We start from the raw sequence: 127,674 nt of genomic DNA on the forward strand, positions 1-127,674 counted from the left end.
GGCTTGGGCGGCTGCTCCCCGAGGCTCCGCGGCAGCCCCGGAGCTGGCGCCGCACGCGAGCAGTGCGGCCCTGTGGCTGGGGGCCCCCCGGCCGGCCCAGCTGGGGGCGCAGGCGGAGGAGGCCGCCCTGGCGGAGCCGCGGCCCGCGCGGGAGGGCACACGGGGTGTCGGTTGGGGACCGCGGCGCGGGACTGGGCCGGGCCTGCAGCGGCCTCCCGGAAGCGCGCACACGCTCGTGGTAGTTACCGCGCTCCGAAATGAGGTCATCCTTTGTCAGCCGCCCTTCTATTTTCGGTTTCCTTAAACTTCGCAAATCTGCAATCCGGCTTTAAAAATATTGGGAGGACGCGATGGAATCTCGTGTTGCCCCTGTGGACGCCCTGCAGGGTTTTAAACCGGCGCGGTGTCGTTCCAGATGCCTGAGGAAACGCAGACCCAGGACCAACCGATGGAGGAGGAGGAGGTTGAGACGTTCGCCTTTCAGGCAGAAATTGCCCAGTTGATGTCATTGATTATCAATACTTTCTATTCGAACAAAGAGATCTTTCTGAGAGAGCTGATTTCAAATTCATCAGATGTAAGTCGTTTATTAACCCAGAATAGGATTTTGGTTTCAATTTGAACTTTTTGGGGGCTGTATGCTTAATTAATATTTTGTGTTAATAGGCATTGGACAAAATCCGGTATGAGAGCTTGACGGATCCCAGTAAATTAGACTCTGGGAAAGAGCTGCATATTAACCTGATACCAAATAAACAAGATCGAACCCTCACTATTGTGGATACTGGAATTGGGATGACCAAGGCTGACTTGATCAATAACCTTGGTACTATCGCCAAGTCTGGGACCAAAGCGTTCATGGAAGCTTTGCAGGCTGGTGCAGATATCTCCATGATTGGCCAGTTCGGTGTTGGTTTTTATTCTGCTTATTTGGTTGCTGAGAAAGTAACTGTGATCACCAAACATAACGATGATGAGCAGTACGCCTGGGAGTCCTCAGCAGGGGGATCATTTACAGTGAGGACAGACACAGGTAGGTACCTGAACACTCACTGGTTAAGTCAGTGGCGGAATGGTGGGGTGCTGCAACCCTTGGACCCCTGGGGATGCGGCGAAGTTCACAGAAATGTGTGTTTACCCAAGGATCAGGAACAAGCTAGAGCTCTGAATTAGTGTGTAATGGCATGACTTGGTGATTCCTTCTTTTGGGCAAGGCACTTAGATCTGCTGTGGGAGCCTTTGCATCTGTAGTAAGGGCAAACCTCGCTTCATAGATATGTTATAAGGGTTAAACATGGCGTTGAGCACTAAATTGAATGTATTATTGAGTCAATTTTCCTTATTTCTCTTGCAGGTGAACCTATGGGTCGTGGAACAAAGGTTATCCTACACCTGAAAGAAGACCAAACTGAGTACTTGGAGGAACGAAGAATAAAGGAGATTGTGAAGAAACATTCTCAGTTTATTGGATATCCCATTACTCTTTTTGTAAGTTTCTACATAATTGCAGAGTGAATTACTGTCTGTAGGTGACTGGGGTGACTGTACTACATCCTTAGTTCCTAGGTCTGTTGAACTAGTCTGAAGCCTGGGGAACCTAAGCTCTACTAACTGTGAAGATCCTTCGGGTTATTAAGTAGATATATCAAATATTGATGAGAAGCTGCCTGGCTGCTTCTCATCCTCGCTAATTTAGGCTTTGGCCTTAGGTTGAAAGTAGTGGGGCAGCGCTATGACTTAGTTCTAGAGTGCAGCAGTGATGCGATTTCATGTCTTTTGAAGGTGGAGAAGGAACGTGATAAAGAAGTCAGCGATGATGAGGCTGAAGAAAAAGAAGACAAAGAAGAAGAAAAAGAAAAAGAAGAGAAAGAGTCTGAAGACAAACCTGAAATTGAAGATGTTGGTTCTGATGAGGAAGAAGAAGAAAAGAAGGATGGTGACAAGAAGAAGAAGAAGAAGATTAAGGAGAAGTACATCGATCAAGAAGAACTCAACAAAACAAAGCCCATCTGGACCAGAAATCCCGACGATATTACTAATGAGGAGTACGGAGAATTCTACAAGAGCTTGACCAATGACTGGGAAGATCACTTGGCAGTGAAGGTGAGTGAGGGACTGATGGATGCTTCAAGCTTGTCTTTAGATTATCATCCCACCACCCCAAATACCTGCTATAATGCATTGTTCATTGGTACTTAGTGTGTCTGTTGTATTACAGCATTTTTCAGTTGAAGGGCAGTTGGAATTCAGAGCCCTTCTATTTGTCCCACGACGTGCTCCTTTTGACCTGTTTGAAAACAGAAAGAAAAAGAACAACATCAAATTGTATGTACGCAGAGTTTTCATCATGGATAACTGTGAGGAGCTAATCCCTGAATATCTGAGTAAGTATAGATAGGGAAAGTAATCACTGTCACTGATTAAAGAAATACTTCTGGCTGGGCATGGTGGCTCACACCTGTAGTCCTAGCAGTTTGGGAACCCGGGGTGTGCCCACACGGATCACTTGAGGTCAGGAGTTCAAGACCAGCCTGGCCAACATGGTGAAACTCCATCTCTCCTAAAATTAGAAAAATTAGCCCGATGTGGTGGCAGGCTGAGGCATGAAAATAGCTTGAAAACTCCCCTGGGAGGCAGAGGTTTCTGTGAGCGGAGATTGCACCACTGCCTTCCAGCCTGGGCAACAGAGTGAGACACTGTCTCAAAAATAATCTCCTATCATCTCCAGGTTCTTATCTTTGCTTTTGGGGGTTTACATAGTACCAGTTTTGTCCTTGGAATGACTCAGTGCATTTGATTTTTATATTTTTTTCAGACTTCATTAGAGGGGTGGTAGACTCAGAGGATCTCCCTCTAAATATATCCCGTGAGATGTTGCAGCAAAGCAAAATTTTGAAAGTTATCAGGAAGAATTTGGTCAAAAAATGCTTAGAACTCTTTACTGAACTGGCGGAAGATAAAGAGAACTACAAGAAGTTCTATGAGCAGTTCTCTAAAAACATAAAGGTTGGTGTAAATATTTGACCATTGGTAGTTTTCCAACTGGCCTCTTTTTAGATTTCTTTTTGAATTCAGAAAGTCTTTAGTAAAGAACATACTTTGTTTTAGCTTGGAATACATGAAGACTCACAAAATCGGAAGAAGCTTTCAGAGCTGTTAAGGTACTACACATCTGCCTCTGGCGATGAGATGGTTTCTCTCAAGGATTACTGCACCAGAATGAAGGAAAACCAGAAACATATCTATTATATCACAGGTACGGGGACGCTATGTTACAGTCATATACGTCATTCTTATAACCTTGTAGGCTCTGTGGGTGTGTTTTCTACTCAGGTAGCACTGTTATAACTGGCGTTGATCTAGGCAAGATAATTAACATGAACTAGGTCATTATCTGTCTTAGGTTCTGCCTAGGTATCTGTCTAGCGAAAGTTAGAAGTAGATGAAGCCATTCTTACTGTTAAAAGGTCTAAAAGTAACTTTGTAATACCTCAGGTGAGACCAAGGACCAGGTAGCTAACTCAGCCTTTGTGGAACGTCTTCGGAAACATGGCTTAGAAGTGATCTATATGATCGAGCCCATTGATGAGTACTGTGTCCAACAGCTAAAAGAGTTTGAGGGGAAGACATTAGTGTCAGTCACCAAAGAGGGCTTGGAACTTCCAGAGGATGAAGAAGAGAAAAAGAAACAGGAAGAGAAAAAAACAAAGTTTGAGAACCTCTGCAAAATTATGAAAGACATACTGGAGAAAAAAGTTGAAAAGGTATGTGAATACAGCATTTCCTGATCATTGATACCTCTAAGGTGCTTTCAAGCTTAGTCATACATGACCGATTTTCCCTTGCTTTCAACTTAAAATAGAAAACTATGTCGTGTATGGTTGGGCGTGGTGGCTCACGCCTGTAATCCCAGCACTTTGGGAGGCTGAGGCAGTGGATCACAAGGTCAGGAGAATGGAGACCCTCCTGGCTAACACGGTGAAACCCCGTCTCTACTAAAAATACAAAAAAATTAACCAGGCGTGGTGGCGGGCGTCTGGAGGCTGAGGCAGGAGAATGTCCTGAACCCGAGAGGCAGAGGTTGCAGTAAGCCAAGATTGCACCACTGCACCTCCAGCCTGGGTGACCAAGCGAGACTATCTCGGAAAAAAAAAAAGGTTGTGTACGTAAAACGAAATTAATTATAACCTGTGCTCTTTGGATACCTAATGCAACATTTAAGTTCTATTTGATAATAGTATTTCGGATCTATTGTTTGGGTTCTTCAGATTTCATTTGACAATGAAAGTTTAGGGTTTAATCTTTCTAGGCTCCTAGTCATCACTTCTTGATTACAGGTGGTTGTGTCAAACCGATTGGTGACGTCTCCATGCTGTATTGTCACAAGCACATATGGCTGGACAGCAAACATGGAGAGAATCATGAAAGCTCAAGCCCTAAGAGACAACTCAACAATGGGTTACATGGCAGCAAAGAAACACCTGGAGATAAACCCTGACCATTCCATTATTGAGACCTTAAGGCAAAAGGCAGAGGCTGATAAGAACGACAAGTCTGTGAAGGATCTGGTCATCTTGCTTTATGAAACTGCACTCCTGTCTTCTGGCTTCAGTCTGGAAGATCCCCAGACACATGCCAACAGGATCTACAGGATGATCAAACTTGGTCTGGGTAAGCCTAATACTATGTAATGTTAAAAAGGAAAGAAATACACATGACAGTGAAGAAAGTGGTAAACTTTCAGTTATCCAAACTTGGAGCACCTTCTCCTGCTTGGAGGCATTCAAGAATTTTTTTTTTAGGGATAAGTAAGGTCTTATAAGAGCTAAGAAATGAAGTTGAGATTCATATGCCCTGTAAATACTGTCTTGAAAGCAGGTATAAATCAGGAGTATTACACTAATAGCTGACTTTAAGAAGTCTTTCTAATACGAGGATTTTATTTTGGAAACAGGTATTGATGAAGATGATCCTACTGCTGATGATACCAGTGCAGCTGTAACTGAAGAAATGCCGCCCCTCGAAGGAGATGACGACACATCACGCATGGAAGAAGTAGACTAACCTCCAGCTGAGGGATGACTTACCTGTTCAATACTCTACAATTCTTCTGATAATATATTTTCAAGGATGTTTTTCTTTATTTTTGTTAATATTAAAAAGTCTGTATGGCATGACAACTACTACTTTAAGGGGAAGATAAGATTTCTGTCTATTTCTAAGTGATGCTGTGGTACCTTAGGCACTAAAGCAGAGCTAGTAATGCTTTTTTAGTTTCACATTGGTTTATTTTAACAGACTGGGGTAACGTGTGTTGTAAGATGTATGTAACATGATGTTAATTTTGTGGTCTAAAGTGTTTAGATATTAAGCCGGATTTCTAAGTAGACCAAATCTTGTTATTGAAGTGTTCTCGAGCTATATATACCTGGATGTTTAGAAAAGTATTTGTTACATCTTGTAGGATCTACTTTTTGAACTTTTCATCCCCTGTAGTTGCCAATTTTGCATGTACTAGTCCTCTAGAAATAGGTTAAACTGAAGCAACTTGATAGAAGGAACTCTCCACAGGGCTTGTTTTCCAAAGAAAAGTATTGTTTGGAGGAGCAAAGTTAAAAGCCTACCTAAGCATATCATAAAGCTGTTCAGAAATAACTCAAGTCTTGTGGATGGAAATGTAGTGCTGGAGTCACATTCTGCTTAAAGTTGTAACAAATACAGATGAGTTAAAAGATGTTGTGTGACAGCGTGTCTTATTTAGGGGGAAAGGGGAATATCTGGATGACATTGGTGCCAAAATGTAAAACATGAGGTGCTAGCAGTAGACGGTTAAACACTGGCTGCTCCAAGAGTTGACATGATCTTCCCAGCATATACTCCGCAGGTGTGGGGTGGAGCACATGAGGTAGGCACAGAAAATAGCAATGCAGACGACGTGTATCCCCTGTCTCCGTGAGTTAACACGTGTTCTCCCCTTAGCGTCCACATTGTTTTGATGTTATTCATGGAATACCTCCTGTTCTAAGTACAGTCACTTAATTTCTTGGCCTTACAGTGTCTCAAAGTTGTTTACCAAATCTACTTAAAGCTATCCTGTTTGAAATCTCTCCTTACTAATTTTCTGTTTTTTATTGAGCCAGCTGATACCTGTAAGCAGCAGATAACAAGCTGGTGGGAAAAAGATGGGCTGGCACAAGTCAAAAGAAAAAGTGCCAGGAGCAGTGGCTCACGCCTGTAATCCAGCACTTGTGGGTAGATCACCTGAGGTGAGGAGAGCAGCCAGCCTGATCAACATGGAGAAATCTCATCTCTACTAAAAATACAAAATTAGCCGGGTGTGGTGGTGGGCCCCTGTAATCCTAGCTACTAGGGAGCCCGAGGCAGGAGAATCACTTGAACCCGGGAGGCGAAGGTTGCGGCGGGCTAGGATTGTGCCATTGCACTCCAGCCTGGGCAGCAGGAGCGAAACTTCATCTCAAAAAAAAAAGACGGAAAATATCAGCTCAATAGGTAAGATTCCCTCTGGGGATTGGGGGTGGTAATGGCTAAATAAAAGTCTTCACTTCTGAAATTTGGTGGTTCTAGAAAGAAAATTTGGTTAGATAGCATATAGGATTTGTATTCTGAGTCTAATGCAATATATAAAAATGATAGGAAATGCCTGGGACTTGGATATGTGACAGTGACTAAGGGGACAGTGCACAGGCAGGGAGAGGCCTTTGTCTCAGTCCCTCGTGCTAAGCAGGTATTGAATGCTTGGTAAATGGCAATCACATTTAATCCTTTAAATCCTCTGAGAAGTTCTTAGTTCCCTTAGACAATATATAAGAGGAATATGTAAATTGAGGTCTTAGTAGTGGCTGAATTTAAATTTAGCTCCAAAGCCCCATTTTATTCTAAGTTTTGTTGCATACTGAAAGGTGTTAGCAGCTAGAAGAAAGGTTTATGGTGTTGAACTAGAAAGTGAATGGCAAAAAGGGCAAAAAGTCAATTTTGTTTTATCCCAGGTCTAGCAAGAGAATATTAAATCTTAAGATTTCTTTCAATTTAAAACATAAGGCACTTGAGGGGATCAGTCAGTGTAGGACCTCCATAAATGATTTCCCAAATGAACTCACCCTCCTGGAGTTACTGGAAAAGCGTTTATGGCAAATAGATGGGTACTTACCTGCGCATCTGGACCTATCTCCCAGCAACCCCTGTGCTGGAGACTGCACCACCAAGAAGATGGATCCCCAGCCCAGTGAGTGAGAAGATGAGCTAGACGACACATGAATGTCATGCTGAAAATGCCCTTGTACTGCTCCAGGACCACAGTTCTTACCCTGTCGCTTCAAAATTCACTGTTGTTTCAGACCTTCCATAATCAAGTTCCATCCTGCCAAGGAGAGTAGTGAATGCAGAAAAGACATGCAAACTGGACAAGAGAAAGACTTCATAGATGACATGGTTGTCTAGGTAGGAAACTCATAAGAAATCTACCAAAATGATACTAGAAGTGATTTTAGCATAGGATAGGAGATCAATATATAAAAATCTGTTGAGCCAGGCATGGTGATTCACGCCTGTAATCCTAACACTTTGGGAGGCCAAGGTAGGATTGCTTGAGCCCAGGAGTTCAAGACTGCCTAGGCAACAAAGCGAGACCCTGTTCCTCTGAAGAAATGAAACTAAGGCCAGGTGTGGTGGTTCATGCCTGTAATCCCAGCACTTTGGGAGGCCGAGGTGGGTGGATCACCTAAGGGTCAGGAGTTCCAGACCAGCCTGGCCAACATAGCAAAACCCCATCTCTACTAAAAATATAAAAATTAGCCAGGCGTGATGGCAGGCACCTGTAATCTCAGCTACTCGGGAGGCTGAGGCAGGAGAATAACTTGAACCCCGGAGGCGGAGGTTGCAGCGAGCTGATTGTGCCACTGCACTCCAGACTGGGCAACAGAAGGAGACATCGTCTCAAAAAAAAAAAAAAAGCCAGGCATGGTGGCACATGCCTGTAAGCCAGCTACCTGGGAGGCTGAGGTGGGAGGTTGCATGAGCTCAGGTGTTCAAGACTGCAGTGAGCCATAATCATTCCACTGCACCCCAACTTGGGACACAGAGCAAGACCCTGTCCATAAAAATAAAAAAAAGAAAGAAAGAAAGAAAAGCAGTAGTTGCCTGGGGCCAGGAGTCAGAGTGGGGAGTGACTGCAGAGAGGCAAGAAGGAGCTTTTGAGGGCAATGGAAGTGTTGGAAAATGATCAGGTGGTACCAGCTGTGTGTGTGTGTGTGTGTGTGTGTGTGTGTGTGTATGTTTTTTCTTTTCTTTTTTTTTTTTTTTTTTTTTTTTGAGACGAAGTCTCACTCCGTTGCAGACTGGAGTGCAGTGGCGTGATCTTGGCTCACTGAAATCTCCGCCTCCTGGGTTCAAGCAATTCTCCTGCCTCAGCCTCCTGAGTAGCTGGGATTACAGGCATTCACCACCATACCCGGCTAATTTTTTGTTTTTGTTTTCCAACAAGTCTCACTTTGTTGCCCAGGCTGGAGTGCAATGGCGCACTTGGCTCACTGCAAACTCACCTGGTGGGCCCATATTCCAGCTTTCATTTTATTTATTACATTTTATTTGGTTTTTGTTTTGTTTTGTTTTGTTTTGTTTTGTTTTGTTTTTTGAGGCAGAGTCTGGCTCTGTCTCCCAGGCTGGAGTGCAGTGGCAGAATCTCCGCTCACTGCAAGCTCCGCCTCCTGGGTTCACACCATTCTCCTGTCCCAGCCTCCCAAGTAGCTGGGACTACAGGCACCTGCCAACATGCCCGGCTAATTTTTGTTTTTGTTTTTGTTTTTGTTTTTTTTTGAGACGGAGTCTCGCTGTGTCACCCAGGCTGGAGTGCAGTGGCGCGATCTCGGCTCACTGCAAGCTCCGCCTCCTGGGTTTATGCCATTCTCCTGCCTCAGCCTCCCGAGTAGCTGGGACTACAGGCGCCCGCCACCACGCCCGGCTAGTTTTTTTGTATTTTTAGTAGAGACGGGGTTTCACCATGTTAGCCAGGATGGTCTCGATCTCCTGACCTCGTGATTCGCCCGTCTTGGCCTCCCAAAGTGCTGGGATTACAGGCTTGAGCCACCGCGCCCGGCTGTAATTTTTTTGTATTTTTAGTAGAGATGGGGTTTCACCATGTTAGCTAGGATGGTCTGGATCTCCTGACTTCGTGATTCGCCCGTCTTGGCCTCCCAAAGTGCTGGGATTACAGGCGAGCCAACGCTCCCGGCCTGTTTTTTTTTTTTTTTTTTTGAGACAGAGTCTTGCTCTGTTGCCTAGACTGGAGTGCAGTGGCACAATCTTGGCTCACTGCAACCTCTGCCTCCCAGATTCAAGCAGTCCTCCCGCCTCAGTCTCCCAAGAAGCTGGGATTACAAGTATGTGTCACCACGCCCAGCTAATTTTTGTGTTTTTAGTAGAGACAGGGTTTCACCATGTTGGCCAGGCTGGTCTTGAACTCCTGATTTCAAGGGATCCGCCTACCTCCACCTCCAAAAGTGCCGGGATTACAGGCATGAGCCACCACACCTGCCTTATTTTATTTTATTTTATTTTATTTTATATTTTATTATTTGAGACAGGGTCTAGCTCTGTTGCCCAGGCTGGAGTGCAGTGGTACAAGCTCAGCTCACTGCAGCCTTGACCTTCCAGGATCAAGCGATCCTCCCAAATCAGCCTCCCAAGCAGCTGAGACTACAGGCGGGTGCCACCATGCCTGGCTAACTGCTAATTTTTGTATTTTTTATAGAGACGGGGGGCGGTCTCACCATATTGCCCAGGCTGGTCTTGAACGCCTGCCTCAGCCTCCCAAAGCTCTGGGATTACAGGTGTGAGGCATTGCACCCGGCCCTTCTTTATTTTATAGATAAGAAAAATAAGCTCTGGAAGTGGAGGACGCACAGGGCTCTCTGGGTTAAAGGGAGGCCAGGGCCGTGGTGCAAGCACCAGGCTTCTACTCCTGCACCCTGGCACCTCCCAAATGGCCAACGGCTAGGCAGGGTCTGGGGAGTGGAATGGACGTCCTAGGCTCAGCTCTGCTTCCAGGGAAGGGGTTCAGGAGGAGCAGATAGGCCCAGTCTTGAGTTTAAGGCCACCAACATGTGTGTGTTTTGCTTAGGTTTGTATCCCAAATACTCATAACAGTGTCTGGCACATGGCAGCCACACAAATCTTTGCCAACAAATAACAAATTAACCTAAGCACTTCATGGTTTATACGTTCACTTACAGTTTCTAATTTTTTTTATTTTTTATTTTTTTTTTGAGACTGAGCCTTGTTCTGTCACCCAGGCTGGAGTGCAGTGGCACCATCTTGGCTCACCACAACCTCCACCCTTCCAGGTTCAAACAATTCTTGTGCCTCAGCCTCCTGAGTAGCTAGGACCACAGGCACACATCACCACACCTGGCTAATTTTCTCTCTTTTATAAGCTATTTATTTTGGAGATTTCCAGAACATGCAAAATAGAAGAAGATAGATAATAACAAACGTTGGCAAGGATGTGGAAAGTTGGAACTCTCACAGGTACACTGCTGGTAGGAATGTAAAATGATACTGTTCTGGAAAACAGTCTGGCTGTTCCTCAAAATGTTAAACATAGCATTGCCATACGATCCAACGATTCCACTCCTGGGGATTTACTCAAGATGAATGGATAAACAAAATGTGGTCTATGCATATAATGGAATATTATTCAGCCTTAAAAAGGAAGAAAATTCTGACACATGCTACAACATGGATGAACCTTAAAGACATTGTACTAAGTGAAATAAGCCAGTCACAGAAGGACACACACTGTATGATTCCACTTATCTCAGGTACCTCGAGTAGGCAAATTCAGAGAGATTCAGGAAACAGAATGCTGGTTGCCAGAAGCTTGGGGAGGAGGGAAGGGAGAGTTGGCATTTAATGGGAACAGTTTTCATTTGGGAAGATGAAAAACTTCTGAAGATGGATGGTGATGATGGTTGTACAACAATGTGAATATCTCCACCTGCAGACTTAAAAATTGTTAAAATGATAAACTTCATGTTATGTATATTTTATGTACGTATGTATGTATGTATTTATTTTTGGAGAGTCTCACTCTGTCACCCAGGCTAGAGTGCAGTGGCGCGACTTTGGCTCACTGCAACCTCCACCTCCAGGGTTCAAGTTATTCTCCTGCCTCAGCCTCCCGAGTAGCTCGGATTACAAGCACTGCCACCACGCCTGGCTAATTTTTTGTATTTTTAGAGATGGGATTTCTCCATGTTGCCCAGGCTGGTCTCGAACTCCTGACCAGCTGAGGTCAGAAGGCTGAGGCAGGAGAATAGCTTGAACCTGGGAGGCAGAGGTTGCAGTGAACTGAGATTGTGCCATTGCGTTCCAGCCTGGGCAACAAGAGCGAAACTGTCTCAAAAACAAACACACACACACACACACACACACCCCAAAAAAAAAAAAAAAAGAGAGAGAAATCATTCCAGGCAGAGGAGCTCTGGCGTGTGAGGTCTTAGAAAGAGACGTCTGTCAGGGTTTTTTTTCTTTTTCTTTTTTCTGTTTTTTGAGACAGAGTCTTGCTCTGTGCCCAGGCTAGAGTGCAGTGGTATAATATCGGCTCACTGCAACCTCTGCCTCTCGGGTTCCAGTGATTCTCCTGCCTCAGCTTCTTGAGTAGCTGGGATTACAGGCACCAGCCACCATGCCCAGCTAACTTTTGTATTTTAGTAGAGACGGGGTTTCACCATGTTGGCCAGGCTGGTCTCGAACTCCTGACCTCGTGATTTGCCCACCTCAGCCTTCCAAAGCGCTGGGATTACAGGTGTGAGCCACCACACCCGGCCTGTAACATAAAACTGACCATTGTAAACCATTTTTAAGTGTATAATCCAGTGCATTAACTACCTTCACAATGTTATGCAACTATCATTACTATTTCCAAAACTTTTTCATTTCCCCAACAACTCTGTACCCGGTAAGCCATCAATTGCCTGAGATGGTCTCCATGTCCCCTTGCACCAGGCTAAATCCTTCCACTCTTCCACTAGCTGGCCCCAGGTAATCCCTTCCATTATCTGGTCTCAGAAAATATTTTCCTGACATAACGTAAGCCCTGCATACACTCTCCTTGCATCCTCTACCTTTTTTTGTAGCATTACGCAACTGTAATGAAGTGACCATTCGTTTCAGGTCAGTCTTCCTGTCTCTCCGCTGCCTGTCAGCCCAGGAGGGAAGGCGTGAGTGTTCACCGCTAAATTGGTGCATGTGGCAAACACCTGATACGTATTTGTGGCCTGAGTGCAGAAGTGGTATGTACAACTGATGTTTTCCCCCTTCCTGTGGGGATGACAATTTGTTTAAATAATTCTGTACAATTAAGGAAGCTTTTGTTCCCTTTGCTAAGCCTTCAAGATCTGCTCAAGACTTTGAAAGTGTGATTATAGACTCTTCTTCCACAGGAGGGAATGTCACATCACCTCCCTGGGAAGAGCATTCCAGGAAGCAGGGCTTTTAGTGAGTCACAGTGTATTAATAGCACCATCAAAATCTGAACAAAGATGCCATTATGTTAGTGCAGAGCCAGTGAGCTGAACACGCTATCTGCCAAGTGTATGTTTTTGCTTGGAACATCTATCATCTTCTTATGAAAGCATTTTAGGCCTTAACACTTGATCAATGAAAGTTCTAGAACTTGAAATGCAGTCCAAAAAGAAGCCCTCTTGTTTTTTGTGAGCCACCGCGCCCGACCATGAGGTCTTGTTTTTTTAATGCCAGGTTAAAATTCAAAAAACAGGCCGGGCGCGGTGGCTCACGCCTGTAATCCCAGTCCTCTGGGAGACCAAGGCGGGTGGATCAGGGGGTCAGGAGACTGAGACCATCCTGGCTAACACGGTGAAACTCCGTCTCTACTAAAAATACAAAAAATTGGCTGGGCGTGGTGGCAGGAGCCTGTAGTCCCAGCTACTTGGGAGGCTGAGTGAATGGTGTGAATCCGGGAGGCGGAGGTTTCAGTGAGCCCAGATCGTGCCACTGCACTCCAGCCTGGGCAACAGAGCCAGACTCCATCTCAAAAAAGAAAAAAAAAAAAATCCAAAAACAAAAAACAGACCAGGCGCAGTGATTCACACCTGTAATATCAGCATTTTGGGAGGCCGAGGTGGGTGGATCATTTGAGGTTAGGAGTTTGAGACCAGCCTGAGCAATGTGGTGAAACCCCATCTCTACTAAAAAATAAAAATAAAAATAACAGAAAACACATTAGAATGAAAACCAATAAAACATTTAACATCTGAAGGCCATTTGTTGTGGACATAGAAAAATATGCTATTTTGCACTCTATCCCCTGTGGTTTTTTGAGACGGTGTCATGATGTTGCCCAGGCTGGACTCAAACTCTGGAGCTCAAGCAGTCCTCCCACCTCAGCCTCCTGAGTAACTGGGATTCCAGATGCGCACCACCACACCTGGCAACAGTTTCCCTTTTTTTTTTTTAGATGGAGTCTCTCTCTGTCACTAGGCTGGAGTGCAGTGGTGTGATCTCACCTCACTGCAACCTCCGCCTCCCAAGTTCAAGTGATTCTCCTGCCTCAGCCTCCCCAGTAACTGGGACTACAGGTGTGCGCCACCATGCCTAGCTAATTTTTGTATTTTTAGTAGTGGTTTTAGAGGTTTCATCACATTGGCCAGGATGGTCTCCATCTCTTGACCTCATGATCCGCCTGCCTCGGCCTCCCAAAGTGCTGGGATTACAAGTGTGAGCCACCGCGCCTGGCCAAACACTTTCCCTTTTAATAAAACCAGTTGGTACCATCTCTAAGCACTTCCTGAATCCCGTGGCTTCTGCTGTCTCAGTCTCCTTCCTTAGCCTGGGAGGTCAACACCCATAAGTGAAGATGCCCAACCGCACTGCAAGTCATGAAAGGGAAAGTGAGCGTAAGAAGATGCATTTTACACCCATCAGGGATGGCAGAAATTAACGGAGGACAGTACCAAATGTTGGCTATGGTCTGAAAATGGGGTCTCCAATGTGACCCGATGGGGGTACAGATCAATACAGTTAATCTGGAGGGCAATTTGGCACATCTAACGGAGTTGAAGAACTTACCCTGAGTGCTTCCTGGTGTACTCTAGAGAAAGTCTTTCCACTTGCACCAGGAAAAAGGTACAAGAATGTTCTCCACAACCCTGTAGTAGGGGAATTTGAAAATACCTAAATGTCTCAAAATCGGAGACTATCTTGGTAATTTCAGTTAATAGGAAATACAGGGGATAAAGGGACATGCTAAACTCTGAGGAAGCAGGCAGACAAATCCAGATGTGTGGGATATTTGCCTTGGTCTCTTCCACAAATAAGTGCCATTTAAACAACTCTTGTTGCCAGGCGCAGTGGGTCATGCCTGTAATCTCAGCACTCTGGGAGGCCAAGGCAGGCGAATCACTTGAGGTCAGGAGTTCGAGACCAACCTGGCCAACCTGGTGAACCCCTGTCTTTACTAAAAATACAAAATTAGCCAGGTGTGCTGGTACATGCCTGTAATCCCAGCTGCTCAGGAGGTGAGACAGGAGAACCACTTGAACCCGGGAGACGGAGGTTGCAGTGAGCAGAGGTCGTGCCACTGCCCTCCAGCCTGGGCAGCAGAGCAACACTCTATCTCAAAAAAAAAAAAAAAAGGTACACTCAATGCAACCTTCCTCCTTTCTCTAAGTCATTCTGAGGCAATTCTGAGATTTCATTACATCATTTCACCCATAAGTATTTTGTCTTTTTCCTACTATATCTTTGCACTCAAACATATTCAAGGCACTTGGTACTATAATTAAATGCACAATTAAGTGAGTGAACAAGAACAAGTCAAGATGTTCATTTTCATCATTTCTATTTAACACCGTACTGGAGGTTCTAGCCAGGGGCAATTAGTCATGAAAAAGAAAAGACATCCTGATATCCTGGTTGGACAGGAAAATGTAAAAACTATCTGTATTTGTGAATGACATGATCTTGTATATAAAAAATCCTAACGATTACAAACACACAAATCTATAGAACTAATGAGTTCAGCAAGATTTTAGGATATAAGATTGGCCGAGCATGATGGCTCACACCTGTAGTCCCAGCACTTTGGGAGGCCAAGGTGGGAGGATCACTTGAGCCCAGGAGTTCAAGAGCAGCCTGGGTAACTTAGCGAGACCCCTGTCTCTACTAAAAAAAAAACAAAAACAAAAACAAAAAAAAACACAAGGTTAATATACAAAAATTAGTTGTGTTTTTATACACTAACAATGAGTGATCTGAAAATAAAGAAACATTTTTATTTGCAATAGCACCAAAAATAACAAAATACTTAAAAATAAAATTAGGTCAGGCTTGGTTGCTCATGCCTGTAATTCCAGCACTTTGGGAGGCCAAGGTGGGAGGATGGCTTGAGCTTAGGAGGTCAAGGCTGCAGTGAGCTAGGATCACTCACTGTCCAGCCTGGGTGACACAGTGAGTCTAAAAAAAAAAGTAATAATAATAAAATTAACAAAAGGAATGCAAGACTTTTTATACTATGTATTGAAAACTACAAAACACTGTTGAAATTAAAGACAACTTAAAATGGAAAGACATACCATGTTCATGGATTGGAAGGCTTAATGTTGCGGAGATAAGCAATACTACCCAAACTGATCCACAGATTCAACCCAATCCCTATTAAAATTTCAGCTGGCATTTTTGTGCAGAAATTGACAAACTGGTTATAAAGTTTACATGAAAAGGTAGGCTGGGCACAATGGTTCACGCCTGTAATCACAGCACTTTGGGAGGCCAAGGCAGGTGGATCACGAAGTCAGGAGTCAGCCTGGCCAAGATGGTGAAACCCCATCTCTACTAGAAAAATACAAAAATTAGACGGGCACAGTGGCAGACACCTGTAATCCCAGCTACTCGGGAGGCTGAGGCAGGAGAATTGCTTAAACCTGGGAGGTGGAGATTGCAGTGAGCTGAGATCGTGCCACTGCACTCTAGCCTGGGCGACAGAGCAAGACTCTGTCTCAAAAAAAAAAAAAGAAAAAGAAAAGAAAAGAATATGTAAGGAACCCGGAAAAGCCAATCTTGAAAAAGGATAAAGTAGTAAGACTCACACTTCCTGACTTCAAACATTACTAAGAAAAAAAAGTGAGGCCAGGTGCAGTGGCTCACGCATGTAATCCCAGCACTTTGAGAGGCTGAGGCAGGAGAATCACAAGGTCAAGAGTTCGAGACTAGCCGGGCGCGGTGGCTCAAGCCTGTAATCCCAGCACTTTGGGAGGCCGAGACGGGTGGATCACGAGTTCAGGAGATCGAGACCATCCTGGCTAACACGGTGAAACCCCGTCTCTACTAAAAAATACAAAAAACTAGCCGGGCGAGGAGGCGGGCACCTGTAGTCCCAGCTACTCGGGAGGCTGAGGCAGGAGAACGGCGTGAACTCGGGAGGCGGAGCTTGCAGTGAGCTGAGATCCGGCCACTGCACTCCAGCCTGGGTGACAGAGCGAGACTCCGTCTCAAAAAAAAAAAAAAAAAAAAAAAAGAGTTCGAGACTAGCCTGGCCAACATAGTGAAACCTTGTCTCTACTAAAAATAAAAAAAATAGCTGGGCGTGGTGGCCGGCTGCTGTAATCCCAACTATTTGGAAGGCTGAGGCAGGAGAATGACTTGAACCTGGGAGGCGTAGCTTGCAGTGAGCCGAGATTGCATCATTGCACTCCAGCCCGGGTGACAATGCAAGACTCTGTCTCAAAAAAAAAAAAAAAGGCGGCTTAGCGTGGACAGGAGGAATCTGAGGAGCCTTGCTGGGGCCTGGGCTGTGGGCAGGGCTGGCAGGGAACAGGCAGGGGGATGGAGGAGCAGCAGGGCCTACGGAGGAGGGCCTGGGTGGGCTGGTGGGGCCCTTCCGTGCTGGGTTGCCGTGGAGACAGCAACATCATACAGGCTGAACAGTAGGACCCCTGCAACCCTTAACTCCTGGGTGATCACTCTGGGAACAAAATGGACATCCCATCCAAGAGGGAAGTGCAGAGCGGCAGCCCTGTGCTCTCTGACGGCCCTGGAGCCTCAGCCTCAAAGACTTTATATAAGCGTCACCTCCAGGGCCAAACTGATCTTGAGCCCGGATTCACAATGGCGCCAGCTTGAGTAACAACACGCTGTGCTCATAGTTGGAGATCATGGACCAATTACTTGCTACACCAGGCTGAATTCAGGGCTGCTTTTCTGGGAACGGAGGAAGCTTGGCCCAGCCTGGGTCTCGGTACAGATGGGTGCAGACGTGCTGGGCGAGAGTGTGCCCAGGTGCCCCAGCCAGGTGTGTGGGCCGCTGGAGAGGCTGCCACCATCAAGAAGAGGCTCCCAGCGCCAAGAGAGGCCCGAGGCAGTCTGACCCACCCGGGGAAGTGAGGACGACTCCTCACACATAGAGCATGAGGGTGTCCCCACCCCATGGGAATGAGGATGTGACTCCTTCAAGACTATGCTGGGTGCCAGTGGCTCACCCTATAATCCCAGCACTTTGGGAGGCCGAGGCCAGAGGATTGGTTGAGCCCAGGAGTTCAAGACTAGCCTGGGCAACATAGCAAGACCCTGTTTCTACAAAAAATAAAACATTAGGCCAGGCATGGTGGCTCACGCCTGTGATCCCAGCACTTTGGGAGGCTGAGGTGGCCGGATCACCTGAGGTCAGGAGATTGAACCAGCCTGGCAACATGATGAAACCCCATCTCTACTAAAAATAAAAAAATTAGCTGTGTGTGATGGCGGGTGCCTGTAATCCCAGCTACTCAGGTGGCTGAGGCAAGATAATCCCTTGAACCTGGGAGGTAGAGGTTGCAGTGAGAGCACGCCACTGCACTCCAGCCTAGGCAACAAGAGCAAAACTCCATCTCAAAAAAAAAAAAAAATTAGCCAGGCAAGGTGGCGTGCACCTGTAATCCCAGCTACTCGGGAGGCTGAGGCGAGATAATCACTTGAACCTGAGAGGGAGGTTGCAATTAGCTGAGATCACGCCACTACACTCCAGCCTGGGCAACAAAATGACTCCATCTCAAAAAAAATAAAAATAAATAAAAAATTAGCGAGGCGGTGGGCGTGCACCTGTAATCCCAGCTACTCAGGGAGGCTGACTGAGATAATCACTTGAACCTGGGAGGGGAGGTTGCAATTAGCTGAATCACGCCTACACTCCAGCCTGAGCAACAAGAAAACTCCATCTCAAAAAAAAAATAAAATAAATAAAATTAGCGGGCAGGTGGCGTGCACCTGTAATCCCAGCTACTTTCGAGGAGCTGGCCGAGGCAATCACTTGAACCTGGGAGGGGGAGGTTGCAATTAGCTGAGATCACGCCACTACACTCCAGCCTGGGCAACAAGAGCGAAACTCCATCTCAAAAAAAAAAAAAAAAAAAAAAAAAATTAGCCGGGCGAGGTGGCATGCACCTGTAATCCCAGCTACTCGGGAGGCTGAGGCAGGAGAATTGCTTGAACCTGGGAGGCAGAGGTTGAAGCGAGCCGATATAATACCACTGCATTTTAGCCTGGGCAATGCAGTGAGACTCTGTCTCAAAAAAATATATAAAAAAAAAAGAAGTGTGTGTGTTCATCCTGGGAAAACGGGCCTCTACGGCCTTCTAGGGCGTCCGGTTTTCCCTGGTGGCTGATCCAGAAAAGGTGCTCAGATACTGAAAGCCTAAACCAGATCACCGTTGCAGGTGGGTGGAGGAGTAAAGATGCAGCATGCGGGGAACCGAGAGCATTTCAGTATTGCCTGGGAACGAAGGGGTCTGAGTCTCAGCTCACCCTAAGCCTCTTAGGAACTACGCTGGGGAGAAGGAGCTTGAGAACTCTTTCACACACATTGCAAGGAAAGGATGTCTGGTTTTGAACTAAAACTATTGGTGAATCGTTAAATATTGTTAAGTGGGAACTCCTGAATCACGTTTTTCCTTTAAGGCAGAAACGCAGCGTTGAGTTAAGCACTGGTCTGAACCTGAGGGCAGCCTAGAGGTCAACGCAGAGGTCATCTGTTCTGAATCCTCACTCACCCACCATGCCTGGGGTGGGGGCCTGAAAGATTTTCTCTTTGCTCTCTGATGGTATGGAGGGTGGGGACAGGTCTGGAGAGTACATTTGCTAACCCCTCTTTGTGGAAAGACCATTCTGCATCGGCTGGGACCCCCGTCTCCCCTGCTCTTCTCTCCGGAGTCTGCTCCCCAGACTACACTCCGCCTTCCGGACCCCAGGTAGGAGCGCTGGGAGGCGTTTCTGGCCTTGCAGCCGCCTGGCCCTACCGGCCGCCGCTCCCCTGGGCGTGGCTGCAGGGGTGGGGTTACAGGGCTGGCGCCCCGGGAACCCGGTCAGTCCAGTCTCGGGGAGGGAGGCCGCCAGCGCGCCTGGGGCTTTGGTCTGTCTGGGGAAGTTCCTTGTCATCTTTGTCCTCTTACTGCCTGGTCGACAGGCATTTAATTATTATTATTATTATTTTTTTTTTGAGATGGAGCCCTCGGCTCTGTCATGAGCTGGAGTCTGTCTTTGTCTCGGCTCACTGCAACTCCGCCTCTGATTCCACTCGTCTCTGCCTCAGCCTCCGGAATAGCTGGGACGACAGCCGCCCTGCATCCATTTAATTGTGTTTTGAAATGACGGAGTTTCACTGTGTTAGCCAGGATGGTGGCAGATACGCCTGTCAGTAGTCTTCCCGCCTCAGCCTCCCAAAGTGCTACAGGATTACAGGCGTGAGCCACTGCATCCAGTCTAGATGATGTCATTTTTCTCAAAGCACCCAATTCGTTTTTGTTTTTTTGTTTTTTTTTTTTAAGACGGAATCTCATTCTGTCTCCCAGGCTGGAGTGTAGTGGCGCCATCTCCGCTCACTGCCAGCTCTGCCTCCCAGGTTCACGCCATTCTCCTGCCTCAGCCTCCAGAGCAACTGGGACAACAGGTGCCGGCCACCAAGCCTGGCTAATTTTTTGTATTTTTTGCAGAGACGGGGTTTCACTGTGTTAACCAGGATGGTTTCGAATTCGTGACCTCGTGATCCGCCCGCCTCAGCCTCCCAAAGTGCTGGGATTAAAGGTGTGAGCCACCACGCCTATAATCTTTTTTTTTTTTTTTTTTTTTTTTAAGAGAAGTCTCTCTCTTGTCCCCCAGGCTTGCGTGTAATGGCCTGATCTCGGCTCCCTGCAACCTCTGCCTCCTGGATTCAAATGATTCTCCTGTCCCGCCTTGCCTCCCAAGTAGCTGGGATTAAGGCACCTGCCACCACACCCGGCTAATTTTTGTATTTTTAGTAGAGACAGGGTTTCACCATGTTGGCCAGGATGGTCTCGAACTCCTGACCTCAGGTGATCCACCCGCCTCTGCCTCCCAAAGTGCTGGGATTATAGGCGTGAGCCACCGCGCCCAGCTCCCAGTTTGTTCTTATACCTCACAGAGTGTAGGAGTTTCTTATAGCTGCCAACAAATTACCACAAACTGGTGGCTTCAAACAACAGAAATGACTTTTTTTTTTTTTTCGAGGTGGGGTTCTCACTATGTTGCCCAGGTTGGTCTCAAACTCTGGGCTTAAGGGATTCTTCTGCCTCAGCCTGCCGAGTAGCTGGGATTACAGGTGTGCACCACTGCACCCAGAAATTGATTCTTTCACAGTCCTGGGAACAGCCCTCTAGGGCTTTCTGCTTTCCCTGGTGGTCTTGGAGGTTAGAATTCTGACAGGGCGCATCAGCAAGGCAGGTTTCCTCTGCAGACTTGGAAGGAGGGTCTGCTGCAGGCCCTGCTTCCGGCTTCTGGTGGCTCCTGGCAGCCCGGGGCACTCCTTGGCTTGGGGACGCCTCTCCCCTGTCTCTGCTTCCGCGTGTGTGTGTGTGTGTGTGTGTGTGTTTCAAATCTCCTTCTGCCTTTCTCTTATAAGGACACCTGTCATTGGATTTAGGGTCTGTCCTAAATCCAGGATGATCTCATCTTGAGATCCTTAACTTAGTAATTTCTGCAAAGATTCCGTTTCCAAATAAGGTCACATTCACAGGTTCCAGAAGTTTCGATGTGGATGTGTATTTTGTGGGGGGTCACCATTCAACCCACTCCACAGGGCCTCCTGAGAGCATTTTAAACAAGACCCTCCCTTCAAAGAAGACGACACTGGACTGGGCACGGTGGCTCATGCCTTTAGCCCCAGCACATTGGGAGCAATGTGGGAGGAGTTTGAGACCAGCCTGGGCAACACAGCAAGACCCTGTCTCAAAAAAAAAAAAAAAGAAAGAAAAATTCTCTTAAAAAAAAAAAAAAAGATGGCCAGGCGCAGTGGCTCATGTCTGTGATCCCAGCACTTTGGGAGGCCGAGGCAGCCGGATCACCTCAGGTCAGGAGTGCGAGACCAGCCTGACCAACATGGAGAAAAACCCCATCTACACTAAAAATACAAAATTAGCCGGGCGTGGTGGCAGGTGCCTGTAATCCCAGCTACTTGGGAGGCTGAAGCAGGAGAATCGCTTGAACCTGGGAGGTGAAGGTTGCAGTGAGCCGAGATCACGCCATTTGCACTCCAGCGTGGGCAACAGGGGCAAAACTCCGTCTCAAAAAAAAAAAAAAAAGACACTGTGTGCGGCATGCAGACTTCCACTGCCCTGGGTGACAGGTGATGCTCTTATTTAAAATGCAATTTTCCAGTGACTGGGCATCCTTTGAGCCTTGTGATTTTCATGGGCAGTGATTTGTGTGGGAGTGGGAAGTTGGATGTTGAAGTGAAATGTTTACCTTGGGGTAGCCAATGAAATGAAAACCTCTTCACCTGTGGGGACTCCTCACTGTTTTGTCCAGATTTACTGATGGGAAAACAGGCTAGGAGAAGCCACTTTAGATGTCTGAAGTCACACAGCTGGGTTGGTGGCAGATCTGTTTTTTGGAGTCATGTCACTGCTCAATGCGTTCTTCCTGTCGGCTGCGCAGACAAAATCAATCCACTTTAGTGCATGGCATTGCACTAAAAAAAGAGTTTAGGAGGCTGGGCGTGGTGGCTTGCGCCTGTAATCCCAGCACTTTGGGAGTCGAGGTGGGTGGATCACCTGAGGTCAGGAGTTCGAGACCAGCCTGGCCAATGTGGTGAAACCCCTTCTCTACTAAAAATACAAAAATTAGCTGAGTGTGGTGGCACACATCTGTAATCCCAGCTACTTGGGAGGCTGAGGCAGGAGAATCGCTTGAACCCTGGAGGTGGAGGTTGCAGTGAGCCGAGATCACTCTGTACTCCAGCCAGGGCAACAAAGAAAGTTTGTCTGTCTCAAAAAGAAAAAAAAAGTTTAATTGACATGAGGCTGGCCATGCCATAAAGGAGACAGTTATTACTCAAGTCAGTCTCATCAAAGGCTCGGAGGTTACACGTTTTTCAAAGAAAGTATGGTGGGTGGGGGCTAGGGCATGGGTGCTGCTGCCTGGTTGGGGAAGGAACTGTAGGGGTGTGGAAAATGGTCCTCAGGCACTGAGTCCGCTCCTGGGCGGGGACCACAGGACTGGTTGAGTCATGTTCTGGCTGGGGCCATCCTGTTATCAGAAAGGCAAAATCCTAAAGACATCTCAAAAGGCCAATCTTAGCTTAATTGCAGGAATGATTGGGGAAGTTGCAATTCTTGTGACATCCAGAACAATGACTGGTAATCGTTTTAACTAAGCCGACCAAGACCAACCGTTAGCACAATTCAGGGCCCTCTCATCCTTCTAACCTGGTGGCCTTTTTTTTTTTTTGGAGACAGTCTCACTGTCTCCCAGGCTGGAGTGCAGTGTCCTGATTTTGACTCACTGCAAGCTCCGCCCGGGTTCATGCCATTCTCCTGCCTCAGCCTCCCAAGTAGCTGGGACTACGAAGCCTGCCGACACCCAGCTAATTTTCCAGCACCTGTATTTTAGTAGAGGCGGGTTCACTGTGCTAGCCAGGATGGTCTCCATCTCACAGCCTCGTGATCCACCCGCCGACCTCCCAAAGTGCTGAGATTACAGGCGTGAGCCACTCGCCCGACCTTTTTTTTTTTTTTTTTTTTTTTTTTTTTTTTAAATTCTTTTTTTTGAGGCGGGTCTCACTCTGTCACCAGGCTGGGTACGGTGGCGGATCTCGGCTCTGGCAAGCTCCATGCCTCCGGGTTCCACGCCATTCTCCTGCCTCAGCCTCCCGAGTAGCTGGGACTACAGGCGCCAGCCACCTACGCCCGGCTAGTTTTTGTATTTTTAGTAGAGGCGGGGTTTCACCCGTGTTAGCCAGGACGGTCTCGATCTCCTGACCTCGTGATCCACCGTCTCGGCCTCCCAAAGTGCTGGGATTACAGGCTTGAGCCACCGTTGCGGCCTGAGACAGAGTCTGGCTCTTCGCCGGGCGGTGCAGTGGTACTATCTTGGCTCACTGCAAGCTCAGCCTTCCCAGGTTCACGCCATTCTCCTACCTCAGCCTCCCAAGTAGCTGGGACTACAGGCGCCCGTCACCGTGGCCCAGCTAATTTTTTGTATTTTTAGTAGAGGCGGGGTTTCACTGTGTTAGCCAGGATGGTCTCAATCTCCTGACCTCGTGATCTGCCCGCCTCAGCCTCCCACAGTGCTGGGATTACAGGTGTGAGCCACTGCGCCAGCTCTTGGTGGCCTTTCATTAGTTTTACAAGGGCGGTTTAGTATGGGGAAGGGCTATGATCATTCAAACTCCAACTAAATTTCTCCCAAAGTTAGTTTGACCCACTCCTAGGAACGAGTGAAGACAGCAGGCTGAGAGGCTAGAAGCAAGATGGGGTCGGCCACATCAGATTTCCCTCAGTGCCATCATTTTGCAAAGGCAGTTTCACCCAGGGAGTCTGGTTCTAGACCCGTCAGCTATTCAGCCTCCGGTGGAAGCTTTGTGGCTTCAGGCTCAGGAGTCTTCGTGGATAGTGGGAGGCAGATTTGCCCTAAGCAGTTGCCCTAAGGAGTTAACTAAAAAGTCAAGCCCCAGCTTGACCTTTTCCTTTAGCTTAGTGATTTTGGGGCACTCAAGGAACACTGCAGACAGAGCGGCACGTTCTGGGGGAAGGGCATTTGGTTTGGGGCGTGTTAGGTGAGTGGTCTCTGGGATGTGCGTGTGTTCATTCATCCAGCAAATACCTGCTGAGCACCCCTGCCTGCTCAGAGCCAGGTTCGGCTTCCGGGACACGGCTGGAGACAAAGCAGCCGAGCCCCAGGCCTGGAGCACTGGTCAGTTGGGAGGGAGTGATCCTGACCCTAACTGTGATAGAGGAGGAAGATGTGAGCACGTTACAGAGTGCAGGACCAAAGAGAAAAGTGCAGAGTGTGTGTGTGTCTGCATCTGTGCAGCGCGTGTGTGTGAACGTGTGTGCATCTGTGCAGCGCATGTGTGTGCGTGTGTGCACCTGTGCGTGTGTGAGGTGTGTTGAAATAGGAGGAGGGGACTCCAGGAGGGCCTCAGGGAAGGGTCACCCTAGAGTAAAGACTGGCTGGAAGGAGGGGTTGGCCAGGTAGAAGGCGCGGGTGGGCTGAGCTGCAGCAGGAGTTGGGGTGTGGCGAGGCATCAGCCTCTCTGGCGTGCTGCGTGGCGGGGTTTAGCAACATGTGAAACAAAATCTTAGGGCCCCAAATCACTAAGCCAAGAGAAAAGTCAAGCCAGGGGAACTGCTCAGGGGATAAAGCCTGCCTCCCATTCTATTGAAGTCATCCCTCTCTGCTGGCTGAGATCAGTGCCTATCCTGATGGCAGCCTCAGCTGGAGAGAGGCTCACCAGAAACTCAAAGTACAACCGTTGGCGGTGGCGGTGGCTCAAGCCTGTAATCCCAGCACTTTGGGGGAGGCCGAGGCGAGGCGGATCCGCGAGGTCAGGAGGGTCGAGACCATCCTGGCGAACACGGTGAAACCCGTCTCTACTAAAAATACAAAACTAGCGGGCGGTGAGCCTAAGTCCCAGCTACTCGGGGGAGGCTGAGGGGAGAATGGCGTAAGCTTCGGTAGGAGCTTGCAGTGAGCGCTGAGATCCGGCCACTGCACTCAACCCGGCTGACAGAGCCGGGCACCGTCTCAAAAAAAAAAAAGAATGCAACCCGTTTGTCTCTCACCTACCCTTGTGACCTAGAAGCCCCTCCCACTTGGAGGCTTCCCGCCTTTTCCAGACTGAACCAACATCCATCACTTACGTGTTGATGGATGTCTCATGTCTCCCTAAAATGTATAAAACCAAACTGGGCTCTACAGGCACCTTGAGCATGTCAGGGACCTCCTGAGGCTGTGTCTTGGTGCCCTTTCTCAACATGGCAAAATAAACTTCTTTTCTTTTTTTGGGCCGAGTCTGGTTCTGTTGCCCAGGCTGGGTGGTGTGATCTCCGCTCACTGCAACTACGCTCCTCTACCTCAGCCTGCAGTGCTGAACTGGCTCCTCCCTATGATAATTGTCGGCCCCAGTAAGAGGCGAGGGGTTTTACCGAATTGCTCAGGATAGTCTCGTCTCTGACTCGTGTCCTCAGCTCAAAATGCTGAGATAACTAACCCTTCCCGCCTCTTTCTAAATTAACTGAGACCTGTCTCAGATGACCCAGGAGTTCACAAGCATTGCTCCAGTCTGAGAGTGGGCTGACGGGCTGGGGAGCCAGAAGCGGGGAGCTAGGGCAGAGATCAAGATGGAATAGCGGGGCCCAGGACAGGCAGGGAAGTGGGGAGATGGGGCTGAATTCTGCACATGTTTGAGGTTAGAGTCACTGTTTGCTAATCCAGCGCCTGTGGGGTTTGGAAGGGAGGAGAGCCAGGGCCTTTGGAAACATTTCAGCCTGGTGTGAGATACCTGGAGGTGCAGCCAAGGAGGCAGGAGGACAATTTCGAGGGTTTTACCTTGGACAGGTGGAGTCGGAAGAACCCATTAGAGACCTCAGGGCGAGGGCTGGACAGAGTGGGAAACCAGGGGAGGTAAGTGGAGCCTTGGCCAGGTCGGTGGCCTTGACCAGATGTCTGGAGGCAGTGGGGACAGGGGTGGAGCTTGGTGGAGGTGGAGTTTGGTGGCTGTTGGCTTGGGGCAGTGACTCCAACAGGAGAGCAGGGGTCATACTCTACCAGCTTCCAGTGACTGTGGGGCCTGGCCAATCCTGTTTCATCGCCCACCCGCACCCGTGTCCCCACCTCAAAGGGAGGCAGCATGGGCAACCGCACCCTGGGTGCGGGTGTTTCCTTGGCTGTGTCGGGGGCAGGGCACTGCTGCAGGAGGAGCAGAGTGGTGGTCATAGGCACACACTGTACCTGTGTCACTTAGGTGACTTGTCACTTGAGGTCAGAAGACAGCTGGGATTCTGGAGTCGGAGAAAACCCGACGCCAGGGGTGGAGAGAGAAAGTGGAAGTGAGAGAGGGGCTTCTCCTCCAGGGTCCTCATAAGGCCTACTTTGACCCAGCTAGGAAAGAAAGTGCAGGAGGCGAGACACGGTGCTCAAGCCTGTAATCCTGCACTTTGGGAGGCTGAGGCGAGGTAGGATCGCGAGGTCAGGAGATGCGAACCATCCTGGCCTTTGGTGAAACCGTCTCACCAAAAATAAAACGTGATGCTCAAGCCTGTAATCCCAGCACTGGGAGGCGAGGCAGGGATCCGCGAGGTCAGGAGGTCAGAGACCATCCTGGCTAACCACGGTGGCTCCGTCTCTACTAAAATATCTTGGGCGAGGTGGCAGAAGCCTGTAGTCCCAGCACCGGGGAGGCTGAGGCAGGAGAATGGCGTGAACCGGGCGGGCTGCAGTGACAGGAATCCGGTACTGCACTCCAGCCTGGGTGACAGGCCGAGACTCCGTCTCAAAAAAAAAAAAAAAAAAATAAAAAAATACAAAAAAAAAACCTTAGCCGGGCTGAGGGTGGGCTGAGCCTGTAGTCCCAGGTACTCAGGCTGAAGGCAGGAGAATGGCGTAAACCTGGGGCCAGACTTGCAGTGAGCTGAGATCCGGCCACAGCACTCCAACCCTGGGTGACAGAGTGAGACTCTGTCTCAAAAAAAAAAAAAAAAAAAAAGAAAAAAGGAAAAGAGAAGTCCAGGGTGACAGGTGCAGGTGTTTGTGGCCTTAACAAGGTAGGCTTCAGTAATAATAGGGAGTTTAAGGGGCTGGCTCAGGCCTGTAAATCCCAGCACTTTGGGAGGCCAAGGTGGGTGGATCCTGGCAGGCTGGAGACCCAGCCTGGGCAACATGGCAAAACAATGTCTCTAAAAAAAAAAAAATACAAGAAGGGCGGGCATGGTGGTTCAAACGCCTGTAATCAACACTGGGAGTGAGTGGGCAGGTCACCACAAGGTCGGGGGTTTGAGACAGGGCTTCCAGGCAACATGAATTGAAACGATCTCTACTAAAAATACAAAAATTAGCTGGGCATAGTAGGTGAGCTGCCATTCCCAGCTGCTTGGGAGGAGGGGTTGAGTGGGAGGGTGTTTTAAGTGGGGAGGTTGCGGTGGGCAGGGCCATGCCCTCCAGCTGGAAGCGACAGAGCGTTCCATCAAAAAGGTTCTGCAAGAAACCCTGCTTCCTTCGATGGTGTTCATCTCGCTGGTGTTTGGGTGGCCCTGGGGGTTGGGGGTAGGCTGCGCCACCTGCCATTGCTTCTCAGGTGCATTGCTTTGAGAACAGGAAATGGGCACCTTTGAAAACAAGGTTCGGACTTAAATGCCCATTTCAGCTTCTTGCCAACCACCTTGGCGGCAGCCTTCAGTGTGAAGGTGGGGCCCCCCTCAGAACGCCCATCAGGTCCTGGATGTGGCAGAGGGAAGACTCAGGGGTGGGTCTGGCCTCAGCTTCATTTGCCCCTCACCAGGAAAATCCTGCCTTGCTCTTTGGAAGAGCTGTTGAGAGGAAAAGACGGAGCTCGGCCCTGCCAACGGAGGGCAGGGTGGTTTGGGCCAAGCCTCCCAGGTCCGTGCCCAGCACTGGGTTGAGGGCTTGGTGGAAACAAAGCTGAGTCCCCAATGATGGTGGGCTCTTAGGCTGTTTTTGGGTGATATGAATATTGATCTAACGCATTTTAAAAAATTCGTTTGCAGCTGGGCACAATGGCTCATGCCTGTAATCCCAGCACTTTGGGAGGCTGTGGTGGGAGGATCACTTGAGCCCTGGAGTTCAAGGCCATCCTGGGCAACATGGTGAAACCCCATCTCTACCAAAAATACAAAAATTAGCCAGGCATGGTGGTGGCACCTGTAGTCTGGGGAGGCTGAGGTGGGAGGATCACTTAAGCCCAGGAGGTGGAGGCTGCAGTGAGGTGAGGTTGCACCACTGCACTCCAGCCTCGGTGACAGAGCCAGACTGTCTCAAAAAAAAAAAAAACCAAAAACAAACAAAAAAAACCCAAAGAGGCCGGGCGCGGTGGCTCACGCCTGTAATCCCAGCACTTTGGGAGGCCGAGGCAGGTGGATCACGAGGTCAGGAGATCGAGACCATCCTGGCTAACACGGTGAAACCTCATCTCTACTAAAAATTCAAAAAATTAGCTGGGCGTGCTGGCGGGCGCCTGTAGTCCGAGCTACTCAGGAGGCTGAGGCAGGAGAATGGCGTGAACCTGGGAGGCGGAGCTTGCAGTGAACCAAGATAGCGCCACTGCACTCCAGCCTGGGCAACAGAGCAAGACTCCATCTCAAAACAAACAAACAAACAAACAAAGAAAAAGTCAGCCGGGTGCGATGGCTCGCACCTATAATCCCAACACCTTGAGAGGCTGAGGTGGGTGGATCACCTGAGGTCAGGAGTTCAAGACCAGCCAGACCAACACAGTGAAACCCTGTCTCTACTAAAAATACAAAAATCAGTGGGCGCCTGTAGTCCCAGCTAGTCAGGAGGCTGAGGCAGGAGAATCACTTGAACCCGGGAGGTGGAGGTTGCAGTGAGTCAAGATTGCGCCACTGCACTCCAGCTTGGGTGACAGAGCAATATTCCGTAAAAAAAAAAAAAAAAAAAAGAAAGAAAAATTCATTTGCAAGGCAGAGCCTGCAAAAACCAGCCTCAGTGACAGAAGGAAGAGTCAGCGCGTGTGAGCATGTTAGACTTGACTCCGCCTCGAGGAACTGCTCCTGGACTGAGAAACACTTTTGTCTTCAGTTGTCAGATCTTGTTGATGGCGATTTGGAAGACACCCCCGGTCGTTCCGACTGGAGCTGCAGTGACTGCTCTGTGGGTGGCATGAGCTGTACAGTGGCTTCCTACACACCGAAGTCAGAGTCCAGAGAAACTTCATATAGTAGACGCCCTGTCACCAAAAACCCCAATTCTTGTCATAAAAGTGGCCAGCTGGGCTCCTATGTCCCCGGAAGCCAATGATGTGGACATGTAGCCTGAGGACTCGAGGATGACGGAGGAGGACCAGACACCCAGGGCTGCCGAGTCCTTCCTTACTCCCATGGAGCCCCTGAGACTGGCAGACATGTGCCAAGCAGAGCTCGAGGGGCATGGCCACCACCTACGTTCAGGAGTGACAGAGAAGAGGGGCTCAGAATCTCCTTCTCCAAGAGGAAGCTGGAGCCCTTCCTTGCAGAGCCTGAGAAAAGGAACAGGAAGCAGCAGTGCGTGGCCTCATCCAAGACGGGCAGACTCAGTCCAGGAAGGGGTCCCAGCCCAAAAGGGGCAGGGGCTCCTCTGATCAAAGCTGATGTCAGTGCACATAAAAAATGTCTTTAGGGGCTGGGTGTGGTGGCTCACACTTGTAATCCCAGCATTTTGGGAGGCCAAGGTGGGAGGATCACTTCAGCTCAGGAGTTCGAGACCAGCCCGGGCAACATGGTGAAACCTCATCTCTACAAAAAATACAAAACTAGCCGATGTGGTGGTGCGTGTCTGTGGTCCCAGCTGCTCAGAAGGCTGAGGTGGGAGGATCACTTGAGCCCGGGGGGTTGAGACTGCAGTGAGCCATGATCATGCCACTGCATACCAGGCTGGGCAACAAGTGAGACCCTGTCTCTAAAAAGAAAAATGTTTTTAGGGGCTGAACTCAGTGACTCACGCCTATAATCCCAGCACTTTGGGAGGCTGCGGTAGGAGGAGCCTTTAATGCCAGGAGTTTGAGACCAGCCTGGGGAAAATAGCGAGATCCCATCTCTATAAAAAATACAAAAATATGGCCAGGCGCAGTGGCTCATGCCTGTAATCCCGGTACTTTGAGAGGCTGAGGAAGGAGGATCACTTGAGGCCAGGAGTTTGAGACCAGTCTGGCCAACATGGTGAAGCCTTGTCTCCACTAAAAATATAGTAATTAGCTGGGCATGGTGGCACATGCCTGTAATCCCAGCTACTCAGGAGGCTGAGGCAGGAGGATCACCTGAACCCGGTAGGAGGAGGCTGCAATGAGCCGAGATCACACCACTGCACTCCAGTCTGGGCGACAAGAGCGAAACTCTATCTCGAAAACATAAAATAAATAAAATAAATAAAGACATTGAGATGCCAGAAGGCCGCTTCCACGGGTGTAGCACACTCGTCACCTCCAGCACTGTGAACGTGAGACGCAGCCAGCCAGCTGTATGGGCCACTGCCATCGCCACCACTGGAAGGTTGTGTGGGAATGGATGTGCTAGGGTGGCGATGGGCAACTCCCTCATCCGAAGCAGGAAACTCCCTTGTCTGGAGCCGAGTCCTGGGGCCCCGGCCAAGAACACGAGCGGTTGGGGGTTGGGGTTTTTTTTTTTTTTTTTTTTTTTGAGACAGGGTCTCACTCTGTCGCCCAGGCTGGAGTGCAGTGGTGAGATCGCAGCTCACTGCAGCCTCCACCTCTTGGGCTTGGGTGATCCTCCCACCTCCGCCCTCAAGTAGCTGGGACTACAGGTGTGCACCACCATCCCTGGTTTAATTTCTTGTAGAGACGGGCTCTCACTGCATTGCCGAGGCTGGTCTTTAACTCCCAGACTCCCCAAGTGCTGCGATTACAGGCGTGACCCACTGTGCCCGGGCCCCAGGGCTTCCAGAGCCACATCTGGCTGCGTCTGTGTCTGAGAAGGGGTCCGAAGGTCTTAATTCATGAGTGCTGTGGCCGCTCTGGAGCAAACTCATGATGCAAGCAAGGTGGGGAGGGGCATGGCTGCCGTGGGCTGCCCTCCCGGGGCTGCGTGGAAGGCAAGGCTCTCTGCCCCGGACGAAGGTGAGACAGAAGAGGCGGAGTCGGCTCATGCTTAGTGTTTTATTTCCTCAAAGGAGCCCTGCCGTCGGCCTTCTCAAATACCTCCTGGTATCCTCCCAACTTCCACCACTCCCAACCGTCAGATTCCATTCAGCTTCCTCCAACCTCGAACCAACCACTTTCTTGTCAAGCTCAGACCTTCCAAACATTTTAATAATGAATAAATGTTAAATAACAACTTTCACTATTACAGAAAGGGGCAGCTAGAAAAGTTTAGTTCTACTCTGTGCACAAGACCGCAACACCCCGCTCGTAGAAGCTGCGAGGATCCTCCTTTGTAGCAATTTCAAAGTCGACGGTGAAAATAAGGTCTGCACGGGTGAAGTTCAGGTACACAGGTAAGGTCACCTGCAGGAGAAGCAGAGGGGTTTACTGGTGGCTTCAGGGAAAAGTAAGAAAACTGGAAGACTGCCAGGGACAGCTGATGGGGGCCCTGGCAAGAGAGAGGTTGGGACAGGTGCAAAATGGTTTTGCTCTAGGAACCTGACTTCCAGGTGCAGCAGAACCCAGGCGTAGAAAAGGAGGCGCCTCTGCCCTTGGTTACTGCAGGGGTCGGTGCGGGAGACCCCGGAAAGGCAGCGCTTCCTTACCACACTGGCCTTCTTCTCGGCGTTGGTCTGCTTGAGCCAGCGCAGCTGCGTCAGGGGGAGGGCGGTGGAGATGGCGCTGGACAGCGACAGCTTGTTGTTGCTGCACGTGGCCCCTTGAAGTTTCAAACCTGTGAGGCGGAAGCCAAAACCCAGGCTGAGGTGACCACGACAGCCACACAAACCCTGTCACAGGGCTCCCAGAGGCTGCCAAACACAGCGGCTCCACCCGACCACCAGCGGGTCACCCTAAGTGCGTGTATCTGGCAACAGTGGTCTCAGGCCACCGAGGTCACCTGCAGAGAAGAGCCGGTATTTCCTGTGAGACTCCACTCACCCGTGACTCCAAAGCTGCAGGCGTCCAGGGTGGCGCCCTGGGAGGTGGTGACGTTGACTTCCAGGCAGAGCTCCTCCAGGGACCAGCTGTTGGCCTGGGCCACATACTGCCTGGTGGCAGTGATGTACGCCTCCGGCACGAACAGGCCACCCAGGCACACGTGGATGTTCTGTGGAAAGCGGCAGCCCCCGGGGGAAGGAGCTCAGGTCAGACCTGGGCCCTGTGTTTGTCCCCAGAGCCACTCCCACCCCAGCCCAGGACAGCGGCTGACCACCCCAGACTCGTCAGGAGCGCCTTTACCTTTAGCTCCTTGGCGCCACCAGACGCAGCTGCCAGTGAGATGTTCTGCAGCTGTTTGATCCTCTCGCTGAAGTCGGACACCCACTGGATGACCGTCATGCCGGCAGGCACCGTGTAGTGGGACCAGCTCCGAGGCAAGATCCCTGCAGCCAAGGCACAGAGCGCAGGGCGTCAGCTCTCACAACTGCCCCAGCACAGATGCGGCAAATCTGCAAGTGCTCCGGCATCCTGGCTGCCCACACAGGCGGCTGGCGGCTCCACCTGCTGCCTTTCCCAGGCTGCGCTTTATGCCCTGGGCGCCGCCCTCACCTCCGTATCTGCTCTAACTCAGGCTGGTCCAGAGCATGTCTCAGAACCGTGCAATTTCTAGGGTCAAATTAGTCCAGGTGTGTCTGTCTGGAGGACCATAATCACATTCAAGTAAAACTGCGGCTATAAACTCATGTCACACAAGTGGCTCGGTGTTCCTGGTGATTAGGGCTTTTGGGGCAAATAGGAGGATGCTGGGGGCTCCCCACAACTTTGGACAAGCCCCCCACGCCCGCCTGCCCCTGCTTTTCCACTATCTTGGGGGATGCCCATTCTTCATAGGCCGTAACCTACTACCGTCTGTCACTGTCCTGGACCACCACATTCCCCATTCACTGTCTTGGAAGACCCCTAAAAAAACTGTAGAAGTTGTGTAAAGATTTTGGTCAACATTCAGCGAACCAGCACAGAAGAAAAACAAATTCTTCAGCATTTCCAATCCCTGCCCCACCCCCGCCCACCTTGAGGGTAAGAGCACAGAGCTGCTCTCAGAGGGAAACCCCCAGGCCTGCTGTCCGCATGCACGTGGGGCTGTGTGGCTGGGCTGGGCCAGGCTGTGGCCCCAGGCCAAGGTGCCCGCCGGAGGCCACACCGTGAGTTGGGCGTCTCACGCACCTTTCACCAGCTCGTTGATCAGCGTGCGCAAGTAGTTGGTCTGCTTCTTCTTTCCTTCGCACACCTGGACCACATCCGCAAGGTCCTGGCGAACGTCCTGAAGCAGCTTCGCGCCCATCTTCACTTCTCTCTCAAAGAACCTGAACAAAGGATCCTAAAATCGTTCAAAAGGGTGAAGAGAAGTTAGGAAGAGGTTCTGTCTCCAGCAGAAAGATCAAACAGAAGTAACTTGGCCTCCGGGGAGAGCCCCAGAGCTTCCGACCTGTCCAGAGTCATGGACAGCTCTGGCAGAGCGTGACTTGGAATCGAGCTTGTGTGAGGCCGAGGCTGCTCGGAAACCCGCCGAGGCCCTGCCTGAGTCGCAGCTCTCGCGGCCCTCTCGGGAGGAAGGGCTGCGGTCGCTCGCTTTGGAAGCTGTCTGCCTATCTCACCATCTTCGGGAGTGTTTTCAGTCCACTTCAAAAGGACCAACTCATTTTGCCCAATGCCTGGGCTCAGCTGGACACCTGCCCTGAGGTGACATGGGTGTGAGCACGTTCCGTCCGGCACAATGGAACCAATGGTCCACGGAACGATTGTCCGTGACCATATCCAGCACCTGGGACCTTGGGACCTGGCCGGCCCGCCACCCTCCAGTTACCTTGATATTCTCCACAGTGCGCTTGAGGTGGCTGAGCGTCTGGGGGATGAGGTGGAGCCAGTTGGACGCGGTGGTGTGCAGCGTCCGCATCCAGGCGGGGCGGCCGTCGGACGTGGAGTCTGTCCTGGTCTTTTTCTCGGTCTCTGCGTAGGCCAGGTCGTCCTCGTCCTCCAACATCTGCATCTTCAGCATCTTACTGATCATGTCCACACCTGGCCCACAGTCCCACAGTCACAGCAGGAGGGAGGGAGGGGACAGGTAAGAAATCACAGAGGGAAAAAGGACTTGAATGTAAAGGCCACGTGGTGAGTCTGCACTGGGAACTGCAGCAATCTGAAAGGTGCTCAGTCATATATATACACATAGAGAGAGAGAGACACGGAGTCTCGCTCTGTCACCCAGGCTGGAGTACAGTGGTGTGACCTTGGCTCACTGCAACCTCTGCCTTCTGGGTTCAAGTGATTCTCCTGACTCAGGCTCCCAAGTAGCTGGGATTACAGGCATGCGCCATCAGGCCCAGCTAATTTTTTTGTGTGTTTTTAGTGGAGACAGGGTTTCACCATGCTGGCCAGGCTGGTCTCCAACTCCTGACCTCAGGTGATCTGCTCGCCTCGGCCTCCCAAAGTACTGGGATTACAGGCATGAGCCACCATGCCTGGCCAGTCGTATATGTTTTTAAAGCACAGAAAACGGCCTGACCAGAAAGCTAACGAGACAAATACAGAAGAAAAAACTGTTACCAGGTCAAGTACATGACTATTAAAACTGACCCAGCAAGACAGACACAGTGGCCCACACCGACAGTCCCAGCACTGTGGGAGGCTGAAGCGGGAGCATCTCTTGAACTCAGGGGTTCAAGACTAGCCTGGGCAACATAGTGAGACCCTCATCTCTATAAAAAATGAGAAAGCCAGGTGTGGTGGTGGCACCTGTGGTCCCAGCTACTTGGGAGGCTGAGGTGGGAGGATGGCTTGAGCCCAGGAAGCTGAGGCTGCAGTGAGCTGTGATTGCACCACTGCACTTGTCTGAGTGACAGAGCAAGACTCAGTCTCAAAGCAAAACAAAAAAACTGAACCAGCAGCCTGAGTCCAAAGACTCAAGGAAGGCTCTTCAGGACCCTGGGTTCACTGGGAGACCTGGGCCAAGCCCCAGCCCGCTTTGTGCCCGACCATGAATGAGTGTGTGCTCGAGAGGGGCTCCAGGAGGGGGTGCCACCTGCCCTCTTAACTCAGAAAACTGGTCACCATGGTGTCCCTTGACCTGTGACTGCCACCATGTGGCTGGGATTACCCCGAGCCTTGTGGTGCCTGTAAGTGTGCTCCAGCCCCGCCCAGGCCGCCCGGCTTTCCCTCCGGCCCCGCCCAGGTCGCCCGGCTTTCCCTCCAGACCTGCCCATGGCACCTGGTTTTGCCCTCTCTGGGATGTGACTGGTGATGATGCGGGGCAGCTGGATCTCTGGGTTAGGGCAGCTCCCCTTTCCTGCCCCTGACACAGAGTGCTGAATGTCAGGCTCCCAAGAGCGCTGCCTCTGGGACTTGCACCGTAGGGAGGCAGGGCCTGGGCCTTGCTGCTGTGCTCTAAGTGGGACTGGACTAGGTGACGGGTGTGCTGTCCCCTGCACAGTGCTGGCACAGCACAGTGCTCAAAGAGCAGACATGATAGGCCTGACGGGTCCTTCACAGGGACCCAGTTGTGCAGGGCCACACTGGGGCTCCCGGCATGTGACACCCAGTACTAAGCACAAGCCTCTGTAGGAGCCAATGCCCCTGCCCCACCCTTGGAAGCATGCTTGGTGCCCAGGGCTCCAATTCTCCTGGGCTTCCTCGCCAGCTCCACATGACTCAGCTGCCAACCGTCTTATGTGTTCGTTCTGAACGGGCAGCTGGGTTTGCGGGCCCGAAGCTGTTCTACAAGCACATCCTCCGTGGGAGACGGCTGCTCTCACAGGAGGCACAGATGCCCTGCAGGGTGGCCTCGGCTGAAAGTCAAGCCCCATAACTGGAAGTTCTGCCTACAGGACTAAAGAAGTGGCCTGATACTATCCTGTTAACTAGCCGTGAGCTTCAGCAACCCCTTTGTCTTCTTTGCTTTTCGTGATTTTTCCCCGTAACAAAAAGTCGAGATTTGATCAGCCACTGTCAACACCATGTGTAGTGCCTGGAGGCTTTGTGAAGGCCAACTGCTGGGCCTGTCCCTAGTCCTGATGGAGTGCGTCTGGGCAGAGCCTGGGAACATGCATTTCTTTCTTTCTTTTTTTGAGACGGAGTCTTGCACTGTCACCCAGGCTGGAGTGCAGTGGTGCGATCTCGGCTCACTGCAAGCTCTGCCTCCTGGGCCCACGCCATTCTCCTGCCTTAGCCTCCCAAGTAGCTGGGACTACAGGTGCCCGCCACCACGCCCGGCTAATTTTTTTTTGTATTTTTAGTAGAGACGGGGTTTCACTGTTGTTAGCCAGGATGGTCTCGATCTCCTGACCTTGCGATTCACCCGCCTCGGCCTCCCAAAGTGCTGGGATTACAGGCGTGAGCCACCGCACCCAGCCGGGAACCTGCATTTCTAAGAAGTTCTGGGGAGGTTACTGCCGCTGGTTTGGGAGCCACACTGTGAGAGACACTGGGTTAGAGAATTTCTAAGGTCTCTTGTGGCTCACAGCATTTGAAGTCTTGAAGAAAACATCTTGTAAGTGAAAAAGAAAAAAAGACTGCTAAAAAATTCTAGGGAAGATGAATGGTTTTAAAATATCCCTTAATATCAGGTACTTTTCAACTCTTGAAGAAAAAAAAAAAAAGTTTTTGTTTTTTGAGACAGAGTCTCGCTCTGTTGCCCAAGCTGGAGTACAATGGTGCGTTCTCAGCTCACTGAAACCTCCGCCTCCCGGGTTCAAGCGATTCTCCTGCCTCAGCCTCCCGAGTAGCTGGGATTACAGGTGTCTGCCACCACACTCGGCTAATTTTTGTATTTTTTGTAGAGATGGGATTTCACCATGTTGGCCAGGCTGGTCTCGAACTCCTGACCTTAGGTGATCCACCCACCTCTGCCTCCCAAAGTGCTGGGATAGTGGGGGGGACCCACGCCCCCCCCCCTTCCCCTTTTTTTTTTTTTTTTTTTTTTTTTGAGACAGAGTCTCACACTCTGTTGCCCAGGCTAGAGTACAGTGATGTGATCTCGGCTAACCGCAACCTCCACCTCCCAGGTTCAAATGATTCTCCTGTCTCAGTCTCCTGAGTAGCTGCGATTACAGGTGCCTGCCACCATGCCCACCTAATTTTTGTATTTTTAGTAGAGATGCGGTTTTGCCATGTTGACCAGGTTGGTCTGGAAATCCTAATCTCGAGTGATCTGCCCGCATTGGCCTCCCAAAGTGGTAGGATTCAGGTGTGAGCCACTGTGCCCAGCCAGTAACTGCTTTTCAATATGAGATGGAAATCTAAATGTTATTTTTAGGCTCATTTACATAAATATCAAGGCTCTTCTCTAGAACTGAGTTGATGCTGCAGAAAAGATCCCTGTTAGAGCCAATTCTTTCCTCTGCCTCCCCTCCGAGTGGAGCTAGGAGCAGCTGGAGACTGGCAGGGAGGCCGAGGCTGACAGAGCCACACCCAGCATAACCAGGGAGGGCCCTGGGACAGCAGTGCACACTCACCCTGTGTGTGGGGACCCTTGCCACCCACCCCACATGTGGGCACCCTCGCCACCCACCCCACATGAGGGGAGGACCCTCGCCACCCCCCCCGCGCGTGGAGAGGACCCTCGTCACTCACCCTGTGTGGTAAGGAGGACTCTCTCGGCGTTGTTGGGCAGGCCCAGCCAGGAGGGCGTCTGCGTGTCAGGGAGCAGCTCCACCCACTGCACAAACTCCTCTCGCCTAGAAAACCAGTGCGTTTGGAAACGATGTTAGAGGCTACCTCTGAGTGACACCAGACGCTCTGACGTCACAACTGTCTCCATTCCAGCAGGCAGCAGCATACCTGATGCCGTCTGGCATTTGAATATCTTTATGCCCGTCGACCTTGCATGCCAGCTTAAATTCACTGTCGAAACTCCTGGTTGTGAACAGGCGCTCCAGGAAGGTGTTGAGCAGACGTTGGTCAAACTCGTTGTCCACGCGCCCGCCATAAATGGACTGGGCCATCAAGGTCTTTAGTGCAGACCACGGGATCTTATCCGGTGAGATGTTCTGCCTGCCCTGGGGGAGGAAAAGCAGGGTTCGTGTGTGGTCGGAGGCGGGCATGCCCGGGGCTCCCTTTCGAGGGGCACAGCTTTCCTCCTCACTCCCCATGGCCCGCTAGGCTTTGGCGGTCACGAGGGGTCAGCTCGCTCTTCCAAGCTGAGTCTGGCCTCTCAGCACCACGCCCTGCAGCGTCCTTCCCAGGTGCACATCCGCTGCCTGTCCTGGCACAGCCCACACTTGCCTTGGCTGTGTCGTCCAGCCACGTGTCCACTGTATCGCAAGCTGACCGCAGGTCGGACTCTCCAAACTCATACTTCTTTGACCACCCCAGTGGTGCGTATCGTAAGCGTTCTTGGATGATGGCATGGAACCAGGCCAGCAGGAAGTACAAGCGGGCACGCTCGTTGGGAGACTGGGTGAGGAAAGTGACCGAGTACAGTCATTAGACAGCAGCACTTCTCCAAGAACAGCACACAGGCTAGGTCAGAGTCAAAGCTTTACAAAGAGCTCTCCACATCCTGATGATGGCAGCAAATTCACACGAGTACTGTTGCTAGGAGAAAAGTATGCCAACTTTTCTATTAATAGAGATGTCATCCAATGAGGCCATCGGAGAATTTATTCAGCCAATAAGAAATCTACAGAAGACAGAGTTTCTAAGAATGTCAGAAAAGGTGGATATGGCACAAAATAGAACAGAATTGACAGAACGAAACCCCTGCCCTTCTCTTGCCCAAGAGTCTTGGTTTTCACTTGGCACCTGGGAGGGCTCTGCTTGGTCTCCGGGGGCCTGTGCTGGGGGAGAGGAGATTGTCTGCCACCTGGGGACACAACGCTGAGTCCCAGCTTCTCCGTGGGTGGGCATCTCTGCTCCGCTAGCACCTAATCACACCCCATATCAAACATGGCTTTTACTTTTCAACCTGCTCACAGGAAGGAAATTTTAGAGAGAGAGACAGGATCTTACTATGTTGCCCAGAAAGGTCTTTTTTTTTTTTTTTTTTAGACGGTATCTCGCTCTGTCGCCCAGGCTGGAGTGCAATGGTGCGATCTCAGCTCATTGCCAACCTCCGCCTCCTGGGTTCAAGCAATTCTCCTGCCTCAGCCTCCCCAGTAGCTGGGACTACAGGCATCCACCACCACGCCTGGCTAATTTTTTATATTTTTAGTAGAGACGGAGTTTCACCATGTTGGCCATGCTGGTCTCAAACTCCTGACCTCAAGTGATCTGCCCACTTAGGCCTCCCAAAGTGCAGGGATTACAGGAGTGAGCCACCACACCTGGCCTGCCCAGACAGTCTTGAACTCCTGGGCTCAAATGATCCTACTGCCTCGACCTTCGAAAGTGCTGGGACTACCAGTGTGAGCCACGATGCCTGGCCAAGGAAGGAGATTTTACCTACAGCTGAAAAGCAAAAGCACCTGTGCCATTCACCATATGGCACTTCTGGGACGCCCAGGGACCCACTTCTGCATTTGGTGATGGGACTGGGCTTCGGCTTCTATGGAGAAAGCACGCCAGGAGGACAAGGTACTTACCTTGCATATCCGTGAGACCGGAATGCTGCTGAACGTCCTCAGCATGTTGGCCTTCACCCCTGGTGGTGGCTCAAACACAAAGATGCGACCCGCGCGGAGCAGATTCACCGGCACCTGAGGGAAAGCGCGGCCCGTTACGCTCGGGTGTGGACACGGGCGCCGACGGGACTGCCACACCAGCCTGCGACGTCTCCACCCCTTCAACCACCCACCTTGGGGTTGATCTCCATGGTGAGGAAGAGTCGGAAGCAGGCATGCGGCTGCAGGGAATGCAACTTCTTCTCCAGCTGCATCAGCCACCCTGGGGCCAGATGCACATTCTTCAGCATCACCCACCTGCACACACAACGTGAGAGTCACACAACACGCCAGGCTGCCTGCCTGAATGCCTGGGGACTAAGGCTTTCTTCAGCCAAAGAGAACAGGCCTACCTGCCCGACTTCACAGCGGTGTTGATTGCCTTATCTGCTTGGTTAAAGCCTTCTGCAGAGCCTGGCGCAAGGAGACTTAGTGTCAGCAGCGGCAGCCGCGGACATCAATGCCCACCACGAATCCTGCAGGGCTCCAGCCCATGAAGCCCATCAAGCGCCCTTACCGATTGCAATTGAAGTGATCTGCGTGTTCTGCTCGGCTGCAAGGTCCTCGACATGCCCACTGGCGTCGTAACCAGGCACAGAGCACATTAAGACAGGAGTGTTGGGCTTCACCTGCAAACAGAGAAGGCAGAAGTTACAGCAGTGCCAGCAAATAGTGTGTACCTGTCAAGGGAAAGGAGCGCCCCGAGTGAGGGGCCTGAGATGTTCTTTCGGGGTCCAGAGGTGTGGGCACCACACAGCCGGTTGAGAATCTGCAGTGAGCTCCTGGTCTTAGGAGCAGACTGTAGCCTGGAGTGACAGGAGACGCCAGGGCTGCTGACAGCTGTGGTTGGGGAGGTGGGCGTGGAGTCTCTTGAGACGCCTGGGCTGTATCAGGACATTACCTCTGTGCCCACAATGTGGGTCAGGTCAAGCGGCTGCTCCATGATGGACATGAAAGACTCCCCAAGGTTTGTTGAAACAAACATGTGGGCCATGGCCAACAGGCGGTCGGGCCGGAAAGCCTGGATCAGGAGCAGGCGGTGGATGGCCTGGCCAATGGGTGCTGAAACAGGTACAGAGGGGTGGGTGCTGGGTGGAAGCAAGGACTTGGAGACGCCCTCCCCTGCCTGCAGCGTTCTTCCCAAAGCACCCACGCAGTATTTCAGGATCAGCTCAAATCAGGAAAGTCAGCCACATCTCCTGTGCCTTCCGTGAGCCCTGTGGACACACCTATGAGAACACTTACCACCTGGATGTCTCCATAGGACAAGGTGCCGTTTGCTGATTTTTAAATTACTACACTAACACCTGCTGACTTCCTGAAAACAGCTGAAGGTACTCAGGAGGGGTCCACGCTCTGCCCTCCACAGTGTGACACTTCCTCTCAGCCTGGCTAGCCCAGGGGCTGGCCAACACACTCAAAACCGGCTGATGGCATTCCATTCCTCTGCAGCGTGAATACAGCCAGTTAACTCCTTACCATCAGGCAGGAGCTCCCCACCTAGTTCTCTTATGGTCTTCAAGCATGAGATGAATAGGAATTGGAAATTTCTGATCTACCTCTAAGCCAACACCTATCTAGAAGCGATCTCCCTAAGTGGTTTCCTTAAAAAGTTTAACATTGAAACACTTATCTTGGGCATCAGTGACCACTCACTCAGAGACAGGTCTCTGTCTGCTGCCCAGGCTGGAGCGCAGTGGCGCAGTCGCAGCTCATGCAAGCTCGACCTCCCAGGCTCGAGTGACCTTCCTGCGTTAGCCTCCCGAGTAGATGGGACTACAGGTGTAGCCAAGGCTGTATTTTTTGTAGAGATGGGGCCTCCCTATGCTGCCCAGGCTAGTAACTTTGCATGTTTTGAAAGCATCCGTTTAAGCAGCAAAACCCAACTTTACATTCAGGTTCAGAAAGAAAACCACAGTGGGGCTTACTTGCAGGTGTTTCTTCACTCCAGAGGTAGGGCACGGTCTGCTCCGGGGAGCTGCTGTCCAGCCAGATGCCAAATTGCTGTGGAGACAACAGTGGAAGCACCCATGGGGCAGGGCCGGCCTCGGGGGACTGACGCAAGAGTCTGACGCGAGAGCGCAGACACGACATTCTGGGTTTTATGCAACATGCGATTCCTGACATTTCCTGGGAAAAGGCCGACATTTTTCACTGGGAACATTCAAAAGAACAATCACCTCGTCTGCCTGAACCTTTGCAATCAAGTCCTTAAACGCGGGAAGGCAGCTCAGCCTCACCACCGCCTCCGCCTGCTCCACAGTCAGGCCCTGGATCCTTGGGGTGGAGCCAGCACTCAGGACGATCTCATTTCCTCTCAAGAAGTGCTGGAATTCTGCATCGTAGGTGGGCTCCCTGCGAAGGGTGCAACAGGTTAGCTAGGGTCCCTCATGTTCATTCCCACTGTCACTAAAATAACAGTTGTGATTTAAAGAAAAGAAAAAACAGGCCAGGCACAGTGGCTCATGTCTATAATCTCAGCACTCTGGGAGGCCAAGGCAGGCGGATGACTTGAGGTCAGGAGTTTGAGACCAGGCTGGGCTGCTAACGTGATGAAAATCTGTCTCTACTAAAAATACAAAAAAAATTAGCCTGGGGTGGTGGCAGGCGCCTGTAGTCCCAGCTACTCAGGAGATTGAAGAAGGAGAACTGCTTGAACCTGGGAGTTGGAGGTTGCAGTGAGCTGAGACTGCACGACTGCACTCCAGTGGGAAACAGAGGGAGACTCCATCTCAAAAAATAAAAGAAAAAATAAAAGCACGTATCTGATCATGAAACCCTTGTGGGCCACCAGCAAGATGGCATCCTCCTGCGGGCGTGAGTGCTCTTACCCCACGGTGCCCTTCAGTTTGATTCTCGCCAGCAGCATGGCAAAGGTGATGTGGTCCTGATGCAGCATGCCTCGAGCCACTCGGTTAAATGCCACCTGGGACAAGAGCAGGAGACGATGTTGTTCCGTAAGAGAAGCCGCACCCTGCTTCCCCCCGCCGGGGAGCGGCTGAGGACCTCGCTCTCTACCTGGAAGAGGTCCTTCGTTATAATGGACAGGCGCTGTGTGTGGTCGGTGACGCCCTTCAGGTTCGGGTTCTCATATAAGACGTTGTGATAAATGTCCAGGAAAAACTGGAGGGAGTACTGGTACAAGAAGTGTATCTGAAAGGAAGCAGTGCGCAGCCGTGAGGCAGCTCCCCTGGCACCCGCCGAACTTCTGCGTGGCCGAGGAGCTACTGTGCAGGGGCCGGCCAGCCTCTGCGCCGCCAAGGCACTCACCTGCTTGAGGGACTCCATGGTGAAGTAGATGCTGCTGCAGGCGGTGGAGAGCGGGAGGTACTGCTGGGACACGGTCTCCACCTCCTGCATGACAATGTCCGTCTCCTCAACTTTCCTGGTGACCTCTGCAGCCTCTCTCTTCAGGTTCTCCAGAGTGGTTATGATGGTGTCGTCGTCCAAAATGCGCCCTTTCACCTCGTTCAGAGCTTGCAGTAGAGATTTTTCCAGCTGACGCAAACGGAGCTGAAATTCCCCTTAAATGAAAACATCCAGAGTTTGCAATAATACTTCAAAAGGTACGCTCTCAGAAGTGTTTGCCACAAACGTGGAACATCCTAGTCACTTAAAAGTTCAGCCCCTTCACCTGCACCAACCATCTAACAGCCACAGGTCCAGATCCTACCTTGAAGTTTAAGAAGATCAGATCGTTTCTCGTCCACATCAGGTCTTTCTGCTTTAAGTACTTCATTTAGACACTGGCTTTGTAAACTGCTACGGGTGACTGTGAAGTTTACAAAAGTAACCCGGGAACAGAGATCTGGTGGGAACTCGACCTGCCAAAATAGATAACAGAACAGTCTGTTTTAATTCAGCTTCAAAACCAAATCCTGCCAGATTTCCCTGAAGAAGAGTCCCATTCCTTACAGTTGGATCCCGGGTGGACAGGAAGATGACAAACGATGGCGACAGGTCTATGTCCTGGTCCCCGAGGGTGATCAGCACTCTCCCTCCTGTTCGCCGCACTTCACGGTTCAGCACTGGGTTCAAAACTGGATCGTAGCTTTCCACATCCTGCACAGCACACGGGTGGAACTTGATGGCCAGGGCTTTGTAACTTTATCTTCACCCAAATGCTATGTTGCTGTCCTACTTTAGATAAGCATACCTTCCCAAAAGCCACCCACCACTTGTGTATGGTGGCCACTAGCTATGTGTGGCTACTTACATTTAAATTAACTAAAATTGGCCAGGCGCGGTGGCTCCCGCCTGTAATCCCAGCACTTTGGGAGGCCAAGGTGGGCGGATCACGAGGTCAGGAGATCGAGACCATCCTGGCTAACATGGTGAAACCCCGTCCCTACTAAAAATGCAAAAAATTAGCCAGGCGTGGCAGTGGGCGCCTGTTGTCCCAGCTACTTGGGAGGCTGAGGCAGGAGAACGGCGTGAACCCGGGAGACGGAGCTTGCAGTGAGCTGAGATCACGCCACTGCACTCCAGCCTGCATGATTGAGCAAGACTCCGTCTCAAAAAATTAACTAAAATTAAAAACTCAGCCAGGCGTGGTGGCTCATGCCTGTAATTCCAGTACTTTGGGAAGCTGAGACAGGCAGATCACTTGAGGTCAGGAGTTCAAGGCCAGCCTGGCCAACATGGTGAAACTCCATCTCTGCTAAAAATACTAAAAAGTTAGCTGGGGGTGTTGGCACATGCCTGTAGTCCCAGCTACTTGGGAGGCTGAGGCAGGAGAACTGCTTGAACCTGGGAGGTTCAGACTAGGAGACAGAGCAACACTCCGTCTCAAAAAAAAAAACAAACAAACAAAAAATTAAACACTCAGTTCCTAGTCACACTAGCCGTGGGAAGTGCTCAGTATAAGCCACCTGAGACTAGTGGCTACCACACTGGAGAGTGTGGACCATAAAGCATTCCTGCCCCTGAAGAAAGTTCTGGGGGACAGTGCTGATACAGACCCTCTGAACGGCATTGTATTTCATTTCTTAAATTTTTTTCAATTTGCATAATGAATTCATCTTGTTGCAAATCTGATGCTTCCTAGTGACCTTACATGCTTTATTTAAAAACAAATTTTTAACTTTTAAGTTCAGGAATACAAGTGCAGGTTTGTTACACAGGTAAACTTGTCATGGGGGTTTATTATACAAATTATTCCACCACCCTGGTTATAAGTCTAGTACCCATTAGTTGTTTTTCCTGATCCTCTCCCTCCTCCCACCCTCCATGCTCTGAAAGGTCCCAGTGTGTGTTGTTCCCTCTATGTGTCCATGTGTTCTCATCATTTAGCTCCCACTTATAAGTGAGAACAACTGGTACTTGGTTTTCCACTTTTGCATTAGTTTGCTGAGGATAATGGCCTCCAGCTCTATCCATGTTCCTGCAAAGGAACATGTTCCTTGTTCTTGTTTCTTGAACATTTTTCTAGTTCTTTTTTTTTTTTGAGACGGACTCTCACTCTGTCACCCAGGCTGGAGTGCAGTGGCGTGAACTCGTTTCACTGCAGCCTCTGCCTCCCAGGTTCAAGCAATTTTCCTGCCTCAGCCTCCCGAGTAGCTGGGACTACAGGTGTGCACCACCACACCCGGCTAATTTTTGGATTTTAAATAGAGATGGGCTTTCACCATGTTGGCCAGGGTGGTCTTGATCTCCTGACCTTGTGATCTGCTTGCCTTGGCCTCCCAAAATGCTGGGATTACAGACAAGCGACACCACGCCTGGCTGTTTCTTGCTTTTCATGGCTGTACTGAATATAATTTTTTTTTTTTTTGAGATACAGTCTCTTTCTGTCTCCCAGGCTGGAGTGCAGTGGCACGATCTCGGCTCACTGCAACCTGTGCCTCCTGGGTTCAAATGATTCTCTTGCCTCAGCCTCCCAAATAGCTGGGACTACAGGTGCCCGCCACCTCAACCAGCTAATTTTTGTATTTTCTGTAGAGACGGGGTTTGGCCAGGCTTTCTTGAACTCCTGACCTCAGATGATCCACCCGCCTCGGCCTCCCAAAGTGCTGGGATTACAGGCATGAGCCACCTCGCCCCACCACTGAATAGAATTTTAAATGCAAATAATGATTCTGCCGAATTTATCTATTATAGAACCATCTCAAAGCTTTATCCTTCTGATACAACGTGAAGTCTTACAAAGTTGAAAACTAAATGCAGCCCCCAAAAAAGGAATTCACTCTTGAATGCGGTGTTTCAAGAATTCAAAGGTCAACACCAACCTGGACCAGAAGGGGGTTCCCAAATCGCAGTGCACTCTCTAAGTTCTTCCTGAAGGCGTCATCCAGGAAGCTGGTCCGTGTGATCTTACGATCCTTATATTCATTCATAATGAATTCTGTGGCCTGTCCAGAGGGGTCAATGATCAGGGGATACCTGAGGATGAGGCCACAGAAGAGAAGGTTGAAACACTGAATGGGAAAAGCACAGGATCATGGTCAGCCAAGTCCCTGATGAGAGGGACAGGCTGTTACCGCCACCCGAGGGTGCTTTCCAGAGACGTTTTCAGGTTTACCAATAAAGCTTACATGCTTAATGCTAACATCACATCATCCTTTTGAAGAACTATTGGCATGAGGAGGTAGCTTGAGTCATATACCAGGAGGGCCATGGTTAAAAATCCTTTTTCTTCTGGGACAATCGTCCTCCCTCAGCATCTGGCACTGTTAGAATAGCTTTTTCGTATTTACGATCCTTCTAGACAGCCGGTATCAACACCGACGCTGAGCAGCACCAAGGGATTAACTTTACACAGAATTTAAATTGCCAGGGACTGTGTCAAATTACAGACACTATCTCAGGTAATCCTCCTAACAGCCCTACGAGGCTGACACTGTTATCAAACCACTCTACAAATGCGGAAAGAAGGGCACAAAGAAGCTAATGTGAAGTACCTATAGTCTAGCCAGTTAAAACGTGGAAAAAACCCAGCTGGTAATACACACAAGCTTCTACAAAACTCAAACTATCAAAGGGCATATGCTGAGAAGAACCACGCTGCCCTGCCTTTTGGACCCTGTTCTTTGGTCCCCAAAGTCTCTTCCCCAGGTGATGGCTTTTACCAGTTTCTCGTCTGTCTTTACACAGAAGGTCTAAGCATTTACAGACACGTGTCAGTGTGGGTGTTGTGGCCTCGGGGGAGGCCTCTACCGCCTGCTCTGCACCTGTCCAGCCTGTATTCGAATGTCCTGTGTCGGCAAAGACTACCCAGCACCGCAGCGTGGTGGGCCCTCAGGAGGGCCATCTGAGTTATCTCCAGTCTTCAGCTGGGACAAACTTGCTCTTAGATTAGCCATTTTGTACACAGGCCAAGCTACTGTTGAATGAACACCTAGAAGTGGAACTCCTGGGTGAAAGGGTCATTTAGGCAAATCTAGCCCTGTGCACAGGGTGTACTGATCGATTCATATTCTTGTTGGCGCCACCTGGTGAGACATGGCGCCCTCTCAGCACCTAGCCCATCTTCACTGCAGTTACATCCCAGTTCTTATTCTATCCTTCCTAAACAGAAAAACAGGCAGCACTTCCCCTTTAACTAGCTATTTTCAGTTCTTGTAACAGAGGACTGTTTGAACGTCCACCCCCAAACACAACCCTGCCAATCAATTTTATTTTTATTTATTTTTTTTTGAGATGGAGTCTCGCACTGTCACCCGGGCTGGAGTGCAGTGGCGCGCTCTCAGCTTGCTGCAATCTCTGCCTCCCGGGTTCAAGTGATTCTCCTGCCTCAGCTTCCTGAGTAGCTGGGACTACAAGCGCCTGCCACCACACCCCACTAATTTTTTGTATTTTTAGTAGATATGTTGGCCAAGCTGGTCTCAAACTCCTGACTTCGTGATCTACCCGCTTCGGCCTCCCAAAGTGCCGGGATCACGGTGTGAGCCACCGTGCCCAGCCTATTTTTATGTTTTTTTGAGATGGAGTCTCGCTCTGTTGCCCAGGCTGGGGTGCAATGGCGTGATCTTGGCTCACTACAACCTCTGCCTCCTGGGTTCAAGAGTTTTTCCTGCCTCAGCCTCCTGAGTAGCTGGGATCACAGGCGCACACCACCACGCCTGGCTAATTTTTTTGTATTTTTAGTAGAGACAGGATTTCACTATGTTGGCTAGGCTGGTCTCAAACTCCTGACCTCACGTGATCCACTGTGTCTGGCCCCTGCCAATCAATTTTAGAAGGTTACAAGAAGCATTCACTGCAGAGTAACTCAGACACTTGACAATAAAGAGAACAGCACACGCCCCACCGTCAGAGGAGCATCAAGCTGCCAGCACTGTATGCCCACGTCCCATTTTCTAGTCCTCTCTTCAAACAAGGGTGTATTTTGAACAACATTCAAGATCACCACCCACGTTCTTCCCGAGCCTCTCCTTGGCACCCGAGCTCGTACCTGTTGAACCGTTTCAGCATGATGGCGTTTTCTGTGCACAGGTCATCAGCAGGCAAGGAGCTGGCCTGCCAGCGAAGACGCTCATCCGCATTGGAAAGGTATTCCGTCCTGGCAATATCTGTACGGAACTGAAAGGCAAGGCCGTTACCTTTCCTCCTCTTCGAAGCCACAGATGGGGCGTTCTAACTGTGCACTAAACACCAGCTTGCCTCACACTGCTCGCACATCCTTTCTGAATTCCCCGCGATTCTCACCTGGATGTTGGCCTGCTGGAGGTGATGGGACCAGGTAGTGAACAAGTTCTGACGCATCTGCTGGTCAAAGTAACCCGCGTAGGCAATGAACGCAGCCGACAAGAGACAGTCCCCAGCAATGGTGGACATCTGGTTTTTGAAAGTTTCACTTGTTTTTTCCCATCGTTCACGTTCAGCAGACAAGCTCTTCAGAAGAGCAGTGCTTCGGTTTACCTAAAAGGAGAACCGAACAAGATGCTCAGGGATCAGACCTTTCAGGATTTATACCGAATCCTGTAAATTGGTTCATCCACATCATGTGCAGGGTTTTGGGTGCGTTAGAAACGTGCCCAAGTTGTTCACAATCCCAAAGGAGATAAGACCCAGATCATACATAACTAATGACCACACACGACTCAGAATCTCAGCGGGGCAGAGGCTGCGTGCGGAGTGAGGCCTTCAGGCAGCAGAGCAAACAGGTCTGGAGCTGCCGGTGGGGGATTCAATGGCTGTAAAGCATCCAGTTTGTATCAATCTATCCGAATTAACAACACTTAGTGAATACTCAAGTGTGTATTATTTTCCAGGAAAAAAAGTCCTCTGGGCCCTTACAGATGTTACAGAGCGAATTCACTGAGGCCAGCATGGTACATGCAGCGCGTGTTAAAGTGTGTTAATCTCTGCTTCCACGGCAGGAAAGACTGAGGATGAATGATGATAATCTTACTTTTGCCTCGACAGCAGCCAGATCTGCCTTGATAGCCTGGGCCTCTGAGATCAGGACGGCGTATTCCTCCTTGTAGCGGGCGATGCTGGCTTCCAGGTCTCGGATCATCTGCTCCACCTCGTTGGCCTTCTGCTGGTTGTCCTTGGCGTCATCTTCCAGCTTCTGCAGCTCATTGCGTAGGGGCTCCACTCTCTTTAACATGTCTGCATAGTTAAGCTGGGAAGAACCAATTGATAACTGTTATTTAAGTGACAGAAAATGAGGTTATCTTTCACATGGGAGCTCTTGGCTGTGTTAATCACCTGTGCGATTGCCCATTTCACCATAGGGCCGCAAGCCAGGGAAGCCCGATTAACAATTTCGTAATTGTAACTTGGATTGGACATGTAATTTTTCTTCATCTTCTCCCTTATGGCGTCACTGTAAGAGAGGAATGATATTTCTAAGCACATGCGGGACAAAAGCAAGGAAGAGTTTTCATAAAATTAAAATGGAAGAGACCAGAGCCAGCTGTCATCTCATTGCCCCAGTGACTGACCACTGGGGATGAGCGAGACTGACCCTTGGTTCTCAGGCAAAAGCTGGAAATGTGCTCTCAACACTTGAACAATTTCTTTCTTTTTAAAAAGCGAGACAGGGTCTTGCTCTGTCACCCAGGCTGGAGTGCAGTGGCGTGATCTCGGTTCACTGAAGCCTCGATCCCCTGGGTTCAGGCAATCCTCCCACCTCAGCCTCCCAAGTAGCTGGGACTACAGGTGCATGCCACCCCACCCAGCTCATTTTTGTATTTTTTGTAGAGACAGGGTGTCACCATGTAGCCCAGGTTGGTCTCTAACTCGTAGGCTCAAGCACTTCACCTGCCTTGGCCTCCAAAAGTTCTGGTTTTAGAGCCGTGAGCCACTGTGCCTGGCCTAAACAACTGATTTCAATTTCTGGCAATACCTTGGCACTTCCACTTTCTCACCTGATCTCCTCTGCAGAGAAGTTGACGATGGTGGGGATGAAGTTCTCCCGCATGATGATGGAGCGGATCTGCTTCCAGTCCGTGGTGCTTTCCCCCAGCAGCAGGCAGATGGACTCCAGCGCCAGCTTCACCGCAGCAGGAGGGTTGGCCATAGACCTCACCTCCACCAGGTGCTGCTTCTTGATCGACTTCACAGCTGAGTGGCAGCAGGAGTGGATGAGGGTCGATGGGTGGGAGAAGACAGAGCAAAGCATGGTGAGAATGAACCAAACAGTCAGGAGCTCCAACTCCAATGAGAGAAAGGACAGCTAGCTGCTCAGAAGAGCTAAGAAATGAGAGACTTTTCTGTATTAAACCCTCTGGAATAGGGTAAGTAGCTGATCTCTTAAATGATTACGAAGATCTTACAAAATGCAAGCATTCCTTAAAAAGCAGGATATTACCTTTAATATTTATTTGAGACAATAATTTATTTGAGACAGAGTCTAGCTCTGTTGCCTAGGCTGGAGTGCAGTGGCACGATCTCAGCTCACTGTAACCTCTGCCTCGCAGGTTCCAGCGATTCTCCTGCCTTAGCCTCCTAAGAAGATGGGATTACAGGTCCCTGCCACCACGCCTGGCTAATTTTTTGCATTTTTTTTTTTTTTTTTTTGGAGACAGAGTTTTCGCTCTTGTTGCCCAGGCTGGAGGGCAATGGCACGATCTCGGCTCAATGCAACCTCTGCCTTCCGGGTTCAAGCAATTCTGCCTCAGCCTCCCAAGTAGCTGGGATTACAGGTATGCACCACCATGCCTGGCTAATTTTGTATTTTTAGTAGAGGTGGGGTTTCTCCAAGTTGGTCAGGCTGGTCTTGAACTCCCAACCTCAGGTGATCTGCCCGCCTCGGCCTCCCAAAGTGTTGGGATTACAGGCGTGAGCGACTGAGCCCTGACAAGAATATTTTTAAGTGTAATTGTGCATTTATTTCATACAATTTCAACAGACATTTTAAATTTGCTACAATTTCGAGGGATGAGTACAGATGTGGAGTTAACAGTTCTAAAACAATGGCTGCCAGGCACAGTGGCTCACACATGTAATCTTAGTACTTCTGGAGGCTGAGGCAGGTGGGTCGCTTGAGCCCAGGAGTTTGAAACCAGCCTGGGCGATATGGCAAAACCCTGACTGCACAAAAAATACAAAAATTAGCTGGATGTGGTGGTGCGCCCCTATAGTCCCAGCTACTCAGGAGGCTCAGGTGGGAGGATCGTCTGACATGGAAGCCTGAGGCTACAGTGAGCCACGGTTGCACCACTACACTCCAGCCTGGGGGACAGAGTGAGACCCTGTCTCGAACAAAGCAAAACAAAAACAATGGCCCACGACTGCTATACACTGAAAAAGTTTTCCAGGCTGAAATTTTTGTAGATCAATTTTAAGTAATTATTTAGAAGGTGAGAACTACATTAAATTATCATCCAGGCCGGGCGCAGTGGCTCAAGCCTGTAATCCCAGCACTTTGGGAGGCCGAGACGGGCGAATCACGAGGTCAGGAGATCGAGATCATCCTGGCTAACATGGTGAAACCCCGTCTCTACTAAAAAAAAAAAAAAAAAATAGCCGGGCGAGGTGGCAGGCGCCTGTAGTCCCAGCTACTCGGGAGGCTGAGGTAGGAGAATGGCGTAAACCCGGGAGGCGGAGCTTGCAGTGAGCTGAGATCCGGCCACTGCACTCCAGCCTGGACGACAGAGCCAGACTCCATCTCAAAAAAAAAAAAAAAATTACTGTCCAAATCCAACTCTGAATGAAAATCTATAGCTTGGATGGTGCCTTTGAATTCATCTTGTTGTATAAGGTAAAAACTACAGATATGTGGGTTATTTGAAACTGGTTAAATACTAGTGGGCAAGAAGAGAGCACTGTTTTTTTTTCTTTTGTTTTCATTTATTCATTTATTTTAAAATAGAGATGGGGGTCTTGCTATGTTGCCCAGGCTGGTCACAAAGTCCTAAGTTCAAACGGTCGTCCTGCCTCAAACAATCCTCCTGCCTCGGCCTCCCAAAGTGCTGGGATTAATGCGAGCCACCTTGCCTGGCTGACAGCAGTCTTAATCACTGCATAAACTGCAAACTAAAATAGGGTGACAGGTTATTGCCCTTTCTCTTTTTTTTTTTTTTTTTTGAGACGGAGTCTTACTCTGTTGCCCAGGCTGGAGTGCAGTGTCTTGGCTCACTGCAAGCTCTGCCTCCCAGGTTCATGCCATTCTCCTGCCTCAGCCTCCCGAGTAGCTGGGACTATAGGCACCCGCCACTACGCCTGGCTAATTTTTTGTATTTTTTTTGAGACAGAATCTTGCTCTGTTGCCCAGGCTGGGGTGCAGTGGCCAGATCTCAGCTCACTGCAAGCTCTGCCTCCCGGGTTTAGGCCATTCTCCTGCCTCAGCCTCCCGAGTAGCTGGGACTACAGGCGCCCGCCACCTCGCCAGGCTAGTTTTTTGTATTTTTTAGTAGAGACGGGGTTTCACCGTGTTAGCCAGGATGGTCTCGATCTCCTGACCTCGTGATCCACCCATCTCGGCCTCCCAAAGTTCTGGGATTACAGGCTTGAGCCACTGCACCCGGCCAATTTTTTGTATTTTTAGTAGAGATGGGGTTTAACTGTGTTAGCCAGGATGGTCTCGATCTCCTGACCTCGTGATCCGCCCGCCTCGGACTCCCAAAGTGCTGGGATTACAGGTGTGAGCCACCGCGCCAGGCCTGCCCTATTTCTATAGCATCTTATAGGCATGTAAGGAATGGAAAAAGAGAAGTAAGTGACTGCTATCAATACTTAAATTAGCAACTGGGTCATGGCCAGAGCACTCAGAAATAATTACAAGACAGTCACACTGAATATTTTGTATTTCTTGGTGAAATTCAACTCAGGGATAAATAGCATATTTATGTTATTATCAGCAGATCTCTAAAAATGTATTATTGACATAAAGCTTATATTGTGAAGTTTCTTTTATGAGAGGGGTTTCACTATGGTACATACAATCTAGCTTTATAGGAACTTTGCTTTAAGAGATGAAGACAGTCTCAAGCACTCAGAAAAAGCTTCAGATGGTTACTAATGATATTTTTGGAAACATACATAACCAGAACCTTTGAGGGAAGCGTGTGTGCGATGTTCAGTGACCTGAACTCCACAGTAATGTTGAGGAAGAGCACCCTTCCTAGACGTCAAAGCTCTGACAGTCTTTACATACCATTCTGGGCCTCAATGACAGCAGGTTCCACCTTATCAAGATCTTCTTTGACACTCATCTGTTTGTCCGCAATTACCTCCTGCTGCTTATGCAGCTGTTCCTGGATTTCTTGGCTCATAACCTAGAAAGGAAGGATGGCTTAGGTATGGGTTAAGCATTAATTTGCTGAGTAAATTCTAAACAACATTCTTCACTCTGCCAACACACACACACACACTCACACACTCTCACACTCTCTAACCCTAAGACCCATTTTGAACTACAGTTCCTACTGTCTCATTGGAGACTGAAAATGCCCAGTCCGTACAGGCAGAATTCCCTGACACCATACCTTCTTCTTTTCAGCCTCCTGCTGGTCTTTCACCATCTTTTTCAGCTTGTCATTGGCTGCTGCATTCTTTACCTCCAGCTCCTGGCTCTTTATCCTCAAGTCGCGACGCAGTTCTTCTACCTAAAGAGCAAAGCCCACACTCTGAGACGAGAAACGTGCAGAGATCACATGGAAAGGGCTCCTCACTGCAGCTCACTCCCGTGAGGAATTTGTGCCTGTGGCGCACCTGGTCAACTGTCTCCTTGATCTTCCTGAGCCCCACGTTCAAGTGCATCTGCTGCTCCTCCAGCTCGCTCCGCTTCTCGTGGAACAGGTTGGCGTAGTGATTGATGAAGTCCAGGTAGTGGCGAGGGGTGATGGCCATAGTTCTGCCGCCTCGCTTTGCTAGTCGAGCATTCGCCTTTCAGAAAACAGTTACATCTTCTCACTCTTCGGGAAACTCTGTGACTTAACCTCAGAAAACAAGTTTGGCCTTGGCAGACGGGTGTGACATGACAGAAGGAGCCCAGCCCTCGGGGGCCAGAACACTCGAGTTGGGCCTCAGCTCAGCCACTTAGAGCTTTCGAGACGCCCCCTACACTTCCAAACTTCTCTAAGCCCCTGAACTTCTCTAAACTGAGGATGGTGATTATGCCAACTTTAGAGGTGTACTTTATGTGAAAGGCATCACAAATGTCAGTTACTACAGAAAGGTTAGCTAGCCTGCTTCCACCTTTTATTAATAAGAAATGACACAAGCAAGAAAGGGGCAAGGCAGGCCTGACGTGAGAAGCTGCTCTGGTCCCTTGATTTCTGGAGCACAGCAAGATGATCAGACTACCAGGGGAAGCTGGGGCCGGAAGACATTCCAAGGGCAATGGAGACGGCCTGCAGGGACTGGGCAGCAGGACACCTACAAGCTCAGAATGGATGTCACAAACCTCTTCCGGGAGAGAGGAGTAGACTGAAAGCTTCTATTACAGAAAATCTATAGCAAGGATTAGCAAAATACGGCTAGCAGGCCAAGTCCTGCATTTTTCGGTAATGAGGTTTTACTGGCCACAGTCACACCCATTCACATATATATGGTCTTTGGAGGCTCTTGCCCTACAATGGCAGCACTGAGTAGCTGTGCTGGAGACTACTCCACCTGCAAAGGCTAAAACATTTACGATCTGGCTATTTTTTTTTTTTTTTTTGAGGCGGGTCTTGCTCTGTCACACCCAGGCTGGAGTGCAGTGGCAGCGATCTCGGCTCACTGCAAGCCCAGCCCCGGGTTCATCATTCTCGGCCTCAGCCTCCCGGTAGCTGGGACTACAGGCCAGCCACCTTGCCCGGCTGGTTTTGTATTTCTTAGTAGAGCCAGGGGTTTCACCGTGTTAGCCAGGATGGTCTCGATCTCCCTGACCTGGTGATCCGCCCATCTCGGCCTCCCAAAGTGCTGGGATTACAGGCTTGAGCCACCGGGCCCGGCCCGATCTGGCTCAAAGAGAAAGTGTGCTGATTCCTGGTCTACAGGAGAGAGTAAGGGCCTGAACACACAGCAGCACTGGGAGAAACAGGCCAAGGAGGTCACTTTATTAGAGGCAGAGTCAGTGGGGGCACTAAAGTGTTAGATGGCTCCAGAATTTGCAGCCCAGTGACAAGAATGAGACGTTGTTAAGGAGGCAAGAGGTAAGAAACAACTATTTCCTTTACAAATAACAGTACAATGTCAAATATGAAGTGCCCTCCTAAGGTCTATTTATGGTTTTTTGAGTCTACATCTTGCTCTGTTGCCCAGGCTGGATTGCAGTGGTGTGATCTCAGCTCAATGTAACCTCCTCCCACCTCAGCCTCCTGAGTAGCTGGGACTACAGGTGCCCACCACCAGGCCCGGCTAGTTTTATTTTTATTTTTTGTAGAGATGAGGTCTCGCCATGTTGCCCAGGCTGGTCTTGAACTCCTGGGTTCAAGCGATCCTCCTGCCTTGGCCTCCCAAAGTGCTGGGATTACAGGCATGAGTCACTGCACCTGGCCTTAAGGTCTATTTTTATAGCAATTTAGTTTTATATTAGCATGATGGTTAGTTTTGTGTTTTATGTGTTGATCTGAAAATTGAACCCACCTGGTGAAGAGTCTGATGAACAAACACACAGCTGTTCACAATGGCTTCCCGATGGGATGGTGGCTGCGGCAGTTTATCATACACAACTGGCATGTAATCAGGAACGATGTAATTTGGCTTCTCCAGGTCCATCTTACTTGTGAATTCTTTGCCAACCTGATACAGTGCTTCGGTGGACCAGTCTCCAAACCAATTCAACACACACCTGAAAAAGAGGCCCACGTTTCAAAACAGCTATGAAGGGCAGGCTTTGCCCCTTGGAAGGACACCGACTTTCCTGACCCAGAGCCAAGTAAAGGTCCGCATACCTGTTGAAAAGTGCTGGCGATGTGGCTGCCCGGTCCTTGAGTCCTTCCGAGGACGGGTTCATGGTGAACACGACGTGGAGGTTACGGATAACCTGGCTGGTGAACCACTTGTAGAGCTCCTCGTGCGAGTCCAGCATCAGGCCTTCCTTCTGTGCCCCCTCTTTGCACTGCGTCATCAAGGTGGCATACTCATCTCCTTCAAAGAGACCAGGCACCTGGGAAACAGCACAGGGCTGACTTACTGGTCCCCCGGTAATACGTAACGCAACGCAACACGTCACCTAATTACCTCTCCATTGGCCAGAAGGGTATTCATTCGCTCCAGGAATCCAGAATCTAATACATTAGATTCATCCATTATAAATGCTATCTTTTCATTTTTACAGCCAGAGCGTCTCAATACTGTCCGCAGATCTTCATCGAAGTCTTCCCCTGTGTACTTCCTATGGACCTACAGAAGCAGAGGCAAGTTAGGTCCATTCCTACTCACTGAGCTCTGCACACACATCAAGAATCTGTTGCTGGGATTAAGAGGCCACCAACCAGACGCACCTTAATCTGGTACACACTCAAACCGTTCATCCAGGCGACAAAACGAGACAGGGTAGTTTTTCCTGCTCCACTAACACCAATCAGAAGCAAGTGGCCTTGAGGTTGACGGAATATTCTGAAACATTATGAGAACTGATCAATGTTAAGGCTTATAATGCCTCATTCCCCTTTTGACTCATATCTAGTGTCTACAGTATTTTGGACATGTTTTAACTTGAACTCGTATATTAAACGTTTGCTGAGCAACTGTTATTTGTGAGGTCCAGGAGGAATGCAAAGGCCGGTAAGACACGGTCCTGTCCTCCAGACTGACATGAGACTAATGCAATCCTAGCAGAAGGTCAAAGGGCCCTAATCATAGCAGGCATGCAGTGCTGGGGGGAGGAAGAATGAAGTTCTGCTTGGGATAAACTGAGGAAGGCTAAGCTGGACTTAGAAAGAAGAGAAGGGGGAAGCTGCTTGGCAGAGAAGGCTGAGATGGAGGTGGTAGGACAGCATCAGGCCTGGCGTGAGCCGGCACACACACTTACTCAAGAGCAGCTTAGGCGAGAGGCGGGCCTGTAACAACAAAAAAGCCCACCTGTCAATCCTCAGCACGTGGTCTAGGACTTCATTGAACAGGACCAGTGGAACATCAAGTTCTTCTTCATAAAAGACCTTCAGCCTAGCTTTGACATAATCTCTTAACTCTTCTTGGTCTACTGGGATGTAATCCTATAGAAAAAAAAGTAATACCCAAATTACTTAGAAAAAATGTTAGTTATTAGACCAAAGTCAACTGTATTTCCACATACCATGAAGAAACTGTTGAAAATGCAACAAAAAAAGGTATCATTTACAACATAGCAAAAAAATATAAATTCACTAGAAATGGATCTAAAAACATGAAAAGTTTTTATAGAGAAAACTGAACTTCACCAAAGGGCAATGAAGATGACCTCAATACATGAAGAGACATACCCTGATCACAGAGGGAAAAACGCTCTACTGTAAAAATGTCAGTTCCATCAAACTCAACCATAGGTTCAACGTAATCCCGAGCGAAACCTCACTAGTGGGAGGTGCTTACTGTCTTGGTGCAACCTGACAAGTCAATTCTGCATTTCATTTGGAACAGGAAAGATCCCTCTAAAAAAGAAGCAGGTGTGAGGGCCTGCCCAATTTTTTTTTTGAGAGTAGCCTCGCTCTGTCACCAGGCTGGAGTGCAGTGGCACGATCTCAGCTCACTGCAACCTCCACCTCCAGGGTTCAAGCAATTCTCCTGCCTCAGCTTCCCAAGTAGTTGGGACTACAGGTGTGCGCCACCACACCCAGGTAATTTTTGTATTTTTAGTAGAGACGGGGTTTCACCATGTTGGCCAGGATGGCCTTGATCTCTTGACCTTGTGATCTGCCTGCCTTGGCTTCCCAAAGTGCTGGGATTATAGGCATGAGCCACTGCACTTGGTCTGGGCCTGCCCTATTAAACAGACTTATTACCATAATCAGGACCATGTGGTTTTAGCACAGAGAGCAACCAACAGATACCTATGCACACAGGGAAACTATGATGACAGACTGATACTGTGGAGTAAATTATTATTTAATAAACTTTGCTGGGATAAGGGGCATACACAAGGAAAGAACTGAAAATGGAGCCACTGCTCACTCCATACACAAACTCAATTAGAGACGTGATTAAGGGTTTCAAAGATCCATCTTTTTTTTTTTTTTTTCCCTTGAGACAGGGTCTTACTCTGTCACTCAGGCTAGAGTGCAGTGGCCTGATCTTGGCTCACTGCAACCTCCACCTGGGTTCAAGTGATTCTCCTGCCTCTCAAGTAGCTGGGAGGACTACAGGCACATGCCAACATGCCTGGCAAATTTTTTTTTTTGAGTCGGAGTCTCCGTGTCGCCCAGGCTAGAGTGCAATGGTGCAATCTCGGCTCACTGCAACCTCTGCCTCCTGAGTTCAAGTGATTCTCCGGCCTCAGCCTCCTGAGTAGCCGAGATTACAGGCACGCGCCACCACATCAGGCTAATTTTTGTATTTTTAGTAGAGATGGGTTTCACTAAGTTGGTAAGGCTGGTCTCGAACTCCTGACCTCGTGATCCACCTGCCTTGGCAAGACGGGGTTTCACCATGTTGGGCAGGCTGGTCTCGAACTCCTGACCTCAGGTGATCTGCCCACTTTGGCCTCCCAAAGTGCTGGGATTACAGGTGTGAGCCACTGTGCCCAGCCTGAAAGATACACTTTAAGAACGTTTGTTCTTCAAAAGATCTTAGAAAGAGTAAAAAAATGGCTGGGCGCAGTGGCTCACGCCTACAATCCCAGCACTTTGGGAGGCCGAGATGGGCGGATCATGAGGTCAGGAGATCGAGACCATCCTGGCTAACACGGTGAAATCCCGTCTCTTCTAAAAATACAAAAACATTAGCTGGGCGTAGTGGCAGGTGCCTGTAGTCGCAGCTACTGGGGAGGCTGAGGCAGGAGAATGGCGTGAACCTGGGAGGCAGAGCTTGCAGTGAGCCGAGATCATGCCACTGCACCCCAGCCTGGGTGACTGAGCAAGACTGTCTCCAAAAAAAAGAATAAAAAAAGATAAGCCACAGGGAGATGTTTCCTATATATGAAAAAGAATGGGTACCTAGAGTCTTAAAATATATAGAAAATTCTACCAACATTGAACACACCCACTTTACTACTCCGGGCTCCTATCAGGCCCTCTGCCTCGTACGCCCTCCCTGACGTGGTGAACCCTTCTAGAGAAAGCTGAACTTCACTGAAAGCCACTGAAGAAGACTTAAACACATGAAGACCCAATGCAAGGGTCACTCTACCAGAAATCTCTTCCCAGCCTGAGTTATCTCCCTCTGTCCCGCTCTTTCCTCCATTGGAGGGGGAGCTCCCTAAAGGAAGCTCTTACTCATGTCTATCACCTGGGGCTACTGAATGAAATGCAAGTGAAGACTGTAACTCAGTAAACATCCTCATCCTTTTCAGAGAAAAAGGACAACTCACAGCTATTCTGGAGAGGTGAACTCCATCTAGTATTTTAGCACATGAAACATTTTCACACAAGTTATTCACAATTGTCCTATTTTCAGTGTGAGGAATGTGAAAACAAATTTGTGAAGCAAAGATTTCTTTCACTGTAAACCCACTGAAGCAACACCTTCTACCGGATGGCAATCCAATGGCTTGACCCTCACACAGAAGTCCGAACCCCAGCAGCAGCCAGCCATACTCCTGGGAGTTCCTGCCCTAAAGCATCAGTGACTGCAAACTCATAGCCCATCACTGACGTAACGGCAGCCTCATTTGTAGTGCACTTCAGGACAAAGAGATTTTTCTTGTTTTTTGTTGTTTTTTTTTTTTGAGACAGAGTCTCGCTCTGTGGCCCAGGCTGGAGTGCAGTGGCATGACCTCGGCTCACTGCAACCTCTGCTTCCCGGGTTCAAGCAATTCTTAGACTCCCGAGTAGCTGGGATTACAGGCATGTGCCACCATGCCTGGCTAATTTTTGTCTTTTTTTTTTTTTTCGTATTTTTAGTAGAGACGGGATTTCACCTTGTTAGCCAGGATGGTCTCGATCTCCTGACCTCGTGGTCTGCCCGTCTCGTCCTCCCAAAGTGCTGGGATTACAGGCTTGAGCCACCGCGCCCGGCAATTTTTGTCTTTTTAGTAGAGATGGAGTTTCAGCATGTTGTCCAGGCTGGTCTCGAACTCCTGACCTCGAGTGATCTGCCTGCCTTGGCCTCCCAAAGTGCTGGGATTATAGGCGTGAGCCATTGCACCTCACTGTATTTTTTTTTTTTTGGGACACAGTTTCACTCTTGTTGCCCAGGCTGGAGTGCAATGGCGCAATCTCAGCTCACCTCAACCTCTGCCTCCCGGGTTTAAGAGATCCTCCTGCCTCAGCCTCCCAAACAGCTGGGATTACAGGCATGCGCCACGATACCCAGCTAATTTTGTATTTTTAGTAGAGACGGGGTTTCTCCATGTAGGTCAGGCTGTTCTCGAACTCCCGACCTCAGGGGATCCACCGCCTCGGCCTCCCAAAATGTTGGGATTACAGGCATGAGCCACTGCGCCCGGCCAATGTTTTGTTTTTTAAAGTATTTTTTGAAACAAGGTTTTGCTGTTTTACCCAGGCTGCAGTATGGTGGTGTGATCACAGCTCACTGTGACTTCCCGGGCTCAAGCCTCCCAAGATGCTGGAACCATAGGTGTGAGTTACTTTGCCTGGCTAAATTTTCAAATTTTTTTGTAGAGATGGGGTCTTACTATGTTGCCCAGGCTGGGCTCAAACTCCTGGGATCAAGTGATCCTCCTGCCTCAGCATCCCAAAGTGCTGGGATTACAGATGTGAGATACCATACCTGGCCCAAAGGTATTTTTGAGTAGAAGATAATTGGTTAGAATTGGTTAGAATTAGAAAGGGACAGCAGAACAAGAAGGACGTCTAAAACGCTGCGAGTCTGCTACCTTTGACAGCCAGTTGCTGTACAAGATGGGCCGGCTCATTGCCTTCTCTCTGTCGATGTTAGGGAAGTGCTTCAGAGCAACCGTGTCGATGTTCTCGTCAGTCCAGCGCCTCTCCTCATCCTCCACGAGTCTGTGGGGAGAGCAGCATGTGCATTTGGGTAACTACAGGCCATGGTGAAGAAGCACCATGTTTGTGGGTGCTGTGGGCTCTTCCAAAGGATGCAGTCTTTATCACACATCTTCCTTTACTATGCATGGACAAACCTAAGAAGCTGAACTCATGACAGCTTAAGCAACCTGAAATTTTATTTACTTATTTATTTATTTACTTTACTTACTTACTTACTTACAGAGTCTCACTCTGTTGCCCAGGCTGAAGTGCAGTGGTGTAATCTTGGCTCAATGCAACCTCTGCCTCCCAGGTTCAAGCGATTCTCCTGCCTCAGCCTCCTGAGTAGCTGGGATTACAGGTGTGTGCCACACCATGCCCAGCTAATTTTTATATTTTTAGTAGAGATGGGGTTTCGCCATGCTAGTCTCGAGCTGTAATCCCAGCACTCTGGGGGGGCAGAGGCAAGCAGATCACTTTAAGTCAGGAGTCCGAGACCAGCCTGGCCAATGTGGTGAAACCCCGTTTCTACTAAAAATATAAAAATCTGTCTCAAAAAAAAAAACAAACAAAAAAAGGGAATTGTGATGTATGTAGTTTTAGAGGTGTAAGACTTACTTACTACAAGGCAAGCAGGTGAGACTGTGATTGCCCTGCCGTGTGGGACCTTTTGAGAAGCTGACTGTAAGATCTCCTATGTAGGCTACCAGGTGAGGGTCTACTGAAGGCAGGTATATACTTACTTACTGAAGCCAATATGAATTTGTAAGCACAACTGCTGTTGCTACATTTGAATTTAAACAAAATTCTCTGTGGTATTAGAAATCTGTGAAAATTATATTGTGGGAGACAGGGTCTTGCTCTGTCACTCAGGCTAGAATGCAGTGGCACAATTATGGCTCACTGTAGCTGCAGCTTCCCAGGCTCAATCGACCTTCCTGTCTCAGCCTCCCGAGTAGCTGGGACTACAGGTACATGCCACAACACCTGGCTAATTTTTCATTTTTTTTTAGAGATGGGGGTTTCACTATGTTGGTCAGGCTGGCCTTGAACTCCTGGGTTCCAGGATCCTCCTGCCTTGGCCTCCCAAAGTGCTGGGATAATAGATGTGACCCACTATGCCCAGCCAATTTTTTTTTAATTGAAAAGGGGAGAGTGAAGGTAGTTGACACAGCAACAACAACCAAAGACCGTTTAAACAGCAGCAGAACTCCAATAAGAAATAAAAACAGGGCTGCCACAGCCAACACGCTCTGTACTCTGCCTTGCCTGCTCATCTCTTACAGTGGCTCTCAGTAATGTGCCCAGTATTACCCAAGAACCCCAAGGAGTCGGGTTTGAAAGCCAGTGATTACAACGAGGCAGTATTCTGAGACTTCTTGTACAGTAATGATAGGAAAACCTGCGGGATGACACCTGGTCCAGAAGCACAGCTGCCCAACACTTAAGCATTTCTTAGTCTGGAGGGCACCATCTGCCAAGTCATCTTACTGCGATTCAAACCACAAAACCTACACAGTTGATGCTGATCAGTCATCCGTTAGCGATTTTTTTCCCTTAAGTACTGGTCACTTAACTAGAAAAACTCAAAACTTACAAAACAAGAATTGATCCAAGTGGGCAACAGGTAAAAGAGAAAACCAGTGCCCCAGGGCTCCAGCTGCAAAGCCTCTGATGAGAACACAGGCTGAGAGTCAGGAAGAGGGATGGTGGTTATGGAGCATGTACAGTGGGCAGTTGCTGGGAGGCCTTTTAACTCAGCAGTGAACCTGTGCTCTGGGAAGGTTATCACAGGCAGCTGCTACCTTGTGTGGTCCCACCTGACAGTTTAAAAGGTTTATTCAAGTGCCCTGTTTTTTGACTTCTATGGTGTATCTTTAAAAAAAAGTACCCTGTTCATGGCCACAAGGTTTATGAAAGTGCCTTGCGTAAGCAGACAGTGGTGGGCAGCTGGTGCATTCAGTGCACTGTGACTTTGGTACCCTGGGGCAACTGTGACCAGTGTCCAGACGGGAGGCTGCCCTGACTGACGCTCCTTCCACCACTGGCACCACCTGGCTCTAACTTAAGCAGGCCACCCCTGCAAAGACCCCAGCTGGATCCTCGGCTTCCCTTACCTATCTTGGAAGAGACGCAGAGCTTCATGTGCCCAAATCCGAATGAGGCCTTCAACAGGCAGGGTCTCCAGAGGTCTCAGTGCTTCGAAGATGCCTCTCACCCACCTAGTCATTTCACGGGGTGAATAGATATAGTGAGGTTGTGTATCCTGGGTGAATCTCTCCTATGGGAATGAGAAAAATGGAAGTTACATGTCAATATCTTAGGACACAGAGAAGTGGTCAAAAGGTAAAATGCGGCAAAATATGTTTACATTAAAGAACCCAGACCCTGAAATATTTAAGAAGATAGCTGGACATGGTGGCGGGCGCCTGTAGTCCCAGCTACTAGGGAGGCTGAGGCAGGAGAATCGCTTGAACCCAGGAGGCAGAGCTTGCAGTGAGCCGAGACTGTGTCAGTGCACTCCAGTCTGGGCAATAGAGCGCGACCCTGTCTCCACATGAGTAAACAATGTTGGAACAACTGGATAACCGTCCAGAACAAAGTTAGATTCAAGCTGCTCACTTTATGCTGAAATACATTTTATTTCATGATTTAAACATTTAAACAATGAAACTACAAAAAATCCTTCTGAAAATGCTCAAAATTAAAAGCAAATTAAACACTGGGAAAAAGCATCTGCCACCTATGACAAGCAAGCTGTCCCAAAGCATGAAGAGCGAGGGAGACACAGCAGGGCGGTCGGCGGCTCCCACTCATCCCCGCAGCCAGCGCTCCATGGGAGGCTCAACAGACAAATGCCAACAGCAACGACGAGAGTCATTGCTCACCAAATGGGCAACGACATTTTTGTTAATGACTCTTTTTTAAATGTTGCAGAACACAGGGAAGCAGGTGCTGCTGGTGGGAGTGTAGCTGGTCCCACCATCCTGAGAGCAATCTGGCAGATACGCAGCCTTTCTATACATTTAGAAACTGCACAGCCTCTGTTCTCATCATCTACACATACATACGCACGTATCGGATAATGATCTACACATACATACGCACGCATCGGATAATGATCTACACATACATACACACGTATCGGACAATGATTAAACATGGAAATGGCAGCAGTCTTAGTACCTGCAGAGAAAAGTGACTTTGATGACAGACTTTGGAGAAAGTCTCTCGGCTCGATAACATCTCTGAATAAAGTCCAATCTTTTTCAACAGAGTTCTCATTTTTTTTTTGAGATAGGGTCTCACACTCTACCGCCCAGGCTGGTGCAGTGGCACAATCACGGCTCACTGTAAGCTCTGCCTCCAGGTTCAAGCGACTCTCCCACCTCAGCCTCCTGGGCAGCTGAGACTACAAGCATGCACCACTACGCCCCCCTATTTTTTGTACTTTTTGTAGAGACAGGGTTTTGCCATGTTGTCCAGACTGGTCTCAAACTCCTGGGCTCAAAGGATCCACCCACTTCAGCCTCCCAAAATGCTGGGATTACAGGTGTGAACCACCACACCTGGCCAATAGAGTGCCTTCATTATGAGAGGAAAACAATTTCTGGAAGAGCAAAGAAACTCTGCGTACCTGAGACATGGTGTAGAACTCCACCATGGCAGCAGTGAGCGGCTCTGCGTACGTCCGCAGGGATGGAATGAGCCTCAGCATAGCGCGGTTGAAGGTGCCGTAGATCTGTGTGAGGGAGGCGGGGCCCGGGTAATCCACATACACGACAGGCACGTGACGCAGGAACCTGTGCACAGACAGCCCAGCTCAGCGCCCCTCCCTGACAGCGGCTCCAGGGAAGGGGCAGTGTGCCAGTGGAGTCGCCCTGCCAGGGCCCTGTCTGGAGGTCGCTTCCTAACCCAGCTATGCAGACTTGACATCAGTGTTAGCTGAGATCACACACACACTGCTCAGGCTTGGGGTCCGACACATAACAGTCGATGGAAAACACTTGAAAAAGAAACCAGCAAAGATGAGAAAATAACCGAGGCTTATTTCAGCCTCATCTTGGCTCTACAGATGAGTCTGGAGCAGTTCATCACTACCAAGAGATCAATGCTTTCATTTTATTTAATTTTATGAGATGAAGTCTCGCTCTGTCGCCCAGGCTGGACTGCAGTGGCGCGATCTCGGCTCACTGCAAGCTCTGCCTCCCGGGTCCACGCCATTCTCCTGCCTCAGCCTCCCGAGTAGCTGGGACTACAGGCGCCCGCCACCTCGCCCGGCTAGTTTTTAGTATTTTTAGTAGAGATGGGGTTTCACCATGTTAGCCAGGATGGTCTCAATTTCCTGACCTCGTGATCTGCCCACCTCCGCCTCCCAGAGTGCTGGGATTACAGGCGTGAGCCACCGCGCCTGGCCAACGCTTTTATTTTTAACTTGTTTTCCTGGCATTACAGCAGAGAAGTAACCCAAGAGGAACCCATGATAAGCAGTATTGTTTTTATTCTCAAAACCAGGTTTTTGTGGTGCTGTGTTTACAGCAATCCTGGAGCTGTGTGTACAGCAATCCTGGAGCTGTGTGTGTGTGAAGCAGAGCAGTCTACCAAGCTGTTTTACCTGTGTGAGAGGGGCTTTCTTCCAGGGTCTGTGGGGGGATTGCAAGCCCCAACAAACTGGATTCTCTCCAGCTTCACCCACGTTTGATCTGAGGTACGGTAAAAGCCTCCGTGCTCCACCATCTGAAGGAATGGACAGGTACTACATTAGGAGCAAAACGTGAACAAGAGACATTGTGGGGCAGGAAGGGCCTTGTGGACAGAAACAAACCTGTCTGATGAAGGATATGACCCTCTGCGTCCCATATTTATCCATATCTGGCAAGTTGATTTCATCACAGAACAACACCAGCCACTTTCCAAGTTGAACAGGAGCCAAAACAACCCCGTTAGGCGTGCGCCTGTACTCGCAGTAGTGATCAAAAGTCTTCAGAAGCAGCTCTGGCGTCGTAGCACTGGAGAAGTTGAGACCCACCACCTTTGGAGGGAAGACACAAAACCACACTGTGAGACCAACCCCCCGCTCAACACCAAAAGCTCTGCTGTCCACCTCCTGGCCTCTTTACCTCCATGTCAGGCAAGGCCCGGAGGGCGCTGAAGAGTGTCATGGTCTTGCCAGACCCGGGAGGGCCACACAAGACCAGGGGCTTGTGCTCGGCCAGCCAAGTGTACAAGAGGGCTTCGTGGCGGACTGTGTCCAGTGTCGGCACGACGACGTCAGGGGCTGCCACCTTGTGCGTCTCCACTTCAATCTGAGGCACCTTGGCCTGCCACGGAGACCACTCTCCGCTGATGGACACCTACACACAGAGATGGAAGTGTGAGTCAGGCTGGAACCAAGGTGTCTCCTCACGAGCTTTGCTTACCTGAACACAAACTTGAGCTTTCAGAATAAGGAAGGAATTGGTCAGGCTAATCTGCATTCTTTGCTAACACATGAAACTAAAAGGATAAAGTCCTTCTATGAAAAGGAATACAATGAAAAGAAAAAATACTCAAGGTCCATGGTCAGGTTGTTCCAGGACGAGTTAAATCAACACGGGCTGTAACCGCATGCTCACCTCATAATCGATAATGGGTATGTTGGGCGCAGTGGGCAGAGGCACGGTCGTGATTCTTCTGATGTATTCACCCAGCTCTGCTCTCATTTTTAGCCGGCTGTCTCCAGACAGGGACCAGAGTATGGCATAAACCAGATATCGCTATTAAAAGAGGAATTAAACTTTGATTTTTTACAAAATTTCAACAACAAAAGAAAGACACTTACGGCAAAGTTAACCAAAAAGACAGTGGCTCCCAGTTTTCTTGCATCACAGACACCCACTGCACCTTTCCTAGCCCCTCAACGAAGGCTCTGCCCTCCCCTAGGAGAGAGCACCTCCACACAGGTGCAGCATTTCAGAGGTCCTCGGACCTGTGGTCGGGCGCAGTGGTGAGCTCTGTGAAGCCCCTGATGCCCCCTGACCTGAATGTAGCGCTCCAACTGCTCGATCTGCATGGGGAAGTCGGGATGGTTGGCGTTATACTGCGCCACGTTGCGGCAGGCCTGGTGCAGCATGGAGAAGAGCGAGCCCAGGCAGCGCAGGCGCGTTAGGTCCATGATGTGCTCCAGCTGGAAGGCGTGCTCTAGTGCCTTGGTGACCAGGCCGTTGGACGTGAAGTACGGTTGCATGATCGTGGCTGCATCTCTTTGGATCTGGAAAGTGGAATGAGTGATACTTAACTATCTTTCAAAAGGCAGGCGTGTTTCATGGATTCTAACCTGGTCCCAGGAGAAGGTCATATGACCTTGAAAAACTAATTTTGGATGAAACTTCGGTGACCAATCCTCATTCCTTCACCTTGGTGGTTCTCAAAAACCCTGCTTCCCAGGAACTTTGGTTTTCCCACTGAACATGGCAAAGAGCAGTCTTCCATCAATTTGTAGAGAAAAGTAAGATAATGAAAAGAATTCGGTAAATTTTCCCATACATGACTTTTAACATTTGTAGCTGCTACAGCCGGGCTTCCTTGTTTAAGCTGGCGGAAGACAACATTGATTACACAACACTTGGCTGAGACTCACGCCTGTAATCCCAGCACTTTGAGAGGCCAAGGCAGGTGGATTGCTTGAGCCCAGGAGTTCAAGACCAGCCTGGGCAACATAGTGAGACCACATCTGAACATCCTAGCACCCTCGCGTCATGATGTGTAGGTTCCACCTGGGCGTACCTGCAGCATGGGAGAAGCGGCCTCCTCCCCCTCATCCTCTTTGCCCTTGCGCCGCCGCTGTGCCTCATCCTCCCCTTCATCCAGCGGGATGCTGCGTAGCCTGGCCAGGAAGTTGTTGAAGATCATGTCGGTGCTCAGCACATCCTCACTGAACCAGACCATGCCGCAGCGCGACACTGTGGCCAAGGTCGCATATTTCAAGTCCTGTACCTCAAACATTATTCTCACCTTGAAAGAAAACATTAAGCAGATTTAATGACATAGGTTTAGAAAAAACCTGGACATTAAGATTCTTTCACCTATATACACACTGAAAAGGTGACTTAAAACTTAATTTTCCTATACAGAAAGTAGCCGGGCATGGTGGCGTGTGCCTGTAATTGCAGCTACTTGGGAGGCTGAGGCAGGAGAATCACTTGAGCCAGGGAGGTGGAGGTTGCAGTGAACCAAGATCATGCCACTGCACTCCAGCCTGGGTGATAGTGAAAACCTGTCTCAAAAAAATTTTTTTTCTGCACTTATTAAAAAAAAAACAACACCTACAGCTCATATCACTACAGTATTCACCATTCTCTCTACAGGAATCTGGGCAGGACAAGTGTGTGTGGCAGGGAGAAGAGCAGGGCAGACCACCGTGTTTAAGGTTTCCCACTGTTCTTGAGGGCACAGAAGCAACAGCCCCTCCAAGGGTGATGTCAGTAGTGACTGCGTCCTGGGTACGCACTGGGCCTGGATCCCTCCAGTCTCATACAACCTGACCAGGCATGACCAGGCAGGCATGCTGTGTCTCCAGTTTTTTTTTTTTTTGGAGATGGAGTTTCGCTCCTGTTGCCCAGGCTTGAATGCAATGGTGTGATCTCGGCTCACTGCAACCTCCGCCTCCCAGGTTCAAGCGATTCTCCTGTCTCAGCCTCCCAAGTAGCTGGGATTATAGGCATGCGCCACCACGCCCAGCTCGTTTTTTGTCATTTTGGTAGAGACAAGGTTTCATCATGTTGGTCAGGCTGGTCTCAAACTCTTAACCGCAGATGATCCACCTGCCTTGGCCTCCCAAAGTACTGGGATTACAGGCACGAACCACTGTGCCCGGCCTCACCTCCAGTTTAAAGATGGCGCAGGTGACTTGCTGGGGTCCCACTGCTAGTCAGTGGTTGAGATTCAAAGCAGGTGGTCGGACTCCAGAGTCTTAACCCCGGAGCTGTAACGAGGAGCTCAATCTCCTCTGACAACAGTTAGACTCTACTGGATCAGAGCGGAACTCGAGTTGTTGGAGTAAGTGCACTTTCAGACAGTACTCAGAATCCATGGCTGGTTCCTGAAGCTGAGATAAATACCAATCCTAAGCTTTGTTGTTGAAGGCTCATAAGCTGATCAGGCCAGAAACCTCGCATCATCCATGAATTGTTTCCTTCACACTCACATGTAGTCCCTCAGCAAATCCCATGCATGCTTTAAACTCCGACCACAGTCAGCCACCTCTCAGCACCTCTGCTGCTGCCAGCTCACCCCGTCCCTGATGCCTGGAGGACTGAGGCAGCCTTCAACTGGCCTCCTGGCTTTCACCCTGCCCTCTTTATTCTCCAAACGGCAGCCAGACGGATCTTTGTGGACATACACCACGGAACATCGCTCCTGCCAGGCTGCTCCATGGATCCCAGCTTGCCCAGTGTACAAACTCACACTCCCACAATGACCTCCAGGGCCCCTGACCTGGCTCGTTTCCTCTCTGGTCTCAGCCCTGACTTGTCCTCCCTAGTCTTCTCTGTTTTAGCTGACTGCCCCTTGCTGTCCTCATGCACACCGGCCTCTGTCCCAGACCTGCTACTCCTGCTTGTGTGTTCCTTTGCCCAGAATACTTGGGAGCCTTGGAACCTACTCCCTCACTCCCATGTGTCTGCTCAAACCACGTTCACAGGGAAGGCTTCACATTTTAACCTCCAGCCCCCACCAACACCTGACAGCTCACTTTCCATTTCTTTTTTTCTTTGCACCAATCACTATTCATTTTGTTTGTCCATTTTAAGCATCACACGTGAGCAAGGGCTTTTGTCTTCCTGCTTTTTTTTCTTTTCTGAGACAGAGTCTCGCTCTGTCACGCAGGCTGGAGTGCAGTAGCACAATCTTGGCTCACTGCAACCTCCACCTCCCAGGTTCAAGCGATTCTCCTGCCTCAGCCTCCCAAGTAGCTGGCACTACAAGAGCCTGCCACCACGCCTAGCTAATTTTTTGTATTTTTAGTAGAGACGGGGTTTCATCATGTTAGCCAGGATTGTCTCGATCTCCTGACCTCGTAATTCGCCTGCCTTGGCCTCCCAAAGTGCTGGGATTACAGGCGTGAGCCACCACGCCCGGCCTGTCTTCTTGCTTTCTTACTGCTGTAGATTTCTTTCAGCATCTGCAACAGGGTCTGACTCAGTGCAAATCTACACCGGGCCTGGCTGTTTATTGATCAGTAGGTGTTGTCAGGCACCTGCACCGTGCACTCATTTCCCAAGGGACAGCCTAGAAAGCCCCATTCCAAATTTCTCATTTTCCCAACTCTTTAGATGTATAATAGCTTAAGAAACCCTAACGACAACCCCACCATACAAGGTTAACTGATAATCACAGAATGTGCTTTTTATTCCATAAATGATAGAAAGCCATTAATAAAACCTATTAAAATGTTTCTCACTAGCCATGGAAATGGAAAAAAAAAATCTAGCAGTTGAGATGCTGCCTTTGAAAATTACTTACACAATGATCGCTACTCCACGGAATCTGGGTCCACGACTCCAGATCTGCACTTAGCTAGCATATGAATTTTAGTTGGCCAAAAGGAATTATTCAGTTGATGACATACAAAAGGCTACTTACATTGGGTGGAAGACTGAGGCGCTCTCCATTGGGCAGAGTTAGGAGCTTGTTGTCATCCAGCACTGAGTTCAAGTTCTCAACCCACTCTGGATCCACATCGCCATCGAAGACGATCCACTGGCGCTTCTGCAGCTCGCCTCTCACGCTGTCGATGATCCTGGTCGGGGAAGGATTTTAAAACAGCTGCTGACTAAATCGAGATTTTTTTTTTTGAGACGGAGTCTTGCTCTGTCGCCCATTCTGGAGTGCAGTGGCACAATCTCGGCTCACTGCAAGCTCCGCCTCCCGGGTTCACGCCATTCTCCTGCCTCAGCCTCCCGAGTAGCTGGGACTACAGGCGCCTGCCACCATGCCCGGCTAATTTTTTTGTATTTTTAGTAGAGACGGGGTTTCACCGTGTTAACCAGGATGGTCTCGATCTCCTGACCTCGTGATCCGCCCGCTTCGGCCTCCCAAAGTGCTGGGATTACAGGCGTGAGCCACCGCGCCCAGCCAATCAAGATTTCAACATTAGGCATGTTTACCTATGATGGTTTGAAGTGACCTTTAATTTGCTCAGACTTTGGTTGAAAATAATGTATACTCTGCTCTTGTGAGAGCAAAGTACGTAGGGCCCACATCCAGGAGAACACAAACACAGATCAAAGAAGACGTACTTTCTCAGCACGTGTGTGAAGAGCCCATCTGTCCATTCCCTGGTGTTGGGGTCCAGGGTTCCGTAGAGGTGGTCTTTGCTGATGGCCTTGGGGTCGATGATATGGGCCACACCTTCCACACCCTCGAGTCTCTCCAACGCCTTCAGCAGGACACGCCAGGCCATGCTCTTCCCACTTCCCGAGGGCCCCACCATCATCAGGCCATGATTGATCTGGGTGATCTGATAGAGCTGGAGAACCTGCAGGGCCCAACAGACCAGCACAGTGACCATCCCAGAGGAGGAATGGGGCCAGCTCCTCGCTCAGCCACCTCTTGTGAAAGTCAGCAAGAAACATTACGTGTGGACTTCTTTTTTTTTTTTCTGAAACGGAGTCTCTCTCTGTTGCCCACACTGGAGTGCAGTGGCATGATCTCAGCTCTCTGCAAGCTCCACCTCCCAGGTTCCAGTGATTCTCCTGCCTCACTCCCCCGAGTAGCTGGGATTACAAGCACCTATCTATGGATTCTCTCTCTTTTTTTTTTTTTTTGAGATGGAGTCTTGCTCTGTCACCCAGGCTGGAGTACAGTGGCGCGATCTCAGCTCCTGCAAGCTCCGCCTCCTGCGTTCACGCCATTCTCCTGCCTCAGCCTCCCGAGCAGCTGGGACTACAGGCGCCCCCCACCATGCCCGGCTAGTTTTTTGTATTTTTTAGTAGAGACGGGGTTTCACCGTGTTAGCCAGGATGGTCTCGATCTCCTGACCTCATGATCCGCCCGCCTTGGCCTCCCACAGTGCTGGGATTACAGGCGTGAGCCACCGCGCTATCTATGGATTTTTAAAGGCAAGTACTGAAACTCCCCAACTGGAGAGATGTTACATAGGCCACATCTAAAACAAACATTTCCAAACTGGCGAGTTCTTTAGTAAGTCAGGAAGGCTGGAGCCAGTGGGACAAGACACCAACGAGCAGCCTCAACAAGGACACATCAGATCCCGCCAAGGACAACGAGAGACTGAATGGATGAGCTGTATGTTCAATCCCGTACAGCGTCTCTCAGGCTAAACACACACAGCTTGTGTAAACAATAAACTTTTTCTTAAATGAATCACATAGAGTAAGAAAAGAAGCCAATACAGAATGTAAACTACTTACTGATCAGCAATTTAGGCTGTTCATCTCTGGCACTGGAAAGTCTTGTAAGCAGAATTTTTACCAGCATAAACAACTTTCCAAAATAGTCATGCACTTAGCATTTTCAGAAATCGAACTGTATCGTGTAAAATTTTCAGGTTAAGTATTGTTTCCTCTTCATTTAAACAACAACAACAAAAAATTCAAATAGGCCTTGGGCAAATCTTCATAAAGCATATTATGCACCTCCACAGCCTCTATGGACAGTTTCATCAAAGGGCCCATGGTTGTCATTACTGGACACTAAGGCCAGCAGAGTCTGTGAGGGCAGTGGTCAAGGAAACAATCCGAGTTACCTTTTCAACCCACATTCCACCAACTTCTTCTCCATCTCCATATGTCAAATACATCTCCTGACACACTTTCTTCAGCTCTTCTCGAAGGGCAGTCATCTCACCCCTGTGATACTGGACTCCAGGGAACACGTCCGACAGGAGGCTGAAGAGCAGCGGGATGTCCTCTGCCACCAGCTTCGGCACCATCGTCTCACAGACGCTCTGTATCAGAATCTACGGGGAGAGGGCTGGGCTGTGAGCAGTGGAGCACGGCTTAAGTGCCGCCCGCTGCATCCCCAGGAGGTGCGTGATCGGTAACTTGGTGAACAAAGGGTGCGACCATCACTCGCCCACATTCGTGCAATCAACTCACCGGGCCAACATTGCAGTCGATTCCAGTCATCCCAAGACATGTGAACCCCAAGAAGAACCCACAAGTCATGGCTTAAATGTTAAAAAGGTAAATTTAAATAATGTATAAGGTTTGAATGATCAAAACGAACCTCTTGTTCAGGGAGATTTTCAGCAATTTCTCCTTCATCAACTGCTTCCCCTCGTTCCTCTTTCTCCCTCTTTATCTTCTGGATTCTCTCTCTCTTCACATTGCCTGCACTCACCAGCACACTCTTCAAAGCCCGAAGACCAAAGTCATAATGGCTTTGGGAAGATAGCTGCTCATCGCATAGTCTAGATAAGAAAAATAAAAGGCTTTCTTTAAAAACAGTATACTTTAAACAATAACAGGGTCAAGTGTCAAGAAATCAGAGATGGATATTTTGAAAGACGTACCATCATTACACATAAAAATTGTAAGGTTGGCTGGGCGCGGTGGCTCAAGCCTGTAATCCCAGCACTTTGGGAGGCCGAGACGGGCGGATCACCAGGTCAGGAGATTGAGACCATCCTGGCTAACACGGTGAAACCCCATCTCTACTAAAAAATACAAAAAACTAGCCGGGCGAGGTGGCGGGCGCCTGTAGTCCCAGCTACTCGGGAGGCTGAGGCAGGAGAATGGCGTAAACCCAGGAGGCGGAGGAGCTTGCAGTGAGCTGAGATCATGCCACTGCACCCCAGCCTGGGCGACAGAGCAAGACTCCGTCTCAAAAGAAAAAAAAAAAAAAAAATTTTAAGGTTAAATGGGCACATTTATCACATGTAAGAAATATGATTATGAAGAATTCTAGGCTACTTACTTAAAAAATGGGACGATTTTGTTGGCAAGCACTTCAGCAGTGCGGAAGCCCTGTGAGTACAGCATGACCTGGGCGATTAACTGCCGGTCGGGCTTGGTCATCGCCAGGCTCCGGAACAGCTTCTTCAAGTTGTCAGGAAGGTTAGACCGGCCCGCGTAGCCAGGGTTCATGGTGATGAAGATGGCCATGTCCGGGCTCACCTTGACTTGTTTGTTCAGCAGCTCACAAGTAATGGGGGCAGAGGCTGAGAACGAGATGACAGTGTTAAGGCTAGAAATGTTAAAAAACAAACAAACAAACAAACAAACAAACAAAAAACCCCATTCTAAAATGTCTCTAAAACAACAGACAAAGCTCTCGTTCTCCCAGGGAGCTGGAGTAGAGGCTTCCTGGGGGGCTGCTCTCTGGCCTTTCTTCAGGGACCACCAGCCACGCTCTCCCAGCCCAGGTGGACCCATTCCCATGCACCTCACGTGCACGTGTCCCAGGTCAAGCCACCAGAGGCAGAGACCACTATGTTATTTGGGCAACACAACACTGAGTGTCACAGAGAACTCAAGATAGAGATGCAGTCCACAAATGTGCAAAAATAAAAAGGAATAAATGCCGCGACACTGACTGGCTTAGATCATGGGAATTACCTGTTCCTAGCATCGACAAAATAAAAAGAACCCCAAACCTCCAAGCACCTCTGAGCCACTTTGGAACAAAGTGTATTCTTGCCTTAAGAGAACACCGATCTCAAAGGCAAGTGCTGTGCTTTCTTCCCCACTCCTTTTGTTTCACTTAGGAGGTCTGGGGAATTCTCCATAAGGCAAGTCGTTATTATGCAATAAAAAGAAACATTAAAAGCTACACTGTGTACCTAAGACAGAATTTCACACCTACCCAATACCTAAATGTTTGCCTCCTTCAGCATCCTACCCTCCCTGACCCATATGCTGGGCCTTTGTGTTGAAGCGGGAAGGGAAGTGGTCCCTGGGGCCTCTCTGACAGCTGCTCCTATCGTGATAAAGGGCTTGTTTCCAAAGACAGATGGCAGAACACTGGCCAGACAGGTGGCTGGGGAGGCTGGCTCTCTGACGATGTGGGAAGGAAGAGGGGGCACCGAGGGCCCACACCAGAGGACACACTCATCCCGTGGCAAAGGCCATGGAGGGCACACACAGGCTGTAAGGGAGCACGGGGGCATCTGCCTGGCTGAGGAAGGACTGTTCAGGTGTTTGGTTGTCCTGGGACATAGAAACCTCTATGCTGCCGCCCTAGAACAAGGACTGAAAGCGGTGACGCAGAACAGTCCTGGGTTTTTTGGGGGGAACAGTTTTGCTCTGTGGCCCAGGCTGGAGTGCAGTGGCATGATCTCAGTTCACTACAATCTCTGTTTCCTGGGTTCAAGGGACTCTCCCTGCCTCAGCCTCCCGAGTAGCTGGGATTATAGGTGTGCACCACCACGCCAGGCTAATTTTTATATTTTCAGTAGAGACGGGTTTCACCATGTTGGCCAGACTGGTCTTGAACTCCTCACCTCAAGTGATCTGCTTGCCTTGGCCTCCCAAAGTGCTAGGATTACACACGTGAGCCACCACGCCTGGCCTGGGTTTCTTACCTTCCGTCTTTAACCACGGCTCACTATACTGCCTATAATAGTGAGTTCCTGTGAGCTAAATTCCTATTTCTAATCCAAGAGGTAAAAAATCAGTTCACAAGGGAATTTCTCTCTACATTCTCTAAGTAATCTTTGAAGGAGAGGTGTCTTACTCTTGTCGTAGTTGGGGCTGGAATGTTCACGCAGTGCTTCCTGTATGCACTGCACCTGCTGGGACACAGCTGACAGCATCCGCTCCTCCAGGCGGTTGAACTCGTCAAAGCAGCCCCAAGCACCCACCTGGCAAAGGCCCACAAAGATCCGGCCCATTGCCTGGAAAGGAGAGGAAGAAAGAAGCTAAAACCACCTGCTGTGCCCTAAATTGTCTCCCCATCTCCCTTGCCACAAATTAGTATGTTGATGCCCTTACCCTAGTGGGTTTGTCTTTAGCAAAAGAGCATGTAAGGATGTAACTAAGGTTAAATGAGGCCATGAGGGTTGGGCCGCTTATCCATGGGACTGGTGCCCTTATAAGAAGAGGAAGAGGAATCAGAACACTCTCCATGCTTGTATTCCGAGGAAAGGCCTTGTGGGGACAAAATAGCCATCTGCAAGCCAGGAAGAGGGCCCTCACTAGGAACTGAACCCCATTGGCACCTTGATCTTGGACTCCCCAGCCTCCAGAACTGTGAGGAAATACATTTCTATTGTTAAGCCACACAGCCTGTGCTGCTTGGATATGGTGGCCTGAGCAGACTCCCATACCACCTGCCTCAGTGCTGGCTTCATGGGGCTCAAATCCTGACTCTGACGATCTGTTTGGCCTTGGGCAAGTCACATCTTTTTGAAACGCATATCTCCCCATCTTTGAAATGGGAATAATACTACCTACCTCCCATGGTGGTTGTGAAGGATAAATTAGAGTCACATCTCAGGTGAGGGGCCCAGTGCCCACACACAGCAGTTACTTCATGAACAATAGCCATTATCATGACAGATGAAAAGTATAATACCTTCTTTCCTTCTGTGCCAATAAAATCTCAATGACAAAGCTACTGTTTTTATTCTATCACTTTTTGTCGAATAAAGATAAACCTCCTCCATAACATGTGCTTATTCCAAGACACAGGCACTAAAAATGTCTTCAAAAAACCGAAACGTTACAAAAATATTACACTAAAGATCTAACTTTGAAAACATGAAACTAAAGTCAACTTCAAAGCATGTATGCTGGACACCTCAAACACTTCAAAATAACACCTATCGCTACTACAGGACTCAGGAGGCCATACAAACCATGCTGAGCTGCAACGCAAATGGCTTTCACAGGTACGAGCTTGATATTCCCCAAACAATCCCCGCAGGGCATTAGATTTTAGGTGGATCCCATAAAGCGTCTCACCTGGAAATCAAAGGTTTCATCACAGTTGAAAACTAAAACAAACCGTCCAAGCTGATGGCCAAGAGCTTTGACAGACTCTGTTTTCCCAGTTCCAGCAGGTCCTGTTTAAAGAAAAGCAACAGAATGCTTGAGTCCATTACCTAACTGAAAACATATCTTTAGCTTTAAAATAACTATAAAAAGCAACTCATTTAAAAAATCCAAGTAGTGGCCAGGTGCGGTGGCTCACGCCTGTAATCCCAGCACTTTGGGAGGCCGAGGCAGGCGGACTGCCTGAGGTCAGAAGTTCGAGATCAGCCTGGCTAACATGGTGAAACTCCATCTCTACTAATAATACAAAAATTAGTCGGGCTTGGTGGTGGACGCCCATAGTCTCAGCTACTCGGGAGACTGAGGCAGGAGATCGCTTGAACCCGGGAGGCGGAGGTTGCAGTGAGCCAAGGTTGCACCAGTGCACTCCAGCCTGGGTGACAGAGCAAGACTCCGTCTCAAAAAAAAAATCATAGTAGTAATAAATGCAAACAAATTTAAGATTTTAGAATGTACACACCACATAATTAAGTAGTACATTCAGGCCGAGTGTGGTGGTTCACGCCTGTAATCCCAGCACTTTGGGAGGCTGAGGTGAGTGGGTCACCAGGTCAGGAGTTCGAGACTAGCCTGGCCAACATGGTGAAACCCTATCTCTACTAAAAATACAAAAATTAGCCTGGAGTGATGGCGCGTGCCTGCTATCCCAGCTACTCAGGAGACTCAGGCAGAAGAATGGCTTGAACCTGGAGGCAGAGCGTGCAGTGAGCCAAGATCACGCCGCTGCACTCCAGCCAGGGCGACAGAGACTCCATCTCAAAAAAAAAAAAAAAAAAAAAAGAAGTACATTCAAATCATTAGTTTTATCTTCAAACATTTTAATACATGATTCCATCTGTCCAGATCTGTGGAAGAACTTACCAAATGGGGAACCCCCCAGCCTGGCCTCCAAGGCTTGTGTCATCGTCAAATAGCAGCGGTCAGTGAGGGGGGTCTGGACCAGTTTGTCCTGAACACCCAGGTACTCAAAGCCATAGTTAAATTTGGCATTTGCCATTTGAATTGACAACTGCTGTAACACATCAGTTTGCTTAGGGTCAAAGTAAAATCGCATCTGGCTGAGCCATTCAAAAGATTTGGCGTTGTCAATCTTGCTTTTGATCAAGGACCTTGTAACGTCTCTCTGGTGAACCAACTCTGTAATCTGAAGAAAGACAGTCACTTTAAAAGTTCATCTACACTAAAGCAATACAGTGCATTCTCGGGGGCTGTGGATTGTTAAACTGAAACTGAGGTTCTAGGTCCAGTTACAATGGCTTTCAGTAAATGTTCCAAAAGGCAAATTCACTTTCAGAGATGAGAGAAATGTTATTCATGAGATGGTATTACATAGAACCCAGAGCTGCAGCAAAAACAAAGAAACAGAAACACCTGGCTTTAAACATTTTAAAATTCTGCAGCTATCCTAAAACATGATGGAAGACTAGCTTTCTGATGTCTGTCCTAAGAGTCTGCCATGTGCCACCATGGGACTCGGAGCAGGCACTGCCCACGCTGTGCAGCTTAGCACTGCTGTGGCCACCTCTCTGGGGAGATGACGGGAAAGAGCAAGAGATCCTGACCAAGGTTGATCCCTTCCTCTCTACCGTGATGTCATGTAACCCCCGCATGCCCCTGAGATTACCTTTCAATAGGGACAGGGAGCCAAATGCCCACCCTCAGAGGATATCCGTACACCGTCCACTGTTCTCCTTGATACTATCTGAAACCTTTTTCAAGCATGATTTCCACTTAACTGCGTGGTTGAGGGTGTAAGAGTCTAACTGGTAAGGAAGGAGTCTGGTGCGAGACTAACCAAGTGTTCTAGCTTCCGCCTTCGGAGTGGGGGCTGCTCCATGAGGACAGAGTCTGCTAACACATTGAGGGTGACCTCCACATTGCTCAGCACGGAGTGCAAGGGCGCGGCGTCTCCACCTCCGCCCATGCTGCTCAGTGCGGTCTCCACGTTCTCAGACCAGGCTATCTGGGCTGACAAAACCACAAGCTGGGCCTGAAAGACACAGGAACAAGATCCCAAAAGATCATTTTAAAGATTGGTCCGCGTTTTCACCATGAGCCCACTCACTTCTACTATAGATTACCTGGTATTTATCAATCCAAGTGATGTAGGTATTTGGGTCAATTGAAGTTGCTTTACCAAAAATCTCAACTTCCGTAACAGACTCAGCCAGCAGTTTGGCCAGGGTGACCCTCATCTCCTTCTCTACCAGCGTGAGCCACTCGTTGATTTTGGGATGCTCAGTAATTGACACAGGAGTTTTAAACAGAACCTGAAATAAATGAAGAAATAAAATTAAAGTAACAATTTTAAATGAGGTGTGCAAGAATGTGAGAGAAGTTTTAAAAGTTACAAACAGAAATTTACCTCCTCTCCTTCCCGAGATGAAATACCCAAAACAACAGAGTTATCCTCGTTCAGGATGATGCTCGAAACTCCAGCAAACATCTTCTTGAAATGTTTCTGTAATTTAGCAACATTCTTGCTGTTTCCAATGATTTCAAGCAAATCTTCATCACCCACAAAATAGAACCTAAAATTAAAATAACACTCAAGTTGCTAAAATATGATATACACATATAAGGTGAATCAAGGCAAAATTTCAAACTGCAGGAAGGGAAAGAAGATGTGGCTGGTGGTGGCAATCTCCAGCCCAAATTCAAATCACATCAAAATTTCTTCCAGTCCTTGGCAAAAGATACACACTTACCTAACAAGATCTTGAAGTAAGAGGAATTCAACGAATGCAAAGAATTGCATGTCATCTGCCTTAGTAAGTTACTTTATTAACTCTTTTTTTTTTTTTTGAGACGGAGTCTTGCTCTGTCACCCTGGCTGGAGTGGAGTGGCGCAATCTCGGCTCACTACAACCTCTGCTTCCCGGATTCAAGCGATTCTCCGGTCACAGCCTCCCGAGTACCTGGGATTACAGGCAGCCACCATCATGCCTGGCTAACTTTTGTATTTTTGTAGAGACAGGGTTTCACCATGTTGTTCAGGCTGATCCTAAAATCCTGACCTCAGGTGATCTGCCTCCCAAAGTGCTGAAATTACAGGTGTGAGCCACCACGCCCAGCCTATTAACCAATTTTTTAAAAAAATCTGTCCAATTCAGCCTAAGCAAACTACTCTGAAAGGAAAAGATGCCACTCAGAAAACTGTCAGAGGCTGGGTGTGGTGGCTCATGCCTGTAATTCCAGCACTTTGGGAGGCCGAGGCGAGCAAATCACCTGAAGTCAGGAGTTCTAGACAAGTCTGACCAACATGGCGAAACCCCATCTCTACTAAAAATACAAAAATTAGTTGGGTGTGGTGGCGGGCACCTGTAATCCCAGCTACTCAGGAAGCAGAGGCAAGAGAATCACTTGAACCTGGTAGGAGGAGGTTGCAGTGAGCTGAGATTGCACCACGTGCTCCATCCTGGGTGACAGAGCAAAAACCCAATCCAAAAAAAAAAAAAAAAAAGAAAACTGCCAGCTATAAACACTGAAGAGATGTCATGCAAGCTGCTTTGGAGGGTAGATGATAGTTAAATTAAAGACTTAGGAAATCCAAGGTAGGACAATTTAAAAAATCCAAGGTAGGTACAATTAGTAATCACTGCATGACAGGGAAGGGAATGGTAATCATTATATGCATTATTGGCTAACAAAATCCTTGATGTCAAAACTAACAAACAGAGGCCCAGAAGGGAAAGGAGATAGCTGGAAAAATGCACAACTGAAATTCAGCTTGACTCCAGGCCAAGTCAAAGCAAGGATCTTACCTGGGGAAAGATGACCGCTCTCTTTCCAGATATTCTCCCAATGCTTTCTGGATCTTTCCTAGCAGGTCTGCCAATCTTTCCAGAGACCTCTGTACTCCCTGGATATTCAGAACATCCATAACAAGGGGAGACTTGGACACTTTTTTCATTAGAGCCAAAAACTCAGTGCTGATGCTACAAATGAAATTAAAACATGCATCAGCCTTTGCACAGAGTAGTTACCAGCTGCTGGCAAATCTGGCTCTCGGGCTGGAGGCCATACCTCTGAAACCGCTGGGTTTCCACTGGCAGCAGGTGCTTGATATCTGCACTGCCTGTGAAGATACCCTCCAGGTAGACCCACCGCCTCTGCACATCAATCCACACATCAAAGAGAGCCATGATCCTGTTCAGCTTATCTTCCCAGCTGAGTGCATCCTCTTCAAAAACCTGGTGGACAGACAAGAGGGCAGAGGTAAACTGCTAACCCTTTTACTCACAGACATGCCAAAACTCACTGAAAAATGCAGATCAGGATCTCATGAAGTAATCTCATTCACATTGTAAAAAACAAGTAGATGGGTGCAGGTGGCTCACACCTGTAATCCCAGCATTTTGGGAGGCCGAGGTGGGTGGATCACTTGAGGTCAGGAGTTTGAGACTAGCCTGGCCAACATGGTGAAACTCTGTCTCGACCTAAAATACAAAAATTAGCCAGGTATGGTGGCGCGTAGCTGTAATCCCAGCTACTTGGGAGGCTGAGGCAGGAGAATCACTTCAACCCAGGGGCGGAGGTTGCAGTGAGCCGAGATGGTGCCATTGCACTCCAGCCTGGGTGAGAGCGAGACTCCACCCCCCCCAAAAAAAAAAAAAAAAAGCAAGCAAACAAAAAAACAAGTATTGGCTGGCTGTGGTGACTCACGCCTGTAATCCTGGCACTTCAGGAGGCCGATGCAGGAGGACTGCTTAAGCCCATGAGTTCAATACCAGCCTGGGCAATATAGCGAGATGCTGTCTCTACAAAAAACAAAAAGTTAGCCCAGTATGGTGGCATGTGCCTGTGGTCCCAACTACCTAGAGGCTGAGGTGGGAGGATCACTTGAGCCCAGGAAGTCAAGGCTGCAGCAGTGAGCTGTGATCGTACCACTGCACTCCAGCGTGGAAGACAGAGTGAGACCCTGTCTCAAAAAATAAAATAAAAAACAGGTACCTAGTAACTGTCAGTGAAAAGGTATTACAGTGAAAGTGTGGGAGACCACTGGTGGGGAGGGCAAGCTTCCTTCCCCAGCGACAGCACCTTGTAATACGGAGAGAGCTTCATGGCTGAGACGCTGTTGATGTGCTCTTTGACCTTGTTGAAGAGGTCATCCCAGCCGCGGATCAAGCGGCACTTGTTCTGATAGTTAACCAAGTCTAGTTCATAAGTATTCCACACTTCTCGTATCTGAATTCAAACCAGAAAGACGCACATTATCAATATGTGGGCATCCACTAGTTGCACAAGGGATCAAGCACTATGAGAACCAAAAGGACCACAGATGACAAGGCTCCATTTTTACATAGCTCAGATCCATGTAACAGCCCGGAACACAACATAAAAGCAGCCGTTCAGTCTTATTACTTGCCTGCTTCAAAAATTCTTCCAAAGCCATCTCCCCTTGTGCCACAAGCAGTACATCCTTGACAATAGCTTCATTTTTCTGCAAGTCAACATCCCAGATTTGGCCAAGGGTTAGCTCAGAAACAACCCAATTAACATGAAGCCTTTTCATGAGCTGTTTCCAATGGCGGTCTTTAAGTGCTTCAGATTTCAGTTCAATCACCAGCATGTTTATCTGTGGAGAAAGTAAACGAAGTGTCTGTGCAGGTGCATTTCTGACGGACACTCATCACCGTGTGACACTGGTCACCCACCTTCATGTAACCTTTCAGAAGCCTCTGAACAAACTCATAGGATGCATACTGTCGCAATCGGGCAGGGAAGCTTTTCAGCTGGTTCAGGAGGGCATCCAAATTTTGTCGAAGCTGTCGAGAGAAACATAAGATGCTATTTAGCTTGCCGGCATTTCTTTAAATGGAAATATTTCTTTAAAAAATGGTTTCAGGCCGGGCGCGGTGGCTCACGCCTCTAATCCCAGCACTTTGGGAGGCCGAGGTGGGCAGATCACAAGGTCAGGAGATCGAGACCACAGTGAAACCCCATCTCTACTAAAAATACAAAAAATTAGCCGGGCGCGGTGGCGGGCGCCTGTAGTCCCAGCTACTCAGGAGGCTGAGGCAGGAGAATGGCATGAAACCAGGAGGCGGAGCTTGCAGTGAGCCGAGATCGCGCCACTGCACTCCAGCCTGGGGGACAGAGCAAGACTCCGTCTCAAAAAAAAAAAAGGTTTCAAAATAAGTTTTACAATATTCTGGACGAATAATGTAAATGACATGCAGGACATTAAGTGACATCTTATGAACTCACAATACAAATACACAAACTTGGCTTGTCACGTTCCTAAATAAGGTCTGTAACTGTTAAAACAGACATACACAAACACCGATTTCATGAGATATACCTTTCGAGGCTGTACTGAAACCCAGGGTTGCTCCTTCATCTGATCGATTTGCTCCCAAACCTTAGAAAGTTCTGACCAAACGCCTTTGAGGTCCTGTAATTCTTCTAAGGCCACCTGTGATTGAGAGGAGTAAAGCAGTTGACTTTGGAAACAGAAATGGCCCCAGAATCTGGCAGGGCCCCGGAGATGAACAAAGTCAATGGCAGAGTCCGGGTGGGGAGCGGGACTCTCCACCCCTCCCCCAGTGGTTCGTACCTGCACGCGCTCTTCACTGCCACTGAGAAGCCCAGTATCTGTCAATTCCAGCGCCTCCTTGGCCTTTGCACACTTCTCTCTGTCGTCCTTCAGCCTACCAAACTTCCCTTCATATATGGTGAGAGCCTGAAGTGCCTCTTCTGGGCGAAGGTTGCCCTGAAAGCAGAGCACAGAGAATTGGGGCACAGCGTCTCGGGAGGGGTGAGCACTGAGGCTTTAAGACGGCGCATGGAGCCCACAGGGCTTCTGGACATTTCGGATTCTTTGCACACATCTTCATAAGGAAACGTTCAACAAGATGTCCACTTTGGATGTGTGTACAGTAGTGAATTTAATTTTTACATCAATATTTTACATAAAATAGAATGGTGGAGCATCTCTTGATTTAGCCATTGTCTTACTCAGTACCCTGGAAGGTGGGAGAAGAGGCAGCACAGACTCGGTCTCAAGTGCACATCCCCAGTGATACAAGAGGACAAACCCCCGGGGCCTGCCAGCCATATCCTCCCCAGAGAACACAGCTGTCACATCAGTCACCTCGCTAAGAGAAGAATGAGAAATCACCAGAGACAGACTCTACTTCAGCATTAACACTACTATTGGCATACTTCCTTTTCATTTTGATAACTGTTGAGAGGTGTACAAAATATTGCTGTTTTCTACTAAGGCAAGATATCAAAAAACATTTTCCTTAGGCTGGACGCAGTGGCTCACGCCTGTAATCCTATCACTTTGGGAGGCGAAGGCAGGGAGACTGCTTGAGTTCAGGAGTTTCAGACCAGCCTGGGACTTCATCTCTACTAAAAATAAACAGTAAGCTGGGTATGGCGGGGCACGCCTGTAGTTCCAGCTACAATGCTTGATCCCAGGAAACAGAGGCTTCAATGAGCTATGACCACATCACTGCACTCCAGCCTGGGCGACATAGGGAGACGCTGCCTCAAAAAAAATTTTTGGCCGGGCGTGGTGGCTCACGCCTGTAATCCCAGCACTTTGGGAGGCCGAGGTGGGTGGATCATGAGGTCAGGAGATCGAGACCATCCTGGCTAACACAGTGAAACCCCATCTCTACTAAAAAATACAAAAAATTTGCCAGGGGTGGTGGCAGGCGCCTGTAGTCCCAGCTACTCGCGAGGCTGAGGCAGGAGAATGGTGTGAACCCAGGAGGTGGAGCCTGCAGTGAGCTGAGATTGCGCCACTGCACTCCAGCCTGGGCGACAGAGCAAGACTCCGTTTCAAAAAAAAAAAAAAAAATTTTAACTCTAACACATTACTGGCACCAAGGTGAGGTGATAAAAAATATTCAAATTTTGATGACCAGAATCTTGCTATTACTACTCAACTCCTCCACTGGAGCAAGCACTCATAACCTAGCAGCAATAGCAGCACTGGCAAAAGCAGAGACCATCAAATCAAAATTAAAAACCAAGGACACAGTAGAACCCGCAGGGAGGGGCCCAGCAGCACGGGAGCGGTTACCGGCAGGATGGGACATTCACCAGCAGATCTTTGTGGAAGGCTCAATCTGTCACTGGCCTACTGTAGGAAACTTACATCCCCAAATGAGAAAAAGATTAATATTCAAAATACGTTCACATCTTTTCCATTTGTCTTTTCTATGCTTATATTCCATAAATAAATAAAAATTTAAAAATTTGAAAATTAGAAAGAAAACAAACCACTCGCCTGGGACCCACGATAACCCAACGGGATCAGCATGTAGAGAAGAGAGGGCCCAGGCATTTGCATTTACACGCTCTCCAGATAATTTCATGCGCCCTTAGGAAACCACCAATACAAATAACAAGGGGAGCAGAACATAAAATACATACAATTTTGAATTCCACTCCCAGTAAACCAAACACACCATTATCTACTATCGCCTCCGCCATCAGCACGAGTTGCCAGCCCCCTTCCACACCACCCTCCCCGGCATGGCAGTAGCCACCAAGCCAGCGTCCTCTCATCTACTTCTGTCGCAGCAGCACTGCCACCTGCCTTGCCTGTCTCTTCTGGCTCATTTTTTCTCTCTCTCACTGAGTGTGACTCCATGAAGGTAGGAGGCTCTTGTCCTTTTCACTCACTGCTATATCTCCATGACCTAGAACAATGCCTGGAACACAGCTGGTGCTCAATAAATGCTTGAATGCAAGAAGAAGAGTGGATGTGGCAGTTTCTGAGTGGTGGCAGGTTTAATGGCTACGGTAACGATGGCAACAGAACCTGCCTCCCCACTACCCACCAGTAGCACTGGCAAAACCAGAGACCATCCAACCAAAATCAAATTAACTAGCAGCAGCAGTGGGAAGCTTGGCCTTTGTCTACAGGAAATTAAATTCTAATTTCTGTGCATATCTACGTAAGAGAATGAATGATCTAAGAACAGAAAAACTTTAATCCGTGAAACCAGCTCCTGAATGCCATTCTGGGTAAAAAGAGGTCTAAGCTGGGCTTCATATTTTCACATTTACTATCTCCATCTGCTTTTTTAACTACAAAAAGGAAAAGAGTCTTCAGTACTGGAAAGCTCAGTCACAGCAAGGACTTTTAGGCTTGAAAGAAAGTCACCAAATCACACTGCTGGGTGAGGAGTCTCCTGGGTCCCCAACAGGCGGGACTCACCGTGACAGGCTTGGTCTTCTCCCAGTCAGTCAGCAGGTCGGTGGTGCGGCTTTCCACGGCCCGATCCTCCTGGACAATCTTCATTTGCAGGTTTGCCACCTGCTGCTGAATGGCAGAGTCCTTTCGCCGCATGATGTCATTGAAGGCTCCCCACTCTCCCTCGATGTTGTCAATATAAAGCCAGGAAGGTGGGAACTGGAATCTTTGCTTTTCCAGTAAGCGCTGGCCATTGCGGTAGAGCTTTGAGAGTTAACAAATAAATCAAATTTTTTCTTCTATAACAATGATAGAAATTATTAATTAGAGCCCCATGAAAGAGAAGGCACTCGATAGCTATAAAACATGCAAGACTGGCCGGACACAGTGGTTCTCGCCTGTAATCCCAGCACTTTGGGAGGCTGAGGCGGGTGGATTGCTTGAGTCCAGGAGTTTAAGACCAGCCTGGGCAACATGGCAGGACTTCGTTTCTACTTAAAAATAAAAAAATCAGCCGGGCATGGTGGCATGTATCTGTAAGCCCAGCTACTCAAGAGGCTGAGGAGGAGATGTGAGGAGATTTGAGGAGGTTTGAGGAGATTGAGGCTGCAGTGAGCTAGGATCCTGCCACTGCACTCCAGCCTGGGTGACAGGTGACATGCTGCCTCAAACAAAACAAAACACACAAGATCAATACATGTGCTCTTCTCCTAAAACCATTCCTCCTAAGACATCATGGCCAGAGGGCGACTTCCTCTGAGAGCCCACTGCAGCTAGTCTGGGTGCTGCACTCCACTGCATCCAGATGGCCCCGGACAGGATACAAAGCAAGGTAGAGCTGGGCTTCACCCTTTATTCCAAGTTATTAAAAGGATACTTGGCCGGGCATGGTGGCTCACGCCTGTAATCCCAGCACTTTGGGAGGTCAAGGCGGGCAGATCACCTGAGGCCAGGAATTCGAGACCACCCTGGCCAACATGGAGAAACCCCGTCTCTACTAAAAATACAAAAACTAGTTGGGCATGGTGGTGGGCGCCTGTAATCCCAGCTACTTGGGAGGCTGAGGCAGGAGAATTGCTTGAACCTGGGAGGCAGAGGTTGCAGTAAGCCGAGATTGCACCACTGCGAGATTCCATCTCGGAAAACAACAACAACAAAAAACAGAAAAACCCAGATGCCAAGTATCTGCACTGAGTTTTTCATTATTTATTTAGCTTTTTGAGATGGAGTCTCGCTCTGTCACCCAGGCTGGAGTGCACTGGCACGATCTCAGCTCACTGCAACCTCCACCTCCCAGCTTCCAGCGATTCTCCTGCCTCAGCCTCCCGAGTAGCTGGGACTACAGGCGCGTGCCACCACACTCAGGTAATTTTTGGTATATCTTTAGTAGAGATGGGGTTTTACCATATTGACCAGGCTGGTCTCAAACTCCTGACTTCAGGTGATCTGCCCACCTCAGACTCCCAAAGTGCTGGGATCACAGGCGTGAGCCACCACGCCTGGCCTGCACTGAGTTTTAACAAGCACATCAGGCTGTTGTAATAGAGATGATCTGTGGGCCATACTAAGAAAAGAGTGCCTTAAGGGTTGAGTCAGGTCATTCTCTCAGAATGCAAAATACTATAGAAGCCAAATTAAACTAGAGATCTAGTGTGATTTTTAAATTTTTATTTATTTATTTTTTTGAGACAGTCTTGCTCTCTGTTGCCCAGGCTGGAGTGCAGTGGCGCCATCTCGGCTCACTGCAAGCTCCGCCTCTCAGGTTCATGCCATTCTCCTGCCTCAGCCTCCCGAGTAGCTGGGACTACAGGCACCCGCTACCACACCCGGCTAATTTTTTGTATTTTTAGTAGAGATGGGGTTTTACCGCATTAACCAGGATGGTCTTGATCTCCTGACCTTGTGATTCGCCCACCTCGGCCTCCCAAACTGCTGGGATTACAGGCGTGAGTCATGGCGCCCAGCTGAAAATTTTTAAATATTCATAGAGCTCACCTCAACTTGCTTCTCAAACTGCTTGATCTTCCGTTTCAAAGACTGCACATAGGTGATGAAGGTCACTGCATCGGAGGTGCTGGCTGTGTCTACTGAGTGCTGCTCCAACTCTTGGCGGGACTGTTCAGAGAGAGGGGAGCATTTCATCAGAGAGCCGGGGTTTACCAGTAGACTGGTTACAGAGACAGAATCTTATGTCCTCACCTTTGAGATCTGGGAATGGAATTCCGTCATGTTTGATCCTAGCATCTGCCCAAATTTGCTAAGAACCTCCTTATGCCAAGAGTCATATTTCAAGTTCACCTTAGATTGTACCTGAGGGTGAAACAGCACACAACACATCATCAGCTCTTTTCTGCTGGCATTTATCCTTCCAATGAGTATCAGTCTAACAGAAATATTGCTTTTACACTTCCCTTGATACCTTTCAACTAGACAGCAGTGCTCACCTTGCCATAATCTATAACTACTGGTCCAAACTCTTTCTTGGTTTCCGCATTGTCAAAGGTTCCTCTGGCCTTCCTTATTTGGACCAGGAGAGCCTGCCATTTGTTGAGATCTTCTCCAAGTCTGTTATAGATGTTTTCAGCTTGCATATCCCATAAACACTGATACTGAAGCCAAACCTGCAAATGAAGAACACAGTTAAATAATAGTTTGAGTTTTCATTTTGTAGAATACTAGCACCTCTGACGTTCACATTTTCCATTAAGAAGGTTCATGTCTTTCACCACTGTTAGAGAAATTCTCATTTGAGATTCTCAGAATTTTCATATCAAAAAAGAATAAAACTTACTATTCTCGAATGTCATGGTTAAAACTCCAAAAGATGTATCCTAGCATTTACTCTCTGCTTTGAAAGAGCAAATATAATCCAGCGAACCACACATACAGTCAAGACCTTTTAGCTCCATGTTCTTTATATCTTGTACTCTTAAGTGTCTAGAATAGATCATATGCATATTTAAATGAAATTAGGAGTTTCTTACCTTGACATATTGCTCAACTTCAGTTACAATGCCCATGACAGCAGAATACGACTCTTCCAGGGCAACAGGGCCATCAGGCATCCGTGTTAAAGCATTCCGATAGAATTTCTCTTCCTCAGTCAATTCGTAATGTACACCCACCTGGCCAACCAAAGCCGAAATGAATGCAAGTAGTGTATATGAAAGCGGTAATCTAAGTGTCACCTTTTACTTAAATAAAATGAACTGAAAAAAAGCTCATGGCCAAAATGGCATTTAAGGGGTAACATCCACTTACCCTGGCCACAAGTAACCAGAAAGCCTACTTATATTTAATTCATCAAACCAATACAAGACACATTAATGACAACAGAGAAATGTGGCAATGCAAAAACAGCTGAAGAGTGCATGAAGCCATTTGCTCATTTTAACTGAGTGCCTGTTATGTGCCAGACACTATTCTAGGTACAAAAAGCAGATAAAAAAACCCCTGCTTGCTTACACTCTACGGGAGGAGAGATGTGATTAGGGAATAAGCAAAACAGCCAGAATGTCAGGTGGTGAGAGGGAACTATGGAGCAGAGTGAGGAGGAGAGGGAGTGTGGGCGCAGCACGGGGAAGGCTGCATTTTCCTTTTTTTTTTTTTTTTTTTTTTTTGAGACGGCGTCTCGCTCTGCCGCCCAGGCTGGGGTGCAGTGGCCGGATCTCCGCCTCCCGGGTTCACACCATTCTCCTGCCTCAGCCTCCCGAGCAGCTGGGACTACAGGCACCCGCCATCTTGCCTGGCTAGTTTTTCGTATTTTTTAGTAGAGACGGGGTTTCACCGTGTTGGCCAGGATGGTCTCGATCTCCTGACCTCGTGATCCACCCGTCTCGGCCTCCCAAAGTGCTGGGATTACAGGCTTGAGCCACCGCGCCCGGCCTGAAGGCTGCATTTTCAATAGTGAGGTCAGGAAAGGCCTCGCTGAGAAGGGGAAAGTTGCGAGAAACCAGGAAGAGGGGAGGGGTAAGTTGTGAATATTTGCCGCCAAGGATTCTGAGTTGAGATCAACAAATGTGAAGGCGTAGGGGCAAGAGTCTACCAGCATGTTTGAGGACCAGCAAGACTGCAGTGTGACGGGGCAGAGCCAGTGAAGGAAGCAGCAGCAGCAGCTGAAGTCAGAGAAACAATAAGCAGCACATTACACGGGGCCCAGCAAGCCACTGGGGCTTTGGTTTTCATGCGTGAGATAGGAAGTCATTCAAGGGCTCTGAAAAGAGTGTCAGGATTGACTCAGAATCTAAGACTTGCTTTGGCTGCTGTGTTGAAAACAGATTTTAGGGAGGCAAAGGCAGAGAGAACAGATAGGAGGGAACATTAATAATTCAAGTGAGAGGTGATGGTATCTTGTACGGAGTGGGTCCAGTGAACAGCTCAGCATTCATTTTCAAGAGACACACAATAGGAGTCAAGGACAACACCACGATTTTTGGCCTGAATGAGCTGAAGGATGGGAAGTGAAAGACTGAGGGAAGATCAAACTCGGGGAGGCAAGGCTCAAGAGGTGCTCAGTGTGACGCCACTCCCAGACAGCCAAGTGGAGATGCCATGCTGGCAGCTGGCCAGACAAGCCTGGATCGGGAGAAAAGGTCAGCTGGAGATATGAACACAGAGCTGTCAGCTTGCAGGTGGCATTTAAAGTCAATAAGACTAGATGAGACCATAAAGACGGTGCACAGGAGTGGAGAGGGAATGGAACATTTAGAGGGAGTTTAAGGGGAAGGCAAAAGAGGAACCAATAAAGGAGACTAGCCACTGAAGTGGGAGGAGAACCAGGAGGCACGGTGTTCTGAAGAGTCCAGTGCATCACGCAGGAGGCAGCTTCCATCAAATCCTGCAGTTAAGAGGTGAGGCAAGGACAGAGAAGCCCACTAGTCAGCAGGGTGGGACCACGGGCGATCACACAGAGCAGTGCTGGAGGAGGCTGGATGAGTGCCCGAGAAGGGAGCTTCCTTATGAAGATTGCAGGGGACGTGGGGTCCCGTTTAGGTACTGAAAGAAGACCCAGAAGAGAGGGAAGAACAGCTGAACAAGAGTGAGGGGATGGGCTCTAGGGAACAAGGAGACTGCTGGCTTTAGTTTGTTAAATTTGGAGATAAGCAAGAGAATGATGCAAACAGAAATGAGGCTGGTTAAAAACAGAAGCATGATGAGAAAGATGCTAAGGATTGTATGTGGACTCCTTGAAGGGCAGAAGCCAATATCCAGAGCTTGGCTCTGATTAGCTGGACAGTGCCCAGCATTAGGTGATTAGGTGAAACACTACCATGATTTTAGCCATAGGCAATTAACTACCTCAAAAAAAATCCTAAAAGATCTGAGTTTATGTTCAAAGTTAAGAAAAGGGATAATGTCTTAACAAGATCACTAAATTCTGGAAGAGTCTGCAATAGCAGAAGTTGTGCCATCTTTTTATTGAAAGCCACTGGTTCTGTTTAGAAGTGACACTGGGGACTAAATGGTCTTTTGAGCTTTCCTTTTGCTCTAAAAATTTACCACGAGTATATTATATCTGAGATTTGCTTTAAGATAATCTGGTGGGGGTGGAGAGGTAGGGAAGAAAATATAAATAACATTGGCCACATATTGATAAAGCTGTGTGGTGGGGGGCTCTTGATTCCCTCAACTTTTGTGTACGTTTTAAAATTCCCCTAATAAAAAGTGGGAGGTGGGGAGGAGAGAGAGAAGCAGGAATTGAGATTCCCAAAGAAGCTCATGGACAGAAGTTCAAAGAGACTACTGAGACCAAGCTACAAATGCCAAGTAACTAGCTGGAAAAAAAGGTCAGGGCACAAAAAGCCTCCCTAACTTTCCCCTGGGATGTCTGGAGTTTGTAAACAACATCAAGAGCTTATGTAAAGAAGCCCCATGAAGAAGTGGTATCACGAGCCCATGAGAAGCCTGGTCAGAGGCGTGTGCTTCAAGTCGCCAAAGGCTTACCTGGTACCTCTGACTCTGGATCCTGGGGAGAGACAGGACAACCATCTTCCAGGCAAACATTTCCTGATACAGCTTGTATCTGCACTCTTCAATTGGCGGATTCAAGTAGATTACCTGATTGGTTATTCTTAGCTCATGAACAACATTCTGTGAAAGAAAGGTTTCATTTTTTACTCAGCAATCTATTGCAATACAATTTTTTTTGTTTTAAGACAGAAATTGCCCAGGCTGCAGTGCAATGGTGCAACCTTGGCTCACTGCAACCTCTGTCTCCGGGGTTCAAGTGATTCTCCTAAGCCTCCCAAGTAGCTGGGATTATGGGCATGTGCCACCACACCCAGCTAATTATACATTTTTAGTACAGATGGGTTTCAGCATGTTGGTCAGGCTGGTCTAAAACTCCTGATCTCAGGTGATCCACCTGCCTTAGCCTCCCAAAGTGTTGGGATTACAGGCGTGAGCCACCATGCCAAGTCCTTTGGTTTTTGTTTTCTTGAGATAGGGTCTCACTCTCTCACCCAGGCTGGAGTGTTGTGGCGACATGGCTCACTTGACATTCTGGGCTCAAGCAATCCTCCTGCCTCGGCCCCCCAAGTAGCTGGGACCACAGGCATGCACCATCACGCCCAGCTAATTTTTGTTTTGGTTTTATTTTTGTTTTATTTGAGACGGAGTCTCACTCTGTTGCCAGGCTGGAGTGCAGTGGCACCATCTCGGCTCACTGCAAGCTCCGCCTCCGGGTTCAAGCCATTCTCCTGCCTCAGCCTCCCAAGAAGCTGGGACTACAGGCACGTACCACCATGCCCAGCTAATTTGTGTGTGTGTGGGTTTTTTTTTTCACTCTTGAAATACAGAATTTTACTTAGAAACTGTTTAAAATAGAAAAAAACCCTGTCAAGAAAGACCAGGTGGAAAAATGGGTTCTCAATAAAACGGAATTTTAGGGCAACAGAAGTCTAAGAGGCCACACAAGAGGAACAGCACTACTGCCGTCTGAACCATGGCTGGCCACTCGCATTTTCTGGCACCGTTAATCACTGAGTCTGGTTTCCTCCGAACTCCACACAGCACGCACTACACAACAATTTTATTATACAACACTTGCTTTCTACACACATTTCAGGACAAGCTACCACCAGAAACAAATCAATACAAATACATCAGAGGCTGAACAATCTCAGTAGCGGGTGAGACACATTTTGCAGAATCCTGCCAAAAAAGGAACTGAATAGGCTGTGGGCAAAGCAAATGAGGGAGTTAAGGAATGAAATATTTTAAATATTAATAATTAATTAAGACACGGTACTGTATTTTCTGCAAAAGAAAATTAACATTTAGTAACACACTAATGAATTTTATCTCCAAAGAGATTAGTGCACGGCAAAGTATTCGGATTACAGTGGAGAGCTGTGGACAGCAGACACTGAAAACACCCCAGTCTGGCAGATCCCAAGGTAACGATGGCCTTCACTGACCACTCCCTTTGCCAGAGGTCCAGAAAGAGCTTGCAGCATGATCACCTGCCTGCTGGACTTCCAACTCTAAGCATCAAACTTCAAGGAGCCAAAGAGGAGTCCCCAGTGGGCAAGGGGAACAGAGAAGAGAAACATGGTAAATGTAAATCTAAAAGACAGTAAAATGGGATACAATCCCCATTCAAATTCCAGAGATGTGGGCAAGTCCCCAAAACTAGTTGTTAGATTAAAAAACTGAGCACACCTCACTTCCCCAAAAACATAATACATAGAAATTTCGGGAATAACTGGAAAAATAGAGAAATGCTCAGGGAAAACTGAGCTCTTCAACTCGAACATCTCAGGGCTGAAACACATCCTCTATTATCCAGGCAACGATGCCACTTGCTTTTTAGCAGGAATGCAATTGGTCAATGACACCAAATAACTTTACAGGGCAACTTTTTAAATGTTCCTTTTAGACCAAAGCCTAGGCCTAGCCTTGCAAGACCTGTGACAGCAGCTTCCAAAGGTTCCAAGGTCTGGCCCTTCCTTCCCAGACCCAATGTCAAACGCAAAATCTCCTGTCATGTTACATTTTATATTTTGAAATATGGAAGCATATTTTGAATACTCTTTTTTTTTTTTTTTTTGAGACGGAGTCTCGCTCTGTCGCCCAGGCTGGAGTGCAGTGGCCGGATCTCAGCTCACTGCAAGCTCCGCCTCCCGGGTTCCCGCCATTCTCCTGCCTCAGCCTCCCGAGTAGCTGGGACCACAGGCGCCCGCCACCACGCCCGGCTACTTTTTTTTTGTATTTCTTAATAGAGACGGGGTTTCACCGTGTTAGCCAGGATGGTCTCGATCTCCTGACCTCGTGATCCACCCGTCTTGGCCTCCCAAAGTGCTGGGATTACAGGCTTGAGCCACCGCCATATTTTGAATACTCTTAAGGCATTTATTTATTACAGGATTCTCTGATTTCACATTAGCTTAAAATTGAGTCTTTCCATTTCTCCACTGAGGTGGCCGCCTCAGCACATTACACAACACCTTCTCCCATACTCAGTGTGACCTGCATCCACACGGTCAGCCCCACGGCCAGCCTCTTTGTCTCCCAGGTGAACCAACTACATGTTAATACTGCTCTGCTACAAGGTAAAAGCTCCTACCTCAAACTTACTGGAAAAGGAGTGAAACGTCTGCAAAGTGCTCTTTAAGAAGAGGGACTTTTTCCTTATGAAAAGAAACCAGTGAGTCCTCTAAGGATAACGAAAGTGCTCTAAGGATAACAGGTACTCAACGAACCTTCATCTGATGGGACATAAGTATATGACGGTCTCAATATAATGACCTTGAGGCCTGAGAAACTAGCACCACTGAAGCAGTGATACAAGTCAGGTTATCAGTTGTCGGGCAATGACTTAGGTTGACCAAGGTCAGGTAAGTCTGTGCCACCTGCCAGTGCTTTAAGCTAAACAAGAATTCCAACTTAGTCTCCACTAGACAGTCATGTGTTGCTGAACAACAGGGACACATTCTGAGAATCACGGTTAGGCGATTCTGTCACTGTGCAAACTCTACAGCATGTACCTACACAAGTCGAGTTGACAGAGCTGACTGCCCACCTAGGCTACGTGGCATGGCCGATTGCTCCTGGGCTGCAAATCTGCACAGCATGGTACTGTACTGAATACTGCAGGCAACTGGAACACAATGGTAAGTATCTGTGTATCTAAACATATTTCAACATAGAAAACGGACAGTAACGGGAGGCTGAGACAGGAGAATGGTGTAAACCCGGGAGGCGGAGCTTGCAGTGAGCTGAGATCCGGCCACTGCACTCCAGCCTGGGCAACAGAGCGAGACTCCGTCTCAAAAAAAAAAAAAAAAAAAAAGAAAAAGAAAAGGGACAGTAAAAATATGGTATTGTAATCTTCAGGACCACCATTGTATATGTGGTCTGTCGTTGACTGAAATGTCATTATGCAGTGCATGACTGTAATTGTATCAATTCAGAAACACTCATTTGCTTCTCTGGGACTTGGTATTCTAAAAAGTATGCTCTGGGGATGAATATCCAATAATAGTAATAGCCAAAGGTAAAAATAGAAATATTCAAAAATGAAAACATTTTTCAAGTGTAAGGGAAAAAAATAAAAAGGTAAAGTGTAGGTAGGGAAACAAGGCCAACTGTTTCTCCCAGATCAAAGATTTTACTGTTTTGTGAGGCCTTTTTATTGGTGAATATAACACAAATACTACAAACACTTACTGTAAGGTGGATTCCTGCGTAACCACCACCAACAGCAGCAGATAGGGCCTGCTTACACAGTGCTAGTTGACAGAAGCATTCAGTTGTGTAGAAAGCTTGCTAAGCTCCACACCAATGGGGAAGAGATGGCTCGGGAGGCACAGACTACTACTCTGTGCGGTGGCCACCGTGTGCCACCTTCTTCCCAGGGATGTGGACTGAGACCTTTGTTAAAACAGTAGAGTACGTTTCAACGTCATGGTCTGAACACTTTCTTCTGGTGGATTACCTGCAGTTCTTGAAATAATTTACTGCATGAATGTTGGGTAAGACATTTTTTTCCACAGTGTAGTTTTCTTTTCTAAAATTTAATTTTTCATTTTTTAGGACTTAAAATAATTATTTTAGACTTACAGGAGAGTTGCAAGGGAAGTACAAGGAGTTTCCACATATCCTCCACCAGCTTTCTCTAATGTTAACATCTCGCATGAGAGTGAGGGATTTTGGAAAAGGAGCGCAGAGGTGACCTGCCCTTCCCTTCCCATCACATCACATCGGAGGGCACATGACACCTGCACATCGCCCGGGTGAGGCTGACCTTCATCACCTGGTTAAGGTGGCATCTGCCAGGTGTCCACACTAAGTGACCTTTTCATAGGTGCTTTTTAACGGGAGAGTTTTGTTATTGTACTTACTAGCAAATAGAATGCCACAGAAGTACTCACTTTGATCTTTGGCTCTCCACCAGGCTTGTGACTAACTTGTGGAGCATCCGTGTCCATGTCAACTTCTGCTTTATCTTCAGCTTGTCCAAGAAGAACCTGGGTCCAAGCTCTTAGGCCAGCTTGCAGACGGACGCCCAATATTCTTTCAATCTACAGACAATGTTATATCAGAGAATAGTGTTTCTTCTAAAAGTTAGCTCACAAAGCAAGTTAATTAGAAAGTGGTAGGTGTTTCAGATCAAAGATACACAGTTCTTAACTATAAGCCTTCATCTCTCTCTTCTCAGAATCTCACTTTCTCCCAGCTGCAGATCACTTGTTAGGCTGTGTTCTCCATCTTTGGATACCGAATCACCAATCCTTCACAACCTGTAACCTCTGCTATAAAATATCCTCCTCCCCAGCACTCTCCTCTGGCGTGCTCTCTGAAGTCCACCAATGAGAAAAGGAATGGATTGGTAAGTGTGCAGAAAAGCAAGGAAGGGCAAATAGGAAGTTATCAAATATCCAGCAAATAAAGGGAGCACTTTCTCCTCCCTCTTGTCTCCCTGCTTCCAACTTAAACTTGATGTGAGTACTGACATGCAGTATCATAATTCAGTTCCTTTTTTGTGTGTGTGACAGGGTCTCACTCTGCCACACAGGCTGGAGTGCAGTGGTGCAATCTCGGCTCACTGCAACCTCCGCCTCCTGGGCTCAAGTGATCTCCCGCCTCAGCTTCCTGAGTAGCTGGGACTACAGGTGCTCGTCACCACACCTGGCTAGTTTTTGTATTTATAGTAGAGATAGGGTCTTGCTATGTTGCCCATGCTGGTCTTGAACTCCTGGGCTCAAGCGATCTGCCTGCCTCGGCCTCTCAAAATGCTAGGATTACAGGCGTGATGAGCCACTGTGCCTGGCCACAATTCAGTTCTATCATTAGTTAAATGAGAGAGATTTTGGAGAGGAAGTGAACTATCACAGATAATTTCCAGGGAAAAATACTTTTTAGTGACAAACTAATAAACTTACTGGAGGGTAAGCAGAAGAAGAAGGAGGAACACGCAAGCAAATTCTAACCCTTACCTCCATGTCAAGCTTGTTGACCCAGATGGGCAAATTGGAATAGGAGTGCAGATTTAAGTCATCCACTGCTTTCTGGACTCTGTTCAAGATCTCTGAGAATGTCTTATGGTCATACATACAAGTTTCCAAGGAACGGACCTCTAGGTCTATTTTTTCTTCAATGATCAGCAGATCATCCACCTGAAGGAAGAAATATTTAATATTTAAAACACCCACTCACACTCTGTTCCTTTATTCTCACACAACGTTCTCCTCGAGTATTATAAATTGACAAATGCTCCAGGCAGTTCTTCCATAAGTAGCTAATCCTAGCTGCTGGGGTGAGAACACTAACCTCCACTCGCATGTCCTTGCAGAGGGAAGGAAAATGCATGGAGCCTCCCCAGCTTCGCTTCCCTTACTCCCACTCACGGAAGGGGTGGCCTCTGACGGGTAAATGTGGGAGAAGGAAACAAACGTGCTCTGTTCAGCTCCTCCTGTGACTGGTGAGCCAGCCTTGCTGTCGTATGCATCTGCTCTGCTGGCAGCCGCGGGCTCTGGGTAGGTCATTAGCAGGCCTCCATGGCTGCAGACCTAGAGCCTGCTCTGCATTCAGCTGCATCAGCAATAACACTGCATTCTGCTCTCTGTCAGACTCCTGTGTCCTTTAGCTCTCCACTTGTTTCTAAACTCAGGTTGTTACTTAATGGCCTCCCTGAAGCCCTAGCACCATCTAACAGCCTGGTGAGTACAAAGGGTCGTCCTCCCTTGCAGCTCACACGGCCGTATGCTGCATCAACTATGCATGCCTTCTTCGGGAGACCTGGTGTTTTAGCTGAGCTCGCTATTACCGTGCCTCATTCATTACCAGGACACCTGAGGATTACACGAGAGCATACCTTTTCTTGGAAGTTGAAGACAGTCTCTGCTAAGCGCTGTACATACGGGTCAAGTTTGTAGGATTCCCACACCAACGCAATGCCTTCTGCGATCAGGGCCTGCACTTCCTTTTTCAAGCCAGCCACCAAAAGCGAAATGGTGTTCCGCTCCTCCACCTTCTCGCAGGTCCGTTCATAGGTACGAACGCTCTCGATCAGTGAGATGGCAAATGGGTAAAGCTGGTTTGCCTGATGGGCTTTGTTCACAATCGCCAGTGGGACTCGGAAACCAAGCCACTTGAGGTTCCGGACTTCTTTGGATAGTGTGATAATCTCAGGAAGAAAGTTAACTTTCAGCTTAAGCACATTTCCAGTTCGGCCCCGAACCCGAGTACTTTCAATAGTGAAAATGCGCCCCGAGACACCGAGGTTGCGCTGCTGCACCTTCCTTGCCCAGTCATCAAAGATCTCCTGTGTGTTAAGCTTCATACGGAAGCTGTCTCCATCCTGCTTCAGCTTCTGCCCCTCCACGTGATTTTCCCAGCCCTTGCCAAGGACATCTTCCACCCGCTTCATGTAGGCTGTCAGCTGCCTGTCGATCTGTTTAGCCCAGATGATAGACCCCGACACGGGGGGCAAGTCACGAACGTGACTCATCTTACAAGCCTGACTCTGTGGGTACTGGACCTTGAACTTGTCGTGAAGAGACTCGATGTCATCTTTCACACGCTGGATCAGCTGGGTCTGGTATTCGCGAATGGCCCCACGGATGTGAGGTCTGACAAACAGTGCATTAAACCTCGAGAAAATCCTGAACATCTCGTTGGCATTCTTGGCTGTGCCAAGTTGATCTCGAAGGCGAGCAGTGATCCGGGTCTCCACTCTGTCGATCCTCTCATCGTACCTCTTCATCGCAGCCTCCCAGGCTTCCGTGCCCTCTTTAGAAACATCCAGCCCGTCCACTTCCTTGACGTTCTCATAAGCAAGGTTTACTTCCTCAATGGCATTCGCATCTGCAGCATCAAAGAGAACCTCAGCCACTTTCATATCTTGGGGTTCGGGGACCTCTCCTTGATTCTGTTGTGCAACTGCTGTGACCTAAAGGAGAAAGAGATGTAATCAAGAAATGCTGACCAATGAAGGCTTTAAAATTTATTTTAAACTGGGCACAATGGCTCACGCCTATAATCCCAGCACTTTGGGAGGGTGAGGCGGGTGGATCACCTGAGGTCAGGAGTTCAAGACCAGCCTGGCCAACATGCTGAAACCCCGTCTCCACTGAAAATACAAAAATTAGCCGGGCGTGTTGATGCAGGCCTGTAATCCCAGCTACTTGGGAGACTGAGGCAGGAGACTCACTCGAACCCAGGAGGTGGAAGCTGGAGTGAGCTGAGATCACAACACTGCACTCCAGCCTGGACAACAGAATGAGACTCTGTCTCAAAACAAATAAATAAATAAAATAAACTTTATTTTTATTTTTTATGAGACAGGGTCTCACTCTGTGCAGCCTCTAACTGCTGGGCTCAGGTGATCCTCCCACCTCAGCCTCCCAAAGTGCTGGAATTACAGGTGTGAGCCACCATGCCTGGAAGACTTTTAAAATTCTGTTGTATATACCACACAAAAGCTACCAATTAGCAATACGGATTTTTAAACTTTGAGTCAAACACTTTAGAACCACAAACTATAGAGTATATTTTAACTCTGTACTACAAAGGTTTTTCAGACAATATGGTTTCGTTGGAGTAGATTTTTTTTAAAGAAGAACTGGTGAAGAAGAATGAAAGATAGGCCGGGTGCAGTGGCTCACGCCTGTAATCCTAGCGCTTTGGGAGGCCAAGGAGGATGGATCACAAGGTTAGGGGTTCAATACCAGCCTGGCCAACATGGTAAAACCCCGGCTCTACTAAAAATACAAAAAATTTGCCGGGAATGGTGGCACGTGCCTGTATTCCCAACTATTCGGGAGGCTGAGACAGGAGAATCGCTTGAACCTGGGAGGTGGAGGTTGCAGTGAGCCAAGATCATGCCATTGCATTCCAGCCTGGGCGACAGAGCAAGACTCCGTCTCAGAAAACAAAGAAGAATGAAAGATAAATTCAGAAGAGAAAAAAAATATATAAAGAAATTACTCATTTAATTATTTTAATAAATCTCAAGTATATGTAATTACTATCCATGTTTTACAGAAGAGGACTCTCAGAAAAAGAGATTAAATAAAGTGTTCCAGTCACAGAGCTACTAAATGGTGGAATTAGGATTTAGAATCCAGGAAGTCTGACTCTAGGGTCCTTGCAAGATGGAGGAAGGGACAAATGGATGGAAAACACTAATTAAGATTTGGATGGACTGGGCATGGTGGCTCACGTCTGTGATTCCAGCACTTTGGGAGGCCGAGGCGGGTGGATCACTTGAGGTCAGGAGTTCCAGACCAGCCTGGCCAACATGGTGAAACCCCATCTCTACTAAAAATACAAAAATTAGCTGGGCATGCTGGCTGGCAGCTGTAATCCCAGCTACTTGGAGGCTGAGGCAGAATTGCTTGAACCCCAGAGGCAGAGTTTGCAGTGAGCTGAGATCACACCACTGCACTCCAGCCTGGGTGACAGAGCGAGACTCAGTCTCAAATATATATATATACACACACACGCACACACAAACACACATAAATACAGAATCACTAGATCCTAAGGACAACAAAAAGAAGTAATTTTTCAAAAAACACATTAAAACAATGCTTATGGGCAGGGCGTGGTGGCTCATGCCTGCAATCCCAGCACTTTGGGAGGCTGAGATGGGCGGATCATTTGAGCTCAGGAGTTCCAGAATAGCCTGGACAACATGGTGAGACCCCTCCTCTACAAACCACCCCTGCTACATATACAAATAAATTAGCCGGGCATGGTGGGGTGTGCCTATAGTCCCAGCTACTCAGGAAGCTGAGGCAGGAGGATTGCTTGAGCCTGGGAGGCAAAGGCTGCAGTGAGCCAAGATCACTCCACTGTACTCCAGCCTAGGTAACAGAATGAGACTGTCTCAAACAAAAACAGGCTGGGCACGCTGTCTCACGTCTATAATCCCGGCACTTTGGGAGGCCGAGGCAGGTGGATCACTTGAAGGTCAGTAGTTCAAGACCAGCCTGGCCAACATGGTGAAAGCCTATCTCTACTTAAAATATAAGCAATTAGCCGGGCATGGTGACAGGCGCCTGTAATCCCAGCTACTCAGGAGGCTGAGGCAGGAGAATCGCTTGAACCCAGGATGTTGCGGAGGTTGCGGTGAGCCGAGATTGCGCCACCGCACTCCAGCCTGGGCAACAAGAGTGAAACTTCATCTCAAAAAACAAACAAACAAAAAAACCCACAAATTTTTAGAATGCAAATCGTACCTGCGGCCTCAGGACCCTGACGATAACAGCTCTCAGCTGTTCATGCTGGCGTCTAAATTTCCTCATCTGGTCAAGGCGAGCCTGCAGCTTCCTGTGGGCAGGGTTGATACGCCACACCATCTTCAGATTTTCTTCCCTTTTTCTTTTAACGATGTCTCTCAACAATACCTGAAGTTTCTCATACTCATCATCCCAAGTCTGAAAAACTTCAAAGCATGCTACCATAACCTAGGATATAATTTCAAAAATGAGGCTTATTATTAAGACATATTTTCATCTAAATGTCTTGAGGTTAGTTTTCTAATATATTCAAACTTACTTTTTCAAATTCTTCATAAGCAACATGCATCAATTTCCTAGTACCCAATACTTTGAGTAATTGAGAACTCAAGTCTCTTGAAATTGCCTCCACTAAACGCAGTGCCCTCTGAATAGGATATTTTGTGTTTCGGATCTTTCTCAAATGGGTGAAAATGGCAACAAGTGCCTGTCTTATTTTGTCCAGCTCTGTGGCAGACAGCAAATCATTCAGAGGGAAATCTTTCATCAGAGGATTATAGTCATTCACGGTTTCCAAAGCCTGTTTTAGACCTATATTAACAGAGAAAGAGTTAATGGTTTTCACATAAAGTAACAAAACTAAGTAAACTAAAATGTGCAATTACAATGGAACATTTTGATGTTGCAAAAGATCTAGCGAGACAAAAACCACTCACGTTTGAAAAAACGTTATTAACAGGATAACCCTAGCGTTGTTCCATTTTTGCTTATTTAAGAGTACGAGCCAACTCACATATACTCTAAAGGCTGAAGGTGGCAGCCTCAGAGAATTTACCTTGCTTTGCTTTCTACATCAGCGCCCCCAATATTTCTGGCAACAGGGACCAGTTTCATGGAAGACGATTTTTCCACAGACGGTTGGGGGGGCAGTGGGGTGGGTAGTTTCCAGGTGATTTGAGCGCATTGCATTTATTGTGCACTTTATTTCTATTATTTTATTTTGTTTTTTTTTTTTTGAGACGGAGTTTTGCTCTGTTGCCCAAGCTGGAGTGCAGCGGTGTGATCTCGGCTCACTGCAACCTCCGCCTCCCAGGTTCAAGCGATTCTCCTGCCTCAGCCTTCCAAGGAGCTGGGACTACAGGCGCCCGCCACCACACCCGGCTAGTTTTTTGTATTTTTAGTAGAGACAGGGTTTCACTGTGTTATCCAGGATGGCCCTAATCTCCTGACCTCATGATCCGCCCACCTCAGCCTCCCAAAGTGCTAGGATTACAGGCATGAGCCACCGCACCCAGCCTATTTCTATTATTATTATTATTATTATTACATACTCACCATAATGTAGAATCAGTGGGAGCCCTGAGCTTGTTTTCCTGCAACTAGGCGGTCCCATCTGGGGGTGATGTGATGGGAGACAGTGGATAGATCATTAGATTCTCACAAGGAGTGCACAATCTACATCCCTCGCGTGCGCAGTTCCCAGCAGGGTTTGTGCTCCTGTGAGAATATAATGCTGCCACTGATCTGACAGGAAGCAGAGCTCAGGCAGTAACGCTCACTCACTGCTGCTGGCCTCCTGCTGTATGGCCTGGTTCCCAACAGGCTGCGGACTGGTACCAGTTGGGGACTGGGGGTTGGGGACCCCTGTTCTATATTATTTTAACGTTCTATCAGTCACAATTAAGCTTAGAAGAACTAAAATTTTATCCGTGAGAACATTAAAATTTAAGTTTTACATTCATAGTTTAATTTAGGTGAATGTATTACTAACTACGGACATGGAATCACGAAAGTGCTTGGATCCTAATCTATTTATTGACTTTCTTTGGCATAAGATCAAAAAAAGTATTAGGAAAAACACAAAGGTTTCAGAGGTGTTAAAAAAATCAAAGTATACATTTCAGCATAGCGAATGTGCAGGTAACGCGTGCAATGTGATCGAAGTAACCGGAAGGTTTCTACTTGCAGTTTCCTCTGACATTTAAGACGCGGGTACCACACGTTTTTTGGGGGAAGTGAGAACATGACAACGGCTACTGTCTTAATTACTTGTTCTAACACGTCTTCTGCGAGCACAGAGTTGAACAGAAATGCCTAATAATGCCTCCTGTTCAAACACTGTAGAGCTAGTACGTGCTCACGCAGCTCAGCCAAGTTTTAAAGTTTTTAAAAGAATTTAAAAATAATCATAATAATGACTGTGAGTGGTAGCTCATGCCTGTAATCCTAGCACTTTGGGAGGCCAAGGTGGGAGGACTGCTTGAGACTAGGAGTTCGATACCAGCATGGGCAACATGGCAAGTCCCCATTTCTACAAAAATTAAAAAATTAGTTGGACATAGCGGTGCATCCCTTGTTGTCCCAGCTACTTGGGTGGCTGAGGTGGGAGGATTGCTTGAGCCTGGGAACTCTAGGCAGCAGTGAGCTATGATCATGCCACTGCATTCCAGCCTGGGCAACAAAGTGAGACCTCCATCTCTTAAAAAAAATAAATTTTAAAAAGAAATAAAAACAAAACAAAACAAAACAACATCACTGGCACTGTTCTCCACTCAGAAAACTAAATTCATTTTGGCCACTTATCAGAATAGGAAGGAAGACAAAGAAGAGAAAGGGGCAAGTAAAAAGAAGAAGAGAAAGCGGTATGGACTAGTTCTTTTTCCACAACCCTCTGGGCAAACAGAACTGCTTTAATGAAACCACCTTCTTGCCTGGCCTGTCAGAAGCACACCTGACTTTGTGCCAATAGTACAGCCGACTCATGGAGATGACTCATGGAGCCGCGCAGTGGGAAACAAGAAGGAATCTGTGCTCATACCTAGAGACTGTTTCACATTCTTAAAACCCCTGAAGGGAAAGGGGAAAGCTAAGTGTGCAGGAGAATCATTTTCATTCCTTGGAACTGAGGGAAAAGATAAGATGTGATGTAAAAGAGGAAATCGTTAAAAATGACAGTACATCTATGAAAATTATAGTTTTCATTTAAATTATCAAGTAAGATCTCATAAAAGCCAGATCAATAACTTACTGATCAGATTATTAGTTCTAGTTGTTACCTGTGTCAGTGTCAAAACTGACGGTGGCATGGAAGCGCTTGCCATGTTTCAAGATATCCAGAGTCAGGAGAACTTCCGGGCTCTCCCGTTTCTCCTGGATGCGGTATAACGCACGTTCCAAGTTTAGCCAAAAACTAATTTCCTGTAAGGCAGTTCCTGATGCAGGATCTCGATCCAGTTTGGTCACCTTTGAAAATAAAATAACATCCAAGGGTATTCACTAAAGGTAGAGATATCGTTAACTAAACACATGCATTACAACGCAATTTTATGCTCAATGCTCTATCAGGGTGCCGACTGAAGCAATCTCACGCTGTCCCCTGACCATTCCGCCTAGACCAAGGCTCGTCCTGCACTGAACAGTCTCAGCACCAAGAGGAGGCACCACTAACACGTTACCACGTAATTTACCTCACTGACAAAATCCAGATCAGCTTACCCAAACATATTAAAGAGTAACATATTTTACATAACTTTCAATCCTGTGCTCTTACTTTTTGAATTTCTCGGATCCAGCGGTTGACTCCAGACTGTAACTGATTAAGAAATGTCGGGTCTTCAACCTTATCACCAAAGTCTGTAACTTTCGGCTTTTCTCCACGCTCATAGCACTGTTTTGCAACATTGGTGATGATGGGATGAATCGGCAGGCTGATTTCCGGAATTTCAATATTTTGCTGCAAGTGAAGCAGTCCCATTTCGAGTTCTGCAATCTTCTTTTCAACCGAAGGAGCCATCTTGTCACCATCCCTGAAATGACATTGCATACCTCAACATTTAGTGTGCTATTGGTCTCCAAGGAGAGTCTATCATTTCAGGTCTGTCAAATAGCAACGACACACATATTTATTAATGCACAGGGTTTATATCCCCTTGGTTCACTAGCTTTACCCTCCCAATTCCCAAGTTTTACACTGAGTTCTACACTATCTCGTGAACATTAAGTGAAATATAACATTCAAACCACAGAAGAAAACTGGTTTTTACCTGTCTGCCTTGCCAGACTCTCTAATATAGGACTTAAAAAAAGGAGCCACCGCATTGCTAATGAAAGAATGCAACGTTTCGTAGGGCGAGTCTTCACTGAGTGTAAGGACCCGGAGCTGAGAAGAGACGGGTTTGTCGGCATCAATCACAGGAGTACGTTTAATGAATGCCAAGCTAAAAAGAAAAATAAAACAAGAAATTAGAAAAGTTACACTCCTAATTAGGCTTATTAACTTAAAAATCATACTAAGAATATACTGAAGTGTTGTTTTTCTAATAGTGAAATGCACTGCTTGTCTTTCTTTAGTACATACGTGAGAGCTACTGAATCAAGGTTATGGTTATAGAACGTGAACAAACACGAAACCAGGCAAAGTTAACTTGTCTCATACATGGGTTGAATTCATAATATTGGCCTAAAACTAACCTGCCCTAGAAATACAAGTTACGAGCCAAGTAGTACTTAAATCTGATCTTACACTAATTTGTAACATTTATTTACTGTACTAAGTAAACAAAAGTTGCTCGCTGGTTAAAGTGACAAGAGGGCATTCCAGGCTCCCTTTAGCCTGGTCCTACTCAACTCTTCCTGTTTCACCTCCTGCTATGTATCCTTTTTCCCACCCTGAGACACCACTTAGACCAGATGTCCCATTCCCTAAACACATCATGTGCTTTGTGCCTTTGCTTACGAAATCTATATTCATCTGCTGAAATTCTAACCCTCAAAACTCAATTCCAGTGTGACCTCTTCCGTGGGCTTCCCCTAATCAGAAGCAGTCTCTCCAATCTTCATGTTTCCATTGTATTTTGACAAGCATTACAATTAGTTACGTATCTGCCAATCTTTCTCCCAAAGACAAGCTTCTTGAGAACGGAAACAGGTTTTCTTTCTTTGTGTGTTACTCTATACTGCAGGTTTGATTTGTGTATTACTCTATACCTACTGCCACACCTTGTACACAACAGGCACTCAAAGTTTGTTAAATTAATGTTTTTAAGGTAATTAATAAAATTTGAATTTTCTAATTCCCTTGCCAGTACTTTATACACAATACTTCACAGGCCAGGTGTGGTGGTTCACGCCTGTAATCCCAGTACTTTGGGAGGCTAAGGTGGGCAGATCCCTTGAGGTCAGGAGTTCCAGACCAGCCTGGCCAACATGGCGAAACCACATCTCTACTAAAGATACAAAAATTAGGCCGGGTGCAGTAGCTCACACCTGTAATCCCAGCACTTCAGGAGGCCGAGGTGGGCGAATAACTTCAAAAAGTTATTTGAAAACTTCAAAACCCCATCTATACTAAAAATCCAAAAATTAGCTGGGCATGGTGGTGCATGCCTGTAATCCCAGCTACTCGGGAGGCTGATGGAGGAGAATCACTTGAGCCTGGGAGGCAGAGGTTGCAGTGAGCCGATATTGCACCATTGCACTCCAGACTGGGCGACAGAGTGAGACTTCGTCTCAAAAAGAAAAAAAAAAAAAAAATTAGCCAGGTGTGGCAGCAGGCGCCTGTAATCCCAATTATTCAGGAGGCTGAGGCAGGAGGGTCGCTTGAGGCTGGGAGGCAGAGGCTACAGTGAGCTAAGATCGCCCCACTGCATTCCAGCTTTGGCGACAGAGTGAGACTCTGTCTCAAAACAAACAACCCCAAAAAACTTCATATAACTGTAAAGTAAATGAAGCTTTCTGATGTAACATATTGAGAAAGAATGAAGTCACAATAGTATTTCTGCCAAAATCGTATAACCTGAATCTAAACATCGGGCAAACCCAACAGTTCCATGAAGCTATTCGTGTGCAAATGTCAAACATGTCAGTGTCATAAAAGGTACACAAAGGCTGAAGTACTACTCCAGATTAAAGGAATTTAGAGTGACAAGAAACTAAAGTGTGATCCTGGACCGGACTCTGAATCAGGGGAAAATTACTATAAGGGACATCATTGAGACAATCTGAACATGTACTGTAATTAGAGAATAATACTGCAGCAATCTTACACTTCCTGAATTTGATCATTGTACTGAGGCTATGAATGAGAATGTCTTTATTCTTAGGAAATACACACAAGTATTTAGGGATAAAGGAGCATATTGTCTATAACTAACTGTCAAATGATTCAGGGGAAAAATGATAATGCAAAAGTGGCAAACATTAACAACTGATATCTGGGAGTTCTATATACTATTCACGCAACTCTTCTGTAACCTGAGATTACTCAAAATAAGTTTTAAAAATGCAGAATCAATTATGACATTTACATATTTAAATCTGGATATATCTACTAGGATACATTAGCACAATCTTTCTGAAAGGTGGAAAATCTGGTAACATGCATTAAAAATTTTAAGGTTTTGCATGTGAACTAGTAATGCTGTCTTTAGGATTTATCCTAAAAAGAATCAAACCTGTACATAAAATGTTTACTAGTTATTCGTAATAATGAAAAATCAGACATCCTGTTGTCCCCTGGTGTATGTGGGAAATTGGCTCCAGGATTCCCCTGGGACACTAAAATCCGCAAATGTTAAGTTGCTTATGTAAAATGGCACAGTATTTGCAGATAACCTATGCACATCCTCCAGTATACTTTAAATCATCTCTAGATTACTTAAAATCCCTAACACAACGTAAAACTATATAGTTGTTGGCCGGGCGCAGTGGCTCACGCCTGTAATCCCAGCACTTTGGGAGGCCGAGACGGGCGGATCACGAGGTCAGGAGATCGAGACCACCCTGGCTAACACGGTGAAACCCCGTCTCTACTAAAATATGAAAAAAAATTAGCCGGGTGTGGTGGTGGGCGCCTGTAGTCCCAGCTACCTGGAAGGCTGAGGCAGGAGAATGGTGTGAACCCGGGAGGCGGAGCTTGCAGTGAGCTGAGATCCGGCCACTGCACTCCAGCCTGGGTGACAGAGCGAAACTCCGTCTCAAAAAAAAACAAAAACAAAAACAAAAAAACTATATAGTTGTTACACTAGCTGTTTTTTACTTGCTTTCTTTTTTATTTTTGTACTATACGTATTGCTTGTTTCCTGCAAATATTTTCTATCTGTGGTTGGTTGAATCTGCAGATGTGGAACCACAGATATGGACGGCCGACTGTGATCTGAGAGTATTATCAGACATGCTACATTTATTATAGCTCAAACAGAAGGTAAATGCCATGATATGGCAATTAAAAGGACAATACTTTATAATTTATATTGTCTTGGAAATCCCAATTTGAAGAGATGAAATCAAAGACACTGAATTTAAAGACCAGAAATCTTTTGAGCATTTTCTTTTTTCTTTTTTGAGACGGAGTTTCGCTCTTGTTGCCCAGACTGGAATGCAATGGCACAATCTCGGCTCATTGCAACCTCTGCCTCCCGGGTTCAAGCTATTCTCCTCCCTTAGCCTCCCAAGTATCTGGGATTACAGGCATGCACCACCGTGCCCTGCTAATTTTGTATTTTTAGTAGAGACGGGGTTTCTCCATGTTGGTCAGGCTGGTCTCAACCCAACCTCAGGTGATCCGCCTACCTCAGCCTCCCAAAGTGCTGGGATTACAGGCGTGAGCCTCCATGCGGGCTTGAGTGTTTTCTTAATGTGTTTGTCTGAGTCAATTAAGATTTATATTAATTTTAGGCCAGGTGTGGTGGCTCATACCTGTAATCCTAGCACTTTGGGAGGCTGAGGCAGGCGGATCTCCTGAGGTCAGGAGTTCAAGACCAGCCTGACCAACATGGAGAAACCCCGTCTCTACTAAAAATACAAAATTAGCCAGACATGGTGGTGCATGCCTGTAATCCCAGCTACTTGGAAGGCTGAGGCAGGAGAATCGCTTGAACCCAGGAGGCGGAGGTTGCAGTGAGCTAAGATTGCGCCATTGCACTCCCGCCTGGGCAACAAGAGAGAAACTCCATCTCAAAAAAAAAAAAAAAAAAAGATTTCTATTAATTTTCTTAGTAAGAATTTCCGAGTTTGAAAAGAAAAAAGATTCATATTAATTCTCACAAATTTATAATCTGAGATAATGGTAATATTCATACTACTCACCTATTGGATTTAACCCCATAATGAATGTCTATGTTGATGTTATAGGAAATGAATTCTTTTTCTTCTTCTCCTTCATCACCAACGTCCTCTACAAATCATAATAAATATATCAAATTAATATCAACATTTCCAATTTCTTATTTATCAACTGTTTAGACAATATCTTCTCCCCACTCCCAACCTGACATACCAACACCTACATGACTTGGCACTATTTTTCCCTTCCCATCCGTTTTTTCCCTCACTCCTGACTTTGCTGTGTGACTCTGGGCAAGGTGGTTGTCTGTGCAGTGGGGTAGTGTAGGCATGTCAGGGCTTCTGCAAGGATAACTGAGTTGGCGCTTGAAAGCACTGGAACAGGGCCTGGCCGTGGGCAGTGCTAGCCGCTACAGGCTATGGCCAAGTTCTCAGCGTCTCATCCCAGGAGGCTCATCCATTGTGCTTCAAACACAGGAGACACTTTCCGCCCCTGCTCTCAAGAATATTCTGCTCAGCTGTTCACTCAGCACCACCTGTGTGATGGGCATTTTACGAAGCACTTTACAGCTACATTTAACCCTATGGGGTTGGTGTGACTATGATTATCCTTGTTTTCTCCTTAAAGAATATCAGTAACTTGCCCACAGACACTTGGGTGGGAAGCAACAATGTGAGAATTCAGAAGTTTGTGATTCCAAAGTCCAGGCTCCTCGCCACGATGTAGCATGGCCAGTTTTCATCCAGGCCAGGCCCAAGGCAAATCCCAATCAAGAAAACTATGAAGAAACATCCCAGGCTGGGCGTGGTGGCTCATGCCTGTAATCCCAGCATTTTGGGAGGCTGAGGCGGGAGGATCACGAGGTCAGGAGATCGAGACCATCCTGGCTAACATGGTGAAACCCCAACTCTACTAAAAATGCAAAAAAATTAGCCGGGCATGGTGGCGGGCGCCTGTAGTCCCAGCTACTCAGGAGGCTGAGGCAGGAGAATGGTGTGAACCCAGGAGGCAGAGCTTACAGTGAGCCAAGATCACACCACTGCACTCGAGCCTGGGCGACAGAGGGAGACTCCATCTCAAAAAAAAGAAAAGAAAAGAAAAGAAGAGAAGAGAAGAGAAGAGAAGAGAAAAGAAACATCCCCAGGGTGACTGAGAAGCATTCGTCTAGCCTTGCCCTCCGCTGCACCACAGCACTTAATCTGAGTCTGCTCTGGGTTTGACTTATGAATGTATCTTCCTCCCCACCTGTGAGCTCTTGGAAGGCAGAGACCACGCTAGATTCCACACAGTACAATATGCACATGGCAGTCATTTTCAAACGTTTACGGAGGCTGGGTGTGGTGGCTTACATCAGTAATCCCAGCACTTTGGGAGGCTGAGGTGTGGATCACTTGAGTTCAGGAGTATGAAAGTAGTCTGGACAACGTGGTGAAACCATGTCTCAGTTTTTTAATAATAAAATTTAAATCTAAAAAAGCTTACTGGAAATTAATAGTAAGAGAGCCTCAAGAAGCATGTGAACCAAATTTCTAAATTAAAAATCAAGATTGAAAAACTAAAAAAAGTATAATAGAAAATAAATCTCTACATCTAGTACTAATCCACGCGATACCTAAGCATTCTAGTCAAATTATCTTTGCAATGACGTACTGTATGAAATATATATTGGCAAAAATTACAATCTAATTTAGCATGATTATTTTATACATAGTTCACCTTTGTTTTTATTTTTTTTCTTAAGACAGAGTCTCGCTCTGTCGTCCAGGCTGGAGTGCAGTGGCGTGATCTCGGCTCACTGCAAGCTCCGCCTCCCGGGTTCACGCCATTCTCCTGCCTCAGCCTCCTGAGTAGCTGGGACTACAGGCACCTGCCACCACACTCGGCTAATTTTTTGTATTTTTAGTAGAGACGGGGTTTCACTGTGGTCTGGATCTCCTGACCTTGTGATCCGCCCGCCTCGGCCTCCCAAAGTGCTGGGATTACAGGCGTGAGCCACCGCGCCCGGCTGATTCACCTTTTAAAAGTCATGTAACAGAAAGGGAAAGCTAGGCGCGATGGCGCACCCCTGTAATCCCAGCACTTTGGGAGGTCAAGGCAGGTGGATCACCTGAGGTCAGCAGTTTGAGACCAGCCTGACCAACATGGAGAAACCCCGTCTCTGCTAAAAATACAAAATTAGCCAGGCATGGTGGCACATGCCTGTAATTCTAGCTATTTGGGAAGCTGAGGCAGGAGAATTGCTTGAACCTGGGAGGCGGAGGTTGTGGTGAGTCGAGATCACACCACTGCACTCCAGCCCAGGCAACAAGAGTGAAACTCCATCTCAAAAAAAAAAAAAAAAGAAAGAAAGAAAAGGAAAGGGCAGTAGCTTTAACAGATCAAGTTCTATTGCTTAGAAGATATATGACCTTGAGAAAGTCATTTTTCTTTCTCTGGGCTTCAAATTTGTGAGGTGTACAATGGGCGGTGGAACAGGCAGTAGAATATTGAGTTAGGTGGTCTATAAGGTTTCACTAAGCACTAAAAACTATGAAACCTGGTTATATAGGGTCTGAGCAAAAGCTATTTGCTTCTTTAGTTGTTGTTTTAAAAATCTTGCTCCTTCTGCAAGCATTTTATTTTAATTAATTAATTTATTTAGAGATAATGTCTTGCTCTGTCGCCCTGGATGGAATGCTGTGGCTTCATCAAAGCTCACTGCAGCCTTATCTTCTGGGTTCAAGAGATCCTCCTCCCTCAGCCTCCCAAACAGCTGGGACCACACGCTCAAGCCACCACCTTCAGTGGATTTTTAAAACATTTTCTAAAGACGGGGTCTCTCTATGTTGCTCAGGCTGGTGTCAAACTCCTGGGGCTCAAGAGATCCTCATGCCTCGGCCTGGCATTACGGCATTCCAGGAATGAGTCATTACCCCCAACCCTTGCTTCCTTAGTTTTAAGATGAGACAAATACAAAATTCACACTAAAGAGTATAAAATATTAGTCTATCTGGCCAGGCGCAATGGTTCATGCCAGTAATCTCAGCACTTTGGGAGGCCGAGGCGGGCAGATCACTTCAAATCAGGAGTTCAATACCAGCCTGGTCAACGTGGTGAAACCCCATATGTACTGAAAATTCAAACATTAGCCGGGTATGGTGGTGGGCGCATGTAATTTCAGCTATGTGGGAGGTTGGGGCGAGAGAATTGCTTGAACCTGGGAGGTAGAGGTTACAGTGAGCTGAGATCAGTCTCGAATAAAAGAAAAAAAAGTGTATGTATCAAGAGAACAATAATTTTTCCAAATTATTGTTTTGGATATATTTGAATATAATTTTAGGAAGAGGAGGGAGTAGGCGGCAGAACATTCTAGTATGCCAGATACTTGCTCTTTTTTAAAATGACCATTAAAAAAACTAAAGAAATCAACCAATTTTTCTAACCACTCAAATGTAGCTAGACCACAAGAGAAATCACACTGCCTGAAAGCAGCCACACATGATTACGACCTGTAAAATGCAAGCACAGAGAATAAAGAACTATCTCCAAACTGAAACAGCTTTCAAAGTAGTGCGACGATTTCCTCCCTCAATCTTCTGAACTCTCCATAACATTGCTCTACCACGTATATAAAATATGCCATCAAAATAACACCAAAACAACACACAGAAAATAAAATTAACATTCTATAAAGATCAAAGGAAATCACTGATGCAACTAAAAATATGGCTTGTTAACTCTGAATCATTTCTTCCCCCCCATAAAGAGTCATCACTGGTACAAATAAAATAACGCAGAAAATGTGCAGTCAGGACACCGCATCTGAGCACGTGGCCTGCACTTCCTAATGCAAACCGGGTTAGGGGAACTAGGCGCCATTCCAAGAGATGAGTCACCGCTGTGTGGCGAGAGCTCTAGCTCTGCACTGGGAATACTGCAATGCAGTAGAATACTGCCTCAGCTCAGGAAGGCACACCCGATGACATAATCCTCAAACAATGATCATGCAAATAGATATTCCCTGCTGCTTTCTTAAATTCTAAATTCTCTTGATAATAACTTATGGAAGTCGCTATGAATCAGTCACAGAAAACATCTTGGACAAGTCTTTTTGTGCATATTCCCTATATAAAGACACGGATCAAACACAGTTGAGTATGTCTGACTCTCATTTACAGTCACGCAATTTAGGACAGTTTCAAAAACTGCCATCAAATAATAATCTGACATTCTACTTTTCTTTTTTTCTTTTTGTTATTAATTCTTAATAACAAAGAGGCTATTAACCCTGTTATATTTAGAAGCTTACATACAAACACAATCTGCAAGTTTGATTAGTTAACATCACTTTCAGTAAAATTTGAATCCATTTCCTTATGCTTGGCGGTTACTAGTTAATACAAAGTTACTGTTAACATGTAACAGACCAATACTGTACTATCTGTCCATGTAGTCAAAGAATCAAAGTACTGGGCCTGCTTCATGAGCTCCTTCCCTGCAGCAATACTGACACATTACAACAACTTGTGAACACTTTCTTGGTCAACTTCTGAGGGTTTACTGAATTTTTAGAGATGTTCAAAATGGCATTTGGCACTAATGTGTGTATACTTTTATTCAAAGACAGTTTAATGTATTTCAAACTAGTAGTAATTTGTATCATTAAACTATGACTTACGTAAGCATTACATCTGTTTTATTTTTTTTTGAGACAGGATCTCACTCTGTCACCCAGGCTGGCGTGCAGTGGTGCAATCACAGCTCATCACAGCCTTGACCTCTCTGGGCTCAAGTGATTCTCCTACCTTAGCCTCCTGAGTAGCTGGGACTACAGGTGTGCATCACCACGCCTGGCTAACTTTTGTATTTTTTGTAGAGACAGGGTTTCTCCATGTTGCCCAGGCTGGTCTTGCGCCTGAGCTCAAGTGATCCGCCTGCCTCAGTCTCCCAAAGTGTTGGGATTACAGGCGTGAGCCACTGCACCCAGCCAGCATTATGTCTTAATGAAATATAAAAACTATGCAATTTCGATTACCTTAAGAACTATATCACTCTCGACTGGGCCCAGTGGCTCATGCCTGTAATCCCAGTAGTTTGAGGGGCCAAGGTGGGTGGATCACTCGAGCTTAGGAGTTTGAGACCCATATGGGCAAGACGGTGAAACCCAATCTCCACAAAAAATACAAAACTTAGCAGGGCGTGGTGGTGCATGTCTGTGGCGGGAGGATCTCTTGAGCCCAGGAGACCGAGGCTGCAGTGAGTTGAGACTGCACCACCGCACTCAAAAAAGAATGATACGGCCCTCTCCTGAGTAGACAGGGCACGCCCTCTCAAAGTTTGGTGAACGGGCAGTTGGAAAAGGGACAAAGCACACTGGTAAAGTGCCAGGTGAGGCTGCCCAACTCCTGCACCCTTGCTCATTCACTCATGTACTCTTCCTTCCAAACTTTCTCCCAGCCAGAGAGCAAGTCTCTTCCTGGTCTCGAAGCCATTCATTTCCTTTGGCCCACGTGTACTACCAAACTGCATGTTAAATGTTCCGGGGGTTCTCTTTATCTTGTCTTCTTTCCCTTTTAAAATTCCAAACATGGGCCGGGCACAGGGGCTCACGCCTGTAATCCCAGCACTTTGGGAGGCTGAGGCGGGTGGATCACCTGAGGTCAGGAGTTCGAGACCAGCCTGGCCAACATGGTGAAACTCCATCTCTACTAAAACTACAAAAATTAGCCAGACGTGGTGGCACATGCCTGTAATCCCAGCTACTCAGGAGGCTGAAACAGGAGAATCACTTCAACCCAGGAAACAGGGGTTGCAGTGAGTGGAGATCACGCCACTTGCACTCTAGCCTGGGTAACAGAGCAAGATGCCGTCTCAAAATAAATAAATAAATAAATAAATAAATAAATAAATAAATAAATAAAATAAATCCCAAACATACTAATACCACATTATTCTGGTCAATCACTATTATACATGGCCTCCCTTTTTTTCCTGCCTTAGTGTTCCCCTTTCTTGTCTCTGGTGCTTTCTCTTGTCACATGGACGTCCACCTTTTCATCCTCCTGAGGGGCCATGACTTCTTCACCATAACCACTCCCTGCTCTGGTACAAGGCTCAGAACATGGCGAGAAAGTCAGAGCATTCTTCTCAACCTGAGGACTTCCCTGTAACATCATTAGGAGCACGGAGGGAGCACGAAACCCCATAGAATATTTATATTTAATGTAAACTGGAGTTCATTTTGGTATTTCCAGAAAAGAAAAGAGAAAGAATTTTTAAAAACCTAGTAAGTTATTAACACCTAAGGAACTTAAGACTTGGTACTTTTCAAGTTACTACTAATTCAAAAGAAATGACAGATACCACGGCACTGCAGAGATGAGTGTTTAGGTTTCAGAACCCTTCTTAGAACATCCTTTTCCCAATTGTGTCTTAAAATCCTAGGGTTTTGGTTTCCTCACTCATGAAAGATGAGGGCTGGACTAAATCTCTCTTGTTGCTCCCAATCTGACATTCTCCAATGCTGACATGCAATTTTCATCCATGTTTACTTTTTTAAAAAAAGTGATAACTGTTTTCCCTTTGCTGTACATAAATTTCGTTTAGTATGCTACACGGCACGTTCAAATTTATCTTGCTGCAGACTGTGTGTCCCACAGTGTGATGGCATGGGGCAGTAAGAGCCTCCCTGACGTGCAGATACCACTGAGTCCAGAGCCTGGTAGCTAGGTTTGTTCTCTCCTTTTCAACGGGAGGCCCCTGGTGCAAACATGCACTGCCAGATCTTCGGTCAGGCCAAGAAGCATCTGAGTCTGCTCCCCGTCTCTGTGTCTGCTGGAGCTGCAGGTACTGGAGCAACACTGTATGGCCTGTATGTGGCACTGCTCAATCCAGATTTTACTTGGGACAGAAAGAACTGAGCGCCCTAGAACAAACCAGGTCACAGGGATCAATACGAGTTCTCCCCAGTGAATGTGGATTACAGTAAACTGAAGAAAGAAGGTCCAGATTTCTAAATAAAATGTTTCACTATAAAGCTGCTTTAGAAAGGTCTTGCAGAAGCCATCAGCACAATTTTCCACTTAACCAGAAAACATTTCTCCTCTAAACGCATGAAATCATGTTGATATGTTGTATTGGAGATTACATTGATTAAATTACATTTCTTCACCCTTTAGAATTAAATCCTCAGGCTGGATGTCACGGCGCATGCCTGTAATTCCGGCACTTTGGGAGGCTGAGGTAGCAGGATCACTTGAGTCCAAGAGTTCAAGACCAGCCTGGGCAACATGGGAAGACCCTGACTTTACAAAAAATAAAAAATGAGCCAAGCATGGTGGTGTGTGCCTGTATACCAGCTACTCGGGAGGCTGAGATGGGTGGATCGCTTGAGACCGAAGGTTGAGGATGTTCTGAGCTGAGATTGTGCCACTGCACTCCAACCTGGACAACAGTGAGACCCTGTCTCAAAAAAAAATATTCCAGGTCTCAAATACTGCAGCGTTAAACAAACAAGAGGGGTGTGGTGGCTCACACCTGTAATCCCAGCACTTTGGCAGGTAGAGGTGGAAGTATTACTTGAGCCCAGAAGTTCGAGACCAGCTTGGGCAACATGGTGAGACCTCACCTCCATAAAAAAATGAGAAAATGAACTGGGAGCCCAGGAGGCCGAGGTGGCAATGAGCCAAGATTGCGCCACTGCACTCCTGCCTGGGTGACACAGTGAGACCCTGTCTCAAACCAAACAAAACCCTCTCACCACCAAAAACAAACAACCCAAACTACACACGCTCATACAGACCAACCAACCTGGCACCCGATTCCAGGCAGGTCATGAACAAGCTGGAGGGCACAGACAAGTCATAGAAACGTCAGTTCCATCAGCTGCAAATTGAAGCATTCCCAACCAATGGGGATATACAACCAAAAAATGGTCCTTGAAGTAAAAAATGCTACAAAAACATCATTAACATAAAATGGCTCATTAAGTAATGAACACCTGTTTTGTCACCATACTGTTAAGTATACTATGAGGAAGATAATTTCCTACCGGCCAGGAACTATAGAAAGGTTTCTCTTTTTAAAATGAGAGCTATAACTTAACAATCCCTTTTTCCCACAAACTCTCCAATTCCTCAGTGTCAAGATAAGTTGTTAAGTTCACATTTATTCTATACTTTCGGTAACGCTGTACTTGATTTATTTTAGAGATAGGGTCTCACTCTGTTACCCAGGCTGGAGCAATGTGGTGTGATCCTAGTTCACCATAGCGTCAAACTGCTGGGCTCAAGCAATCTTCTCCAGTACCTGGGACTACAGGCATGTACCACCATGCCTGGCTTATTTTTTAATTTTCTGTAGAGATGGGGTCTTGCTGTGTTGCCCAGGCTGGTCTTGAACTCCTGGCCTCAAGTGATCCTCCTGCCTTGGTCTCCCAAAGTGCTGGGATTACAGGTGTGAGCCACTGCATCCAGCTCAATGCTGCACTTTAACTACAAACGTTTATCGCTAGCTAGGGTAGCTAAAACAAACAAAGAAACAAAAATATATATATATAGTTTCACATAAAAATGTTTCCATATTCAATTACAAGTGTTTGGATACTTCCTTCCACAAAAAAAGGGGAAGGAATAAAATAAATAAAAGTAATTTCTACTGTTCATTAAATTACATGACTTCATTGTTGATGATCTTTATTCAGTTTAAATAATTCAGCTCTGTTTTCTATATTAATGCAAGCCTATCTTTTCACTGTAATTAACTACTGGATGCACATATTTGATTAAATGTACAAATGCCAAAGCTAACTCATAAAAGCCACCGAGAAGAAAGCCCTCCTACCAAAAGTGCCGGGTTTCTACTTATAGCTAAGGTGTCCTAGTGTAGCCAGGCTGCTAATAAGACAGAGAGACCATCTATCATAAAACTAGATTAACTTTAAAATCTTTCCTTAGGTTTTTGTAAGTGAAAAATAAACTACAGACAGGTTGAATTGGTAGAAATACTTCAAGGATTGTTATAAATACAGAAATGAGGTAGGATTTCAATTTTAGATAGTCTCATTCCTTAGTCAACTTTCAAAAGTGCAAGTCATTATGGAGCCAAGATTTGGATACCTGCATATTTGTTTTGCTGAAAGAAAAAAAGGTACCCATAAGAAAACACAGAGACAATTTGTCTAGATAGTGTACTACATAAACATAGTCCCCCACCCCAATAATTTTAGCAACATCCAATTTTAAGATGCCTGGAAAAAGCAAATTACTGGTGATCACTCGAGAAGCGAAGTATAAAACTTAAATTTTTTTTTCATAAAAAGAAACGGTGACCCAAAGTAAAAAAATAAAATAAAATCACTGATTCTAACACATAAACTATGCAATAAAAATATCAAGGATTAGCCATGGTCAAGCTACTCAAAATACAATTAACTTTAAAAATGCAGATTAAAATATATTTTAATAAAATAACGAATAGGCATTGAAAAATGACCACAAAGACATAGACCAAAAATGCTGACAGTGATCACATCTGGGTCAAACAATTCCCAGTGATTTTTACTTTAGCTGTATATTACATTTTCTACAATGACTATGTATGTTTTTTGGGAAAAAAAAAAGAGTAGATGAGTTAATTTTTTTTTTTTTTAACTCTTGTGGCTTCCACTCAGGAATACATAACCTCAAACATCACAGTAAACCACCCTCAACAACATTAATACTCTAAATACGCTCAAATGGTTTATTTGCCTTGAACATTCCATGTGGATATAAGAAAAAAATATTCTTTTACACTCTGCTCATCTCTGGCAGGAAACCAAGGCTACAGGGAAGCATCTTCTCAGTAAGAATAGCCTTTGAAAGAAACAAACTATCAGAAACACAGTGTGTGTTAAGGATGGGGCAGACAACACAGGTTCTCTTACTGACAGAACCACACAGGTTTTTGAAATTTTAAGAAGCTTGTTGGCAAACATTTTTAGACAATCTCCAATCCCTAGAGGCTAACCTTGGACATCATCCTTGGGTTCTTAGATGGACATGCCACACCCAAAGTGGCTGTAATGGGCTACAAAGTGGTTGTAATGAAACCATGAGAAAGCCTGCCTGCAGGCAAGCCCCAGACTTAGATGAATGTAATCTTTCTGGTGGGCGATCATTATTTGAGGAGACAGTTGGAATATGCTAACTCTTGCCTCTTCCCCCTGCTAGAAGCCTAACCTGAACCTTTTTTTAAAATCTGTAAAATTAGACTCAAATATTACAGGGTTATCATTAGGATCATCGAAGCATTAAACAAATATGAGGTATGATCAGTGAAAACAAGCAATGGACAGGGAACTGAGATACTGAGTCTAGTCTCAGGACTAGGATTAGCTGGTGACCTTGGGTGAAATCACTTAACCTGAGCCTCAGTTTCCTCAGGTGTAAAATCAGGATACACTTGTTCAGCAAGGATGCTGTGAGAGCATCTACCTACAACAGTGATGCTCGCAGGCCCGGGGCTGGCACCGTCGCTCTGTGAGCCTCGGCCTCTTGGTCCCCACAAGGCACGGCTGGGACACCCACCCGACCTCCTCCAGAACCAGAACCCCGGCTGCCCCCGGCTCCGCAGGTCTGCCCCCGACACATCCCTCCTGAAGGCCGCTTGGCCTGGACACAAATCGAAACCGAAAAGCTCATGTGACATTGGAGGCAGGGATGCGGCCTCGCCCGCGCTCAGCCCAGGGAGACGCTGTCTCCACCCAACTCGGCCATCTTGAGAGGCCCGAGCAGACAAAGCGACCCCATTGTTTTGGGTGACGGCAGACGGGGACTCCTCTCCCCTCCCCGCGACGAGGAGCGGGGCGCCCTGGGGGCTCCGGGCCTGGCAGTGCGTGTGTCGAGGGCGAGCCCCGGGCGCCGCGTCGGCCTCCGCGGGGCGTCTGCGGCCCTGGGGACCCGGCCGGCTGGACGTCTGCGGCCGCCGGGCTCTGCCCATCCCGGGGTCATCTGCAGCCGCCGGGATCCTCCCATCCCAGGGACATCTGCGGCCCCGGAGGACCTGGCAGGCCCTGCCCTCCGCGAGACTTGGCCCTGGCGACCCCGCCCTCCGCGGCTCCGCACCTTTGAGCGTGGAGCGCTCCACTAGCACCGTGTGGACCTGCGGATCCGAAAGGAACTTGCGCATCTGCTCCAGGGCGCTCTTCTCCTCCAGCGCCGCCTCCAGCGCTGCCGGTGCCTCGCCGCCGTCCTCCAGCAGCAGCGGCACCAGCTTGCGCAGGTGCTTCTGCAGCACCGACACGTCCGCCACATTCTGCACCGCCGACACTTCCAGGCCGGCCGAGCCGTCCTCGCCGCCGCCGCCCCCGGGCTCCGACATGGCGCCGCGCTCGGAACCCTCCAGGAGCGATGAGAAGGCGGCCGCGACTCAGCGAGACAGCGAGCAAGAGACAGAAACGGCCGCCGGAAGCAGGACCATCCGCTAGCCCACGGCGGACTAAGGAAAGCCGGAGCCGGCTCCGCCCTAAAGGCACCCACTGCCAGCTGGCCCCGCCCCGCCCCGCCGGCGCAGCCGCCGCAGCCACCCGCGCTCGCTCGCGGCCTTGGCGTCACGGCGTCGCGCATGCGCAGGGGGCGGGCCCGGCGATGCCGCCGCGCAGCTTTCTGGCACTTGTAGTCTCCGCGCTGGGCGGGGCCCGCATCCACCGCACTGCGAGTTCTAGAGATGCGGACTTGGCTCAACGTCCTGGCTCGGTCCCTGGGCTCGGCGAGGTTGGTCCGGGGCCGTGTCTGTCTTCTTCACTGCTGTGGACTCAGCGAATAGCACACAGCCAGAGAAACTTTATAGTGAATGAGTGATGTTATTGGCGAGAGCTAACGTTTAATGAGCGCTTAGCCTGTGCCCGGTGTTGTTCTAAGCCCTTAACCTCTCATTGAATGTTCTCTCACTCAATGAATGAATGACTACATATCAGGTACCAAAATATAGGCACGACAGATGTGTTATTAGATATAGACGGGGAGATTGAGGATACTTTTCAGAGGGGGAGGAGATGAGGGGCGTGCTCAGAGGGTCCCATTGCCAGGCTGGAAAGGGACAAGTGGGGAGGGGGCCTTCAGGGCAGTGTAAGGTTAAGCCAGTAATGACACCTTCACTGTAGGTAAAACCAAGCTGTGATGGGATTTGGTTCCTAATGACAAAAATCATTGTCCCCAAGGTCGCTATGAGGAACAAGAGGGAGACCTACTGAGAACAGCCAGCAGTGGTGCTCCTCCAGCCACCTAGAGCTGGCACTGTCATTCTGTGGGCCTCAGTATCTGAGTCCGTACAAGGCAGGGGCTGGGTTGCCTGCCCACCAAGTTTCCCCCTAGTTCTGGCCCACCACCACCTCCTCCCCTACACCATGACTACATAAGGGCCAGAATCCAGGCTGCCCAGCTGGGTGCGGTGGCTCACGCCTGTAATCCTAGCATTTTGGGAGGCTGAGATGGGAGGATGGCTTGAAGTCAGAAGTTCAAGACCAGCCTGGTCAACATAGTGAGACCCTCATGTCTGTGTATATTTAAAAATTAAAAATTTCGTAAAATAATAAAAAAATAGAATCCAGGCTGCCCATATTTGTAGTTTAGAGATGGCAGGTTCTTCTAAGGGGTAGTAATTGGCCTTTGAAAGTTCACATTCATAACTTCTTTCTTAAGTTGGGTGGAGAGAGGGAAGCAATGGCTTTTTTTTTTTTTTTTTTTTTTTTTTTTAACAATAAAGTGCACTGTCAGAGTGCTGAATCCTGATTGGTGGAATGATGATGGTATGATCTGATTCTCCCAAATCATCTTTGAAAAACTGTGAAACATACAATAAGCTTATTCCTTGCCTAATTACCGGTTGCTGGGTCCCAGGGGGTTGCTGGAACACGGAGACTAATCAGATGATTCTTGTCTTTAAGGAGCATGTGAAAGAGGGGACAGATTAATACCCCATCTTCCTGCTCTCCATCAGTCCACCCTGGTGTAATGTGCCCAAGCAGTTCTGAATAATCTTCCCAGAAAAAATAAATAGGCGACTGCAATGAATTTGTGCAATGATCCTAATGGTAATGAATAATAATAACACACCACTGACAGCGAACGCTGAGTGCTCGCTGCATGCTAGGCACTATGCAGAGGGTTTCCCCTCACATGTACTTTAGGGGTAGAAAGAGGGGCAAAGAGGAAACTCTGTTAGGTGCAGGTCAGTGAACTCTGAATAGGCCATCCACCATCTGAGACTCAGAAACCCGCAGGGACCTGGCTGATGGGCAGGCTGCATGCCGGCTGCACCGTGAATCAGCACCAGGCTGGGAGACGCAGCCACTCGGGGATCCAAAGGACTCAAACATCTGCAACCTGGCCCCAGGCCAAGAGAACAAACTGCAGGCTCCGGATTTGCCGCCCTGCAGAATAGGCTCAAAATGAAACATGTTTGTTATTTCTAACTGGATGGGAACTGAAGGAACCCGAACAATCAGTGTACAAGGATTCATAAATGGACCAAACATGCTTGCTTTTTGTTCTTGAAAGATGTTTGTTGTATTTAATATATAATGAGAAGAGCGGTCAACACTGCCTGGGTGCTGAGCACTTTAAGTGCATTACCTGGGTGGCTGGCTGGGCTGTGCCAGGGCTGAAGGGTGTGGGGAGCTTCTTTCGAGGTGCTCCTTCTGCCTCCTGGCACAGGACTCTGGCTCCAGCACAGGACTCTGGCTCCCCCACAGCTGACCCTGGTGGGGGTAGGGCCCCGCACCCAAACCTGGCCTCTCCCATCTCTTGTTCTGCTGCCTCAGCTTTCTCCTGTCTGTGGTAGAGTCTGCTTGGACAGACTCTGGGCAGGGTAGGGGGCAGGGCAAGCTGGAGAGAGAATTCGTTCTAGGTTGATGTGGGATGATAGTGGCTGGTAGGGCACTTGTATCCTATCGGAAACCAGTGATGAACTGTCTGCATGGATGAGATCCCATCCATTCCCACCCTTCTCTTAAAAATACCACAGTGTCTCCTCAAGTCCAAGTCTCAAGTCGGGTGCCCAGTTTCATACCATCCTTCCTCTCCCTCTCCCAACCCTCGGGCAGGACCAACCCCCTCAGAGGAACCACTGCTGCCCCAGCCCTTTTGGGCTCTATGCCCAGGATCTCCCCTCCACTCCCTGGAAATTCCACATTGGGCCAGGTGTGGTGGCGCGCACCCTTGGCCCCAGCTACTCAGAACGCTGAGGTGGAGGTCGAGGCTGCAGTGAGCTGTGATCTCACCACTGCACTCCAGCCTGCGGGACAGAGTGAGACCCCGTCTCTAATAATAATAATAATACTAATAAATAATTTAAAGAAAAAGAATTTCCATCTTGGGCTCATTCGTTCATTCATTCATTCATCCCCACTTGTGACAGCAGGGAGGTCTAAGCTTCTTGGGATTCTCAGCACCAGCAGGGCCTGGACCAAAGTGTGCACTTGATTGGTGGGTGTGAAACTAATGCCTTACCCTGAGGAAGGGGCACTAGCGGTGGCCGTGAGGACACGGGGTGCACTGTGGATCAGGACCTTCCTGGCCACATCTCTGGGGCTGTCAGGGTGCTGCTGGAGGGCAAGGCTGGGACTTCACAGGGTTCGCAGGGCTACAGGACGCTTTCTGAGGAGGCTCATTCCAGGATCCACCCCCTTTCTGTCTTGATTCCTTGTCAAATGAGCTTCAGGGTGAGACTTGAGCCAGATCTGGTTCCTGGAGGCTTTGACCCCAGCAGGTTGGAGTTTGAAGCTCGTGGTGAGAACAGAACGGTCTCTTGGCGCCGTCTAGTGGCAGAGGAGGACGTGTCGCATGGAATTTTCTTCTGCTTGTAGGGGGCCCACCTCCCCAGGCTGCTGCGCATCCATGCTGGTGACGCCAGCAGGCTCACCTTCCCAAGGTCACCTGGCTTGCTTGTCCAGGGTCACAGAACAAGTAATGACAATGACCAGAAGGAAAATGGCAGCCTGCACCCCACTGCCCACGGGGAAGACGTTAGTGAATCCTGTCTCTACCTGGGCAGACAATTCCCACCTGGCTCTCCTGACCCCTGGATTAACCCAGGCTGCCTGCAGACGCTCAAAACCTCTGACACCGCCCTGGCCCTTCCCTCTGGTGGTGTGTGGCCCCTTCTCTTACCAAAAGCTGTCGGTGTCCCCAGCCAGGACCACTACTCCCTGGGTGTGCTGGGCTCCATCTCTTCCCAGGGTGTCACCTCTAAAATTCTCCCCTTGCTCCCAGATGTTCTCTCTCCCTCCTAGATTTTTTCCACTGATATTGGAGCTATTCTATCCCTTCTTTAAAATGAAAAAAAGGAAGCCCTACCGTAGCCCACTGCCAGCACCCTTCCACTGCTTCGCTGCCCTTTCCAGCAAAACTCCTTGAGAATAAGCATATGTGGGCATTGCCTTTCCCACCCCATCCCCACACTCATGGACAGGTACTCTTGGCAAGGTCACCAGTGGCTTCCGTGTGGCCAAATCCAGTGACCAGTTCTCAGTCCTCATCTTGCTTGACCTGTGGACACACTGATGCAGCCGGCACTCCTTCCTTCTCTGACCACCACCTTCACCTGGCTTTTGGTGGCCGCACTCTCCAGATCCTCCTCGTCACCAAGGTTCCTTCTCCAGTCTCCTCTGCTGGATCCCACTCTTCGCGACCTCTAAAGGTTGGAGGGGTCCAAGCCCCCTGGCTGCTTTGTGTTCTATCAACATGCCCTCTTCAGTGGCCCTCTAGCCTTGGATTGATCTATCTTTCTTTCTTTCTTGCTTTCTCTTTCTTTCTTTCTTTCTTTTTTTTTAGATGGAGTTTCACTCTTGTTGCTCAGGCTGGAGTGCAATGGCACGATCTCTGCTCACTGCAACCTCTGCTTCCTGGGTTCAAGTGATTTTCCTGCCTCAGCCTCCCAAGTAGCTGGAATTATAGGCATGTGCAAAATTAGTACCCGGCTAATTTTGTATTTTTAGTAGAAACGAGGTTTCTCCGTGTTGGCGAGGCTGGTCTCGAACTCCCGACCTCAGGTGATCCGTCTGCCTGGGCCTCCCAAAGTGCTGGGATTACAGGCGTGACCCACCGCACCCGGCCCTTTTCTTTTTTTTGAGATAGGATCTTACTCTGTCAACCTAGCTAAAGTGCAGTGTCACAATCATGGCTCACTGCAGCCTCAACCTCCCTCCCAGCCTCAAATGATCCTCCCACCTCAGCCTCCTGAGTAGCTGGGACTATAGGCACATGCCACCACGCCTAGGTAATTTTTGTTTCTTTGTTGTTGTTATTTTTAGTAGAGATGAGGTTTTGCCAAGTTGCTCAGGCTGCTCTCAAATTCCTGGGCTCAAGGATCCTCCTGCCTCAGCCTCCCAGAGTGCTGGGATTACAGGCATGAGCCACTATACCCGCCCAAGTCTTCCTTGGATCTTCAATACAGCCATGTGTTGACTCCCAACCTTAGAAGGCGGTGTTCTGCTGTTGTTGGGTGGAATGTTCTAAGAAATGTCAATTAGGCCATGTTGGTTGAAAGTTCAAGTCTTCAATATCCTTATTGGCTGGACATGGTGGCTCACGCTGGTAGCCCTAGCACTTTGGGAGGCTGAGGCAGGAGAATTGCTTGAGACTAGGAGTTTGAGGTTACAGTGAGTCATGATTGCACCACTACACTCCCGTCTGGGTGAGAGACCCTGTCTCTATTTTTAAAAAAATAGTAAAATAAATATTCATTTAGTACTTTCTAACTTAAAACATTAGAAACACTGATAATTTTTTTTTTTTTTTTTTTGACAGGGCCTCACTCTGTCACCTAGGCTGGAGTGCAGTGGCACAATCTCGGTTTACTGCAACCTCCGCCTCCGGTGTTCAAAATTCTCCTCTACCCACGGCCCCTGAGTAGCTGGGATTACAGAGGCATTCCGCCATGCCTGGCAAAATTTTTTTTTTTTTTGTATTTTTTACTAGAGACTGGGTTTTGCCGTGTTGGCCAAGCTGGTCTGGAACTCCTGACCTCAAGTGATCTGCCTGCCTCGGCCTCCTAAAGTGTTGGGATTACAGGCATGAGCCACCACGCCCAGCCAGGGCCAAGCATCTTCTCTGGGCCCTGATGAGTTGCCACGCTCCTTTCTAGTTGGATCAGCTTCCCATATTTTATCCTCTGCACTTCCAGAGTTGCAAAATATCTCCCAGAGTTCCTTTCGTGTGAGGTTTTTGTTTTGTTTTTGTTTTTGCTGGCATCACACCCCCAGGACATCATCATCCTTCTCATCTCAGCTGTTTCCTTACTTATGTGGACAGGCCGCCCTCACTCCACCCCTCTGGCTGCACTGCTGGAGCCCCTGGCTGGTGGCAGTGTCCACCTTCACTCCTGCAGCTGTTTCTTCTTATGACCTCACTTATATTTGATTGGAATGTTCGCTCCAGGGCTATTGCATTTTATTTCTTTTTATCACACATTCACCTCTGTGGGTCAGTGATGTAATTGACCATCGATCATAACGTGCTTCTGTCTTTTATGATGCAGTGATTTGTGGACTGAAGAGCTGGCCGCAAAGCTTGTATTTTATTCAATTACTCACAGGTAATTTACCATGGTAACTGGTACTTGAACCGTGTTGCTGGGAAACTGGTGTTACTGAACTAAACCGCGATAAGGAAATCTTGTCCATATAGATTGGACCCAT

General features: G+C 48.1%; 2 protein-coding genes across 2 annotated transcripts in view; one reads left to right on the plus strand and one right to left on the minus strand.

Moving 5' to 3' along the window:
* HSP90AA1 (heat shock protein 90 alpha family class A member 1) overlaps window positions 1-5,734 on the plus strand; it is a 6,103-nt gene extending 369 nt beyond the window's left edge. The window contains exons 2-11 of the mRNA XM_003902284.4: window positions 416-577; window positions 667-1,033; window positions 1,355-1,488; window positions 1,783-2,103; window positions 2,219-2,384; window positions 2,816-3,006; window positions 3,109-3,256; window positions 3,496-3,764; window positions 4,338-4,671; window positions 4,955-5,734. Coding sequence (XP_003902333.1) covers window positions 416-577; window positions 667-1,033; window positions 1,355-1,488; window positions 1,783-2,103; window positions 2,219-2,384; window positions 2,816-3,006; window positions 3,109-3,256; window positions 3,496-3,764; window positions 4,338-4,671; window positions 4,955-5,064 — 2,202 coding nt within the window. The 3' untranslated portion in view covers window positions 5,065-5,734. The remainder of the gene's footprint in view (window positions 1-415; window positions 578-666; window positions 1,034-1,354; window positions 1,489-1,782; window positions 2,104-2,218; window positions 2,385-2,815; window positions 3,007-3,108; window positions 3,257-3,495; window positions 3,765-4,337; window positions 4,672-4,954) is intronic.
* A 25,388-nt stretch (window positions 5,735-31,122) lies between these two features.
* DYNC1H1 (dynein cytoplasmic 1 heavy chain 1) lies at window positions 31,123-121,522 on the minus strand. Its single transcript, XM_021941577.2, has 78 exons — window positions 121,103-121,522; window positions 110,042-110,129; window positions 106,000-106,173; window positions 105,507-105,762; window positions 105,013-105,199; window positions 102,276-102,547; window positions 101,957-102,184; window positions 98,587-99,663; window positions 97,709-97,888; window positions 96,644-96,793; window positions 92,214-92,360; window positions 89,255-89,395; window positions 88,715-88,891; window positions 88,470-88,580; window positions 88,266-88,385; window positions 86,295-86,534; window positions 83,673-83,828; window positions 83,418-83,531; window positions 82,771-82,881; window positions 82,482-82,691; window positions 82,154-82,300; window positions 81,140-81,306; window positions 80,878-81,051; window positions 79,479-79,644; window positions 79,195-79,383; window positions 78,909-79,103; window positions 77,975-78,257; window positions 77,024-77,124; window positions 75,795-75,954; window positions 74,037-74,280; window positions 73,347-73,530; window positions 72,865-73,077; window positions 71,396-71,634; window positions 70,740-70,896; window positions 67,884-68,111; window positions 67,138-67,368; window positions 66,734-66,874; window positions 66,239-66,472; window positions 65,944-66,150; window positions 65,734-65,855; window positions 64,756-64,921; window positions 63,236-63,399; window positions 61,010-61,139; window positions 57,121-57,254; window positions 56,541-56,655; window positions 56,278-56,439; window positions 55,989-56,203; window positions 55,681-55,885; window positions 53,821-53,994; window positions 53,595-53,714; window positions 53,264-53,384; window positions 50,034-50,229; window positions 49,372-49,489; window positions 49,070-49,285; window positions 48,364-48,576; window positions 48,110-48,237; window positions 45,945-46,098; window positions 43,633-43,779; window positions 43,391-43,541; window positions 42,988-43,241; window positions 42,736-42,870; window positions 42,549-42,643; window positions 41,898-42,072; window positions 41,646-41,721; window positions 40,619-40,779; window positions 40,235-40,346; window positions 40,071-40,131; window positions 39,852-39,975; window positions 39,640-39,753; window positions 38,342-38,512; window positions 37,898-38,115; window positions 37,691-37,794; window positions 33,930-34,141; window positions 33,290-33,443; window positions 32,366-32,508; window positions 32,066-32,234; window positions 31,732-31,859; window positions 31,123-31,489 (listed from the first exon to the last, which is right to left on the minus strand). Exons 1-78 carry the CDS (start codon window positions 121,356-121,358, stop codon window positions 31,361-31,363), a joined length of 13,941 nt encoding a protein of 4,646 aa, XP_021797269.1. The 5' UTR covers window positions 121,359-121,522; the 3' UTR covers window positions 31,123-31,360.
* Between the last annotated feature and the right edge of the window lie 6,152 nt (window positions 121,523-127,674).

The sequence above is a fragment of the Papio anubis genome, chromosome 7 (assembly GCF_008728515.1).
Source record: "Papio anubis isolate 15944 chromosome 7, Panubis1.0, whole genome shotgun sequence".
Lineage (NCBI taxonomy): Eukaryota > Metazoa > Chordata > Mammalia > Primates > Cercopithecidae > Papio > Papio anubis.

Excerpts from the sequence above, each read along its gene's own strand:
- DYNC1H1 (XM_021941577.2), bottom strand. The coding sequence starts at position 121,358 with ATGTCGGAGCCCGGGGGCGGCGGCGGCGAGGACGGCTCGGCCGGCCTG. Across the intron at positions 105,200-105,506 it reads GGATCCGAGAAATTCAAAAA|GTGACCAAACTGGATCGAGA; the intron begins GTAAGAGCACAG and ends TTATTTTCAAAG. Across the intron at positions 53,385-53,594 it reads AGGAGGCTGAAAAGAAGAAG|GTTATGAGCCAAGAAATCCA; the intron begins GTATGGTGTCAG and ends CTTCCTTTCTAG.